Source organism: Sturnira hondurensis, unplaced genomic scaffold (genome assembly GCF_014824575.4).
Source record: "Sturnira hondurensis isolate 20B ecotype Veracruz unplaced genomic scaffold, ASM1482457v3 Scaffold0001509, whole genome shotgun sequence".
In the NCBI taxonomy this organism is placed as follows: Eukaryota; Metazoa; Chordata; class Mammalia; order Chiroptera; family Phyllostomidae; genus Sturnira; species Sturnira hondurensis.
In genome coordinates, this window is record NW_028074140.1 from 6,596,431 (window position 1) to 6,740,609 (window position 144,179).

General features: G+C 37.7%; 2 protein-coding genes across 6 annotated transcripts; one reads left to right on the plus strand and one right to left on the minus strand.

The window, feature by feature from the left end:
* The first annotated feature begins 3,089 nt into the window (after positions 1 to 3,089).
* LOX (lysyl oxidase) lies at positions 3,090 to 19,168 on the plus strand. 2 transcript variants are annotated; one of them, XM_037028907.1, is made up of 7 exons: positions 3,092 to 4,118; positions 4,452 to 4,560; positions 6,108 to 6,245; positions 7,683 to 7,839; positions 10,987 to 11,082; positions 11,437 to 11,552; positions 15,768 to 19,168. In XM_037028907.1, the coding sequence occupies exons 1-7, from the start codon at positions 3,488 to 3,490 to the stop codon at positions 15,772 to 15,774; spliced, it is 1,254 nt and encodes a 417-aa protein (XP_036884802.1). In that variant the 5' UTR covers positions 3,092 to 3,487; the 3' UTR covers positions 15,775 to 19,168. The 2 variants fall into 2 exon arrangements, with proteins under 2 accessions (XP_036884811.1, XP_036884802.1); XM_037028916.1 differs by lacking the exon at positions 15,768 to 19,168 and having other exon boundaries at positions 3,090 to 4,118; positions 11,437 to 11,556.
* Positions 19,169 to 50,449: 31,281 nt separating this feature from the next.
* SRFBP1 (serum response factor binding protein 1) lies at positions 50,450 to 111,760 on the minus strand. 4 transcript variants are annotated; one of them, XM_037028939.1, is made up of 9 exons: positions 111,577 to 111,760; positions 110,694 to 110,886; positions 100,288 to 100,390; positions 99,175 to 99,247; positions 65,563 to 65,634; positions 56,332 to 56,413; positions 54,128 to 54,842; positions 52,487 to 52,521; positions 50,450 to 51,145 (listed from the first exon to the last, which is right to left on the minus strand). In XM_037028939.1, the coding sequence occupies exons 1-9, from the start codon at positions 111,610 to 111,612 to the stop codon at positions 50,961 to 50,963; spliced, it is 1,494 nt and encodes a 497-aa protein (XP_036884834.1). In that variant the 5' UTR covers positions 111,613 to 111,760; the 3' UTR covers positions 50,450 to 50,960. The 4 variants fall into 4 exon arrangements, with proteins under 4 accessions (XP_036884834.1, XP_036884825.1, XP_036884845.1 ...); XM_037028930.1 differs by having other exon boundaries at positions 52,487 to 52,524; positions 111,577 to 111,759; XM_037028950.1 differs by lacking the exon at positions 110,694 to 110,886 and having other exon boundaries at positions 52,487 to 52,524; positions 100,302 to 100,390; positions 111,577 to 111,754.
* Positions 111,761 to 144,179: the final 32,419 nt, after the last annotated feature.

Below are 144,179 nucleotides of genomic sequence, written 5' to 3' on the forward strand. Positions count from 1 at the left end.
TATATAGAGAGAAAGTAACTATCAAAGCTAAAGATTTCTTGATGTAGCTGCAGTTATTCTTGTTACTGTTTCAGTGTTGAGTAGAAGCAATTGTGGTTTCTCCAATAGTGTGAATAATAGTTTTGTCATTGAATGGAGAGCACAATGTGTGTCTAGACTGTCTCCCATAGGGCTCACAAACACTTCCAATTGTCCCCAATGTGGTAGCCACATGTTTGTTTTCCACTGGCTGAGTCTTAAGCTAGAAATTAGAGACAGTGGAAGGGAGAAAATGAACCCAGTGTCTCTTTAGAATGTGTCACAAATGGCAATGTGTTTCCCCTACCCCAAAGTAGTGTGTTTAAAAGAAAATATTGCACAATATCACTGTTCTAATCAGTTATTTATACTCTGATAAGACATTTTTCAGTCTGTTGGAGCAAATTTAAAAAATTGGTGAAGCTCATTCAGCTCTAAATTGTGCAAATGAGTGAATCTGTAGACATTCATTGAGCGCTCACATGTACCAGTCACCACTATGGTTACTACACTCCAAAGCATAAATGGGTTTAAGAAGTATTTGAAATAAATAAATGTATATTAAATTTCACTGATGGGAAATAAGTAAAAGGGGAAAATGACTGTCTGTAAACTCTAGCTCACACATAAAACACATCCAATGTTTTAAAGTCCAACCAAAGTAGTTACTCAATTAAATATCAGCCATCTTAATGAAGCAGTATAGTAAATGAATTGAAAGGAGTTGGAATTACTTGGACATTCACAAAAATCAGAGATTTTAAAACTAGAAAAGATTTGGACTAATTCCTGATTCCTACAGATAACTAAGAAGCAGGGAAAGTAACTCAGATACCCAAAGATACACAGCTTTTTTTGTGCAAGCACCAGGATTGGAAACAAGGCTATTTTATCTGAGATCCAGCATCAACTTTCTTCCCCCCCATTAGGAGCTGCTGTGGTCAGCCACTGACAGCGTGACCTCCATAGCAGGTCTGCCCTCAGGAACATGTGGTCAAGCCCCAGCAGTTACAGGCTGCTCTCTTCTGGGGAATACACTGTGGCTGGGTGCGTGCAGAATCTTTTTCAGATGAGAGATAATTATACTCTACCCCTTCCTGCCTCTCCTATAATTTGGTCTATCCATTCAAATTATATACACCTGCTTCTTTTCACTCTATCTTCTCTTTGTGGGTTTGAAGAAATTGAATAGTTTAATTTTAACCACGGCCATCAAGTCTGTAAAATGACAGCCAGAGATGTCTCTGACCTTCACAGAAAGGAATGACATGGCTGACCTGCAATCAGTGGGATTTGCACTTGAATTTTTATCTTTATCTTATAAGCAATAGATTTGCCAGTCCCCTGGCAAGCTTCCACTGATACCTCTTTGCGACCAAAGACACTACGTGGTCACGGGTAGAGCAAACTTAATTTGACACAAAAAAGAGCCAAACCCATCAGCTTGGACTCAAAAATTGTGTGATCTGATTAGGTGAGAGGGGCAGCCATTGTGACTCGAGGTTCTTTAGTTGGCAATCACCAGAAACTGACTCTGACCATGTTCCGCCACAAAGGAACACATTGGGAAAATGGAAGGCAAAGCTTAGGAACCAGGTATTTGGAAGGTACTGTGGTAACTCAGCTCAGGGGGAATCTGTGTAGCAAGTGCCCCTAGACACTTTCTTCAGTAGTGTGAAGAGTGGAGCCCAATAGTTTTGTCTCTTGATTCAAATCCTAGGGCAACAGTTTGACAAGCCAGTCTTGGATCTCATGACCACTACCTGAAGTGGGGGAAGTCCCACAAATGCTGTCAGCCCCAGAGTTCAGCGGGGTAGGGGAAGTTTCCCAAAGGAAAACACAGTGTTCTGACAAGAAAAAGTGGAAAATGGGTGGTGAGTGGTCAGATCAGCAGATGGCTGCGACCCCACCAAATGTGGTCATTAAATGTGAAGAGTCAGAGACTGATGGAGACAGCTGACTATTGAAGTACACTTAGACAGAGGCTCAATGAGAACACTAAAAAAAGGTTAGTAAAATCCGGTTTTGAGTTGTCGTTTTAAATCAGGATTTTTAGAAGCAATTTTTCTTTTAAGTGTTTCCAGCACAGCAGAAACCCTGCGTGGTATGTGAATAACTGGACCATTAAGCATCTCTTTCCAGTCAGCATTACCTACCTCCCACCGTACCCTCCTACCAGCTCTCCTCTGGCCACTCCCACCCCCTTCTCTTTACCGAAAGCTGAACTTCAAGGCGGTTTCTTTAGCAACCTCTTTGTTTAATTTGGAATCAATCAAACATCATAGAACTTTTCAACATTTAACAAATGGTGACTTAGGTTTTTAAAATCCAAAGCCAAACCTAATTATTAGATGTAGAAAGAGAAAAACAAAGTCAGATAAAATGCATATGTGAAGCTAGCCGGCTGTCTTCCCAGTGTTCCCGGAGGCAGACTTGCTCCATCCCCAGCTCAATGAAACTTCCTGAAAGATGGTTCTTCACTTCCACACAAAGTACAAATCAGGCCAGCATTCGGAAAAAGAGACAGGTTTATCCATCGCTCTCAGTGTTAGCTGGAATTTGTTCCCTGCAAAATTTCACTTTTGGTTATTAAAATATTCACTGTAGGAAACAAATTTGTAACCCATTTCTCGTATTACCTGCACACACACAAAAAACAAAATTTGATATCCTGGGGTTTATTTGCTGAGAGCACTTCCCATAAAAATGAGGGAGTATGCATTGGGAAATTTGTCTGGTTAACTCCTTATGGATAAGTTAGTCACAATCTTTCGCCTCTGCCTCCAACTCTCATCCCCAGCACCCTCCCCACCTCCTGACTTCCCGCCTCTCTGGGGCCGGTGACCTAATAGCATTTTTCTTCATGCATATTTTGGCGTCGCCCCATGGCCTGGCTGCCTTCGCTTGTCTGAGTCTTTTGAAATTCCTGCATGTTCGCCCCAGATTAAGCCTAGTGTGTCTCAGGATGTGTGTTCCGTTTTTGTTCTTTCCCCTTAACGCTCCCTGTGCAACGTGTCTGGGGGGAGGAGGGCAGGACTGGGAGCGGAGGGAGGGGCAGAGGCGAGGAGCTGTCCCCCTTGCACGTTTCCAATCGTATTACGTGAACAAATAGCGGAGGGGTGGCCGGGCCGAACAGCTTGTGTAACTTTGCAAACGTGCCAGAAAGTTTAAAATCTCTCCTCCTTGCTTTCACTCCAGACACCGCCGGCTCGCAGGGCCGCCGCACCGCTCCCCATCGCCTTCCAGAGCACTGGGAACGAGGAGAGAGGCGGGTGCCACGTCCCAGCAGCTGCTTTGACTGGAGGAGGGTCTGCAGCCCACCCTTGGCACTGCTTGGTGGGGCTAAGATACTCGCGCTCCACCGCCTGACGGGTTGAAGATTTCTCTCTCTCTCACGTGACTTGAACCCCATTTTTCTTTTCTCTGAGCTACATCCTCCTGGAGTGGGGGCAATTCGGGAAAGGGAACGATGCACTTCGCCTGGACCACGCTCCTGCTGGGGCCCCTGCAGCTTTGCTCACTCGTGCGTTGTGCCCCGCCAGCCACGGGCCAGCAGCAGCTCCCTCGAGAGTCTCCTGCGGCTCCTGGTGCCTGGAGCCAGAGGATCCAATGGGAGAACAACGGGCAGGTGTTCAGTTTGCTGAGCCTGGGCTCGCAGTACCAGCCGCAGCGCCGACGGGACCCAGGCGCCACCGCCCAGGGCGCTGCCAACGCGGCTGCCTCGCAGCCGCGCACGCCGATCCTGCTGCTCCGCAACAACCGCACAGCGGCGACTCGGGCGCGGACCGCTGCCTCTTCGGGAGCCTCCGCTGGCCTCCCAGGGCCCGCAGCCCGCCACTGGTTCCAAGCCGGCTACTCGTCGTCTGGGGCCCGCGACGCTGGCGCCTTGCGCACGAGGAATCGGACTGCGCCGGCAGAGCGCCCTGCGCTCAGTAACTTGAGCCCCCCTAGTCGCGTGGACGGCATGGTGGGTGACGACCCATACAACCCTTACAAGTACTCCGACGACAACCCCTATTACAACTACTACGACACCTACGAAAGGCCCCGGCCTGGGAGCAGGTACCGGCCTGGGTACGGCACCGGCTACTTCCAGTACGGTAAGCACAAGTCACGGAAACCACCAAGCACCCCTTCCCCAAAGTGGCTGGTGGCTGCCGGGGCAAGGCAGGCCCTAGTTTCCGAAGGTCTGATCCCTCCCTCTGCGCCTGCACAAGCAACCCTGGAATCTGGTGCAAACCACGCGCCTGGCCCCTCCTGCTTCCTTTCCACATTGCTTTGCAGCCTGGGGCATTCCCTTTCTCCCGCTACCCGCAGCCACACACAGACAAGCAGTCTGGTTGGGCAAAGGATGAGGATACGGAGGTACCAGTTGCCAGGGTAGGGGGCGCAGCATTGTCTCACTGCTGTGTCCATCGTCTGTTCTCCTTTAGGTCTCCCGGACCTGGTGCCAGATCCCTACTACATCCAGGCTTCCACATACGTGCAAAAGATGTCCATGTACAACCTGAGATGCGCTGCGGAGGAAAACTGCTTGGCCAGGTACTAACTGGGACACCAGTGGCCTGGCTACCTGGTTGTCATTCTAGGGGCTGATCAGGTGCCCGGTTCTGACCACTCTTGTTCCTACGGACAAAAGTTAGGAAATGGTATGAGAGCTGGGAAGTAGCACCTAATCTCTTGGGCACGCAGCCCAAGAGACCTGGATGGAGGGTTAAAATTTTGAAGATTTCCGTGGGTTTTCTTTCAAACTGAAGCACAACATTCAAGATCCTTCAGCTTTGGAGCCAACTGTTTCCAATAACTTTCTATTAAACTGTACAAAAGGTGGAAAAATTTGTAATTGAAGAGCTTGTCAATATTCCCTTAAAAGATTGGGGGGCTAATTTGCCAGTGTGGAACCCCTCATTGGCAAAGGTTGCCTTCTTTTGTTTGAAGCCATAATTAGTTATGGGGGTATTACTTCAGCCAGAATAAGACCATGAGCAAAAGCTTTCTTGCTTTCTTTCTTTGGTTTTTTTTTTCATCAGTCCTAAAATAAAATCAGCAATTCTGGGAGTGGATTTCCCTGAGTATGCTGCTGAAAAGCCAGCAGAGGGAGCAAAAGAGCGTTTTGACAGGTCTCAACAATTTTTTACAGTGTAAAGTAAGGTCATCAATAGTATTTGAATGTATTTTCATACAAAATATATTACATGGAACATAGTAATATTTATTTGTATATTTTTCTCACTCTGGCTAAAGGAAGAGAAGAAATTGAAGCTCATCATTTTCATTCTTGGGTCTTGCATCTCTCACACCATTGTACTCCCAATATTATTATAGTAATGCTGTTGCTTTGAAGGTGGTGAAGTTAGAAAATTATCTACATAATCTGGGTGTATTGTTTTAGAATTATTTCCCCATTTTACATCTTAGTTAATTATTCAAGAAATGTATTGTTAAATTCAAAATTCTTAACAAGAAGTGTGATTTTTAAAAAATCTTGGATAATTACCACCTCAGTTTCACTCATTCATGTGTTTAAACTTGAAGTGATTATAAAGTTTATGTATCATATGTAAATTTTTTATAGTGTTTGAGTTGTTTTTTAAGATTTTAATTATTTTTAGAGAGGGGAAGGGAGGGAGAAAGAGAGGGAAAGAAACATCAACTTGTGGTTGCCTCTCGCATGCCCCCTACTAGGGACCTGGCCCACAACCCAGGTGTGTGCCCTGACTGGGAATTGAACCTGTGACCCTTTGGCTCCCAGGCTGGCACTCAGTCCACTGAGCCACACCAACCAGGGCTCACATGTAAATTTTAATGCTAATTTAATTATCTTTTTACATTTAAACTGAGGATTTCCATAGTTGTCCTTCATTTACCCATTCATTCAACACATATTCACAGAGCTCTACTTGCCAGGCATTGTTCTAGGATCTGGAGATTCAGCAACAGATAAAATAAGCAAAATGCCCTGGTCACTTGGAATTGATAGTCTAGTATGGGGAATAAGGGAGTCAGCCTTGTATATCAGAAAAGGTTTCGCTTGTCCCTTTGTCTTTAGTTAATAGTCTGTGAAAATGTTTCTTTTTTCAAAATGACAGCTCAGCATATAGGGGGGATGTCAGAGATTATGATCACAGGGTGCTGCTAAGATTTCCCCAACGAGTGAAAAATCAAGGGACATCAGATTTCCTTCCGAGCCGACCAAGATATTCCTGGGAATGGCACAGCTGTCACCAGTAAGTGAATGGGCCTCCGGGGTACTTTCGAGTGGCTTTATCATTTTCCCAACCATTCTTACACAAAGGGAGAAAACTGCTGTTATTTACATTTAGAGTTTTTCTCTGTGTGTTTTGACATAATCTGTGGAGTGTGTCTTTAACACAGTATGTCAATTACTAGATCCTGTTATCTTTCAAATCAGAAACTCTAAATCCAGCTTATTAAAACTGTTGGTAGTATACCGCAGATGGCTTTGCTGGAACTTACCTCAATATATTGCAAGTGAGATTCATTTTTAAAAAGCCTTCTGCAGCCAAGATATCTACCTGTGGTTGGTCTGCACCTGATAGCATATAATGAAGATCATAAATTGTTATCAAAAGGGTTCAAATACCTTTCTCAAAGTATTCCAGGGGTGTCCAACCCATGGACCACAGGCCTCATGCAGCCCAGGATGGCTATGAATGTGGCCCCGTATAAAATTGTAAACTTACTTAAAACCTTATTTTTGCTCATTAGTTTTCATTAGTGTTTGTGTAATTAATTTGTGGCCAAAGACAACTCTTCTTAAAGTGTGGCCCCGAGACACCAAAAGGTTGGACACCCCTGAACCTACTCCATGAGCGGAGAGGGACCTTTCCCCAACTTATAAAAGATCCGAATCAGTACAACTGCTTGTTCTGTCCTAACTTGAAAAGATTTTCACATTCGGTTATTCCTCTAATTCACTTTGATAAATTGCTCAGGTGTTTATAGCCAGGAAACCCTGATGTGTGCCCTTGAACCTCCTGCAGTTCGAGCCATTTCCTCTTCTTTCCTTAGTGTGTGAAGATGAAACTCAGCATCTTCTCTTTAATGAAATGATCGCAATAGATACGAGCTCTTAACCTGCTAATAAAACAGAATTGTTGTATTTCCAAATAAAAGTTTATACTAGTTTAATAGTAATGGTGGAAAAAACATGCCGTTTTTTCTCTTTCGCATTTTAGTGATGATTTTAAGTCTATGAAAACTCAATGTTGAAAAATCTCACAGAAGCCTTCCACTAGTCATGTGCTCTTCTTTTTTGGAATGAAACATGAGTAGTGTCGGCCAAGAGAAATATACTAGAGAACATATGGCAGGTTTCACATAAACACAGATAATTTATTGTCTATTTGTATTTAATATTTGAAGGTAAACCAGGGTATAGCATAAAAACAAGATACTCCAAATAAGTCTTCCCCCCCACCTCCGCCCAAAGTTGCGAAGTTAAAAGCTTAGCAGTTTGATAGAGTTCTGACCCTGGGTTAGGGTGGGAAGGAGTCTAGCATGAATCTGGCTTTAAGGTAAACTTTATCTCCATCTTGCTGTGCAAACAAATGTGTGAGGCAGCCAGAGTCATCATCTCAGATTCTCACCGCTCTTCCTCTGTGTGTCGCTGACCACTGTGTCTGTGTTGTGTGGCACGTCAGACATTACCACAGCATGGACGAGTTCAGCCACTACGACCTGCTTGATGCGAACACCCAGCGGAGAGTGGCCGAAGGCCACAAAGCAAGTTTCTGTCTTGAGGACACGTCCTGTGACTACGGCTACCACAGGCGATTTGCGTGCACTGCGCACACACAGGTAGGTCGGCGTTATCGGATCAGGAATCTGCAGGCTCCAGAGAGAAAACAAAGTGGCCTTCTATTTCCTCTCCTCCTGCCTGTCATTTACAAACTGTTTCATTTGGGGGTGTTATCTAGTCAAGATGGAAAATGACGGGGAAAGGAAAAGTGATGGCTTGATGATCCAAGTTATTTTGAAAGTATTTCATCATCACAGAAGGTCCCTGTGTGCTCATTGTGTTCCACAGTCAAAAGCAGCCCTTTACTCTCTGAAAAAATCTGACTGGTTTCCAACAGCTGCACTTACTCTGTATTCTTTAGCAGGCATGGTAAGTAACTATAGAAAAGATACCTGTTTTCTCACCTGCAAAACCATTTCTCCCTCCATCTATTAAGCTAAAAAATAGGATACCTGGTGCTGGTGGTTAGCAAAAGGGGAGAAAATGGGTTTCTAAAAAAGCACTTTTGAGAACTGTCTCTTTTAATCATGCAAATAAGAGCAGAAGGATACAGTTTCCTTCTTCGTGCACATATATTTAAACCTACAGTATAATTGATGTCAGATGTTCCTGGGATGGATTTTTAAAAATCATGCTGAACTAAGCAGTTTGTATGTCTTATAATGGGAAAATCTGTGTCAGTTAAAAACCATGCCAGTATTTCCATAAGAAACTCTAATTTGTAAAAGGACATTATAATTTTACTCCAGCCAAAATCCTGGCAAGGAGTAGCGAATGTATATAACTCAGGGCGCACAGGGATCGGCAGCTGGCACCTGGGGAAGCAGATTCCAGGGCTGGAGCAGGAAGCTTTGGGGTGACCTAAATGTTACTGTTGCTTCTTTCTCTGAGCTTAGGACATCAGAATAATTGGAAGGAGAGGGGAAGGCTCAGTAAGTGCCCCAAAGCAGCACTTATTCTTTAGGCAAAAGAAGAGGTAACCTACCCACGTATGACACATATGTGCATAGAGAAATTCCCTTTTTCACTCAGCGATCTCCAAGCCCCACAGCAACTGTCTGTGCGGGGACCTGGAGTTTATGCCCTTCATTCAGAACAAGGCATTCTGGACAGCTCACTGCTGAAGCTCTTGAATACAGGTCCACAAGTATCTACAGCACTTCCAGTCCCTGATTCTTGGAGTAACCCCACTTCATAGTATAGGTAGCTTTCCTGTTTATCATCCTCCACTTATGTCCTATTTAACTATTATTCACCAGGTCTTATATTACAAGTGATTGATGTTTTTGTGTCTTTCATTTTGACTGCTGCTTCATTCAAAGAAAACAGTAATTTGAACAAAGCGCCAATGCTGACTTAGATTGTTTTATGATGATGATTAACTGTATCTAAATATCAAAGTAGATACAACTTAGATAACAAATTTACATATTAAACATATATAAAACCAGAAACTGTCACATTAACCTCATTAATTTAATGTAATAAATGGTTGTGTTTTGCTAAAACCAAATAGCTAATTTAGACAGCCTCAGGTAAGGTTCTACATTTAATTCTGTTTTTAAAGTATGACTCTGAATATATGAAATACCTGTTTGTTTAATGGCCTATAAAATGCCCATATGTGTTTGCTAGTGCAGGTAATCAAAGCTCATAAGTAACTTCCGCCGCTGAATTGCCCTGGGGCACCAGGTTCGCACTCTTTAAAACCCTTTTGCTCACTTGAAAGTAAGAACCGTGCCGTGGTGTTATTTAAATCTGTATTAAAGAGGCGCCTACTCCAGTAAATCCTTATAATGCCATGAATTTAGTAGTAGCAATAGCAATAATCACAGGACCTAACAGTGATTATTTATTATGTGTCAGAATCAGAATTATGTGCTGGAATCAGAAACCAAAAATTATTCATTACGTATTTACTCCTCCTGCTACTGTGTTGGTACAAACCAAGGTGGGGATATGGTTCCCTAAGCTGGGGGACGGGTAGTTTGGGTGTGACCTGTCTGTGCCATGTCGTGTGCCGTACGAGAGCGCAATTCTCCCCCTTTCTTTTTGAATCAGGTTATAGCCAAACCACCATTGTTTACGATATGCTGAGATGATTTTGCCATCTTATGCACCAAAGCAGAGTTGGGTGCTGAAATTAAATGGCAGTATTGAGTTAAAATGATTCTAGCACATGCTTTTTCATTTACTTGAGATTACCATTAGAATGGAAACACAACCGTAGAACTTCTCTCGAAGAACTAATGGAATTGAGAATATACCTACAGACTTCAATTTGAACAAACCTCTCCAGACTCAAGCTTTCCTGAGGGCAATGACCGTATCTCATTGGTATTCTTCTCTCAGCCTGTAGGAGTCACTCATTTACTTAGTGAAGGGAACAGCAAATGCAGTGAGGGGGGCATTCAAACACTGAGCCATGCATTCATCCCTTTAATTCAACGAAATGGTTCAGGGACAACATGAGAGAGAGTACGGTGTGGTGGCTGAGATCAGAGACTCTGGATCTGATTGCCTAAAAGCAAAAGCGACTCAGCCACGGAGGAGCTGTATAATCTTCCGTGAGTCGTTTGACCTCCCTGCGCCTCAGACCCCTGATTTGTAAAACGAGGGTAATAATAGCCCCTACCTCACGTAGTTCTGGGAACTGAATTCAGGTATGTGGCATGTTTAACGTTATTCCTGGCACATAACGCATGGTTACTGTTAGCTACACAGTTAGATATGCAGTATGATGACACTTCAGAGAAGAAAAGGATAAATCCCTATAAAAGCTATACCCACAAAAAAGTATCACGGGCAGAGTACAGGAAGGTTATTCCCAAAGGGGAAGTCGGGGAAGGCTGAGAAGACTGAGAAAATGACACTTGGGCTCAGTTGATCATTACGTGGCCTTTATTCTTGAACTGGTGATAGTTTAGAATTTTGGTGGAGGCCTCCTTTGTCCCTTGAGATTGATTTGTGACACTTTTAAAAAGCTAGATGTACTACTCCTTATATTAGTCCTGTATTTTTTTTAGCTGGAGGTGCTGTAAGGCTGAGTAACATATACTTCCTAAGGGAGATGCAATATAAGTATAGTTTTTGGTCAGACTCTTGTAAGTACTAACTTAAAACTTAATTTGCAAGTAATAAGCATATTCTTTAGAATGCTCTAACCATATGCCATCTTTTGAAATTTTGTATTTGATTTGTTCTAGGGGTTGAGTCCTGGCTGCTATGATACGTATAATGCAGACATAGACTGCCAGTGGATTGACATTACAGATGTGGCCCCTGGGAACTACATTCTAAAGGTAGAAACCCTTGAAAATATGTACCTGTCATTTATTTTGATTACAATTAAATAGAACTCTTCCTCCGGGTTCAAATGTTAAATAATCATGGCCCTGAAAGCAAGTATATATATCCTCTGAAATGATTTCTAAATGATCCTAGATGTATGAAAAAAATTCTTATTTTAAAGAACTTGAGGAAAAAAATGTACAGCCTCTCTCCAACACTTACTTCTCCAAAGTTTAAGCACTTGCCTAAGTTAACCCTCCCCGCACAGTGGGCTGAAGCGTGCTAGCCCTGTGAAAACAGGAAGACACTAACCAGTAAACACTGCCGATGAGATCTGAAATGCGGGTGATGTTTGTGTTGCCTAGGTCAGCGTGAACCCCAGCTACCTGGTGCCTGAATCGGACTATTCCAACAACGTCGTGCGCTGCGACATTCGCTACACAGGACATCATGCATATGCCTCAGGCTGCACGATTTCACCGTGAGTCTTATTTGCCTAGCTAAGTGATCTTTCACTGAGTGTTCTAGTTCATCAACAAGTATTGCACAGGATGTGTCTGTTTCTATGACTGCTCTAGCCTCTTTACAGTAGGCTGCTACTCTTGCAGTCTACTGTAAACTAGACCAAAGGAAGAGGATGGTAGTCTGAGCTACTACACACTTAGAGCTTTTCTTTTTTTTTTTTTTTTTTTGGTAATGCTAAAGAAAGGAAATGTATTCAGGTTTTCAGCACCCTAAAGCTTAGGTTTGAAGACAAGACATACACACAGCACACATTGTTTACCCAAAAAGCCCGTGTGGAGGCCGACTATGTAAAATATGCAATCTGCAGTGTGGGTGACCCTGTGGGAGCCCAAACAGTGGGTTTCCTGCTCCTGCCAAACGGGCCGTGAAGGAGCGCTGAAGAAATTCCTAGAGTTCTTCAAAGTCCATTCTGAAAAATCACTGCCTTAAAGTATGCAACTTAACAGATCACACTGCCTGTTTTGTAGAAATCAGGAGTTCATATATTCTAGTTCCAGAACAAGTACTAGGGAAATATTCCTCCAAAGGAGAGAATGTGTGGAGGTGCCTTCATAATTTTCCTAGTCCTGAAACCTTTCATTGAGTGAAATCTTAGATAGAATCCCAGCACATTAATATTCACAGGGGTGGTATGTTGATGAAAATACTTAAAACAAAGCTGAGTAGGTTTCCTGCTTGCCTGTGTGTTCCACCCTGACCCCTCAGCACTGCCTGCTCTAGTGTTGCTGGGTTAGACATTCTAACTACATCTGCCCCCTGGGAGTCACACCGTCCGAACAGTGAGAACATCGGTACAGCGATGCTGACCACAGTCAGGTTTGTTTTGATGTTGGAGAGGCAGCAGTGCCTCTGAGTCATGCATAACAGGTACACTAGCAAGTCATACTTCATAGCAATTTCTCCCTGATATACAAACTAGGTATTGGTTTGGCCGCACATGAACCTGTAGTTTGTAGGTTGCCCCAAGACCACCTATACCACCTACTTGTTCAGGTTCTGCCTTTCTTTCCCCTGGGCTGCTGGCTGGGGAGACAGGGGGCTTAAAGCAGCCCGTGGTCCATTCACAGAGCCATGTACTGTGGCTTGGGCTGTATTCACCTCGCAGGGGTGCTTTTTCCTTATTCCCATAAATGCCTGTGCTCTACAAGCATCATCACAGCATTAAAGATAAATGAAGCTTTTAATTGCAAAGGAAGAGCATAGGGGAAAAAAGGTAATTCTTCTTCTGAACATGCCCACAATACAGAAAACCTGGATGGGTTTATGACCCATATTGTATAGCGTTGATCATAGTATAACCGTAAATTCCCAGAACATCAGTGTAATTCGGGCTACAATAAATAAAAAATAAATGGATTCATTTCTCTTCATTTTTATAGTTCCTTAATTTCTTCACTTATGATTTATTCACTGGTACGCTCACATTTGTACTATGTATTTATTAAGGTCCTACACTACATATTAGAGAGGAATGCAAAGATAAATGATTCCTGACCCCGGATTGCTCCCTTGTAGCCTCATAACAGTAATTCCCATTAAGTGCCTGTGAATCTCTGTGTGTAATGTCTGTCTCCTGCTGTACCCCGTCATGGCTGGGACCTAGACTGTCATCTCCTACATAGCCATTGCCAGGTGTAGGCCTGCCACCGTGTAATGTAGCCTCTTCTTCAATACTTGATTATAGATAAATCACCTTATCTTTAGGAGTTTAGGATTGAGAGGGGGAGAGGCGTGAGATAAAATGCAGTGGGCCCNCACATTTGTACTATGTATTTATTAAGGTCCTACACTACATATTAGAGAGGAATGCAAAGATAAATGATTCCTGACCCCGGATTGCTCCCTTGTAGCCTCATAACAGTAATTCCCATTAAGTGCCTGTGAATCTCTGTGTGTAATGTCTGTCTCCTGCTGTACCCCGTCATGGCTGGGACCTAGACTGTCATCTCCTACATAACCATTGCCAGGTGTAGGCCTGCCACCGTGTAATGTAGCCTCTTCTTCAATACTTGATTATAGATAAATCACCTTGTCTTTAGGAATTTAGGATTGAGAGGGGGAGAGGCGTGAGATAAAATGCAGTGGGCCCTGGGCCTCTGTTATAATCAGTTAGGTGACTCCCAGGTGCAACTGCTGACCCTGTTCTAGGACTAAGCCTAGAACAGTGGCTCTTGTCACACAGAGTCTGTCTCACTTTTCATCAGTAGCATCCATTGAATTGGATCTTGCCAGATATTTTGAATAAAAATTCTTATATTGCTCCAGCCTAGAGTTGCCTTTTTCTTTTTAACCAGTTGCCACTGAGTACAATTAAACTGCAAAGAGAGGTTGAGGTAGAATTTTAATAATAAATATTGATCAGATGAAAATATGAAAAAGTTTAATGACTCATAGTTAGTGGCTCGTCATAGACTAAGATCACTTATCTATGAGCAGGAAGTCATGGGAGAAGTGCAGAAACCTGGACTTGAGAAGCGACTCTCATGTTCAGGGTGACTGCCTTTTATATTTGCATTTTCACTTCCGGTCTCCCTGACTAGGGGTCAGAGTTCTCTGGCTGAGGATCAGGAATAGCTTTAGGACAGCCCTTGAACTGGGCCTTGAAGGCTGAGGAGGATTGCACTGGGGAGAGTTAAGCAAGAGCTGGGAGGAATCAACATCACCTCCGCCTCCGCGGCAGGAAGAAATTGCAGGACGTGTTTAGAAAAGCCAGTGTTCTAGTTTGGGTGAAACATGTTCCGTGGAGCTAAGAGTTAGGCAAAAGGAATAAAGAAGTAAGCTGGGACCAGATCAAAGAGAGCACTGAGGAGCAAGCTGAAAAGCTGGAACTTCATTTTAGAGGTGATGCAGAGTCTTTGCCGTTTCTTGGACGGGGAGTGGACCTTGCCTAAAGTTGTGTATAGTCAGTCCGGTGACTCTGTAAGCAACGGCACCTGTGATTCCCTCCATAACATTATTGCTGTTTTTTAAATTGTAAAGACATACCACCTCTCAGTTAACTGATATGTTTCATGTTAATGAAATATCTCAGAGAGCACTCCCTTGGTGCGAACAAACCATCCAGTGAGAAAGTGTGTGCCTTTATTTCTCTTCCCTCATTCTCCTTCCTGTAAGTAAGACATAAGGACCAGGTGCTTCTGTGGCCCAGTTCAGTTCTATGATGCTACAAATAAGTTCTTTTCTCACATACATTAATGTTTGGGAATTTATGGCTTATGATTTGGACTAAGTACATTCTTACTTCCTTTATACAAGGATATAAATACACTAATATTTGATTTCTTGGTTTTGGTCCTGTCCATAAAGTCTTGCCCATTAATGCCTCACTGTATGTCTAAAACCATGCTGGGAAAGTACTAATGAAGTGGCCATGACCCTGCTCCTTGGTGCACATGCCGTACTCACTCCATGGAGCGAACTTGTCCAGGCAGGGCTGTGCGTCTGATAAGTCCTACTGTACTCCTGATTATTTCAGTGGATGTTTCTCTTTTTTTTAAAGATTTTATTTATTTATTTATCTTTAGAGGGGAAGGAGAGAGGGAGAGAAACATCAATGTATGGTTGCCTTTCATGCATCCCCTGCTGGGAGTTGGCCTGCAGGGAACCGGCCTGCAACCTAGGCATGTGCCCTGACTGGGAATCGAACCGCAATCCTCTGGTTCACAGGCCCGAGCTCAATCCACTGAGCTACACCAGCCAGGGCCTGGATGTTTCTTTTAACGAAAAACATCAAGTCTGTAGGCATCAGGGATACACTTTCTGCTACTGACATAGTTACTTTCCTTAAATCAGTATTAAGATCATCCTGACTGGTGTGGCTTAGTAGGTTGGGCATTGCCCCACAAACCCAAAGGTTGCCAGTTCAATTCCTGGTCAGGGCACATGCCTGGGTTGTAGGTGCCAGGTCCCTGGCTGGGGGTGTGCAAGGGGCAACCGATCAATGTTTCTCTCTGTATTTCTCCCTTCATTCCCTTCTCCTTAAAAATAAATAAAATTTTGACATCAGTATTAAAGTCAAGTATTAATGGTAAATTTCAGAAGGCGACCATTGCTTAGGTGGAGAGAAAAAATGACATCTCAATTTTTTAAAAGGTTGACTTCAAACTTGTCTACTGTGTTCATTTATAACATATCAGGTTAATAATTTCTCTTATTTTGTTTTTTAATATAGGTATTAAAAAGCAAGCCAAGACTCCCAATGGATAAATCAGTGCCTGGTGTTCAGAAGTGGGAAAAAATAGATAAACTTCAGTAGGATTTATGTATTATGAAAAAAGAGAACAGAAAACAACAAAGGAACTTTTGTTTGCTTTATAATAGTACATAACTGGATTTTGAACATTTAAATTGGCATTATTTGGAAACATTTTAATATTTTTCACATTATCTTGTGAATTCACATAATGTTTCAATTACGTAGTTGCACACTTGGCTTTTTCAAAGAAATCCAAATTTCGTATGCTCTTCTTGAAATTATAATACTGAAAAGAAAATCAGATTTCAGTGAATGAGCCACAATTACTTGGAACTGGGAATTTTCTAAAGTACCGAAACTTCAGTGAACCACAGTGATAACTGGCTTATACATGACCTGGCATAGAACAATGAGACAGGGGGCTCCTGCTGTTCAAATAGATACGGACACATTTGGTGCTGAGGAAGGAACAAACGCATGACCATTGGTATCAAGAAGTATTACTCTATAGCGGAGAAATGGCAATATATGTATTCAGATAGTTACATCCCTATATGAAATTTATGTTTACAGTTTTAAATTAGTAGGTAAACTCCTTTCTTTCTGTCAAGTGTACAATTCCATTCTGACTTGAGTCAGCCTTTGTTTTGGAACAGATTAAGTATTTGAGCTGCCCAACTCCTCTCTGCCATTTACTGACGCTCCCTCTACGCTCTGATTTTCCCTACGGGCAGAGAACTTTTAAGTGGCATCCTTGAAATGACCATTCTGGGGGGACAGGTATCCGTAGGACAACTGTTTCAATGGGAAGTCATTCTGCTAACAAATGTAATACAGCCGAAGATGCACAATTAAGTATATTGAAGGATTAGCCAAAAAACTTGCCTTACTGACATACAATAAAAATCATACAAACAAGTCCCTCCAACCACAACTGTCTTGTCAAATACTTTTAAAACATCAATGAAAAACATCTTAGATTTTTCAAATTTCCCCCATTTTTTAACGTTTAGGTTTAAGAAGAAGAATGCTAGAAAACGTTAAGTTATCCAGAATAGAAGACATGATGTGTGTGGATTCAGGAAGTTTATCTTAGGGCCGCCAGCATTCAGTCATGCATGTGTGTGTGTCTGAAGTATGATCCAAATTAGGGAAGCGCACAGCCTTACATACTTGAGGAGCTGGTGAATAAGGAAAAAAATTCTGCAAAACCAAGGACTGTGCTGCATAATGAGACAGCTGTGATTTTATTTTAAACTGTGAAACCATGTGCCACAACAGAATTTGGAGAATTTCTCTTTTTCCTAAATTCAAAAAGTACAGAAAGAAAACAAATTACACATTTAAGTTAGTGGTGCGTAAGCAGTTTCCCTACATTAACCAGTATTAAAATCTTAAGCAAGGTACTTCAAATGCAAGGACAGATGACATAGAACTTTAAAAATGAGTTGGCATCCTTGTAGTATATATAGGTCCTGGAGCTGTAAAGTCAGCAAGGTTCTGCACTCACTTGTTGCCTAGCAGCCGGAGAGAGGCTAGAAATGGACAGTCACTGAGGGGTGGGTAACAGAGGACCACAGGACCCACATCCACCATGGCACACACTTCCCAACAGAGAATACAGACGGCTTAATAGAGACCCGGAACTTTCACTGAGCTGTTATCTGAGCTGTGGGATAGCTTCTTTGGTGTACCTCTTTGCCTTAAATTGCTTTTTAGTTTTAAGATTGTAGAATGATCCTTTCTTTTAAACTGTAATCTTTTCAAATATTTTAATATGCTTAAAAAAACAACAGAAAACTACTGTCAGTATTAATGCTGAGCCGCAGTGGCATCTACAGATTTAAGATCTATAGTTTCATCCAGATTCTTACCCCTTGTATTACAAGCTAGCCAATACCATGGCCTTTGGATACATATGAGATGACACATGTACTGTCATTCCCTGAGCCCTCCATCTGTCCATCCATCATTTGAGGGCCTAATATATGCCAGGCACTCATGCTAGGCATTGGGATATAAAAAAGATGATTCCTAACTTCAAGTATTAAAAATGTCATTATTACCCTTTAGGTTCACTTTATTTCATTTAAACAACTATAAGTACATGTCTAAAAATTTTATTTTAAGCACTATTGTTTTTCATGACCATATTTTATTTTAAAAATAAGTTAATAATTAATGGTTATATGCATGTATGTTACTAATAATTAAAAATATTTCCAATTCCTGAAATGTCTGCCTTTTAAATATAACATGTCCTATTTGGTTGATTTTGAAAAAAAGCTTCAATTGGGAAGCTAAACATTCTCACTTATTCCTTATGTAAACATTCTTCCCCTTCAATCACCCCTAAACACTCCCAAATTACTCACAGGTACTGATTTAACGCTTAGTATTTTTGAACCTCAAGGGATTGCTTCTCTAAATAACCACAAAAACTCACAGAAAATGACTAGGTGGTAAAAGTTATCCATTAATAAAATAAACAATCCAGGCTTACCAAACTCTAAAAAAAAAATTAAATAGCAGAAAAGATAGAAAGAATGTTGAGTACTAGCTTTGAAACTAATAAAGACTGTGAAAAAGATGGGCTAAATAGGAAAATAATTTAGTAAGTCTTCTAAGTGCCGTATTAGTGGCCTCACAATTAGTCAGACCAGAGTCTGAATTTAAATCTCTCTTGACCTTGGAGACCAGGACTCAGCCTCCCCACAGCACCACAGTGGATGAATCTACATCTTGACCATACCAGGAAATCTTTATATGTTTGTGTAATTTTATTCATAATTTCAATTGCTAGGCAATATCTATAATATGCACACAAATTTTTATCTTTGAAACCTCATAGAACAATCACACTCATAAACATTCCCAATATTGAGATTCTAGAGGAATTGCAGTTTTTTAAAATTACCATGGCACTGAGAATTTATCTTTAGCAAATTGTGTGAAAATATAGGATTTCTGGTAAGAAGATATTTTAAAAGTAACTTGTTCTGATACTAACAGCATAGTAACTGATAAGTAAAAATTACCCCTTTTCTCTATATTTTTTATATTTAGAATCCATATTCACAGTTAATATATTCAAACAATAGCCATATTTCATTTTTAGCTAACAAAAGTCCTGGGCCCCTTCTAAAACCTCCAGCACTTCATTCATCCTTGAAGCCAAAATGGTGCTGAATTATTTTGACTTGAATGTAAAAGCGCTGTCTTAGTTCACGGGATTTAAACATTTACTTAATATCTAACTGCTTGCTACTAACTACATTGCATGTCCTTTGGTATTGCAATACTTTTAATGAAGTTTTCGTGTCTTCCAATTTTTTTCAGGAATCTTACTTGTAAAACATCTGTAACCTTTTAAAGAGCTCTTATTTTAAAATGCCCAGACACTGGCTTGATATTCTTCTTTACCCTCTCACATTCCCTTCTGTATGCTTATACTGTGAGTGCAAAACTCTAAAAATGCCTTGAATAAATGATTTCAAGTATCCTAAGTGGTCATTTGTTGTTACATATCAGTCAATGACATGAATCTCACTTTAGGTTAACGCCTGAAAGCCGTGCATGTGGTGGGTGGTTTTGCTTAGTTGCCTTTTGTATCAACGAATTATTTAATAAGCTCATATGGCTTGAAACTTGTCTATGATGGCTTAAAAAAAATCTAGCTGATGTTTTAAAAAAGAAACTACCTAAATGGATCCCAAGTTTTGTTGCCATTATCAGCCACTTTGAGGACACAGAGCAGGGAGGCATGGTGAGAGCAGCCACACTCTGTTTTAATTAGGATTTATAAGAAATTTGCATGAGCTATATATACTCAGGGGGCACATCCAACTCAGGCTACAAACTATTTATACAAAGAGAAGTATTGCTGTCATCACAATCCTTATTTAAACGTGTACCAGATTAGTCTGAAGCTGGTAACCTGAGAGTAAAAACCAGTCCCAAACTGTGGACATGTGTTTTTTTTTTGTTTTGTTTTTTTTGCGGGCGGGGGTGGGGGGGAGAACAAGTCACAAAATTAACCCACAAAACAATGCACCTTTAAAGAGCTCTTGCAGGTAAAATAGATGTAAGGCTTGTGGCTGGCAGCTTGCAGATTTGAGTAGAATAGCAGCACAGTGATACTTGAAACCACCAATTCCTGCTTCCTTACCTGCTCAGGGCAAAGTATCTGACTCTGCTTTCCCTATTAATGCAAATGATGATTTCTTTAGTCCCACCAGTGTTCAGGCATTGTTCATCATTGGCTTATTAACCAAAGACAGGGAGGGCAGGTCATTCCTTCCTGTCAGAAAACGTAACTGCCTATGCCATTCATTTATTAATATTTCTAATCCTTGTCACAGATATTAGCAGAAGACTATTAACACGCAGGTTGAATAAGCCATTTTCATTCTAGTAATTTTCAGCCCAAACAAAGCTCCTGCACCATACCTCTTTTTGATTTGAATAAGTAAGATATTCACACAGCATTAGGAGAATATTTATTTCCTCTAGTATGTGTTGAGAAAGTCTAGTTTCAAAAAAGTTTATTGAAAAAGAATCCCGTATGAAGGCCCTGGCCAGTGTGGCTCAGTTGGTTAGAGCAACGTCCCAGGGGCCAAAATGTCGCAGTTTTGATTTCTGGTCGGGGCACGTATCCAGGTGGTGGAATCTACCCCTGTTTGGGGTGCATATGAAAAGGAACCAATAGATGTTTCTCACACTGATGTCTCTGTCCCCCCACCCACCTTCCTGCCACCTGCCCCGCTTCCTCTCTCTCTAAAGCAATGAAAAAAAAATGTCCTTGGCAGAAGATAAAAAAAGAAGAATTCCATATTAAAATAAGTATGGGAAATGTTACCTCTACGGCAGATACAATATATATTACCATGTTAAAACATTCTGAGACCTGTAGTAAAGAAACCACTTCAGCTTTGTTATTTAGTGTTTCTCAGATTTGTTTTGCCATAAATAACTTTTTAATAGCACTTACTCTGCTGTTAAACTACTATTTTTTCATAGAAAACTCTGGGATATGTCACATTAAGTAATTATCAACCTGTAAATGAGATTATTTGAAAATTACTTAAAACAAACATATGACAGTGGCAGCATTTGAGTGGAAGGAGACGGACACCTGAATCCAACTGACTCACCGTCTGCCTTGCTTCCTAAAAACTGCAAGATTAAATAGGCAAAACAGATGTAGAATGATCCCTTTGAGGGACCTTTCAATCTCTCAACCATGTTTTATTTTAGAAAGCAATACAGACTGTTCTTATTTGTTAGATAACTTGAATGCTTTTACGTACCTCTTATTATAATCTCTCCTGTTCAAACAATACTCATCAGTAACACTGAGGGTCAACCTATTATTTTCTTTCATGGTTATTTCATATATTTAAAATTATTTTATGTTATACCTAATAGGATAATTTAGGTAAGTGTGAAATAAATCTTAGTACTTCTCAGAGAGGGCAGGAAAAAAATTGGATTGGATACGAATGACTTGGAAGAATATATATGTGTATTTACAATTTGTTGCCAATAATTTGCTGCTTAATTGTGGGTTATAGGCACCGACTTGAGAGAGAGAGAGAGAGAGAGAGAGAGAGAGCGCGCGCGCGCACGAGAGCACGCCTGTGTACACCACAAAACCGAAGGTTGAAGCAGTGATACAATAACCAAGAATATGCCAAGTCACTGTTAGATATACAATATTGCTGCTTCCCAATTTCTTTACACACGAAGGCAAACAAGACTTCGTGACACAACTGTACATAATAGGGGTTAAGGACAAATGTAATGATACTTCCTGATAAGAGACAATTCCTTTTTTCTCAAGAAATCAAATGTTGGACCTTCATTGCCCATATCTTCCTGAACTAATGTATAAATTTGGAGCCTGAAAAATTTGGGACAAATATCAATCAGTCATTTGCATACTAGTGAATTATACCATTGTCATACAGCAAGCATCAGAGTCAACCATTTTTCATCATCTCAATACCATGATGTTAGGGGGGAGCTTTTATAACAATCTATAGCTGGGTTGCTGCTCACCTAAGACGCATGGAATAATCTGTTAGCTGTGATCACTTCACTTGTGTTTCAGGACTCTCTGGTTTCTGGTAATAGGAATACCCTTGAACTCATTTAGGCAGAAGAGGAATTTACAGGCTCACGCCACCTAACACAGGAAAGGTAAAGGTAGCATTGCCCCAGAAGCAGATGGAACCAGGAAATCAAACACCATCAACATTCCTGATGTCATTTCTCTGTGTCGACTTCACTCGTTCAGTTTAGTTTCTCCACGAGGATGGAAACTTTATTGCCTGCAGATCTCAGCACACATTCACGCAGCTTGTTGACCAGAGAGAAAATGGCATTATTCTGTGGCTCAAGTTTGAAAACTCTTAAGGGGAGGCATTTCGTAGGTTCGGGCTGAGTCGTATGTCACTGTGGATACCGTGAAAGGTCCAGAGTGAGTCAAGTGCTCCTCCTCATTCAATCAGAGCGGTCAAGGACACAGGCTCCAGTGGAGGAGACAGGGTCAAGTGAGAGAATGGCTGCTTTCAGCCAAATCACATGACTGCATCTCAGCTTTACGCGTGGGTGTCAGGGGAAGGTAGGGGAAGAAAAATGATTCTCCAGAGGAAGGGGGCTAGTTATTATGGATATTTTCAGTGAGAAGATTACTGGGAACCAACAATCTACCTAGTTATGTCCAGCAAAATGAATAACAAAGTCAACATCTATATAACCCAACTCAGAACCAAGTTGCTCATCCCCCTGACTTCTAAGAGAACCTCATATTCTCAGTGTCCAAGGGCTGACTTGTCCACAAGAAAGATGGAATGCCATCTCCTCTCACTTTTAACCCTCTTCCCCTCCTGCTGCTGGCAGGTCTGAGCAGCCTCCCCCCTCCAATCCCACCTTCAGTGTTTCATGAAATCTCAGCAGGGCATTTCCCAGGAGAGGCTCATCCTTACAGGTGAGAGAAGATCCCAGTTCCTTCTAATTCAACCAGTCACTTTGGAGTTACAAAAAGGAGGGTCGATCCACAAAGAAAAGAGGAAAGAACATGAGAAAGAGCCACCCTTTTAAGGTTTTGTTCCACCAATTGCTACCCATTCCCACTTACCCCCTCTACCATTCATCTACCCTGTTGTTTATCTTTGACCCTCAGTGAGGGACTCTTTTTAGAAGGGGAATGCTAGGAAGGGGGCATCACATTCTTTATTGCTATTAGTTACATTGTGCTTTTAGCACATGACAGTCGCCTTAAAGTGGGTGCAGTTCGATGGTGGAGTAAGGGGGCAGGGAAAACCTCAGACAAAAGGACAGCAAAATACTAGTGTTCTGGAAGAGCTGCAGTGACCAATGAGAGTCAAGGGTGAAAGTAACAAATAGTATATCCCCTCCCAATAAACCCTCTCGGTGTTCTTACTATTTCTTTTTTTCTAGGGTATAGAAAAATGTGCATTGTGGTATGTTAGGGTAAGATGAGAATGGTATACAGGTATCACAATCCTCGAGGTTTTTGAACCTGGGTCTGAGAGCACCAGTAACTGTTACATTTGCATTACAGAGAGAGATCTAAGGGCATGAGGTCAGAGGGATGAGAAGGAAAACATACACATGATGCAACTTCTTCACGAATCTAGGCAACCTGCTGTCTGAAAACTGACCAGTGAAGCCAAGATTTTCTCCAAGGCCGAGGCTGGCCAGAGATGCCTTTTAGTCCATAGGGAGTTGGTTACCCTGTTGTTATTTCAGAGTTTGAGAAGGCTTATCAGGAGCTGGACACACATAATCTTATTCCCTGATCCCTTCTCTTTCATTTTCTCGGGGGAATACTTCTTGATATTAGAGACATGGAAAAAAAACGACACATTCTCCTTTTCTCTCTCCTCGTGTAGGGATTTCACAATTTAGTTGCAGAGGGCCCTCTGGAATTTTTTTCTCTCTCAATGATCAACAAGAGGCCAAGAGTGCTTTAACCCCAAATACTGGGCTCATTTGAACCTGCCAAGAAAAAAAACTCTAAGAGGGAATGTGCCCCACCACAATGTTTTGGATCTTCACTCCAAACCAATACTTCCATTCTAGTGACACTAAAATCATTTACATTGGTTGCCATCCATATACAGTACTCATCTCACCGAGGTAACTACTAAGGTAGAACCGCTCTCTTCCTTAATATCACCAATACCTAGTTGGTATTCAAATTTCACCAATGGTCATATACTCTCGTTCCTTGTTTAAATTGCTTTGTTTGAATCAGGATCAAACAAGGATCGCATATTGAATTTGGTTATTATGTTGTAAGTATTTGAAAAATAGACACATGTATTTACTTTTCATCATTTTTCTTTGTCTTGCTATTAATGTATGTGAAAAAATAGGTATTTTTATAGAATACCTATTGTCCCACAGAATTTTTCATATTTTGAATTTGCAAGTATTATCCTGGTAGTATTCTTTAATACATTCTTCTGTTCTTTGCATTTCCTTTAAAAGATTACATCTAGTTGTGTGACCAGTTGTAAGTTAGGTTTGACTTAAAGAGCAAGGACACTTGGTGAGCGGTGGTATGTCTTTCATGACTGTATCACATGGAAGGTCCCTATTTCTAGCTGCGTTTTGGTGGCACTAAGAATGAGCAGTGGGCATCCCAGATGGCAGAGGAGTTAAGTGGAAGCTGCCCAAACGTCCTCCCAGGACCAAACTGGAATTGTAACTACATTGTAGAGAAATTATCCAGAATCACTAACTGAACACTAGCTGGAGAGAAGCCTTATAACCACGGACACACAGAAGAAACCACTTCACCACAATGTGACTGGTAGGGAGTGTGGATGAGGCATCAGAGGGCTGGCTGGGTTCCCATGGGTGGCAACTGAAGTTCTGGAGGAGTATTTCAGTGGCCGGTGGGTTCCCTCTGAGAAGTGTGGGGTCTAAACCCCAAGCTAGACTCCCCAGCCTACTGTACAAGAGCCAGGATAGGTACCCAGATGACATCCAGTTGTGAGAAGCAGCAGGGTTTCTGTCTGCCAAGAAGAGATGGTTGGAGACTCAGAGAGCCTCTTAAAGGCCAACACACAAAATCTGTGTGTAGCCATTTACCCTGGGCTCCGGCAGAGGAAAAGCAGTGTAGACTAGGAACATGTGAGGAGAGTCTGAGGCTGATGGCTCTAGACAGAGAACTGAAGGAACAGCTGCCAGGATTGCTGTGCTCGGTCATTCCCCACACTGCAGAAGCCATCTTTCTCAGACAGAGCACTCTTCTCCAAATTACATCAGCCTAAGGTAAAGCAATAGCTACGCCCACAGTAATTACTCTGCCCCACCCTGTGGAGCTTAATCTGTGGGCTGTTGAGTATAGCTGGAGGCTACTTAAGCAATTAAATTAAACAACTAAGGCCAATCTCTGGGACCTCAGACACGTGAGCTGACCCTCCCGCTGGGCCAGTGCTAGTGAAAGATGGCCCTGGTGCACAACCTGGTTCCTTATCCATGAAAACAGGCACAGCGGCAGGAGCAAAATGCTGTGTATCACTGATAGCACTAATCAGGTTGCCTAGGGCCAGTCACAGGCAGCATCGGACATGAGGCTGCACGAGAGTCTTGCAGCTCTTCCTAATACATTGACACAGACACAAAAAGAGGCAGCCAAAATGAAGACAAAGAAATAGGCCCCAAATGAAAGAACAAGAAAATCCTCCAGTAAAAGAACTAAATGAAAAAGAGGTAAGCAATTTATCAGATAGCATAATGATTATAAGGAGGCTCAACAACATGAAAGAATGGAAACCATTAAAAAGGACTAGTCAAAAATAAATAATGCAATATCTGAAATAAATAGTACATGGGAAGAAATAAACAGTAGGTTAGATGAAGAAGAGGACTGAATTAGCAATTTGGAAGACAGGAAGAAATAAACAGTAGGTTAGATGAAGAAGAGGACTGAATTAGCAATTTGGAAGACAAGGTTTAGAGAAGCACCCAAGCAGAGCAGCAAAAAGAAAAAGAATTTAAAGAATACAGTCATTGTAGGGGATTTTAATGCCTCACTGACTTCAATGGACAGAACTTCCAGACAAAAAATCAGAAAGGAGACAGTCTTAAATGACACACACAATCAAATGGATTTAATTGATATCTGGAAAGCGTTTCACTGCAAAACAGCAGAATATACATTTCAAATTTCAAGTGCACATGGAATATTTTCTAGGATAGACCACATATTAGAATATAAACAAGTCTCAATAAATTTAAAAAGATTAAAATCATAGCAAGCATTTTCTCAGACCACAATGCTATGAAACTAGAAATCAATCACAAAAACACTGAAAAATACACAAAGACATGGAAACTAAATAACATGTTTTTAAACAATGAATGGGTAAGCAATGAGATCAAGGAGAAAAATCAAAAGATACCTTGGAACAAATGAAAATGAGAAGAAAATCCAATATCTGTGAGATATAGGGAAGGCAATCATAAGAGGGAAATTTATAGCGTTATAGGTCTATCTCAGAACACAAGAAAAAGGTAAGAACAATTGAACTTTTACTTAAAGAAACTTGAAAAAAGCAACAAGCATAAAGTGAGTAGTAGAAGGAAGGAAATAATGAAGATCAGAACAAAAATAAATGAAATTGAGTCTAAAAAAGTGATATAAAAGATCAATGAATCCAAGTGCTGATTCTTTGAAAAGATAAACAAGTTTGACAAACCTTTCACCAGACTCATCAAAAAAAAAGAAAAAAAGAACAAGGACCCAAATAAATAAAATCAGAAGTGAAAGAGGAGAAATAACTGATACCAAAGAAATACAAAGGATTGTAAGAATATTTTATGTAGCATTTACAAGAACTAGAATAAAGAACACATGGACAAAAACTAAGGGGGGTAGAAATGGGAGGGAGGTGGGGAACACTGAGGAAGTGGGCTGGGATGGGAATCAAAGACAAAAAACTGTACTTGAACAACAATTAAATTAAAAAAGAATATTTTGTGTACAATTGTATGCTAACAAACAGGACAATCTGGATAACATGCATAAATTCCTGGAAACATATAATTTTCTAACATTGAATCAGGAAGAAGCAGATAACCTGAATATACCAGTAACACCTGGTGAAATTGAAACAGTAATTTAAAAACTCCCAATAAACAAAAGCCCTGGATGAGATGGCTTCACAGGTGAATTATACCAAATATTATGGGAAGAACTAACACCACCTCTTCTTAAACTACTTCAAAAAATTCAAGAGGAGGAAGAGCTTTCAAGCCTATTTTATAAGGCCAACATTATCCTAATTCCAAAACCAGATAAAGACACTGCATAAAAGAGAAAATTAAACTCCAATATCCCTGATGACTATGCATGCTAAAATCCTTAACAAAATTTTAGCAAACCGAATACATTAAAAAAATACATACATCATGATCAAGTGGGATTTATTTCTAAAATGCAAGGTTGGTACAACATTTGCCAATCAATAAATGTGATTCACCACAAACCAAATGAAGGATTAAAAACTACATGTTCATATCAATAGATGCAGAAAAACCATTTGATAAAATCCAGCACACATTTGGATACGAAGAATTAATGTCATTAAAATGTCCATACTACCCAAAGCAGTCTATAGATGTAACACAATTCCTATCAAGATTCCAATGTTCACAGAACTAGAACAATTATTTCAAATGTTTATACGGAAACACAAAAGTCCCTGAATAGCAAAAGTAATCCTGAGATAGAAGAACAAAATTGGAGAAATCATGCTACCTAACATGAAACTATATTATAAGGCTATAGTAATCAAAACGGCATGGTACCTGCATAAAAACAGATATATAGATCAATGGAACAGAATAGAGAGGACAGAAATAAACCCACTCCTTTATAGTCGATTAATATTTGACAAAGGAAGCAAGTACATACAATGGGTTAACAATAGTTTATTCAATAAATAGTGTTAGGAAAATTGGATACATGCAGAAAAATGAAACTAGACTACCTTCTTGCACCACATAAAAGAATAAATTCCAAGTGGATCAAAATCTTAAATATTAGACCTGAAACCAAAAAAGTCATTGAAGAAAACATAGTCAGCAAAATCTCGGGCATTGTTCATAGGAATATCTTGTCAGATGTACTCTCCAGACAAGAGAAACAAAAGAAAAAAAATAAACAAATGGGATTACATCGAACAAAAACCCTTTGCATAGCAAAGGAGATCAACAACAAAATAAAAAGGCAACCCACTGAATGGGAGAACATCTGATAAGGGGTTAATATCCATAAGTTATAAAGAACTTACAAAAGTCAACACCAGAAAAAAACAATTCAATTAAAATGTGGGCAAAGGACCTGATTAGACACTTTTCCAAAGAGGACATACAGATGGCCAATAGGCATACGAAAACATGCTCAATGTCACTAATCATCAGAGAAATACAAATTAAAACCACAACAAGATACCATCTCACACCTGTCAGAACAGGCACCATCAGTAAATCAACAAACAACAAGGCCTGGTGGGGAAGCGGAGAAAGGGGAACCCTTTTGCAGTGTTGGTGGGAGTACAGACTGGTGCAGCCACTATAGAAAGCAGTATGGAGTTACCTCAAAAAATTAAAAATGGGTCTTCCCTTTGACCCAGCAATCCTACTTCTGAGAATATATCTAAAGAAACCCAAAACATTGATAAAAAAGAACACAGCACCCCCATGTTCACTGCAGCATTATTTACAATCACTAAGATATGGAAACAGCCCGAGTGTCCATCAGTCAATGAGCAAACAAAGCAACCGTGGGACATTTACACAGTGGAATACTACTTGGATGTAAAAAAGAAAAGTTCACCCTTTGTGACAGTATGGATGACATGGAGTATACTATGGATGGCATGGAGAATAAGCCAGTCTGAGAAAGACAAATACCATATGATTTCACTCATATGTGAAATCTAATGAACAAACTGAACTAATGAGCAAGGTAGGGACAGACTCATGGACAGAGCAGAATGACAGCTGAGGTGGGTGGAGGATAGAGGGTGGAGGGATTGAGCAAAAAAGGAAAACACATACAACAATAGAGTGATTGTTGAGGAGAAGGTAGTGTAATGGGTTAAATGGTAATAAAAAAAATATACAAAAAAATTTTTAAGAGCCCTGGTTGGTGTGGCTCAGTGGACTGAGTGCTGACCTGTAAACCAAACGGTCATCTGTTTCTTTCCCAATCAGGGCACATGCCTGGTTTCCGGCCAGGTCCCCAGTAAGGGGCGTGCGAGAGGCAACCACATATTGTGCTTCTCTCCCTCTTCCTCCCTCCCTTGCCCTCTAAAAATAAACAAATAAAATCTTTAAAAGAATTTTTTAAAAAAGAACAGTGGTTTCAGTGTTGTCAGTCTGATTCACTCACTATACAATTCCCCATGAGATTTTCACCTACTCATTTTAGCAGGCAATAGTGACCCTGCTAGATCCATTATCAATTATCAAAATGAGTATTTTTTCAAGAAAAAGAGAGTATTTCACAATGCTTTTTAATTTGAACTGAACTATTTGTTTCTTTCATTAATGTACTTTATTAAATTAAATAACGTAATATGAAACTTGATAACTGACCTTTTTTTTCCTTTTAGTAATCTGAGATAGTTCTGGAACCTTATGAAAGACATTCAAGGTGCTGTGCTCTTGCATATGAAAAGCCAAAGTGTTGTTTTTGGAGCTGTTTTTGTCATGTGCATGTGTATTTTCCCCCCATTATTGTCAAATGTAGTTTCAACCTTACACAAATGATCTGTTGATTTGAAATGTCATGGGAACACTTTGACCTAGAACATTTTCAAAGAGGTTAGTTACTGGAAATACAAGCTAAGGACACTTGGCAAGGTGGTTGTATTACATACTTTGAATCTGTACACAAGTACATAACCTTCTTCCTCCTCAGATTTTTCAATTTTAAATTCTGTTTCTCAATTTCTTGCGAATTTCAAGAATCCTAAGTGACATTCAAAGCTTCCTTTATCAGGCCCAATTCCCAGTTCATGGTTTCATATCTTACTATTTTTGTATATTCTCACCTACGGCCCAACCAGACAACTTAACTACTTCCCTTAGACCTCTTACATCCCCAGGGGTAAAGTCCTTCCCCTTTAAGCACATAGGGACTTTAGCTCACTATCTTTTAAGGTGCTTGTTCCTTTTTTTATAGATTCACATGCAGTCTTATTAGACTTCTAGTATATAGCTACTATTTCTTGGCTAACACCTTGTTTTACCATTTCAAAGGAAATTAGCACATTAATTTGGCATTGTTAATCATGAGGTCCTAGGCCGGGTAGTGTTAGACAGCTCTATGTCCCAAGCTCGATGAATTAAATGATGTGTTTGCCTTAAATTTTTTAATTAAAAACAAACTGACTAAAAGACTGATAAGGGTCAGAAATTATTACTTGGCAGCCAGATGAATTCGTCAAGAATTAATAGCTAATAATTACTGCTTGTCTAAGAACCTTAACTATCTACCATGTATAGAATCTCACTGTCAAAAGTGGCAGGACTAGATTTTAGTTTTTACTTTGTTGTTTTTTGGTATTTTTGAACCCTCTTTTTTTTCTCACTTATACCCAATTGGTCATTTCTCTACTCTCAATCCACGTCCACTCAGGAACAAAGATTCAAAAACACAGGTGCCAGACAAGTCCTTGCACACATATTTGTAGGGCTCCTTTCTCTGCCTCCCTAAGAATAAGTAAAGCTGGAACTAGGGCTGGGAAGGGAGAGAGAGACAGAGAAATGGGAAGTTGAACTGGAAGGGAAATGGTCAGAAAAAGGAAGGACAGGAACTTTCAGAGGTGCAGGACGCAGAGTGAAAGGCTTTCTGGTGTTTTAGCAATGGATTACTTGTCATTCCATAGCCTGGGTGTTTGTCAGTCCTCCTGAAGAAAGAGGCTACAGAACTTGGATATCTTACATGAAGATAAAGAACCAACAACAACAAGAAACCTTACTGTGAGCACAGATTATAACTGAATAAAAGTCAATGGGAAATTCGCCTAAAATGAGACAGCAGTAGAACCAATGTTAGTGTTTTTTTCCTTTCCACTCAGTTATCTCTATCATATTTCTTTTCTTTCTAACTGCATTGGTTTTAACTTCCAGAACAATATTACATGAAAATGTAATAATAGTATAATAATAGACATTCCTGTTATGTTTCTAACTTCCAATATTTCCCCATTAAATTCAACACTGGCTTTTAGTGCCACATTCTGACTTTCATGTTGAGAAATTATCCTCCTAGTCCCAGATTTTTAAGTACTTTGTTTAGAAATGAATAGATTATACTATTCTTATCTTTTTATTGGAATGAAAAAAATTTTATTGGTCATATTGGAATGATATATTTAATCAAATTCAGTTCCTAACATTTAATTAACCACAGTAATGCTGGACAACTTTGAAAAATACAGAGAATGCAGTCTTATTTGACATTTTCACATTCACATTTATAAATGATTTGGCTCCATCAGAAATCAAGTTGAATGGAAATATCAAAACATGGAATTAAAGAAGCCACATCCATCCAAACTGGTGGAAGGGGTGCAGGCACGGACCAGGCTGGTCCTCAGCCCTGTGTGGATAAAACTTCAGGAGGGCTCTCTCAGGAGCCAGGAGTCCCAGCTCCACAACAGGGTCCTAGTGCCAAGAAGATAAGTTCCCACAACTTCTAGATGCAAACACCAGTGGGGATTGAATTGGTAGAAGAAACTACTGAAGCCCCAAGCAGTTCCTCTTACAGAACCCACATACAGACTTACCTTCTCAGACTCATTCCCTCTGAGCTCCAACACTGGGGTAGCAGCTTGGAAGGCACCAGTAGTATAGAGGGAGAAATTGAAGTGTTTGGCAACAAGGAGAGGGGAGGCCATTGTCCCTTTTCTAAACGCTCCCCCGACAGAGCCCACAAGCTGGTGCCACATCTAAGATTCCATCAACCTGGCTAACACTGTCTGACCCTCCGTTCAGGACTCAGCCCTAGCCACCTTTTAGGCCCACCCAAGCTGCTTTTCCATGTGAATGGCTGGTCTTACCTCATGCTTCCTAACTTCCTAAATCCTCTCAAACAAGCAACAGCTGGCTTCAGTGAGCCCCCAGGCCTGGCAGCAGCGGCCAGTTTAGATTCACAGCTCTACTTCTCCTGGGAATCCCCAAACCCAGCACAAGTAGCAGCCAGCTCAGATTGATTTACAGCTCAGGAAGGGTGGCCCTGAGCAAAACATAAGTTGGGACTGACTTTGGCCTATAGCACCCAGCACACCATAGGTCCAATGCACCACGTTGGAGCACCACCACCTGCACAGCTGAAGCTCCGTGGAAGGCGGAGGCTGATGGTTAGTGTTCACAGCCAATCCTTGCAGCTGACTGGCCTGGATAAATCCCTCCCAGTGATCTGCTAATAGCAACCAAGGCTTAACTACAAAAAGAGGATGTGCTTAGCCCATACAAAGGGTGCACCTTGAGTACCCACCTTGGGTCATAGAGGAGGCTGTGCCACTGGACCCTACAGGACACCTGCCACATTAGGCCACACTACCAAGACACTGAGTCAAAGCACCTCTACCTTATACATAGTAACAAACATAGGGAGGCTGCCAAAATGAGGAGACAAAGAAACATGGCCCAGATGAAAGAACAGATCAAAACTCCAGACAAATAGCTAAATGAAATGGAGTTAAGCAAGCTATCAGATTCAGAGTTCAAAACACCAGTCATAAGCTTGCTCAAGGAACTTGTCAAGGACCTCAACATCATAAAAAAGACCCGGCCAGAAAGGAACAATACACTAATTGAAATAAAGAACAATCTACAGGGAAACAACAGTAGAGTGCATGAAGCTGAGAATCAAATCAATGATATGGAACATAAGAAAGCAAAAAAAAAAAGCAATCAAAACAACAATAAGAAAAAAGAATAAAAAAATGAGGATGGTATAAGCAGCCTCTGAGACAACTTCAAGAGGTCTAGCATTCACATCAGAGGAGTGCTAGAAGGAGAAGAAAAAGAGCAAGAAATTGGAAATCTATTTGAAAAATTAACCAAAGAAAACTTCCCTAGTTTGGTGAAGGAAATAGACATGCAAGTCCAGGAAGCACAGAGGGTCCCAAATAAGATGGATGCAAAGAGGTCCACATCAAGACGCATCATAATTAAAGTGCCAAAGATTGAAGATAAAGAGAGAATCTTAAAGGCAACAAGAGAAAAGAAGTTAGTTATCTATAATGGAGTGCCCATAAGACTGACAGCTGATTTCTCCAAAGAAACTTCACAGGCTAGAAGGGACTGGCAAGAATATTCAAAGTTACGAAAAGCAGGGACCTATAGCCAAGATTGGACTACCCAGAAAAGCTATCATTTAGAATCTAAGGGCAGATAAAGAGCTTCCCAGATAAGAAGAATCTAAAGGAGTTCATCACCACCAAACCATTATTATATGAAATGTTAAAGGAACTTATTTAAGAAAAAGAAGATCAAAACTTTGAACAATAAAATGGCAATAAATACAAATCTATCAACAATTGAATCTAAAAAACAAACCAAGAAAAGAAGAAGAACAGAGACAGAATTATGGATACAGAGAGCAATTTGACAGTTGTCAGATGGGAGGGGGTTTGTGGAGGAGTGGGTGAAGAGGTGAGGGAATTAAGAAGTACAAGTTACAGAATAGCATTGGGGGTGTAAAGTACAGTATAGGAAAGGGAGCAGCCAAAGAACTTATACACATGACCCATGGACATGAACAATGGTGTGGGGACTGCCTGAGGGAGTGGGGGCATGCTGGGTGGACGGGCAGCAAAAGGAAAAAAATCAGGACCACTGTGATGGCATAATCAATAAAATACAATTTAATAATAAAACAGGTTATCTAAGTTCACTTCCTAGTGCCACCACTTACCAGCTATGCGACCTTCAGGAAGTCACCTAGCTGCCAAAGACTAGGGTGATAAAACAGAATGTAAGTGGTTAAACTTCATAAGGTAGGGATGGAATAACTAATATACATTGAATAGGGAAGAAAAAGAAAAGGTAAATTTGCTACTTCTTTGTAGTTTCATAGCTAGAGTCAAAATATGCATTTTAAGCAGTAAATATATACATCTGCCTATTCTTAGATTTATTAATATAAAGGTAAGCCCTAAGAAAGATAACACCACCAACTAATATTCAGCAGTGAAGGAAAACATTCTGAGAGAAAGAAGAATGTATTAATTTAGTCACCAATCAGAATAAGCAGGAAGTATTGTCCAAAGCAGGACTTGACAAATGTGGACTATTAGCTGCATTAGGGACACCACCTGTTTTTGTAGATAAGTGTATCTAAACACAGCCAAGCCAATTTGTTTACATAATTGTTTACCACTGCTTTTGTGCAACAATCCCTCAGTGAAGTAGCTGCCACACAGACCTTGTGGGTTGTAAAGCCTAGAATATTTACTGTCTTGCCTGCTACACAGTAACAGTAATTACTATTTAGACTTAACAGTAATAGTATTGCTATTGTTCTAAAGCAACAGAGTATTAAGTCTAGTATAATACTTATAATTTTAAAGACAGTCTCTATTAAAATATACAAATATTTCATATTATAAAATAATCACTGGTACAAAAGCTACCTAAAAAGGAAAACAATGCAACTGACAACTGACCTGCAACAGAAACAAAGTTAGAAAATATGAGATGTTTTCAAAGTAATGGGAGAAAATAATTACTAACCAAGAATAGTTACCCTATAAGATGGTCATATGAGAATGAGACTAATATAAAGACATTATTCTGAGAGACAAAATCTAAGAAGGCTTATCCATAATAGATCTTCGCTAGACAATGTTAAAAAATATGTTCTTAAGAAAGTAGGAAAACGATGCTAGAAAAAAGGTTGGAGACATACAAAGACTGATAATCAGAAAAACTGGTAAAAATGAGTGTAAATCTATTTAAACACTTACTATATAAAACAATAATAAGTCTAATTGGAAATAAAGACAAAAGGCAGAACTATAATAAATTACTTGATATAATGCATGTAAGTGATCAAACAGTTATGAAGCCTATGTTTTGCTGGTAGAATTACTGAGATTAATTAGATTTTAAGAAAATATTCACTCAAAATTTTAAAGTGTAGTTACAAAAAGAAATTCCAAAATAACCAGAGAGAAAAAATAGGAAAAAAATTAAGTTGCCATTGAATAAAGGTAGGAAAAGAAGAAACCAGTAGCCTAGAAATCACAGTGTATCCACATCTATGGGATGCGGCTAAAGAACACACTAACTGTACACCTCACTGAGGCAAACCTTACCTAACCAATCTAGACAAGAAGTACAAAATAAAAATATGTAAAACAAGGCAGAAGAGTAAACTCACCCCAACTTGCAGTGGTAATTTCAAATACCAACAGACTGCATTGTTTAACCGTGAATAAAACATTTTCATCATGGAGAAATGGTTACATTTTAAGAAAAAATGTAAACTAAGTTTAAGTGAAAATCTGAACAGATAAATTGATATAGAAAAAAAGAGAAAGCTGTCAAATGTGCCAGGCAGAATTTNGCTAAAGAACACACTAACTGTACACCTCACTGAGGCAAACCTTACCTAACCAATCTAGACAAGAAGTACAAAATAAAAATATGTAAAACAAGGCAGAAGAGTAAACTCACCCCAACTTGCAGTGGTAATTTCAAATACCAACAGACTGCATTGTTTAACTGTGAATAAAATATTTTCATCATGGAGAAATGGTTACATTTTAAGAAAAAATATAAACTAAGTTTAAGTGAAAATCTGAACAGAAAAATTGATATAGAAAAAAAGAGAAAGCTGTCAAATGTGCCAGGCAGAATTTTTTTCCCAGTTATTCTACTAAATCTTTAAACAATTCATAAGAAAAACCAGTCATTTTCATAAGTGCTTCAAAGGCATCTGATAAAACTAAGCATCTGTTCTTAATTAAAAAAATACACCTCAATATGAGGAATAGATCTTAACAACATAAAATATATCTAGTGAAATGTAAAAGTCAACCTCATGCTTACGGGGAAGCGCTAGAAGCATTCCCACGAATGCCAAGGAGATGCGAGGGCGTCCGCTTTCAGTGCTATTAATTATCTTAGGTCGTACTGGAGGTACTAGCCATTCCAACCAGATACACACTTCAATTAGGGGCATGTAAAAGCATCTTTATCTTAAAATGATATAATCCAGAATCTGCAAAAACACAAAAGAAACAATGGGATAACTATTAGAAACAGTAAGGATTTTGTAAGGTGGTTGAGAAAACTGATTTCTTCACATATTATCTACATATGCCAACACACAGAAATTCACAGACTTCCTACACAGTAACAATAAGCAGTTATAAGATCAGACATAATTTGTGACATGAATAAAATAAAATATTCTAGTTGGAACAAAGTCAAAAGACCAATGACAAAATGGATATTCTTTGTAAATCATAATAGACACGAGGCTTATTTCTCTACCATATGAAGAACTCCTACAAACCAGTAACAAAAATTTAAGAGCTTCAAATAAATACGATAAAAAAAGATATCGTAGGAATGAAAACACAATGACTATGCTGATGGCTCTCACTTTAAATGAACAACGATACACTTCAAATGGGCTCCTAATGTTACCCAGTAACACGCTGTTTTTTATTTCAATTATTCTCATACTTTTCCTAGAGGATTCTCACCTTCTCTCCCACCCTCATTCTACACTATTACTAACAAGCCCCACCATCCCGTCTCTCACCTGGACTATTCCAATTGTCTCCTAACTGGTAGCTGCAGCTATTTAAATACAGGAGTCATTAATAAACTGCGAGAAAAAAAAACTAGTATATATTCACGATTATTTATTCAAAATACATTTATTCAAGTATTTACTGAATATGTATACAAAAAGTAAATATTTAACTGAACACTTACTATGCACTAAGCACTGTTAAGTTTGGAGCTGGCAGAGAAAAAAAAAGCCTCTGCACTCACAAACTTATATTCCAGACGGGTGACTGACAGCCATGTAAATATTTGTATCAGGTGGTGAACGTCACAGAAACAAATCAAGCAAGGAGAGAGAGCAACTCTAACCAGCTGATGTTTTCGAAGGTCAGTCAGAGAAGCTCTCTCGAGATGACATTTGTATAGGGACCTATAAAAGTGAGGGACAGAGCCTTACAGATATCATAGTGGAGAACATAAATTCACCACCAATGAAAGTAAATTCTAGGCATTAATAAATGCAATTATAGTGCTTCAAAATCTTTAAAAATATGATGGGCCTGAAAAACCGCTCCCTTATCACAGGTGGTGCCTCCAATAAAAAATAAAAATTCAAAAGTAGCTCACACCTATTTCAGACACGAGCTAAATTGGTTTTTGTTAGTACATGAGAAGACTGTGAACTTATGTCCACACTAGAGAGGGCTAAGCTAGACACTACATATTCATACCATGTTTAGTTTTAAAAATAAACACAAATAATTTTCCTCCCTTCATTGACCCTCAAGGTTTTGGCTGTTTTTACTGAAAAACATCCTTTTAATTTTATTCTGAAAACAACATGGAGAATGACTTTCTTTCAAAACAAGCCTTCCCTTGAAGGGAAACACATGTTCAAGAAACAAACAACATTCCACTATCGTACTGAAGGCTACTTAATTTCTGCAGGATGATGTCATACTTAAGCTACTGAACATATTCCTGTACATACTATTTCTCCTACATTTGTATAATTTAGGCCTATTCATGAAGCAGACCCATCATTTTATGCAACTAGAGAACAATAATGAGAATAGGTTTGAAGTCCAAATATGTTTTAGGTAACACATAATTTCTAAGAGTAGTCAAAATTAATATCCCAACATGTTTTTTAAATAAAATTTGAAAGCCAGTTTTATAATTTCTTCATAAAAAATACACAAATAAAGCCCAAGAAAACTTTGAGAAAAAAGAGACAAGAGTGTAACAGGCTACCACCAGGCACCTAAAGAAAATACGAGGCTATAATAATTTAAAATGTAATACTGGGTCAGAGAAATAGGCAAGTGAAAAAGACAAAGAGCCTAGGAATCCTTCTGTGATTATATGCTAACATTTCAAATCAGTAGAGAGAGGATAACCCAGCCACTCAAAAATAGCACAAGAACAATATTCATTTTGTTGCCCTGGCTGGTTTGGCTCAGTGGATTGAGCATCAGCCTGTGAAATGAAAGGTCGCCACCAGTGCAGTTCCTAGTCAGGGCATATGCCTGGGTTGCCGGCTGGTTCCCCCCCTGGGGGTATTCAGGAGGTGACTGTGTGCCTCTCACATACCCACACATCAGTGTTTCTCTCTCTCTTTCTCCCTCACTTCCCTCCTCCCTAAAAATAAACAAATACATAAAATCTTTAAAAAAATAGGAACAGTATTTTGAAAAAATTAGTAATAGATCCCAGACACATATCACACATGTATGAGAATAACCCTAGCTACAGAAGCAGATAAACACCCTAAATCTCAGTCACTTGATCAAGTACTCACTGATGTCTTGCTTGTGTAAAGTTCAATAGGTGGTTGTACAGGGTTGGGGGACCTTCTCCACACAACCACGCCGGGACTCTGGCTGACAGAAACTGCAGCATCTTCAAAATCTATCTTGCCAGTTTGCCCAGGATGTCAACATGTAGCTGAAAACAAGAGAAGAAATAGGCAATATTTCTGGGAAAGTTTTGTGGGGCAGATGAAAATCATGTAATTATTTTTACCCATACTCCACTGGCCAGCATTCGCCTAACCTCAAGGAGGCTGGGAAATGTAATTTGGCCAGGAATCCTAGGAAAAGAAGGAATAGTTTCAGGGAACACTTACAGCTTTTAATACAGCGTGCCCTCCTAGTTGCTAAACATCCGAACGCACCTAGAGCACATTCCCTCTTTCCCCAAGTGAGACCACCTAAAATTCTGTCCAGTTCTTGCAACCAGCTCAAAGTCCAAGAGCTCTGAATGGCGCACAGTTCTCTCTTTCAGTTCTGCACATGGCTCCGTAAGGTTCAGTGACGCTGCACTAACACACAAGTTGCAGAAATCTATCCACTGCCACGTGGCCCTACACACTATGTTGATGCAAGGGCAGCAATCTGCAATAAAAATGGCCATCTGGGGTAAAGGGCACATGGAAACCGAGAAGGCACTGGTTCACGTGGCAGGCATTTTGGGGTCCCTCGGATCTGACAGGGAGAGGGAACATCTCCTTAATTTGAACTTTGCTCTGTGGAAGGAACTACTGATTTAATGTTCTCCAGAGCTCTGGACCTACCCTTGTGCAGGTTCTCTTTTGTTTACTCTCACATGACAGGGATTGTGCCCTCCTTGGGGTCCTTTACAGTTTTTGTAACTCACACTTTTCCTGAGCAAGTGTGGGAGACCCACAGCACTTTGAATGACAGAGCATCCGGAGGCGGCTGAACTGAGACTTCCTGGCCATCACACATAAGCAGAGTGCTGCTTTTGAGGGAAAGGTATCTCTATTCAGTTACACATGCTAGTAGCATTCCCCACATTTCCTAAACTTAATTCTCAAGGCTGACTGATTTCTTTCTCTCCCCTTTGCCCCATGCCTCACAGCTATCACATCGAGGGAAATGCCACCCCTTCACTGAGGTCCAGGCTGGAGCCAGAAGGTTAATGAACCTTGGAGCATAATCACCTATCTTTGAGGACTACGTGCTATTCCATCCTTTTACTTTTTGTTTTTTCTTGCTAGCAAATCAACAAATTATTGCCACATCTCATGTCTTTTTCTTCTATCACCTTGATAAATGTAGGTAGTAACAATCATCACTCACTACCAATATTCCATTTCCCAACCTCCTTTCCTAGAGCTATGGGGTTCCTGGACATGTGACCCACGTTCCAATTGCAAATGGCCATTTAAAAATCACTTTGCCACTGCACAGCATAAACCTCCAGTTTTCCATCCCCAGATATTAACTTCCATCTTGACTGTCTGCTGGACCAACGAATGCCCTGTTCCAGATTTCTGTTATAGTGGCCTCCTTTTCTAGCCCCAGTTTCTGCGTCAGAGTAGTGATACCTGTACTGTCAAACAAAACCCCCCAAAACACAACAACAAACTCTCAATTCTCTGTGGTTTAACATAGTATTTTTTTTATGATAACTGAAATCAAATTGGCGTATGTGGAGGAAACATTGATGACTGTGATTCTCTGTCACTTAGGTTCCCAGGCTGAGGTTGTTTCTTCGTTTTAACACTGGGGCCTTCAAATGTCTCCCTGGGAATTGACATCAGCTGAGGGATAAAAGAAGTGGAAGATAGAAGATTTGATTGGCGTGACCTGGATGGAAGTGCTTATTTAACTTTCACCTGTATTCCACCTCAGCAATCTTTAAAAATTATTGAATTTATTAGGGTGACATTGGTATGGAATGATGTATGTTTCAGGTATACCATTTTACAACACATCATCTGTATATTGTGTCCACTAGCCCAAGTCAAGGCTCCCCTCATCACCATTCACCTCCACATCACCTCCTTCTACCTCCACCATCTCCCTTCCCTCCCACTTGAGCAATTCTTCAGTCACATGACTCCAACCAAACTTTAAGAGAGGCTGATGGATGCACATCACTTTTGTATTAATTGATTTGATTAAGCAGTTTGCCAATGTCTGCCAGGACACAGAGGGGTAAATCCCAATAAAAGGTACTTTGTAAACATAAACCTCTAGAAAAGTGCTAGTTGAATATATAGAATTATTTAGGGATGTCAAAAGCTTTTCTGGGTATGGGAGTTCCACAGACCTACACTGGGCACTCGAGAGAAAGACAGCGGACAGCACAGAGAGAGACCTTTCCTCGGAGGGGCAGGCCTGAAAGAGGAGGGACTGCCGCGGCTGCAGGAAAGACAAATGCCCACCAGGAGCCTCCTTCCCTATGGAGAAAAAAGCCCTAAGCTACTGTAAGGTCATTAAACACTGCCAATCAGGGCACAGGTAAAAACTCACTGTGACCAAGGAAAGGAAAAACACTCCACCCCTGGAAAGGTTCAGGAAACCATTCTGCACCCGGACTGTTGGACAGATGTCCTAACTTGGGGAGGGGCAAGAAACACTCCCAAGTAAGAGTCACTAATGCACTTCCGGTCAAGATGGAGGTGTAGGCAGGTATACTTTACCTCCTCACACAACCAGAAGGACAACCACAAATTGAAAAGCAAAAAAACCCCCAGAACTGCCAGAAAATTGAATTGTATGGAAGTCCAACCACCAAAGAGTTAAAGAAGAAACATTCATCCAGACTGGTAGGAGAGGCAGAATCGGGTAGCTGGGTGGAGAGGACTCCTGGCAAGGAGATGCCTGGCAGATCAGGTGGCAACTGGCGACGCAGGCGGTCCCATGTTTGTGGGCAGATAAGCTGGAACAGCTGGGGAGTGAGACAGACCATGCAACCCAGGGTTCTACAGGACAACCTTAAACATTCCAACATCCAACATAGGGGTGCCAGAAGGAGAAGAGGAAGACCAAGAAATTGAAAACTTATTTGAACAAATAATGAAGAACTTCCCCAATCTGGCAAAGGAAATAAGTATCTAGAAAGTCCAGGAAGCTCAGAGAGTCCCAAAGAAGTTGGACCCAAGAGAGCATACACCAAGGCACATCATAATTACATTACCCAAGATTGAAGAGAGGAGAGAATCATAGAAGCTATCCAGCTTTGACTCTTTCTTTGACTCTATCCAGCAAAGCTTTCATTTAGAATGGAAGGGCAGATAAAGTGCTTCTCAGATAAGGTCAAGTTAAAGGAATTCATCATCGCCAAGACCTTATTATAAGAAACATTAAAGGGACTTATCGAAGAAAAAGATAAAAATACAACCAGTAAAATGACAACAAGCTCTCAACTATCAACCACTGAACTTAAAAAAAATAACTCAAAACAAAAACAAACTAAGCTAACAACCAGAACAGGAACAGAATAAGAGAAATGCAGATCACATGGAGGGTTATCAGTGGGGAGGGGGAAGGGGGAATTGGGAAAAGGTACAGGGAACAAGTAGCATAAATGGTAGGTACAAAATAGACAGGGAGAGGTTAAGGATAGTATAGAAAATGAAGAAGCCAAAGAGCTTATATGTACAACCCATGGGCATGAACTAAGGGTGGGAGGATGCGGGTGGAAGGGGGGTGCAGGGTGGAGGGGAATCAAGGAGGGAAATGGGACAACTGCAATAGCATAATCAATAAAATACATTTTAAAAGAGAGAATCACTAAAGACACAAAGAGTTCATCTGCCACAAGAAAAAGGGATAGGACCACTGAGAAAGCCATAATTCTAAGATCTAGCCACAACCTAAGTATGAAAACCAAGGAAAATATTTTAAATACCAAGGGCTCAAAGAATTCTTTCCAGGAGTCCTGTTTTGAGGAAACTAGAAGCTGAACTTCATACAAACAGCAGATGACTGGGAAAAGGTTAGCAATTTAGCTTTAATATATGTGAATTGTAAAAATAACGTTAAAATTAAGGTCAGAACAAGGATAGCAGAATAATGTTCTGTAATAATGCTATACATTGTGTGCTGTATGTTCCAATGAACTAAAAACAATGCAACCAAAAATGAAAGGAGGATGGAGATGGAATGAGAAAAGCAGAATAAACTCACTAACCATCATTTAGACAAGTAAAAGCTAGGAAGGGGTATTAAAAATGGACAGTACAAACTGTGAGTGAAATAAGTAAAGAACTAAGGACACTCAAAATATGTAAGCACAAAGATCACCACAAGAACAGAAACATTAGTGTCTGTAAATACCAAATGTAGGAATTAAAAAAAAATCCCCACTGCAAACACACTGTGAAGAGAAACAGTAAATGCAATAATTATAGCATAAACCTGACAACTAAAAGCAAATAAATTATCACCAACTGTGGAAGAGTTTAATTTGCTTCTTAAAAGGAAAGATTTTCAACTTGGTTTATGAAGACCTAACTACTCAAGAGACCCACCTACAAAAAGCTAAAAATGAAAGGATGGCCCAAGGTGTTCCAGGGAAATAGAAATACTGAGAAAGCAGGAGCTGCAAGAATGATATCAAATACAATTAAAAGCAAACAATAGCAGGGAAAGATTTTCTAACTATGATTCCAAATCCACATGCAAAAATGAAATAGAACGAGAAACTGATAGATCTGACACACACAGTAAGAGGCAGACAAACACGATGGAAAAGTAAACATAACATCAAAAGACAGCTGACATTTTGGGAAAATATTTGCAATGCATATAACAGATAAAGGGCTAGTATCTATAATATAAAATTAAATCTTAAAAATTAAGAGGAAAAAGGCAAGAACAAAAAAAATAACTCCTTATCAAAGGAAAAATGGGCAAGACAGAAAATCCATGAAAAGTGATTTAAAAATAGCTCTTAACAATTAAAAAGTATTCAATTGTACCTCTAGTAAGAAAAAGACACAGTAAAACTATACTGAGGTAAGGTGATTTCTCATGTATCCAGCTGGCAAAAATAAAAATGTAAAACACCAAAACCTGTTGGAGACATTGTAGGGAACCATGCCTGTCATTACACTGCTGTGGAAATACAAATTGGTATGTCAATTTCTATTTATTTATTTATTTATTTTAAATATTTTATTTATTTATCTTTAGAGAGGAAGGGAAGCAGAGAGGGAGAGAAATATCAATGTATGGTTGCCTCTCATGCATCCCCTGCTGGGAACTGGCCTGCAACCCAGGCATGTGCCCTGACTGGGAATCGAACCGCGATCATGTGGTTTGCAGGCCCACGCTCAATCCAATGAGCTACACCAGCCAGGGCGGTATGTCAATTTTTAAACAGAACTGTTTATGCATTTACCTTCTGATGTAACATTCCTACCTCCAGGAACAAACCCAGAATATGAAAATGCACCAGCTTTTCATATTTCATTTGCAACAATGTAACTGCAAAATATGAGAAATAACCTATATGGTTTACCCAAACGGGTGCTTATAAAGCCTTTGTGTTTGTTTTAAAGGAAGAATTCAATGGGCAGTGATTTCCAAGGTATTTTTCAAATGAAAAATGCAAAGTTCACAAAAGTATCTAGGCTATGCTACTGCTTTTATAAAAAAGGGGAAATAACAAAATATACATACATTCGCTTATCTGTGCAAATCAAAACACACAGCAAGGATTAGATGCCCCAGGGACTAATGAGATTGATCACCTACAGAGAATGGATGGGAAGGAGGCCGACAGCAAGGTGTCACCACTTCTCTGAGTACAGGGCTGTGTGTGGCTTTGAGTTACACAAGAGTGCTGATGTTTCACATCCTTAAAGAACAAATATAAATTGAATTAGCAAGAAAGAGGGATAAGTCCTTAAAAGAAAACACATCAGAAAAATATGACCTAAACTGCATTACAAATGACATACTCCATAGAAGAAAGAAGAAAGCACAAACTCAGGTAACTTTTTCACTAGTATTTTAAAAAGTGAGATACACCTGACATACCATAATATCCACATTTAAAAATGCACAATTCAGTGGGTTTTGTAGAGGAAACTGTCTGTCCAACTCCAGAGCACATCCATCAGTCTGAAAAGAAATGCCATACCCCTTCGCATTCACTTACCACGCCTCCCTCACCCAGCCCCTAGCAGTCACTACCTCCCGTGGTCTCTATGCTATCACTTATTCTGAACATTTCATGTAGGCAGAACCATAGTTTGTTTCTGGATTCTTTCTTAACATGATGTTTTCAAAGTTTACATGTCTTTGTATATACCAATACTACCTTTTTTATGAATGAATAATACTCCATTGTATGTACGATTGACCCTTGAACAACATGGGGGTTAGAGGTGCCAACCCCCGCACGAATACCTGTGTATAACTTTTGACTCCCCAAAATCTTAGTTGTCCCTCAGTACCCACAGATTTGTTCCAGGACCTCTGCTTCTCTGTGGGTACCCAAATTCACAGATGTTCAAGTTCCCTATATAAATGGCACAGATCAATGCATACAGCTGGCTCTCTGCATACAGACTCCTAACCAAAGATCACAAACAGCAGTTACTAAAAATAACTGCATATAAGTGGACTTACACAGTTCAAACCTGTGTTCAAGAGGCGACTATATTTACTATATATTTTTTATGCAGTCATCAGTTGGGTATACAGGTTGTTTCTTCTTCTTTTTAGCTATTAGGAGTGATATTATAAACATTCACATCCAAGTTTTTGTTTGAACATTATTTCCAATTCTCTTAAGGCATACAGCTGAGTGGAAATGTGGGGTCACATGAGACTCCCATTATGCTTATGTTGGTACACTTGATAGTATCCCACAAGTGTTTGTGCATGTGTTTAAACTTTTTTTGTTCCTCAGACTGGATAATCTCAGCTGACCTGTATTTTGGTTCACCAGATCTTCCTTTGGCCTGCTATTGAGCTCTTCTGTTGAATGTTTTGTTTCAGTTATTGTATTTTTCAACTCCCAGGTTTGTTACTTCTTTATCATTTCTCATTATTGATATTCTTTACTTGGTGAGACATTGTTCTCAGACTTTTAGTTCTTTAAACATGATCCCCTTTGGTTCTTTGAACACATTAAAAATAGCTTAATTTTTATTAATTAATTTCAACAGTGGTTGAATAAATCCAAAGTCTGGGCTTCCTCAACAATTTCCACTGATTGATTTTTCCTTCTGTATATGGGCCATACTTCGTTTCTGCTTGTCTTACAATGTTTTCTTGAAAACTGGACACTTTAAATACAATATAGTGACTCCAGAAGTTGGATATTCCCCTCTCCCCAAGTCTTGTTGTTACTGGCTTTTGTTTAGTGAGTTTTTTGAACTATTTTCGTGAAGTTGGTATCCTTTGTCGTGCATGGCCACTAAAGCCTTTGCTTCATTAGCGTAGTAGTACACTAATAACTGGAAAAAGTGTTCCTTAAATGTCTAGAATCGGCACTTCCCTGATTTTCTTCACAGGGCCATGTGTATATGTTGGGGTACACCTTTAACAATTCCACCTTAACTTTCATGTCTTGCTTGTATAAACTATCTCCTGTGTCCCTTTGACGTGTTAGTCTGTTCTCTATCCCTGAGAATTATATTAACGTTGTGCAGGCCAACCAGAGGTGAGAGTTTAGGGTATCCTTTTTTCCTGAACATGCATGTAGACGTTCATGCACGTGACTTCCTTAATTCCAAGAGATGTGTCAGAACTTACCAGATTTCCTAAGGACACTGAATTCTCTGAATTTCCTTTTTAAGCTTTTTGATGGACTTCTTGTTTGCTCCAACTGTTATTGACTGCCTCAAGCAGCTGTGATGTTAGCAACAAAGCACTGTTTTCAAATAAGTGATCTCAGAAGGGCTCTATGCACTGGGAAAGCTCTTCTTAGTCAAGAGAGACTTTCAGAAAAGGTCTTTCAGTGGACTCCCAAAGTGGGGAATATATCCTTGAAGGTCCAGACCTGTTCTGCTACTCCCCGTGGCTGTCAAGGTGACCATGGATATGAGAACTGGAGGATGAGAATAGGGCAAGTTAAAATGTCACAAAGACCACTGTTCTTATCAAGATTCAGCCAATTTTTCTTAAAAATATTCCTTTTGGTTAATTCCTTAGCTCTGAAAAAGTTGATTCTGACAATATGGGCAGTTTTCTCATCGCTTTTCATGGCAAGAAGAATTTCTGGGTGTCCTTACTCCACCATTTTCACTGAAATCATCCCAGATAACTTTCAAACTTAAGACCATGGTTTTAAGACCATATGCCCTCAGGCTAAAGAAAAAAGAACTTTAAATATATATTAAACTTTGGTTAGTAGACTTCTGTTTTGCAGAAGCATCATTAGCAATTCTAAAACCAACTTCTTTGTATTCTAGGGTTGAGAAAACAAGTAAAGATACTGTGGATAATACATGTCAAAAAGACACAGGAGACAGCCTGAGAAGGCTCCCACTGGTCAAGCGAAGGACAAGTTGGGTGTTAAACAATGGACTTCTATTTCTGAGCTTTATGTAGTTCCAGAAACTTTGCCCTTCTACATTAAACTAGAAAACTGAAGAAAATATATAAAACAAAGAATTTCAGACAATGAACAAAAAGTTGTACAGGATATTAATAACCAAAACAAATGAGTTGAGAGTTTACGCTCGGTACCCGAGTTCCCAAACCATAGTACCAGGGGAAGGAATCCCAAAATAACTCAGTGGCCTCACTGAAAAGATGGAGTTCAGAGTCTAGATAGGCTAATGTGACTAGATTCTGAAAGGAAAAATACAGGCGAGGAAGAAGACGCATAGAAGATGTGCTCCCTAGAGATACAGAAGGGTCCCCTCAAGTTGATGGTGTAAGACTGCTCTGTGCAATGTGTACAGAGAATCTACCAAGGCCAGGGGAAAACATCACTAAGAAGGAGTTAGTGGAACAGTCCCCAAACTTACACAGTCCCCGGAATAGCTTGCATCTCACCAGACACAACAGAAAGAGTTCCTAATAAACAAAGCATTGGGTAGTTCAATAGTGGGGCTAAATGAACCCTGGATCAAGGTTTCTCAACCTTAGCATTGTTAACATGCTGAGCTTAATAATTCTTTGTTGTATATAGTGTAGAATGTTTAGCAGTATCCTTGGCCTATATCTCACCAGTTGTTACACCCCAAATATCTCCAGATGTTGCCAGATGTCCTTTTGGGATAAAAATTGATCCAAGTTGGGTATTTCAGACAAGATCAGTGAAACAACTATTAATGCTCAGATGTTCAAGGAAATAGAGAAAAACATAAACATGTAAGAAGAGAAATAGACTAACAGAGCAAAAACAATAACAATGTATTATAGGTTCCATGTAGAAATAAAGTATGCATGAAAAACAGTACAAAGATTGGGAGGAAGGAAATTAAAGCGTACATACTAAGGTACTTAGACCATATGTACAGTGGTGTACTACTACTTCAGGTCAGACTGTGATAAAGATGTATACTGTAAACTTATAAAACAATAATAGACACAATAAAATAATAAAAACACACAATAAGAATATAAAATAGAAAGATGAGGTATCCAAGAGATCATGCTGAAATAACTTAAAAATTGAATAGGGGGAGAAAAGGACAGCTTTTCCTTAACATAAAAAACCTGTTAATCATAGAACCAAGAATATTTTTTAAAAAATCACCACTTACATAACGACAGCAGTAATTGTTTCTAGTAAGAACTGTGAATGAATATTAGAACTAGTCCATTTAAGTTTTATTTTTTAAAGATTTTATTTATTTCTCTTTAGAGGGGAAGGGAAGGAGAGAGGGAGAGAAGCATCAATGTATGGTTGCCTCTCGTGAGTTCCCTGCTGGGAACTGGCCTGCAACCCAGGCATGTGCCCTGACTGGGAATCGAACCGCAATCGTGTGCTTCGCAAGCCTGCGCTCAATCCACCGAGCTACGCCAGCCAGAGCTAGTCTATTTAAGTTTTAGAATAGTATATAGTCTCAAAATATCTCCCCATAAGATAATTGTTAATTACAAAGAGAAAAAAAGTACCTTTCCAGTAGAGAAACCTCGCAGACAATCCTTGAAACAAGGAAAATTAACATCACCAGTGCTAGGCCACATCAATATCACCTGCCTCCTAATGGGCACTGGGATAAACGCAACAGTCCTTCTGTGATATTCCTGCCTCAAGTGCCTAACCTGAACTTAACAAAGGGAAAATGCAACACAAACTGTGCTTTTGAAAAATGTCAGTGGCATGAGATTCTAAGAAAGAAACTATTCCCAACTAACTAGACATAACAACTGAATATATGGTACGGTGCTGGCTTTTCTGTTGTTGTAAAAAGACATTGGACAATAGAAAAATCTGAGTATTTGATAGCTGGATTATGGTAATACATGAGAATAGAGAGTGACTCTGTTTTTAAAGAGAGAAGATAAAGGAAAAGGAAAAAATGAAATGAAGGGAGAAAAGAGAGCAAGAAAGCAGATGGGGGGAGAAAGAAAAGGAGGGAGACGAAAAGAAGATACACAGAAAAGAATGAGGAAGAGGAAAGAAAGAAGGGAGCAGAGAGAGGATGAAAGCCAAGGAAAAAGAAAATGCAGTAAAATGTTAATGCAGTAAACGTGAATTTCCGGTGCAGGATATAGTGAAGAACTTGGCCTTGCCCAAAGAAAACTGTCTTTGCCTTAAGCTTCCTGAAAGCAAAATATGTCATACCTGATAGGACTGTCTTTGGGGTAGGAGCTGGCTACACTAAAAAAAGACAAAACATGTGATTTAGTACTGGGCTTTGGGTCATGTGGTTAGCAGTCCGTCTAGAACAATCATGTGGGCAATTTATCAATCAGGCTTAGATTTTGAAGGTATAGTAAAAATTCTGGAGACTAAAGCTTGAGTGAGCTCCTCAGATTGGCGATCTGCATATTGATGCCAGGATGACACTGGGTTCCGAGGACAAGAGCAGGTTTGCATTTAGAACCCTCAGAGATGCTGCTCTATTCATCTCTTCCTTTGACTGTTCACAAGTTGTTCACTTCCCCTGCGAGAAACTTTGTGAATGAATATACTAGGTTTCAGTGAGCACTGGGAGTTTTTCTAGCAAATTTTTGAACTTGAGAGTGTACCGGGCACATTTAACCCTATTCCCCCACCCTGCACCCCACCTCCGAACCTGTAGTTGGTGCCAGAAGTGAGAGTGATCTTGTGTGGGTTCTTCTAACTTAGTAGCTGGCCCCTAACTCCTTGCAACTGGGGTACAAGGTCTCGAGCAGACTTGGCAGTTTGGCTAAATCTGGGTAGGCACAGAGAGACATTTTTCTTTCGCTTTTTCCTATAACAAACTTTCATAACTACAATTTCAATTGAAATTAATATTAATCTGACATAATTGATATTGTCAAAATAAAAGTAGAAAAAACAAATTTTCCATTCAACATAGTGTTAATTTTCTTTCTGCATAGTCTCTTTAAATTCCATTGCTCATGTTATCTAAATTTTTAACCTTTTGGAAATATGGAAATGAGTCTCCAGAGCTTATTAATTCCTGCGAACCAGAAGGCTTTCCCAGCCATTAACAGCGCCAATGCATAGAAAACAAAGAATTTCGTTATTTTCATTCACTTAACCAAGAATCTTTAATATCTCCCAGAGCAGCAAAAGTAAAATTTTTGAAAGGATTTTTAAAATCCCATTTTCCTTTTAATGACAGTACTATGATGCATAGAGTAGTCGCTTCTTCAGTGAGTTATCCCCATCGCCTTTCTGTTCGTCCATCAGTGGAAATGCTTTCAATCATACTTCCTTCAGAATCTGTTCATACCAATTCCAATCTATGATTCCTCAAAAAATATTTCTACAAGAGCACATGCCACATAATTAGAGATTGTACATTCTGGATTTAACAGAAATATTTATATGCAGTGAAATATAAAACCAACTTTTGGTTATGTTGAAGTATTTAAACAATGTTATGTTGCCTAAATAACTGAAATATAATTCAGAATTCCAAGACTGTCCTGGAAAACTGAAACAGTAGAAAAGTACAAGGTCACAAATAATTAAAACAATAATAAAAATTTGTATTTATTCATGTAATTTATTATCTGTATACCCATAATAAACATTATTTTAACCTTAATTTTGCTAACAAAAATAACTTATAGCAAAGGTGATCTATATTCTAAATAGCTACAATTCCTTGGGTTTTTCCATCATTTTAAATACATCCCAACATTTATTTTCAAGCAAAGAAACAGAGACCTAATGCAGTGAAGTACACTTCATGATAACTACAAATGGGGAAATCTGAGATTTATAAACTCAAAACTCTTTTATAAAGGGAACAGTCAGGGCATATTTAAAAAAAACTAATTAATGTAGTTGATTTGTGGAAGGTTTATATAAGCATAACTTGAAAATACTTAAAAAGGAGAACTAAAGACAACAATAAACTTATTTCTATACCTCCTCCAAAGAGACCTATTCGAATACGAGTTTAAATAATGGGCTGGAAAAAAACAAAAAGAAAAAAAATTTTTAGATGGAAAAGTTCACAGAAAGAGGTACTGATCAATCATCAAATGTAATTTTCTTCCCCTGAAACACAGCGATTTTAGACTGCTGTTCCTTTCGCCTCCTGCTGGCTTCCCACGAAGGATGAAGAGGCAGCTGCGTCTGCTGTGCCGTGTTCTGGGACCCTCTTTGTGCACGCTTAACCAACTGATTCTTCAGCTGAGGTTCATTTTGCTGAAAACCTGGGCGGAGAAAGCAAAACTAATGAAAATTAACTATATACCCAAACAACATATAAGAGAAATGTATATCAACTTCTCAAGTCTATAAAAGAAATTTAATTTTACTGAAATAGAATACCTCACAATTTACAATCTAAATACAACAGGAACAGTTTGACAGTGAAATATACACAAGCAGTCAATGTGGGGACACATGCTTCCTAGTCCTTGTAAGTAGGTGCATATTGTATACCTCCTCACATATGCTATATACCTCCTCACATATGTGGGGGACGGGTCCAAGAGGGAAAAATGGCGCTTGCACCACTCTCTGCCAGCTTTTAGTCACTTCCCCCACTTTCCACAAGCAAACTGCGCCCTTCTGGTGCTGATTCCTGTATGAGTGGTTTGTATATGCTCTACGACCTTGTGGGTCTGTCCACTGAATTCTCCTGTGAGGCTGGGAGTTTCTCCCGCTGCCTCAACCCCACAGGTGTTTTCAATCAGTGGTTTGAGGCTTTATTTCCCTGTGCAGGAGCCTTGGGTTGTGAGGTCTGTTTAGCTCCCCAGTTGTTTCTCCTGGTTTATCTGCACATGAATGTGGGACTGCCTAGGCCACAGTCCGCAATCCACCACCTGGCTGGGTCCAGCCTGCTGCTGCCTTGCCTGCCCCAGCCCTCCAGACACCGCCTTGCTTTAATCCTCTCTGCCCAGCTGCCCGTCTCCACCCCTCCTGCTGGTCTGGATGGATGTGTCTTCTTTAATTGGTTGGTTGTCGGACTTCCATACAGTTCAGTTTTCTGTCAGTTCTGGTTGTTTTTGCTTTTAAACTGTTGTTGTCCTTTTCACTGTGTGTGTGAGGAGGCACAGTGTGTCTACCTATGCCTTCACCTTGGCCGGAAGTTGATACATTTTTAAGTTTTAAATCAGAATAGTTTGAAATATGCACAGAAGTCAGCCTACCCAAATATATTAAACTTGATTTATTATAAATTAATTTGAAAATACTTTGATTTAACTCTCAACCCAGAAAGTGACATACTTGTTACTGAATGTTTAATAGGATAGCATTGACTAAGGTATAACTTATAAAACTTACTTAAAGAATGAATTAGTTCAAGATAAATTAAACAGACCCAGTATTTCCCAATAATTTTTGTCTATATGTTTTCCACTGACAGTATATAAGGGAAAAAAACACCTAAATTAAAAATTATACTGATAATTATAAGATGCTCTGTTTCCATTTCTGTATGTATATAATTCACTTAGGCTATCAAGCAATCACAATATTTCATCCTTCCATTTTGGCAAAACATCGCTTAATTGCATATGGAGGTGAGGCAGCCATTAATAACATACCTGGCATGTTGCTTTTCGGAGCCTGTTCTCTATAATTTCTAAAAGAAAAAAAAAACACCATTAGGACTTTAAAAAGATAAGTAAATCTTTTGACCTAACAGTCAGAGAAAGACAAGTGTCATATGATTTCACTTTTACATGGAATCTAAAGAACGAAATGAACAAACAAAATATAAATAGACTCAAAGATAGAGAACAGACTGATGACTGCCAGAGAGGAGGGGATTTGAGGGACTGGGTGAAAAAAATGAAGGAATTAAAAAGTACATGTTGGTAGCTACTAAACACTCATGGGGATATTAAGTATAGCACAGGAAATGCGGTCAATAACATTGTAATAACTACGTATGGGGCCAGGTGGGTACTGGAATATCAGGGGCAACTCGTGGTAAAGTACATGACTGTCCAACCACCATGCTGTACACCTGACATTAACAATGTTGAACATAAATTGTAATTAAAAAATAAAATTAAAAAAAAAAGAACTTCTGACTTAAGATAATGTAATAAAAATGATGATAAAACTCATTCAATAGACTCCCTCATCCCACAAGCAATCTATAAAAAAATGATAAAAGTCCAGGTTTTAGCTTCATCAAAGGTTTGTTAGGCCCAGTATTACAGAAACTTGGGAACTTTCCTCTATCTTCATAGGAGCTTTTGGTTATAAAATATCCTCTGGTTACCTTGTGTCTATTCTTGAGGAGAGTCTAGACAAAAAATTTCAAAAATCTCATACGGGGAATGAGTCACATATAATAAAAAATTAAGATTTACACTTTGTGGGAGAGGAAAGAGTGATGTGTTATTTTCAAATGAGAAAATAGGTTGCCTTTTGAGACATGTTTGGGAGATATAATATTTTAATTATTTTCAAGGCTCCAAAGATGGTTGTGTGTCTTTTCCATACTCTCTTACTTCTTTCAACAAATTTTCAACATCACATTTTCTATCCTTTAAAAATGATCCCTTTAAAAACAGTTTACTGAAGAAAACAGCTGTTACTGAAGAAAATGAGCTTACAATTGTGCAGATATCCCCTACCCAATTAAAAATACATATAAAAGTAAATATACTGATTTATAACAGAAGAGCTGTGAAAAGTGGTTAACAGAAAGAGAGAGAGACAGCAGACTACTAAATATAAAGCAGTCTGGAGAAGCAAGTTAGGGCAAGCAGCTATATGTACTGAAACAGCAATACATAATAAAATGATTGATGTTTACAATAATGGCTAGGTTAACAACAGTAACAAAAAAAATCCCCAAACTAACCATATTTCCGTTCATAAAGTTTTGTTTTAAAGAGTGTACATGTGAGACATTTTCAGGAGTTTTCATCAAAACCCAACTCAAAGTTTCAAAAGTTTGATAACTGAAGGGATAAACTTAAGTTAGCTAGAAAAATTATTTGGCTACTACATCTTATTTTCTTATGAAGTTGAATAAATGTGTCACTGCCATATGTGTATTTGTATCTATCATCCCTATATAAAATTGGAGAGGTCAAAGTCACAGGATGTCTTTTTGTACAAATGAGAATTATGTATGACAGGTAACCTTCTCTCATTATTATTAGGATGTGTAAATATTTAACATTTTTAAAAGCTAATAATAATTTAGAACACGAAAATGTAATTACCTTCTAGGGCTTTCAGATCCAGATAAAGAGTGGAAAAACACTGACTCAAACTTCCTTCCTTCTGTACTTGGCTTGTTTTTGTCATTCCTTACACCCTGATGGGTTTCGAGTATATTCTTTTCAGGGGACACCTTCTGGGCGGATTTTCGTTCTACAACTGAAGAATGGCAATCACTTTCCTTCTTTCGTGTCCTCCTGACTTTCCCAATGAAGAAGTCATCACCACTGTCATCCTCCTCAGACACAGAAGACTGGTTGTAAAACCTCTCTTCCGTGCTGTCGTCAAAATACTCCTTCTCTTCTCCGGGTAGTTCTTCCCCTTCACTGTTTTCTCCAAGTGAGCTCTTGGGCGCTTCCTTTCTTTTGTTTTGATATGACGGTTTCGTTTTTCGGTTAGCAGGTACTTTCTGGGGGTCACAGGGATCCTTCACAGAATCCTTTTCAGAAGGCTTTGATGGAGAATTTGGAATGTCCACTGCTTTGGGTCTGTGTTCCATCTTAGCTATTTTTTCTTTTGAACTATTTACTGATTTCTTTGCCGTCATTTTGGCTTCTTTGTCTTTTTGCTCACTAACAAGAGCTCCTTCATGCTGTAACTTAATGGCATCATCACTTGAACCTGAAGTGTCCTTGGAGTAATTTTCTTCTGAAGCATTCTTTGATGACTGAATTTCAGTATCATTTTGTCTTGCATCTTTAAAGGCTTTGACAGCAGCTGCAAGAGAAACAGTATACAACTTGTATCAGCAGTGAACAAATAATATAAAATGTCACTGTTCAGTATAGTGTTTTTTATAATTATTTAGAAACACTTAGGATTATTTGTACATTATAGTAAATACAACCATGTACTACACAACGACATTTCCATCAACAATACACAGCATATATGATGGTGGTCCAGTAAGACTACAATGGAGCCTAGGGGTATAGCAGGCTATATCATCTATTTGTGTTAAATGCCCTCCCTCTGTGATGTTTGCATAATTATGAAATGCTCTAATAATGAATTTCTCAGAATGTATTCCTGTCATTTTGTGTTGTATGACTGTGTGTGTGTGTGTGTGTGTATATATATATATATATATATATATATATATAGTGAATGGGTCTGAATTCATAAAAAAAACTACTGGCTTTTTAGAAACCAAACTTAAAAGAAGGCTCAGGAGTATCCATTTAAAATCTTAAAAAAAAAAAAAAAAAAAAAAACCCTGGCTGGTGTGGTTCACTAGATTGAGTGCCGGCCTACCAAAGGATAGCTGGTTCGGTTCCTGGCCAGGTAACACGCCTGGGTTGCAGGCCAGGTCCCTGGCCTACCAAAGGATAGCTGGTTCGGTTCCTGGCCAGGTAACACGCCTGGGTTGCAGGCCAGGTCCCTGGTTGGGGGACACAACAGAGACAACTACACAGTGATCTTTCTTCCTCCCTTCCCCTCTCTTTAAAATTAAATAAATGAAATCTTAAAAATACCTCCCATCATTTCATGCCTTGGAGCTTTGAAAAATAGTAAAAATGTCACTGAATGCAAATAAATTTTAAAAAATGGCAACTTTAATTTCTGTAGGAATAATATGTTGATACAATTGTAGAGTATTATAAATTGGCTTTCAGACATAAAAATAAGTATCTTCAGTGACAAAAGCATTTAATTCTTTCAATATACACACATAAATGAAAATAATGTAGCTAAGTAATGGCAACATCACAGTAATAATATGAATTACATCAATAATTAGAAAATCAATTGTATTCAACATTACCATGAACATATAGTATATATTCATATTTTAGAACTGAGGAAAAAACATAGATTTAGTTTTTCTTTGGATATCAGATGCCTTCCATATTTTCAATCCCATTCCCACATATGGAAATATTTGAAAGAGATATTTATAATACAAAAGATCCTTGAGCCCTGGCTGGTGTAGCTCAGTGGACTGAGTGTTGGCTGCAAACCAGAGGGTCGCTGGTTCGATTCCTAGTCAGGGAACATGCTTGGGTTGCGGGCCAGGTCCCTAGTGGGGGGTGCGTGAGAGGCAACCACACACTGATGTTTCTCTCCCTCCCTTTCCCTCTCTCTTAAAAAAAAAATCCTTGAAAGGATAAAGAGCTAAAAATACAAATAAATCAACAGCCACTTAGTCAAAATAATGGGCACGGATACATTTAAGTACATGGTCCAAAAGTCCTTTAATTCATACCTTTTAGCACATCTATTTTTTTCTTCAGAAGGGGGTGCGCTGCTAACCTGGCAGTTGCTCTTTCGGTCGCAGTAGAATCAGGCTGTAAGTTGAACAATAAAATTCACACTGACAAAAATTCTAGTGTCCTTGAACAATTATAACTACTGTGTCAATATTCTTTGGGTACTTAATATCTTTCCAAAATTGTGATAAGCATCACATGTGATATTAAAAAGATATAATATAGCTCATCCTATCAAAGAACCTACAAGACCAAATTAAGACTAAATTTTTATGAAAGAATCAAATAACATGCAGCATTAAGCTCAATGATATAACTTATGACTCTTGTAATGTATGCACCTTCATTTAATAGATACCTAGAAATTATCTAATCCTATATGTTTACATTTTGTCCAGTATTACTGTTGCATTCTCACTTCCCACCAATGCCTAGGTTATAGCCAACACTATAAAATAGGATGACTGAATATGAACAGATTACACCTAATATTTAATGTACTTATAAATTTAGAAATTTTATAATTTGGGTCAACTGCTTTAAAAATCATATGTAGGCTGATACTTCCAAATTTCTACCTCGCCCTCTAACTCAAACTATTGACTCATATAGCCAACTACCTACTTGATAGTTGAAAAGAGAATTCTTTGTTTTTCTTCTCAAACCTACTTTTACTGTTACCTTTCCCATCTTACTGCACATAATTTCAATTTTTTCTGGTTGTGCAGGCCTAAAACTCAAGGGATTCCTCCATTATATTTCTCCTTCCTTCACATTTCAAAATGAATTCTTCAGCAAATTCTCTGGTCCCAACTGCAAAATACACGCAGAACCAGTCATTTCTCACCATTTCTACTCTTACTGTCTTTGACTAACTCACCAACAGTCTTCTCACTCAGCCCAATGCAGTAAGTTCACACCTGGTCACCCTCCTTAACATCCTGCTCCGCCATAGCCCATTTTCCCTCTAACAGTCCCAGTGAATTTTTATATATAACCAGGTCCTGCTATCTGTTCTTGACGCTTAGGCTATTCCACTGCAAGATCTTCTCTACCTGGAATACTCTACTTTCAAAGACTGATCCTCTCACTGTAGTCAGGTCTCTGCTAAAATGTTATCTAAACTAACACAACAGATTCCATCACTCCTCATTTATTCCACACACCCAACACTTCATGCCAGTGCAGATGTCTGCTTATTGGTAAAGCAGACTTCGTCTTCTTCACTGCTATAGACCCACTGCCTACAAGAGTAATAGGTAAGAGTAGGTTGGCACTCAGTAAACATTCCATAAAATGAATAAATTTCATTGGTGTCTTAAAATAGAACTATCAGCTTCAAATGTCTGCTTTGTGAATTTATCCTGCATGGTAAATAGCCCAGTATAAGGATTTTTCTTCCTTCCAGTAATACAAACTTATGAGTATATCTTAGCAAATTGATGGCAGTTTGAAAGACTGATCTAGGTAATGTCACCCAGAATTACGTCTTTAAGTTACACTTGGTGCAAATCGTGTGCAAACTACCTGAGTCACTCAGTAACAAGCTGGGCTCCTGCAGTTTATGGGTCAAACATGCTTGCTTGAGTTTTATAAAAAGAATAATAAAAGCTGTAGTACAGAACCTCCAATAAAGTAGGTGATTTTTCAGGCTGAAAAGACTCAACACAACATATTAAAATAAGAGTAACATCAGAATATCGGGATTTACAAACTTTTGAAGGAAAAAAAAAACCAAATCACCAAAAAAAAATTTCAGGAATCAGAATCAAAGGTCAAAAGACAATGGAGGAATGCTTTTGTATTTCTGTAGAAAAATAATTGTCGAACTAGGTAAAAATAAAAATACTTTGAGACACATAAGGTTTTAAAAAGTTTACATCCCTTGAACCTTTCTCCCAAGAAGCTACTGCTCCACTAAAATAAAGGATACAAAAAATGAGGAAGGCATGGGATATAAGGAAGAGGAGATCCAGGCCACAGGAATCATCAGGATGGTGAGAAAAGATTTCGATTTATACGTGGTGTATGAAATGACTTTGGAGGGGACTTCAGTAACTGTCGAGGAGTTTGGTGTTACATTAGAAGATAGAAAGAAGATTGAAAACTAACAAAATAAACATAACAATGATAAAGCTATAGGAAATAGAAATATTATGTGGAAAAGGAAAAGTAACTACTCACTACGTGAATTCTAGTCAAAATAATCATGAAATGTTCAACTGATCTAAATTTGACTCACATATATTAGGAGGATGAAAAGGTACATAAATGACATGGAGGAGGAATGAGATCTAAATCCTTACAGACCACAGCAGGATGTCAACAGCTATGGCTTAAACTGTATTAACGAAAACAGAATGATGTGGGGATAAATTCTGTAAGAATCAACTGAATTGGAAAGTGGGGAAAAACTAATAAAGACCTGTCAGTTTCAGAAAAACACCTCGTAGAAGTTAATTTGACTCCTGTAACGGGTGGTGGGCTAACTGGCCCACGCGCCAGTTTGTACCTGCTGCCTGTTTTATAAAATAAAGTTTTATGGGAACTCAGCCAAGTTCGTTCATTCATATACTAGAGATGGTTGCACTATGTCACAGTGGCAGAGTTGAGCAGCTGTGACAGACACTGTATGGCCTGCAAAGCCTAAAATATTTATGATAGGGTCCCTTTATGGAAAAAGGTGTGTGTGACACCTGTTCTAAATTACATGTAAGTAGAATCCTTCATGGGGATAAACTAAAAAGTTTTTAAAAATCAGCAGGTTCATGATGTTTAAAAGATAAGTTCCAAACAAAAACATCACCAACAGACACTTTTGTTGCCAAATCAAGGCAACTGGTTATAGCACTAACTGTACCTCTTTGAACGGTGACATAAGTGAAGATGCTGGCTTAGTGGAAACAATCTGATACTCAACGCAGTGCCAATACCCTTCAGTCCCCGGGCCAATTTCCAGAACATTCACATGTAATGTAAATACAGCAACAATGACAACAAAAACAACCAGCCTTGACAACCAACCATTACACACACCACAGGAGCCCGCCCTTCTTCAGGTTACAAGGAAAAAGACAACCCTCTAGCAACAGCTGTTTAACTGCTTATTTCAGAATATTTCCTGAAGCAACTACAAATCTGCTTCAAAGAGAATCCCCAATATATGAACACATGTATTTATAAAACAAATAAATTAGAAAGTACTCTCATCATAGGGGTTAATTTCACATTTTTAGGTAAAATGTTCTAGGAATCCTAACAGGTTTTGACAATATATTCATGTATAATTGTCCAAAACATACTTACTACTGTTCCCAAATCCCTGCTTTGACAACTTGCTAAAAGCTGTGATGAATCGGGTGCTTTCCTTTCCAGGGTTAGCTACAACTTTCCATCTTAGTTATAAAAAGTGTCAGAAGACCAGTGGTAATACCTGCATGTCTAGTGTTGACTCAGGGTAAATACTGTTTTGTTAACAATCATTTTATGATGGAGTTTATTTACCAATGTTATTTCTCTGCCCTGAAAAATATCAGAGTGACTTAATGATCCAATTTCAGTAAGTTATGTATTTTTTTTAAAAAGGCTCTACAACAAATTTGGAATTTCACAACTGTGCATTTGTCTAATAAATAGAGGTGTTATCTGTTATGTCTTTCTCTATAACTGTGTATTTATGTTGCAAACTTTGTGGAGATTTGGGGGAAAATACCAGGCTAATAAGAAGTGAGATTAATTTTTAAAAAGTCATTGCATTGCATAATCCCAGGACTGCCACTCACACGGAGCTGCCACAACTGGAGTTGTGCAGTATACAGTCAATGCAGCTGTATGTGAGAGGAGCGTGTTCAGCAAATACAGGCTTGTGTTAGGAAACTGGCTAGGTGATCTTGAAATGAAGTTAAAACTGCTGATATAATTGTTAAATAAAACATTTGATCTGTGTTGCCTTTATCTCTTGTTAAAATTTAAATTTAAAAAATTAAATGAATGACTTTTAGTTGCTTTATGAAGAATAAAGTTAAAGTCAATTTAAATTGTTAAATTTGACATTTTTTACTGAGAAGAAAGAAAAGTTTAAATGATTGCTTCAATGTATAAAATTTGATTTTTAACTAACTTTCTTTAAATCAAACAGTTTAAGAACCACATGTATCAAAGTCAGGTTTCTGATTTCAGTCTAGTATGAGAATAGTTGTTGAAATACAAGTTTTGTTTCAAACTGAGATAACTTTCTTTCATTTCGTGATCCAACTCCAAGCCCCTCTCAAACCTTTGTGGAAAGAAATCAAATATACACAAAACAAAACAAAGGCTTGTGCAGCAAGCAGGCTCTGCTCACACCTTCCGCAGTGCTTTGCCTCCCTGCTGCAATCTGCTGAAGGCACTGGGTCAGTGTAGGGACGCATCAGAACAGGCAGGCAGCCTCCGCTTTGACACACTTGGTTTCTCTCTCCTTAATTCCTCTCCTGTCTATCTTCCCTCCTCACTCACTTTCTCCCTCTTTATATTTAGTCATATTTATATTTGTATTTACATTAAACATGACTTGTTATGTGAAGGCATGGTGTTATAAAGACAAACACTCTCTTTTGAGGCTCATGATCTTGCTCTAATTTAAAAGGTTAAGACTAATGTACAAATAACTATTCTAAAGTAGAATGTGATAAACTTCACAGGAGAGACAGAAAATCTCTGGAGGTTTATAGAAAAATTTCGAATACTGGTCAGACACCTTAAATTTAAGTAAATTTATTTAGAAGCTTATAAGGCTAAGTAGTCCATGTGAATAAATGGTTTTTACACCTGCATGAAAGTCTTCACAATACTGAGGGCATGAAAGAACCGGCGGCTTTCCTTACTTGAAGTTGACACAATGTCTGCCATGGAAAATGCTCAGGAAACTGTGGTTTAACACACCTCCAGTTTCTTCCATTTCAAATAAATTAAATAAAAAAGGGAAAACACCTAATTTTTAATGGAAAATTTTTATTTTGGCATGTGGGATTTACTGTGAGCACAAAGCATTTGGTGTTCAATTCTGAAGAGAATTTTGAGAATGTGCATGTAAATATAAACAACGGTCTAAAAATGAAAAAGCTCTTACATGCAATGACACTCATTCCTTTGAAATGATGCCTAAAACAAACTGGCTCTACATGAATTGGTAGAAGCAGAATGCTAACAGCAGTAATTTCAATATTAATTGGGCTTAATTTCAATTCAAGGTTTTACCTAAAGATATAAATCAACACATGAATATTTGTACTTACTAAAACACATTTAAGGAGAAATAGTCCATTCAACTGAATTCGAAGAAGTGTGGCAACTAAGCAAACTAAGGTTTAGAGTTCACACTGAAGGGACCAGGAGACTCAGTAACAAAATCACTGAAATCAAATAGCTTAGGAGGAAACTGAAAGGATTCTTAGGCAGGGCAGTTTCCCTGGGCTGCAAATCCCTCAAGGATCTCTCAAGAACTCGGATGAAACAGAACTGTCTTCCCTTCCTTCCTTTCAACCCCCCTTCCTTCCTCTTTTTTTGGAGGAAGGTACAAAAGAGCAGAAACAAATCAGGTTTCACTTCACAACATTTCAGTCACAAAGGCCCTGAACTTTTTACCTAATTATTATTATACATCACATGCCTACAAATCCAGTTACATACAAATGACTTAACTATTACAAAATACTGATAAGCTAACATAGATGTTTGTTTCCCCACTTTCAATTTAAATGGTATTTCAAACACTAGAAGGTTGAACGAAGGGCTGTAAATGGAAGACAGACCATACCCTGAAATACTCATTTTACATATATTACACATACATTAACTGCTACTAAACTTCCCAAAGAGAACATAATCTGGCTGAGAAGTTAAAAAATAAAGACATAGGATATTTTACTTTGGATATTTCCAAGTCCAAGTTAAGTGATAAGTATTGCCAAGTGTTACTGTTAAAAGAGTTTAGATGAAAACATAATATTATTAAGGAGCTAAAAATAAATTACTTTTTACTCTCACCACAAGTTAAGCATTAATAAAATACTTTTAGAACTAGTAACCAAAGAGTTCAAAATAATTCACTTGGTAAAAAGCTTAAACTTTTTTTTAAAACTCTCAAGAGGAAACAAAAATATAGTCTTCCATATTTTATACCATTACCACTATTCTATTTAAGGTGTCATTATATTGTATGAGATACAGACCAAACCACAAATGTAAAAAACTATCAAACCAAAATTTTCCCATTTTAATGAATGAATCCTATGAAATAATATGTACTGTAAAACCGTAATAGTGCAACAGGGTGTAGCCAAAGGGGGGGGGCACCAAATATGGATTTGGAATGCAGCTCAGAACTCAGGGTGTCTAGGAAATATTAGAAAGGCATATAAGATGTCCTCACCCCTCCCCCTCAGGTGTGAGTTGGTGGAAGAAACACATGGAACAGGAACATGCAGAGCTCTTTTGTACAGCCTCAGCTTTGCAGCTAACCTCTGGCAAGGTCATTTAACATATCTATAACCTTTAACTGGTTGCACAGATATGTTAAATAGCTGTGGCCATGCTCTGAGCCAGGGGGATAGAAAGGGACTTCCCACCCAAGATGTAACTGGGAGGCAACTCCCCGTTTACAGTGCCAGCATGAGAGCATGGAAATGATTACCTCCACCACATGGGGCCACACCTGCCCAGAATCCTGATGGCAGCCCAGTAAAAGCTGGAAGGATACAGGAGTGCTGGCAAGTGTAGCCGATTGTGGGAGGAGTCGGAAATGGGGCTGCAGAGGAGGACTGGCTCAGGGATTTAAACCCAGACATGGCAGCCACTGGAGAGGGCCACAAGGTTTTGCCAGACTGGGGACCCCCAAGCCATGTGAGAGAAAGCCACGCACTTCTGGCAGAGACCCCTGCAGCCATGTGAAGGAGAGAGCCACGAGGCTTCCCCAGAGTGGGGACTCCCACAGCTTTAGTAGAGAGAATCACCATGCGGCTTTAGCAGAGAACCGCCACTCAGCTTTGCTCAAGTGGGACCCTACCCTCTCCGCAGCTCTGGAGAGAAGAACCATGCAGTTTTGGCCAGAGTGACAACCCCTGCAGCTTTGGTAGAAGAGGACCAGGTGGCTTCGGGGTGCTCCCTTTGGCCATGTGGCCTGGGATGCAGGAGAGACTTTACCTGGAAAATAGGTACAAATAACTCTTGCCAGTAGGCCATGAGAAGGTGCCATAAGGCTTTGGATTAATTAGAGATCCTCCCTGGATGGCGACAAAGCTGATGATGCCAGGATCCTGGATCCTGGACAATTGCTTCTTTTCCTGAGTTATGGTACCCTAAATTAGGGCATGGGGAGAAGGAAGCACTGTGGGCGACTGTGAATATCCTAAAGGACTTTGATATTTTAATGAAGACGTTAGGTCACTCCTCTAAGTCTGTATAGCATTAAATAAACATTTCCTTTTCTTTTCACAAATCTCTGGCATTGAGAGATGTTTTTCCTATTGGCGATGGACAATCGAGCCCAGTAGGGGCTCCTTTGGTATCAGTATACCGTCCTGGGGAGGAGGGGTCTGTGTTCTGTTAACAGTAGTGTAAAGTAAAGAGGCTGTTTTAACATCATGCTCATGACTTGGGTGTTGCTTCTGACAAGGACAATGATGGCAACAACAAATCCTCATGCTCTTCAGCACACCGAATGCTTACATTCTGGCCTTCCTACAATAAAACTTTAACATTTAACTTGTCTAACAACAATTAATTGCAGAGAAGTCTGTGCTAGTCTACATAAATACAAAATAAGAGTATTTTTTTTTTTTTTTGCTTAAGGCTGGAATAGGTAACCTGACATTTACAGTTGGGAGCTGTGACATACCTCTCTCAGTAATTAATATAACAAGAAGGGAGTAAATCAGTAAAGCTATAAACCACCTGAACAATACTATCAACCAATCTGACCTAATGACATTTAAAGGACACTGATCCCAATGGAATACATATTGTTTCTAAGGGCACATAAAATAGTCACCAAGATAAGCCATAACATAAATAATAAAGTTAAAAAAAAAGTATATTCATGTATCATAAATACAATTGTAAAAATCCCCTACTTGTTCACAAATTAAAGAATATACTTCTTCTTTTTTTAAAAGATTTTATTTATTTATTTTTAGAGAGGAAAGGAAGGAGAGAGAGAGAAATATCAATGTATGGTTGCCTCTCGTGAGTCCCCTGCTGGGAACTGGCTTGCAACCCAGGCATGTGCCCTGACTGGGAATCAAACTGTGATCATATGGTTTGCAAGCCCGTGCTCAATCCACTGAGCTACACCAGCCAGGGCTAAAGAATATACTTCTAATTAAACCATAGATAAAGTTAAAGATAAAGATAAAAGTTTCAAAGATAAAGTTTCAAGGGAAATTCAAAATACTTTGAACTCAAATAAAATGAAAATGTAACATCAAATATATGGGATGTAGTTAAAGTAATTCTTAGAGGGAAATCTAGAGCATTAAATGCTTACATTAGAAAAGAAGGTCCAAAATGAGCAATTTGTTTCCACATTCAGAAACTAGAAGTGCAAAGTAAACACAAATGCAAGAAACAAATAATACAGAGGAGAGCAAATGTCAATGAAAGTGAAAACAGAAAAGCAATATAGAAAAATCAATCAACCCAACAGCTGTCCTGAGGTGGAACTCTCCTACGGAGGCACCAGCAAAGCGGGAGGAAATATAAAAAGGCAAAGCAGCAGCGGCAGGACTGGTAAATCCAAGAACCAGACGGTCTGCGTAAATGTCCTAATTGCCACATACTTGGGAAGAGCCCCAATCACCTCACTACAGTCTTTCAGTTTTTCTCACTTGTAAAATGGGAGAAAGGGTAAATGCAGGGTTTAAGAGAAATGTTCAAGGAAATGATTTGGAAAGAATAAAAGTAATGATTCTTTGTTTGAACAGGGTAAGACTGACAAACTGCTAAGTCATAAAAATTGTATTTAGTTCACCATACCTTTAAAGATCTTGAAAGTGTGATAACATATCAAAGTAAAATTCATAAATTACCATACAATATTTTTTTTGGTGGCAATTCTAGAGTTCAAGTGGGTAAAATTCATTATATACTTATACAACCTGGCTTCTTGATGAGTTTTCTCATCAACGAAAAAGTCAAAAATATAAATACAAAACTTTTCCTGAAAAAATAAGTAAAGTCCATTGCAGATATACCTTTTTGCAGATTTTTTCAAAATTGATATCATCACTAAGAGCAGATTTCGTTACTATATCAGGTTTCAATTCCTGTAAAAAAACACACAAAAAATATTTTTAGTGATAAATATAATTTTAAACTGTCATTATTGAGTTAAATTCCTTCCTATTTTTGTTTTTTAAGAAATATGATATTAGCCCTGGCTGGTGTAGCTCAGTGGATTGAGTGCGGGCCTGCGAACCACATGATCGTGGTTCGATCCCCAATCAGGGCACATGCCTGGGTTGCAGGCCAGTTTCTAGCTGGGGACTCATGAGAGGGAACCATACATTGATATTTCTCTCCTTCCCTTATCCTCTAAAGATAAATAAATAAATAAACAAATCTTTAAATAAAAAAAGAAATATGATAGTAAATAAATTCTTAATTTTAGAACAGAAAGGAAATTTTAAAATTTTAGAACAATTCCTATCACACACAGTAGGAAATGACCATGCTATGAAAAACAGCCATAGCAAAATGAATTTAAGAGCTAATCGCCCTAAAACAACTACATTCAGATTCCATAAATGCCAGAAAATTCAATGTGTCATAAAATCTCTAGGATAAAAACATTTCCTTGATAAAAATAAAATTAAAATAATTCAAAATGTTAAGAACCCATAAGCTTAAATTTTTATTTATTTTAATGACAGGACATTGGCAATCTCATCAATTTATAGAGAAATGTAGAGATTTATTAAGAAATATCTAATTTAATTCTTAATTGAAAAACTCAAAGTCATAAAATATTTTTCTATTATTCCAGGAATTAATCTAGATTCACTTTACAAAATTAAAACAAATACACACACACACGCACACACACACAAAGTAAAATTACTAACCATTTTAGATGGTTATAATTTCATCGCATACTCTTCTTCACTTTAAGAGAATTTTACTTTGATATGCATTCCATTAAGGGAATGATGGATCACTTTAAGATCATATATGAATGAAAACTTTCCAGACTTCATGATGGAGGCATAGGTAGACACTCTTTGCCTCCTTATTCAACCATAGAAAGAATCACAACTAACCTTAAAACAAAAAACAACCAGAACTGCCAGAAAATCAAACTGTATGGAAGTCCAAGAACCAAGCAGTTTACGAACACACATTCATCCAGACCAGTAGGAGGGGTGGAGATGGGCAGCTGGGCAGAGAGGAGAGGACTCGTGGCCAGGTGGGGACTGGAGGACTGGGGCAGGCATGGCAGTGACTGGTGGAGTGGGTGATCCCACATTTGCATGCAGATGAACTGGGAGGAACAAGTGGGGAACAAGACAGACCTCGCAACCCAGGGTCCCACTGTGGGGAAATAAAGCCTCAAACCACTGATTGAAAATACCCGTGGGGGTTGAGGTAGAAGGAGAAACTCCCAGCCCCATAGAATTCGTTGGAGAGATCCACAGGGTCCTAGAGCATACACAAACCCACCCACCTGGGAAAAAGCACCAGAGGGGCCTAATTTGCTTGTGGGTAGCGGCAGAAGTGACTGAAAGTCCCCTGGGAGCTGAGCAAGAGGAACTGTTCCCTCTCTGACCCCTCCCCCACATACAGCACCACAAGGCAGCAAAGTGGGTCATCCTGCCCTGGTGAAGACCTAAGCCTCTGTCCCTTACAACATAACAGGTGCAATGAGGCAAAGAAATATGGCCTAATTAAAAGAACAGATTAAAACTCCAGAGAAACAACTAAGCAACCAAGAGATAACCAACCTATCAGCTGCAGGGTTCAAAACACAGGTAATCAGGATGTTCACAAAAAGGATTTAGTATGGCTGCAAAATAAAGGAAGAAGTGAAGACGGTACAAAGTGCAATAAAGAAAAATATACAGGGAACCAACAGTGACAGGAAGGAAACCGGGATTCAAATAAATGATTTGGAACAGAAGGAACAAAGAACACATTCAACCAGAACAGACTGAAGAAACAAGAATTCAAAAAAAGGAGGAGAGGTTTAGGAACCTCCGGGCCATCTTAAAGGTTCCAACATCTGAACCATAGGGGTGCCAGGAGGAGGAGAGGAAGAGCAAGAAATTTAAAACTTATTTGACAACACAATGAAGGAGAATTTCCCTAATCTGGCAAAAGATAGACTTCTACGAAGTATAGGAAGCTCAGAGATTCCCAAAGAAACTGGACCCAAGGAAGTACACACAAAGGTACATCATAATTACATTACCAAGATTAAGGAGGAGAGATTCTTAAAAGCGGCAAGAGAAAAGGAAACAGTTACTTATAAGAGTTTCTGTAAGACTATCAGCTGACTTCTCAAAAGAAAGCTTGCAGGCAGGAAAGGGCTGCAAAGAAGTATTCAAAGTTATGAAAAGCAAGGACCTACATCCACAATTATTCTACCCAGCAAAGCCATCATTTAGAATGGAAGGACAGATAAAATACTTTCCAGACAAGGTCAAGTTAAAGGAGTTCATCATCACCAACCCCTTATTATATGAAATGTTAAAGGGACATATCTAAGAAAAAGAAGATGATCAAAACTATGAATAGTAAAATGACAACAAACTCACAACTATCAACAACAACTTAAAAAAAATGAACTAAGCAAACAACTAGAACAGGAGCAAAATCAGAGAAATGGAAATCACATGGAGGGTTACCAGTGGCTAAGGGGAGGGAGAAGAATGGAGGAAAAGGTACATGGATAAGAAGCATAATTTGTAGGTACAAAATAGACAGGAGGAGGTTAAGAATAGTATAGGAAATGAAGAAGCTAAAGAATTTACATGTGCAACCCATGGACTTGAACTAAAAGGGTAGGGGGAATGCTCTTGGGACTGGATGTGCAGGGCGGAGGAGGATAAAGAGGAGAACAAAAATAACAATTTCCTACATTAATAATTATCAGGTCATTTAATTTATATGCATATAGAAATAGACAGATAATGAAAATGTATGCTGCTGGTTTTGAAGATAGTGCAAAGGTCCATGAATCAAGCAATGCAGGTGGTTCTAAAAGCTGAGAAAAAGGCAAGAAACTGATATCCCCCTAAGTCTCCAGAATGAATACAGCCTTGCAAACATCCTGATTTTAAGATTTCTAATCTCTAGAACTGTTAAGATAATAAATCTATTGTTTTAAAACACTAAATTTATGGCAATCTGTTATAGCAGCATTGGGATACTACTGTATTTTCTATTTCCTACCAATCTTCATTTTATAACTCATTACACCATTTTATTTGAACAAGTACCATATGCTATAAATAATGCATAGAATTAAATATTTACCTTAAAACTATTAAAGTGAAATTTAGATGCACATAGTTGGCTTAAACTTTCCTTATTGCAACACTCATACTTCAGTATTTTGGGGCCGGTTTGTTTAATGCCTTAGTGTAATTAAGAGAAAATATTAGTTCCTAAAATATAGTTCTTAATAAAAGTTTAAAATGGCATTTACGAAGGAAAACTATGTTGATAGAAATGTTGTGCCATAACTGAAATTTCTGTTCAGTGCTATTATAGTAGATATCGAGGAACTCATAAATTGAATGAGTTTTTAGACAATGCAGAATCTGCAATAATAATATACTATTAAGGTATTCTTTCCACATGTATTGCCTTAAAGAATAAGATGCTTTTGGATATGTAATAACAAATGCATAGATGCCACAAATATCGGTGTTCCCCTTAGAAGATAAGAGAAAATTTAACCCACAGCCTTTCTGAGTCCTGAGTCGCTGTGGGGTCTTTTGGGGAGGTCCATGCTAAACTGCCAGGATTTACAAATCATCTCTTAAATGCTCTGAATTCTAGATTTGTAATTCAGGATGTCTAATATATTTTATGAGAAGAAGTTATAAATAGCTGTTTCATTTTTCTTGGACTGAATTTAATAGTTTTAACAATAGGTTTTAATTTAAATGCAAAATTTAAATTACTCATATTTAAAGAATACATTAATTACCCTTCAAACTGATCACATTTACCAGAGCAAAATTCATCAGGATTTACTAGATGGGCAATTTAAACTGTAGAAGAAACTGGGAAATGATTTTTTAAAGATCTTAAATAATTCGTAATTTTCAAAGAATGCCTGGGATAGTGGGTAATTTCCTGGATTTGTAGTGGTGGTATCTTACCTGACAATACGTATACTCACTTCATTATGAATGAAGGTTTCCCACAAGAGATTTGGAAAGCAAGTAAGACTTCAGGCTTTGTGGATAAAACTCAAAAAGCCCTAATTTAGCTAAAGTAGAGAACTCTGAAAGACAAATGTATTTAGAGTCTTGAACATTAAAGAGTTTCAACAATTTCAGCTTTCTGGTTATTTAGAAGTGGCAGTACACCCTAACCAGCTTGATGGAAACAGTTCGCCTTCAAGTGCATGAAAAGGAAGTGCATTTGAGCAAGGTCAGGCAATAAACCACTCAGTCAAAAACAAACAAACAAACAACAAACAAAACCCCATGGCCCAAGCAACTACCAAAACCCCCCCAAAAAACCAGAGAGTAATTTATGCTTTTATTAATCTTAACTTCCATTTTCTTGATAGAAAAATGGAATGAAGAACCTAAAATATAAGCTAGTTCTTCAATGGTAAGAATGGTGTCTTACTTAGCTTTGACTATTAGTTTCTAGTACAATGTCACATCTGTTGAACAAAATTGGAGCAGAGTGAAAAAATTTTAAATGCTTATTTCTGAATAAAAAAAGAGAAAATCTAAAGAGGTCAGTAAAGTCTCTTTCTAGCAGCGAAGTCAAATTCAAACTTGCCAAAGAATTATGAATTGCCAATGTGGCTTTGCTTTAGAGAATCAAATTGAACAGAACAAATACTAGAAAACACAGCCATGAGGACCTCTAGATGGTACAAAGTACAGCAGCACTTAATGCTCTAAAGTATTCTATATTACTATAACTTTTATTTGTAACAGGAAAAGGTAAAACACTACCTAAGAACTCACCGAAACACAGGTATTATATTTTGAATGGCTGGGAAACCATATTAGCTAATAAACCAGGCAGTGCGAGCTAAAAATTAATACTTTGCTCTTTCTGAAAAAAAGGATTTCATGACAAATGGAAAAACTAAGATCCATTTCTAGACCCAGCAATAAATATTTTAAGATAAAAGCTATGTAACTATCCCAAGGATATTTTATATGTATTCAGTGTTGAAAGTCATTTGGTTCCCTCCTGCACCATACTTAAACACAGTTAAGAAGATATTAATTACAGACATGAAATAAGAGTTCAGTACTTCTATGGTAATTTTACACTGTACCATTTCTAGTGTATGGGGTTAATTCTAAGTAAAATGACTAACCAGGTAGGAACATGAAGGTTTCTTTTATACAAAAGTAATTCCAATACTTTTTTCAGATAAAGTATGTCAAATTTTAGAAAGGTTTTCCTCTACTTTAAATTGAATATAACCATTTCAAATATTCTGTAATTTCAAACGCAGAACAAAATGCACTATTCTATATGGTAACTTGCAAATTTTATACCAAATTATAAATTATGGACTTGGGAGGAAAACAAAACACTCAGATATACTTCTATTTATTTTTTAAAAATTGAACATTTTTAAATCAAAGAAATTTTAAATATGAAAAGTGGCCACACACGCCCCCCAAAAAGATAGTAGAAACACAAATAAAACCATTCTCAATTGGAAAACCATGAATCATGGATACATAATGGGAAGATGAGGTACCAGAGTTATTTAACAGGCACTAAATATAGAATACTTGCACTAAACAACTTTCGAATGTGTTTAAGAGACACTTATACTGAAATAGAAAAGTAAAATGAGTATTTTCCTCAATTTTACAAAAATGGTGCAAAGGTTTTTAATTTAAAACTTTAAATTTACCACCGATGCAAAGAAAATTAAAAATATCAGTAATTGCTAATCAAATGTTAACAGAACTTAGCTTCTGAAATTGGGCTTAATTAGGTAGCTTCCTTAGATTTCCTCAAAATGACTCAAGTCTGGAAATTCTTAATCTTTCCACTTGGGAGCTTATTCAGTAGTGAGCAGGGCTCTGTGTTGTCTTGTTTAAGACACATTTTATTTTTATACATTCAATTCCTGTTCTTATTTTCTAGCATCAGTATTAATTTGTTTTTTTAATTTAACCTTTCAAATAGAAACATCCAAACTATCTTAAAAACAAACAAAAACTTTCAATTCTTTACAATATATATGAAGTTACAAATCCATTCGCAAAACATTAGAAGAAATTTCAGTATCACGTAATTCTACACGTGTGAAGAGTTAAGTCAGCAGGCCTGTGTTGCTCAAACTGCACATACGGGAAAAGGCCTATCTTCAGGACTGGTCCTTGGCCAGCTTCTGGGAAATGAGCTCTGAGCACTTGAACCGGAGGGTTCTAATTTAATCAGATAGTTTATGCTTACAGTGTGATTTCTGGTGACCACTACTTTTTCCTGGGAGGCTGGAGAATGAGTAGTTGAGGTCAGTCATGTGGGTGATTCACACCTATATGACTGGCTTCAAATAAAAACCCTAGAAACCAAGGTTCAAATGTGCTTCCCTGGTTGGCCACACCCTGCAAATGGACACCTACAGGCTTCTTCAGGACTTCCCCGTGTGCCCTTTTCCTTTGGCTGATTTTAGTGTCTCTCCTTGAACGGTAACAAGCCCTTACTGTAAGTAGAAACTTTTTTCTTCATTTTTTTTTAAGTGCTGCGAATCCTTCTGGTGTGCTTCAGAGTTACCTTAGGAACCCCTGACTCATTCAGTTTTGAAAGGGGAAATGATAATCCAAGAAACTGTTAAGAGACTCACCCAACATACTACATGAGGGCCAGGACTTGAATCCCCACATTTTGTTTTTTTGCCATATCCTGTTGTCAGTATTGGTGATAAATTACAAATTGTTTTAATTTCTTCCCAATCACATTAAAGTAACATTGTTCAAATTTCCTACATTAAGAGTAGTCATTCACAAATAACCAAATCCATTAGAACACTCCAGTTCCCTTACTCTCCACTGCCAGATTCTAATGCTTTGCCTGTTTTCAAATGAGCATACATTTGGCTGGAATTGCATAATCCCAATTTCGGTTATTCGGCCATCTCCTTGTCTTGTCTCCAAAGGCTTTCGTTTGAACAATGAAATACAGTAGTGCCTCTTACCCAATAAAGACGTATTTCAAATGAATAATCTATGAATACCTAAAACCATGGGTAGTACTGAACTGTACATATACACTAAGTTTTTTCTTATACATACATATGTACATATCCATGATAAAGGTTAATTTATATATAAGGCACAGTAAGAGATTAACAACTGGAGAACAACAATGATAAAATTGAACAGTTATAACAACATACTGTAATAAAAGTTATGTAAATGTGGTCTGTCTCAAAATATCTTACTGTACTTTACATATCTTTTCACTTAAAGGAGGCACTTTATGACTTCTCTTTGGCCTGTCTGAATTGCCAGCATCACTATTCTTGCACTTCGGGGTCATTATTAAGTAAAATACGGGTGACGTCAACACAAGCACTATGATACCATGACAACAGATCTGATCATCCAAATGGCTATTAGGTGACTGACAGGCAGGTAGCATATACATTGTGGATACAATGGACAAGAAGATGATGGACATCATGGGAGGGGCACAACAGGACAATGTAGAATTTCACACTACTCATAAGAGTGCGTAACTTAAAACCCCTTGTTTATTTCTGGAATTTTCCACTTAACATTTTTGGACTGCAACTGACAGCATATAACAGAAGCTGCAGAGAGAGACACTGTGGATGAGGGAAGACTACTGTACACTGACTCACTACTCCACCACAGCAGTGCTGTCTGTGCTTCAGTGGGGAAAAGTATGTCTGCAACCAAACTACTTACGCCGGGCTATGGGGAAGGACACTGTATCATGACAAAAAGTAACTTGGAGGCAGTAACCATGCAGACATTTTAAATTCCAAGAGAGTCTCATTAAGGTTGAGCTTTTTTTTTTAAAAAAAAGATTGTATTTATTTATTACTTTTAGAGAGAGGGGAAGGGAGGGAGAAAGAAAAGGAGTGAAACATCGATGAATGGTTGCCTCTAGCACACCCCATACAGGGGACATGGCCTGAAACACAAGCATGTGCCGATTGGGAATCAAAGCAGTGATGCTTTGGTTCACAGGCCCACACTCAATCCACTGAGCCACACCAGCCAGGCCTCAAGGTTGGGCTTTTAATTGAATAAAATATAAAATGTGTTAGTATTTTCCAAAAGGTGATTAAAACTGAAATATGATGTTTGTATTATGAGGGGTCAATTCCCAGTACAAAGAATTATAAAGTGCCATGAAAAGTCTGGGTTCTTGAAGGGGTTTTTTTTTTTTGGGGGGGTCTAATTAAAAGTGAGACAAGAAATGCACTTCTCTGAAATAAAGAATCTGAAATAACTTATGAGAGGGCTATTGACATCCAAATCTTCATGCTTTTCCACAGATGGGAATCTCATTGTGGTTTCCTTCAGTGACAATAAAAACCTTATTTCCTAAATGTTGTTCTACTGTTTCTTAAATACACCTCTACCGGATGGAATTCAATAGGTTATATACTCTCTCATCACATTACCGAGGAGTTTTTCCAAAAACAGTATCTTGGTCTTCCTCCTCCACTTATTCCTGTGTTCTCCGTTGAAATTAACGGCATCTGCAGCCTTTGCTGCTCAGGCTCCACAGGTCAGACCCCTGACACCGCAGACCTCTTTGTCATGCTTCTGTCACGCTCCCACCCCCTTTTTGCTCTCTCTGCTGCAGTATCTGTTGAATTTGGTTCCCTCCTTTGGATTACCATTATCCTACCCACGGGCTCAGGACTTCATTATGGATTGTGTGGGTTATAACAGCTTCACTAGTTTTCCTGGACCAGTAACATCAAGGCCTAATATATGTCACTGTCCTAAATAAAGAATGAAATCAAACACTTTCTGTCTGATGTTCAAATCCTTTCATTACCTGGCTTGAATATATCTTTTTGTTCTAATATTATAATACACTTCTTTTAGGGGTTCTCACATGCCATCTATTCAGTTTTACACAGAGTTCCCTGAGTACATTTTCTATTTTCCAACCTCAGTATCTTTGGTCAACTGTCTGCTTTAAAAAATTTTACCTGTGAAATGCCTTTCTTTAACTGGCCACCTACCTTTCTCACTCCCCTCACCCCTCAATCAAAATCTATCCAAATTTCAACTCTTGCTTGCTAAACACCACAAAAATGAGAGAGAACATCTTAAAAAATGGCTGATTACAGATTTGAGTAGGAAAAGTACTAGCTGTGCAATATTCTGTTATGACAGAAAAGGAAGGACTAACAAGGATCTCTGATACAAACTACCTTTGAAGGGACAGAACTGGTCAAATTTGTGTGTGATAAAAGAATAATGACGATGACCATATAGCCTGTTACTCAAACAAGACCCCATCTGAAAATGAAATGAGGCACCACAAAAATTATACTGGGACCAAGTTGTAAATACCACCAGGAGAGTCGCAGGAAAACGTGGTCATAGGGACACTCTAATTATAAGGTCTGTCAATTCCTCCAATTTCCAAATGCTCCTTATTTTTCCTTAAACCCACTTTAAGCAGGCTCCTGCTGCAATTACTCCAACCAATGTCATTCCTGTAAAAGTCACTAACAATTTCCATGTTGCTAAATCTCAGTGCTCCTCTTACTCAACACAGTGGCAGCATCTGAAGCCTGTACTACAAGGGGCCCGCCTTCCAGGAGATAATTCCTTGGCCAATCACCACCTTTCAACAAGTTAATTCCTTCTTTCTCTTAGATATACTTTCTTTGCATGACTTTCAGGATCCATACTCTTGGCTTTTCCACCTTAGCCTCCTTTGCTAGCTCTTCCTCTTCTTCCTAGCTAAAGAGCAGGGTGAGGATTCTGTCCTTGATACTCATCACTATCTTCACCTTATACTGCCTTCGTAATTTTATCTTGTCTCATGACTTCAAATATCACATACAAGTTAACAACTACCCAAAGTCTCTGATGTGTAGCCCAATACTGTCTTCTGCACTCTTATTAAACTACTTCATATCATCACTCCTAATCCTTCCTTACTCTGCTCTAATTTTCCATAGCATATCACCTACTAACATACTACATAGTTATTTACTATGTTGTCTTTTCCCAATCCCCTAAAAATTATTACAAAAGGTCAGAACACTTTGTCAATTTTGTTTCACAAGTATATTTCAAGTGCCTAGAAAAGTTCATGGCATTCTGAAATGCTCAAAAATACTTGTTGAAAGAATGGACATTGAAGTTGTTTTTACCTGTTAGGTATTACAAATTGCTAAACCGAGTATCTCAGTTATCTCAATATTGGGTATAGCATAAGCTAGACCTGCCAGTAACACAACCCCTGTTTAAGAACTATTATTGAAAGTACATTAAATAACTATGTCTTTCATTCAGGTTTTTTTAATATATGAGTTTTAAAAAAACTTTAATCCTGACCATGTTGAGATATGAATCTAAATCACTATCATGTCACACCTAATATAGAACTTCATATAGTGAAAACCAGTAATATAATCTAAATTCTTTTTCTAGTTTTTTTTTTTTTTAGATTTTTATTTATTTATCTTTAGAAGGGAAGGGAAGGAGAGAGGGAGAGAAACCTCAATGTATGGTTGCCTCTCATGTGTCCCCTGGTGGGGACTGGCCTGCAACCCAGGCATGTGCTGGGAATCGAACTGCAATTGTGTGGTTCACAGGCCCGTGCTCAATCCACTGAGCTGCACCAGCCAGGGCTGCTTTTGTAGTTTTTAATTCTACAAGTATTTTCTTTACAACTTTTCTAAAACAAAAACAATAAAAACATGAATTTAAGTCTCCCCTCCTAAAACTTGTTAAGTTATATTCACCTTTTAAGAGTCAGCTTCACTCCACAGGAAGCCTTCCATGAATCCTCAAAGAAGTACTATGTGGCCCTCCTCCAGTAACATATCTATCAGCATTTTATACACCGTACTGAAATTCCCTGTTCATAATAAGTCCATTTCATTTGCTAGACTCTAAGAGTCCCAATAAAAACATATTTTAAACAAATTTTATTGTTGCTCAAGTTCAGTTTTCTGCCTCTCTCCCTCAGCCAACCCCCACCTCCCTCTCCTGATTCCACCTTCCCTTGGTTTTGTCCATGTGTCCTTTGTAGTTGTTCCTGAAAACCCTTCCCCCTTTCCCCCGGAAATTATCCCCTCCCACCTCCCTTCTGGTTACTGTCAGTTTGTTCTTAATTTCAGTGTCTCTGGTTCTATTTTGCTTGCTTGTTTTGTTGATTAGGTTTCATTTAAAGGTGAGATCATATGGTATTTGTCTTTCACTGCCTGGCTTATTTCACTTAGCATAATGCTCTCCAATTTCTATAAACTAGCAGAATATTTGGTAAACAAAGTACAAACCTAGTATATTTTTGTTAAGCTGAAATAAAGTGCTTTTGTTGCAAGTTGGCTCTGAGACAAAATGATAAAAGTATGTAAACTTTTATGGCAAAGTACAGGACCAAACAACATGGGGTAAAAGTTTTGTTTTTTGAGTCACAGAATGCCTAACTAAAATACAATGCAACACGGACAATGATGATGGACCAGGGGGCACAGCAGACCTCCAAAAGGTCTGTATTCAGGATTTTTCTCTACCAAACAGTTGGGGCATAACTTTTCAAAATGGTTTTGAAGGCAATGGCTATCATCATACTTCATATATGCCCTTTACATGGAGTAGAATACTACAGAGATTCAAAATCTTTCTAAAAATTATTGAAAGAGTACTATGCTAATGATATTGCACATTCAGTGGTACAAAAACAGTATCAACCCAACTTCTTAAGATTTTTAGGAAATGATGGTAGCTTTTTTCTATTTGCTTTTATAATTAATTATACCCTTCTAACATCTTAAAAGCCATCAACACATTGCTAATTTTCCTTCAAAACATTCATTACAGTTGACTCTTGAACAACAGGTCTGAACTGCATGGGTCCACCTATAAGCATTTTTTTCCAATAAATATATGAGGGGGCCCCCAAACCCCAGAATTTATTTATAAAAACTTGTGTATTTATTGTTACATATTTAAACTTCACCTGAAAAGTACTCCCAATCTGATGCAATACACCCACTGATGTTCTTCCACTGCTCACAACAGTTTTGGGACTCATCAATTTTGATGCTTTTTAGTTCTTGTCCTGTTTTTCTTTCACCTCTTCCATGTTGGCAAAACATTTTTATTTCAGAACTTTTTTTATTCAGGGAAGCAAACAAAAAAGAAGTCACTTGGGGTGGGATCAAGTGAATAAGGAGGGTGGGGCATGGAGGCCATGCCATTTTTGGTCAAAAGCTGCTGAACATGCAGCACAGTGTGCACAGGTGTGCTCATAAATCACCCATCATGAAATGGGCAAATGCACTGGGTCATCAAAAAAAAATTCACTGAGGCCAAATGCAGTCTCTCACAACAGTGCCGGCTAGTACACTGACACAGGTGGGCTGCTAGAACACTCACACAGTGGGGGAAGCCTGTACTATAAGAGACCCGCCCTCCAGGAGATAATTTGTTTTTTTTTGGGGGGGGGGTCTCCCTTCATATAGACAGCCTTCCATATCCCAGAGTTCTGCATCCACAGATTCAACCAACCATGTATCAAAACAGATTCAGAACCTGGAATCTACAAATACAGAGGAACAATTGTATGTGTTGCTCTGTACCATTTTATACACCAAACTTAAGCCTCTACAGATTTTGGTATCCAAGGAGGGTCTTAGAACCAATCAGAGGGACAGCTGGAGTTAAATTTTGGGGACAGTTTTAAGTTACACCTGGACTTTTCAACTGAATCAAGAGTTGGAGCCCCTAACCCCACGTTGTTAAAGAGTCAACTGTATTTAAAATTCAAGTTCTTAAACCTGAAATGAAAACTAAGTAACAAAGTCTCAAGCATTATTATTAAATGGTGGATAAGGAAAAACAACTGCCCTCAGTGGGTGACTCAGTGGGTTGGACCACAGTCCTATGCACCAAAAGCTTACACGTTCCATCCCAGGTTGGGAGGCAACTGACTGATGTTTCTCCCCCCGCCCCCATCACACTCCTCTTTTCTTCTCTAAAATCAATAAACATATCCTCAGGAATTGGTCCCTAACCTTTTTAGCACCAGGGACTGGTTCTGTGGAAGATAATTTTTCCTCCGATGGGGCAGGGGAGACAGAGGTGGAGCTCAGGGGGTAATGTGAGCTGTGTCTGTGGACAGGGAAAAGGGAGGTTGGGGACTGCATCCTTGGGTGAAGGTTGAAAAAAAAAGAAACTAAAAAACTCATAAATGATATAAATTTATCTTCATTTTGATTAACATTTAATAGTACTGTTCTATAATCTCTTTAAAATCTACTTATAATAGATTTTAATATGTGAAACATCTCACTAAAAAGCCTTCTACAGTGTAGAACAGCAGCCACTATATAAAAAGACAACCAAAAAGAGTAGAGTTTATAACATGCAAATGACTTCACATCAAAACACAAAGAAGGGTACAATACAGTAGACTGTTAACACATGAAGACGAAAGAAGCAGGGTTCTCAACAGTGGGAATAATAAATAGATACCCCAAATACTGGGGTTCTTTCTCAATTTGCACAAACCTCCCACCCATATAATGTTTGGCACCAGCCACGAGTTCTCAAGCATCTATCCCTGCCCTCACCCCACAAAAACTTGTTTTAGAGGCTGATAAAGGCTTTAACAATGATTCATCCTGGCTTTGTAAGAGCACATGTGAGGTGATGATGAATGCCATGTTGTTACCAGAGAAAGCTAGAGAAATTTAAAAACAGGAATGCATGAAGTATGTGTGGGGAATATCAAGCTGAATGTAGTATGTAGATAGACATGGGGATAAGAGAAAAAGCTGGTCAGGATGAGAGGAACCAAAAGATGAAACAGCTTTCAATACCCCCGAGGAGACCCCATCTGGTACATAATAGGAAGTTAATTTTGGTTCTTAAACAAAAGAGTAATATATAAAACAAAGTAGGTTTACTACTAGGAAATTTTACTAATGTCAGGTTTTGCTGGCAGCCAGTTAAGGAATTACTAAATGTCTACAAATAGTACTGTCTCACTTTAGTTCCAAGTTGACTTTCATGTTTAAAATTGAATCTTCATATTCTAAAAACTAAACTGAAATGCATCTTTCAACTATAAATTAATTTTCACCAAGATATGAAAATAATTACTGACATGAAAATTACAATCTCAGTGACCAAAAGCTAAAAAGATTTGCATTACATTTAAAAGTTGACATTAACAAAGCATAAACATTATCAAGTAATTTAGTCAAATGAAGCACAAAACCTTCTTGGCATTATATAGTCCTCTCTCTCTCAGCAGAAATACCTTTTAGAAAAATAAAACAAAAATAGTTTAACTCAAGTGATTAAACACGATCCCATTTTAAAAGGCCAAATAAAAACATCTAAATTGTTCTTGGAACATGAAAATACCCCCTTCTGAAGGTTCAAGGGGCAGGCAGAGGCCACGAGGGGCGGCAATCCCGTCAGCCTGAGGATTCTACTTAAAGCATGGCTGCCATGCTAAGGAATAAATCAAATCAGACAGATTTTTTTTTCATTTTAGAGATTCTCTTCTAACAAAACGCCTGGACTTAGAAAAGTTTACTATTTTTGAAACAGAATGTAAACATTTGTTTAAAAGTGCATAATTTTGTGAGTATATGGAGAGTAAATAAAATTCTTAAAACCATTTTTGTCTTCTCAATATGTTAAGAATAAAACATTTAGATGAAGGGACATCCATAGAGTTATTTCTTATCATTCAGTACATCACATAAAAAGGACAAAATTACAGCTTCATATGAATATGTTGTATTTGCTTTTTTACTCCTAAATTTAAAAAAATTTTATCTACATATTTCAAGTTTAGTTTTCCTTGCCCAACTAAAAAGAGCTGAAGAACACAAACAAACAAAACCTTAAAACCTCAAACTTAATAAACAATTACATAAGCCCAGAAAACATTTTCCCCCTTCAGTGTTACCTAGGAAATTCGTCAAAGGCCTTAGGAAAATTATATTAGGTGACTGAGGCAGTCTTTCCCTATAATACTGGAATTACGACTAAGATTTAGGGACCTGCTATGAGGGACTTAGGAATGTGTTAGAAGAGAGTGGTCTTTATAAAAATAAAGGACAATCTTTCAAAATCTCAAGGAAGTCAAACTATTTGTTGTTACAAGGTCTAATTCCTTTAAAGTACAGTATTTTCTCTAGAACTTGAAGTTTCCAGTAACCTTCTCAAGGACACATATAATAATAGTAAAACACTGTACTTGTTTCCTATATTTCCATGTGTTAATAGCTTAAAGAGCCTATATCAATTAATACTAAAATTGTGTTATATTCAAATTTGTTTAATATATTATGGCAAATTTAGCAAGGAATAAATATTTAGAAATGTAATTATTGCTACTAATTCATGGTGCCTAGGGAATTATTTTTTAGCTATATGATTTCTAAATGTTAAATGCATACAAAAATTCTTTATGAATAGACCAGGTACTCCACATATTTATGAAGGCCCAACTCTATTAATTATGGCAATAAATCCAATTTTGCCCCCAAGAGGCAGTGATGATAGATCATTTCATGAATTATTTTCACTTTTCAATTAACAGTGGTCATTAAAATTATAATACAAAAGCACATTTCTTTATAATACCTAATTATCTTTGATAATACTGTGCACTAAATATACTTAAAGTAAGAGAGGTCAGGTTAGCAGTGTTAAGAACACGGGCTACTGATTCAGATAGATTTGTACTGAGTCCTGGATTTGCCAAACTCTAGTAGAAAGAATATCTTTGGGCAAAGCAATTAATCCATACATCCCCAGTTTCCACATCAGTAAAATGAGCCTCTCTAGGAACCTTGAAGAGCTACTGTGAAGAAAGATTACAAATAATACAGGGTGAGCAAAAGTAGGTTTACAGCTATGAGTACACAAAACAGTTTATTCTTATATTATTATTTATTATTGTTATTTTCCATGTGAACTGTAAACCTCCTTTTGCTAATCCCTGTATATGTATGCTATAGCAAAGAGCCTGACACAGAGCAAGAACTCAATAATAACTAAAATTATTAAATTGTTTATTAGCAGTGCTCTTACATGTGAAGTTGAGCTTCCTAGGGCTATAAATAACATACAGACTGAGATGTGAGCTATTGCATAAAACAGCATCCTTGCTATCTTATTAAGATTCAGTTAAAGACTGTAAAGGAAATCATATTGATTTGGTAAATCAGTAATATTAATATTTTCATTAAATTGCCACCTTTTCCAGGAAACCTTCTCTGATTATTAACTAGAAGTAACCTTTCTCTTAAAATTTACAAAGCGCCTATTGTAACAGCCTGTTTTCAAAACTGTGCATACCAGCTCCTTTCTAGGATAGTATAATATTTTTGCAGAGTAGGAACAATGAATTACATGGCATATTACCTTCCATAAGACAGGCTTAATAATGAAAATTTAGTGCATGAAAAAATTCTGTCAGTCATTGCTTCCTAATGAGTTATCTCCCCTCCAATCTCTTTTCCCTCTAATCAGTCCTCCACTCTCCTTCAAATGTATCTTTCTAGAAAATATACATGATTACACTTTGATCATCCACGTTTCCTAAGTCTTCAAATTGTAATCTTATTTACCATTTATTCACTATCTTCAACTTTTCGGTCCTCCATTTATTCCATATTCCACCCATGACATTAATTTACTGAAGAAACACCTGCTAAATGGCTGCTTTATGCCAATTAGTACACAAAGCACTGGAGATAAGACACCACCCTATCCTCACAAAAGAAGACATATAAATAATATTTCAATGTACTAAATATGATAAAAGAAAGAGAATATTAAGCAGCCCTTCTAAGTCATAACAAGTACTTTCAGACCTTGTGGTGTGCTCTATGCTCTATTTATCTAGACTCCTTTCCAAAGCAAAACCGTATTTATTCTTTAAGTTCCAACTCAGTGTTCCCTATTTTGTAAGGTCTTCCCTAAATCTTACACATAATTAAATTAATCAATCCCTTTTCTAGGTTCCTGAAACTGATTATAATACTGGTATAGTATATACCACAGACTTGGACTATACACTTATTTCTCAAAGAACAGTAAGTTCCCTGACAGCAGAAATCCATTCATCTACAGTAGGTTCTAAGTTAAAATTTATTTAACTAACCTGAAAATATAATGTGGAATTTATAATAGCTGTTCCTGAAATGTCTTATTTTTATTTGTATTTTTTTCTGGGTGCAAATTTTGTGGGTCTTAAGAAAATACATGATAGGAGCTTCTGGTCAGGTAGTGATGAAGACAGACATAGCTCATCTCTTTGCACAACCACATGAAAATAACAACTAAAATATAGAACAACCATCACTCAGGAACATCAGAAATGGAGCTGAATGGAAGTCCGACAACTACGAAACTGAAGAAACAATATCCATCCATACTGGTCAGAGGGGTGCGAGTGAGGAATGAGCTGGCCCCACACCTACGTGGCTAAAAATTCGAGAGGGATATATTGGGAGGGAGGAGTCCCAGACCCACACCAGGCCCCCCAGTCAAGGATTCCAGTGCCGGGAAGTTAAGTCTCCAAAATTTCTAGCTACAAAAACCAGTGGGGACTGAGTTAGTGGAGGAAGCTACTGGGGCCCTAAGCAGTTCCTCTTGGGGAACCCACATAGGGACTCGCCTACTCAGACTCACTCCCTCTGAGCTCTAGCACTGAGTTGGCAGCTTGAAGGGCACCAGTGGCATACAGGGAGGGACAGAAGTGTCTGGCATCAGGGAGAGCAGAGGCCACTGTCCCTCTGCTGAGCCCTCCCTGGACAAGGGGGTAGGCTGGTGCCATATCTGAAACTTCATCAACCTAACTAACACTGTGTGACCGACCTTGGAGATCCAGAGGCTCTACCCCACCCAACTCCCTGCACAACCCCAGCTGCTTTTCCATAGGAATGGCTGGTCTTGTCTTCTAAATCCTATCAAATAAGCAATAGCTGGCTTCTGTGAGCCTCAGCAGCTACCAGATTAGAATCACAGCTTGGCTTCACCTGGGGATCTTCAAGCCCAGCATAAGTAGCAGCCATCTCAGATTGCTTTACAGCTCAGCAAGGTGTACCAAGCAAAACACAGGTCAGGGCTGACCTTGATCTTCACAACCCAGGAAACCCCAGGGCCAACGCACCCAGTGGACAGCTAAGGACCATGTCGGAGTACCACCACCCTGCCCCTGCAGAGCTAATCCTTCACAGATGGTCGAGGTTGGTGGTCAAAGCCAATCCTTGCAGCTGAATGGCCTGGTTAAATCCCACCCCCCCCCCCGCCCCCATTGATCTGCCAAGAGTAACACAGGCTCCAATACAACAGGAGGGTGTACTCAGCCCACACGAAGGGTGCATCTTGAATACTCAGCCTGGGTGATAGGGGAGGCTATGCCACTGGAACCTACAGGACACCTATTACATTAGGCGACACTACCAAGACAAGGAGTCAAAGTAGCTCTACCTAACACATAGAAACAAACACAGGGAGGCTGCCAAAATGAAGAGACAAAGTCCAAATTAAAGAACAGATCAAAACTCCAGGAAAAGGGCTAAACAAAATGGGGATAAGCAATCTATCAGATGTACAGTTCAAAATATTCTTTATAAGGATACTCAAGGAACTTAGAGAAGACCTCAACAGCATAAAAAAGACCCAGTCAGAAACAAAAGATATACTAATTGAAGTAAAGAGCAATTTACAGGGAAACAGTAGAGTGCATGAAGCTGAGAATCAAATCAATGATTTAGAACATAAGGAAGCAAACAACAATCAATCTGAACAAGAAGAAAAAGAATCCAAAAAAACAAGGACAGTATAAATGGCCTCTGGGAAAACTTCAAGAACTCCAACATTCACCTTACAGAGGTGCCAGAAGGAGAAGAGAAAGAGCAAGAAATTGGAAATCTATCTGAAAAAATAGTGAAAGAAAACTTCCCTAATTTGGTGAAGGAAAGAGACATGCAAATCCAAGAAGCACAGAAAGTCCCAATCATGATGGATACAAAGAAGCCCACTCCATGACACATCATTATTAAAGTGCCAAAGGTTAAAGATAACGACAGATTCTTAAAAGCAAGAGACAATGTTAGTTACCAGAAGGTTGCCAGATGGGAGGAGAGAAGGGGAGAATGCATGCAGAAGTGAGGGGATTAAGAAGTACAAACCGGCAGTTACAGAATATCCGTGGGGATGTAAAGTGCAGTATAGGAAATGGAGTGGCCAAAGAACTTATACACATGACTCATGGACATGAACAATGATTTGGGGATTGCCTGAGGGAGTGGTGCGTGCTCGGTGGAGGGGAGCAAAGGGGAAAATATCAGGACTCTGTAATAGCACAATCTATAAAATATAATTTTAAAAAAGAAGAAGATACACAATCATTAAGAAAGTGGGATGCTATCTTAGATTATAAAGAACAGAATTATTAACTACAACCAAAACCCACAAGTTTTACTTTAATATACTGAGTTTCAACAGAAATTAATAATTAAAAAAGTGAAGACTTCTCTCCTTACCTTCTTACCTTAATATAGCTTTTAAAGGGTTTGGTTAGTTTTTATACAGAAGAAAGAGGAGCATGTAAGTGAAATATGCATTTTGATTATAGGATTTTTATAACTTAGTGGCATGCACAGGAAAAGGAACAGAATTTAAGAAAAACTATTGAGTTTCTCTTGTCACAAAGTATTAACATGTTGAGTAACAAAATACTAACATTAGTTATTCTAACATATAGGAAAAAAGAATACATTGTTTCCATTACAACAGGAATCAATGTAAACTAGGTGGGCATGTTAATGAGTATAAATATTTAAAAATAATGTATCACTGTTTAACCCAAAATTCAGGGGAACTTCCAGGTGAACAAAAAAGAAAACCCCATTTTCTAGACCAGTTATTGTTCTTATTGCTTTTTATCTCTAGGACTCTATGTCTCCCATTGTGTGTTTCAAACAAACTATGTTGTAATACTTGCCTCTTTTCTCAATCACTACATTATTTCACACTGACATTATGATAGTAGTATTGGTTGTCCAAACTTTTTGAATTAACAGTTGAAAAGGTCTTTGGATACTTGCACAATTAGTAGGGACATTCTGCCAAGGTTCTAAGTTCAATCTGCAGAATTACAAAACTTAAAAAAAATCAAATCAAAATAAAACAAAAGGAAATAAAGAATACTTCTGACCCAAAGTTCACTTGATAATACTTTCTTATTTCCTACCCCTAAATCCTGTTTACACACTCAGTAGCCTCTGAAGTAGGCTTATCTGAACTGAAGCAATTCCAAAATCAGTTTTTTGTTTTAAAATTAGGCGTGTATAATGACTGAGTAAATGGTAATGGCATTTTCATCACCTTTGTCAACAAGGACCAGTAAATTTTCCTCTGTTTTCAAGTAGAACCAAGCAGGTTCAAAAACAGGGAATGCATATCACTTTTATTTGCCACAACTAGTCTTATTTAAAAGATGAAAACATTTTAAGGTCACCATAGATTTGATAGATCTTTATACAAACACAGCCACAGTAAAAAACATGACCCCTACATATTAAAAATGCAGTAATGCTAAAGGTTACAGGACTTATTCAAAATACTGGCTTAAAGCTATACAATCCACATGCCAGGAAGCAAACTAGAATTCCAACATGACAATCTGTTTCTAAATACTGTTGTGCGTGTGTGAGAGAAGCTGTATATACTATAATGGTCTTTTAAAAACACTACTATTGACTTACTGTTTATCATTTCAAATGTCACAAGCTGAGTACAAAAGAGTATTAAATCAGGGCATCTTGCTCTGCCTTAAAAGGCAATAGAAGTTGTCCCTTTGTAAAAACTGAATGAGAAGTTAAGTTACCTTAGAGAACTGGCAAAGTTCACCCATTCTTCTATTTCTGACAGTTAACATTAAAAACAACAAAAAGCAAAAACGACTCTGGGTATAGGCTCTTATTAGTAATAGTTTAGTAACAGTCTACTTAACTACTGAGACTCAGAGCAACCTCAATATTCTACATAAGCCAATAAAAGAAAGTTTGCATTAAATGACAGCTACCCAGGCAGCATCATTCCCTATATACCTGTTACTAGGTGTTGAAGACAGAGTTGAGTAAAACAACCTATTTTCTTAAGAAAGTCTCTGTAAGGAACAGGAATGCCCTGAAAGCCGATTCATACAATATCAGAGTAGAAATATACGAAGGTAAGGGGGTTGTTCAAAAGACATGGTGAATAATTCTTGTGGGGTCAAACTGGTGGTGTCAGAGAAAGGTTTCCTAGAGCGAGTAACTAAGAATTAAACCAAAGGTTTGAAGTAATGTGTTCAGATGGGAGAGATGTGTGATACATAAAAAGCCTGATCAAAGGCAAGTAGGCATGAAATACAGATATGTTTGAACTTCAGTCGAGCTGGTACAAAAGCATGGGGTAGGCAGATGTCACAGCTGAAGAAGAAAGGCAGCTAGAGTACAGACCACAAAAGTCCCTGTGTCCCTCACAGGACCAAATCCTCATCAAATCTGCATTTCAGAAAGGTTACCGGTTACAGCGCAGAAAGCGATTTGAAGGGTGGTGAGACCAGAGTGAGAAATAATAAGAACCTGAACTAAGAAGTGGTTACATATTTAGAAGATAAAAATAACAGATCTTGGTGAAGGACAAGATATGGGAATAGAAAGTAGCTGAAGTAGTTAAGGGAGAAGGGAATTCAAAATGATTCCTACTTCTGGCTTTAGGAAACTAGATGAATCATAGTGTTAAAACCAACATTGGGAACAGAAAAGAACATCTGATTAGAGTGTGGATGCTAAGGTACAAAACGCTAGAATCTACATTCAGATACTGACATCTTTTGTAACATCTGCTTACCTACCCTCTTTTCTTAACCTTACAACACGTCAGCCTGTCCCCTCTTACCCTAATGCCATAGCTGACTAGGCTTAGATCGGTAGTGGACATCTGACCTGAGATGGCTCAGAACTTGAGTCAGTTTGGGTTCTTACCATGAGTAGAAGTCACAAAGGTTCTGGAGCTGATGTTGCCACTGTATGGTCCCTGGACATATGTAAGGAATAAAAGCTACTTGCAGAACCAGGGAGAAGGTGAGTGAGAGAAAGCAGATTGGTCAGGGTAGGGAGATGATGAGGAAGAGGATGAAGCACCAAATGGAGGGAAAAGGGGCAGGAAAGAAACACACAGAGGGAACTAGCTGAGTTTCTGAGAGATTTCCCCATTCTGATTCCCACCCCAGCTGAGGTTTAAATTCAATGCTTACCCTAGGCTTCATAAGAAACCCCACAATCTTAACCCACACTTTTTAATTTAGCTCAGTGAACCATGTAAAACATTAAGTTTTGTGTGCACCTAGAAACCCTACATGGAGCTGAATATAAGAGTGCAGATTTTACAGCAAAGATTTTTTTATCAGAGAGATTATAAAGTGTCCAGAATATAAGTAGCCATGTTAGAGAGTATAAAGGGAGAAGATAAAGAATTTAGGGGAAACACCAGTATATAAGAGTCTGTGTCAATCTAATTCAAGGAAACTGATAAACAGGAAGATAGCTAACTTGGGTGGGTTGCAGAGGGAATGGCAAGTGAGGAAGTGGAGATAACAGTGGCCGTGCAGCAAAGGTGAAGATGCTATACAATAATAAGGGGAAAGGACGAAACGGGAGGCAGTTAAAGGATGATGATGGGTGTTAAGGTGTAAACTAAATAAGCTGATTAGCTGACAAACATCCACATGGGGCAGAGTCTGAAGCTGTAAGTAAAATAAGGCATAAGTAATGAAGGAGGAGACAGAAAGGGACACAGCACATTACCAGGGACTGGCCCTGACTAGGAAAAGAAGAAAGTAACTTTTCCTCTGGGACCAATGAGAACAAACTGTAAGTCTGGGGTGACTCTGTCAAGAAACATAGACCTATAAAATTTTTAAAAAGTTTCACTACATGTCACTTTTTAAATACCAAAATGTACCTGTCTCTTTATTAAGGCGAAGAAGAGAAACAGTATCTAAAGAAAATCATCATCATAAAAGGTTAGATGTTTAAAGGGTATACATCTAGAAAGTTCCTTACCCTATCAAGGGCATAAATAAATAAAAATTGCTGATTTAGTAAATCAGTACTTCAGTGGTATATGTATTATTATAATGACATATAAAAACATGTCAATTACTGCTTTATAAAAACAAACTCCAAAACCAAAGTACTATTTTATATTTCTGATCAAGACTGAAGGAGCAAGACAGCAAAGGTAGTAAACTCCAAAAAAGTGAGACTAAAGAATAGGACTTGAGAGCAAATGACTTTTTAAAAGATAATCTACTGAATCATCTTGATTTTATGAAGAAACTAAAACCTACAGAGGTCAAAGTTCATAACCTTAATTATACCTGAATGCTAAGACTCAGAACTCAGATTTCAATTCATATTCATTCCACTTTTTTCACTGTATATTTTTCCATTACAATTTACCCCCATGTACCCTCTTCCACCTCCACTTGCTCTAAAGACTGTTACAAACGATTAACCCAGTTCACCTTTATAGTCACACAGCTGAAAACTTTAAACTGTCAAGTACAAAAAGAGCTTTATTCAATTTTTAAACTATTAGCAGCTATTTTCTTGCTAACTTTGTACCATTCACTCCTCTCACAATATTCAGAAATCACAAGTTTAGGACTAATTGTTATACAGAGTTTTCTCTGATTTTCACATTCAGCTACATTCTAATCCTCTAGAAATATACATTAAAAAGATTAATGTTATTAAAAATTAGTGTGTAGACCTGGCTGATGTTGCTTGGTCGGCTGGAGCATTGTTACATGAACTGAAGGGTCACAGGTTCAATTCCAAGTGTGGCGGGTACATGCCTGGGTCGTGGGTTGGCTCCCTAGTAGTAGTGTACGTGAGAGGTAACCTAAGTTAACATCTCCCTCTCTCACATCACTGTTTCTCTTGCTCTCTTTCTCCCTCCCTCCCCCGTGTCTAAAAATCAATATACATGTCCTCAGGTGAGGATAAAAGAAAATTACTGTAAAATATTAAAGAGCAACATAAAGATTTTCAATACTCTTACAATATAAAAATGCACTTCTCACAATCACACACGTGTACATGCACACCAAACCCCTTATCATATAGAATTTCTTCCTTCTANATCACTGTTTCTCTTGCTCTCTTTCTCCCTCCCTCCCCCGTGTCTAAAAATCAATATACATGTCCTCAGGTGAGGATAAAAGAAAATTACTGTAAAATATTAAAGAGCAACATAAAGATTTTCAATACTCTTACAATATAAAAATGCACTTCTCACAATCACACCGTGTACATGCACACCAAACCCCTTATCATATAGAATTTCTTCCTTCTATAACATTTTTGCTATACAATGAATATTATGTTAAGAAGGAAATTTTCTAATCCATGTTGCTTTAAAATTCCTTAAATTCCGTACATGAATACACACGTATCTGTATGAAAAACATTAAATAAATATGTAAAATAAAAATAACTCTAGCCCTGGCTGGTGTGGCTCAGTGGATTGAGCACTAACTAGCCTGAGAAGCCAAGGGCGGCTGGTTCGATTCCCAACCAGGGCAAACACCTGGTTGTGGGCCAGGTCTCCAGTAGGGGGTGCATGAAAGGCAACCACACATTGATGTTTCTCTCCCTCTCTTTCTCTCTCCTTTCTCCGCTCTCTAAAAATAAATGAAAATCTTTTAAAAAATAACTCTAAAGTGGACACATAGTCCCCTGTCTTATTTCATTTTCTCTACATTTAATTTTATGATCTGTAATTTAGTGATTTCTAAAAAAAATTTTAAAGGACAACATTAAGCACAATATATAATTTTCAGTATAGTTTCTATAAATATTCTCATCTATCCTTATGCTTTAAGTGTTTTTTCACAATATATTCTTTTTTTAAAGATTTTATTTATTTATCTTAGAGGGGAAGGGAAGGAGAGAGAGAGAGAGAGAGAGAGAGAGAGAGAGAGAGAAATATCAATGTATGGTTGCCTCTTGTGCATCCCCCGCCAAGAACTGGGAACTGCACAGCAACCCAGGCATGTGCCCTGACTGGGAATCAAACCGCGATCATGTGGTTCGCAGGCCCGCGCTCAATCCACTGAGCTACACCAGCCAGGGCCACAGTATATTCTTAAAAGTAGAAACAGTCAATTGTAACATGTTGCACAATGTCTGTGTGAAAAGGGTATACCAATTTTCATACCCACCAACAGTGAATAAGACTACCTGAACATGTAGCAACATCCTGTCCAACAGATATTTTTCAGATCTCATTTAGTGCAGTAGCCATTAGATTTTACATTGTTTGGCCCTGACTAGGTAGCTTAGTTGGTCAGAACATTGTCCTGGTGAACCAAGGTTGCAGGTTTGATCTCCCTGGTCAGGGCACATACAAGAATCAACTAATGAAAGTGTAAATAACTGCAACGACAAATCAATATTTCTTTCCTGTTTTCCCTTCCTCCTTCTCCTCTCTATGAAATAAAAAAATTTTATATTGTTCAGTCTATAAAATTACTTATGATTTAAGTTATCTATTTAATAATGTGTCCACCAGGAGAGGTATTACCAGTAACTATAGTAAGAGCAAAGCAAACAAATAGAGAAAAAATGTGATGGGTCAAGTAGAAAAGAAGAGCTAAACGGTCCTGCAGACAGAACCAAAGAGCTAAATGGTCCTGCAGACAGTACCTGCACTGCCTAAACTCTTCTACAGGAGTCTGTTATTTAGTTACCTCTTAGTAAAAATACTATCCTAAGTTGAAAGTTTGTTATTGGGAATCTTTAAGGCTACCTAAAGGTTCCAAACAATTATTTATTACTTGGTTTTTGTAATACGTTAGAGCAAAATAATCTAAATAAACTACAGATTTATAAAAGAGAATTCATATGTTACAGTATTTATTGCAGCTCCTATAGCCATAGAAGACCACAATGTCCAAGGCGTATAGAGCATAAATAAGAAAGATAAACAGCCTGCCTCTTCCACACTTGGACCGCTGCTTGTAGGTTCTAGGTTTCAGACCTAAGGAGGAAAATATGACTATGAAAACAATTTCGGACTTTAGAGATTTAAACATCTTTTTACAGATAAGAAACAGGATGGGGAAGGGGGAAAAGGAGAGAAGGCATACTTAGGATCACATGGAAACAGAAAACAGTTCTGGTTTTAGTAGCACAGTTCTGTCATGTAGGCTGAACCACAGAGGAACCATGACTTGAAACTTACCAATAATTATAACCTAATGAGTTTACAGTTCAAAAATAATTTTGCTAATTTTAAAACAAGAGTGACAACATCAACAAAAACACCTAGTTCATCACTCCTTTCTTGAAAGTCTTTTCACTTGGTTTCCTAGGTACTACACACTCTTGGTTCCTTTCCACCTTCACTAGCAGTATTTCCTCATTTACCGACCCCAAGTCTCTAAGTCCTAAGTTTACAGTGCCTTGGCATGCTCAGTGTCTTTCTTAGATACTTAGTTTCTTGCAACACTGGCTACCTCCATCCCTGGATATGACAGACTAAAACACTAATAGATATGAGGTTCCTCCCCACTCTGCTCCCCTCAAACAATCACACCATAAAACCTGGACATACTATAAAAAAAGCTCACTTGAAGATGAAGGAGAGAAAATGGAAGAACGCAGACTCTGACTGGGAGTCTAAGCTTATGAAGATGCAAAGCTATGAAGTAAGTCACCAACTCTTCAGAGTGTATGTAGCCCAAGGCTAACTGCAGTCTGCGGAGTTCAGGAGCAGTGGCAGCAGAGCCTGTTGAAGAGGGAAGTCAATGATCTTATCCACTGAGAGCAGGAGAAAGAACCATACCAGGAACCCTAAACCTGAATCACTCGTGTAAGAAACAGATTCAGAGCAGCTCACTAAAAAGACAAAAGATATGAATTGAGGGCTCGAGCCCCAAAATATGTTTTTTAAAATTTAATTTTTGGGGGTGATAGTGGTTAATAAAATAATACAGGTTTCAGGTGTACCATTCTATAATACATCATCTGTATATTGTACTGTGTGTTCACCACCCCAAGTCAAGTCTCCTTCCACCACCATTTATGCACCCTTTACCCTTCACCCTCTTGTACCTCGACCCACCCCCTTTCCTTCTGATAACCACCACACTGTTGATGGTGTCAATGAGTTTTTCCTTTTTTTTTTTTTACTTAATCCGCTTACCTTTTTCACACAGCCCTGCAACCCTCTCCCCTGACAGCTGTCAGTCTGTTCTCAATCTAGTTCGAAATTAAAGCCAGACACAAAAATTAATTGCTGAAATAACTGTTCACTGGAGAAAAATAACCAAACCTAGAATAATGTCCGAAGTACAGTACAAAATTACCTAGCATAGGAGAACCAAGAAATAGAGAAATTTTTCCTCTCCACAAGAAAAAATGGCTATTAGCACTATCTTCAAAAATGGAAAACAAACCAACCAACCTCTCAATGAATTAAAATATTGTCAGAGAAATTTAAAAATCCCAGCAGAGAAGCAGAGACAATTAACTGATTAAGACATACAGCATCAGTCACTGGGTGAAAAAACTACAGGATATTCAGTTTCGGTCTCAAAATTATCATCTCACACATTACTTCATTACTGCAAATAGCAAAGTGCATTAAAAATGGAGAAATCTGGCATACAACATCTAAACCAAGTGACTGGAACTCAGCATAACCACCAGTTAAGGGACAAACTAGATGTATTACAACGCATTATCGCTATATTGTAGCAGTATAATTTCTCTCTAAGTTGAAAGTTTTTTCCAAGTCATTGGAGAGACACACAAAAGAGGGCAAAAAAAGCCAAAGGAAGGCAACTACACATTAGAGAAGGAAACATTAAAACAGCTGTCCTGGGATGCAACCACTTCCTTTACCAGGAGAAAAAACTCAGGGACAAGTGGGTGATGGAGTTTAGTCTACCTGTTAATATGCTGATAACTGGTCCTCCTGGTAAACAGACTAATGACTTTTGTTATAAAGAAAGTCCTTATCTGAAGAATGCTGTGGACAGGATATCACCTTGTCAAGAAAGTTTACAGTAAACAAACTCAGAATCCAAGGATTTCTAAGGCACGGCACACTGGAGAATATTATGTAAGTAAGCTACAGGACCTTGGGGTACAGAATGGAAAAGTTTCAAATTCTAAATGCTCTCTGCTATGAGGTAATAACTTCACTTCCTATACAGAGATCTCATATACTCTGGGCCAGAAAGTGCAAGTCTGATGTAGAAAGGAAGGACCTTGTGGAATCACATGTTCCTAGATCTGTCATTGCTTTACCTGTGCCTTATGATTTGCACGTATCTCTGAAAATATCAAAAAGTAGATTCTAGGTAATATCTACATAATATGTGGGCCTGACTTGATAATATAATTCTTTTTCTTTAAAGATTTATTTACTTATTTTTAGAGAGGGAAAGGGAGGGAGAAAGAGAGGGAGAGAAACATTAATGTGTGGTTGCATCTCACATGCCCTTATTGGAGACCCGGGCCTGCAACTCAGGCATTTGCCCTGACTGGGAATTGAACCAGCAACCCTCTGGTGTGCAGGCCGGCACTCAATTCACTGAGCCACATCAGCCAGGGCCGATAATATAATTCTTTGTGTTAGCTTACAAATGAAAGGTAAAACTCAAAAGTAATTACAATCTTGATTAATACTACTACTAACACTATGACTTTCATAGAACAAGTGAATCAAATGTTAATTTGAAGCAACTAATACAGTACACTCACAGGATAAATGAGGCACGTTTTACCAATATGGCAACCTTCTTTTTAAGTACTCATATGAAAAAGAAACTAACGAAATTAAAATATGTGAAATTATAGACAAGATTCCAATAATTTTTTAAAAGTATATGAAACCAGAAATATCACAAAACTATAATATATCATATATAAGGGGGGACCCTAAAACACCCGGAATTTATTTATAAAAAACTGTGTATTTATTCTTACATGTTTAAACTTCTTTTACCTACAAAGTACTTTCCATCTGATGCAATACACCTACTGAGATGTTTTTTCCACCATTCAAAACAGTTTTTTAACTCAATTTTCGTGTTTTTCAGTGCTTCTGCCATTTTTTGTTTTACCTCTTTCACAAGGGCAAACCATTTTTTTTAGGACTTTTTCATCCAAGGAAACAAACAAACAAAAATCACTTGGAGCAAGATCAAGTGATTAGGGAGGGTGAGGCACAGGTTTTGGTCAAAAACTGCTGAACACTTAGCAGGTGTGGGCAGGTGTGCTTGTAAATCGCCCATCATGAAATGGCCAAACGCACTGAAAGCAACTTCAAAAAAAAAAATCACTTAAGCAGAATGCAGCCTCTTACAACAATGCCAGCTGGTACTCTGATACAGATGGATTCCTAGAACACTCACCTAGTAGGGGGAGCCTGAACAAGGAGCCAGCCCTCCAGAAGATAATTTGGGGTTTTTTGGGTCCCCTCCTTGTATATGACAAGCCTACAATCCAAGGGGTGCACAACCTAGAACCCTTCTAAACAAGTCAGTGGGCTGAGCACTGGCCTGCAAATCAAAGGGTCATCAGTTTGATTTCCAGTCAGGGTACATGCTTGGGTTGTGAGCCAGGTCCTCAGCAGGGGGTGCATGAGAGGAAACCACACACTGATGTGTCCCTGCCTTCCCTTCTCTCTATGAATAAATAAATAAATAAATAAATGTCCACTGAAATATGATTGTGCATATTTTACAGAGTTGTGGTGATAAAACTCAAAAGATATGATATAGTTACTATGTTATTTTGATGATGTAACAGTTTACTTGGTTTTAGGCAATACCTCCACAGATCATAATCTACATCACTTTTCCTATTTGTGACCCATCAATAACCACTTGGAAAGAGGCCATGAAGGAACACGAGACAAGGTGATCCTAACAGCTGACAGAAACTTAAAGGATGCTTGTAATAATAAAGACTTGAGAATGTAAAATTAGAAAAGAATAAAACAAAAGGAGAGGTTTAAAATAAAGAGTAGAGGACAGACCAAAGTCTCACAGACTAATACTCAAGTCCTCACTGTATAGGAATACTCAGCATAGAGAAAAATACCGGCCTCTGAGAGAAGGAAGTTAACAAAAAGGAGGCAGTTAAGTGGATATATGTATTTAGATGTGAGGAATTAAATAATCAGAAAACATGCTGCACATCTCCTTTGGGCCTTTTCTTTTCATGGAGGACACATAACATGTTTACTGTGTTACCTCATCCAATCTCTAGCAGAGTAGAATATAGATATGTTTCAGAAGTTCTGATTTCACTGAAGTAGTACAGTAAAATGGCCAAGGCCATTAGCTTTATAACCAGTTATGAAGCCTAACAACTATTTGACCATGGGCAGGTTGCTTAACTTCTTTAAGCCATGGTTTCCTATTCTGTAAGACAGAAATAATGATATCTACTTCAACAGGTAATGAATAGAAAACACTGGATAAATGAGGCATCTTTACCTTACGGCAAATTTCTGTTTAAGCCCTCATACAAAAATACTAACAAATATAGTATCTGGCTCATAGTAAATACTCAGTAAAAGCTAGATGTATTTGTTACCTTTATTACTGAGGGAGGAATTTCTTGTGTATTTATATAAATTTTACTGTCTGCCTTAATTTTACTATCTCCTTATCTAGGTAAATAATTTGGTGACCTGTAAAAGTTGATCAGCTATTTTAATTTCAATAAAAAGGAACTGTTTTGGAAATCAAAGTTTATACTAGTATCAGAGTTAAAAACAGGAATACTATTAGAAAAGGCAGCACAGTCGGCATTCATACGGGTATTCAGTCTATAAAATTGGAACCCATGATTTTATAGTATCATAAAGATCAGCCCCTCCACCCCGCCATTTTTCTTGGCCAGAAAAAACAAACTCCCATTTCTAAAAATATCTCAGGTTTTCCCCTTGAGGAAGTCATCTTGCAACAAAATACCCTGTTATCATAGAAAGCAAGTATAGGACAGTATGTCATGAACAAGACTATAAAAATGTAGTGGTATATGAGCCAAGGAAAAAATTCATCTGGAAAAACGAATAAGTAGAGGTTTTTCTTCAAATTTAATTGAGACTGTGAGTGTTCTGTTCTGTGACTATTTCTTTGATACTCCCATGTACATGATAAACAGTTCTTGAAGAAATTACAAATGACCTTTCACTTTAAAAAAAGATCTATGTATTTGCTTATTTTACAAAAGTAGACCAATTTCATAAAAGAATCATAAATGAGGAATAAAATTTGACTTGGGAAATTTGACATAGGAAAGCACCTTACTTAGTCTTAACGCCTTTTCTCTTGTTTTTATATTTAAATTTAATTCAGCTTTTTTAAAAAATTTATCTTTAGAAGGGAAGGAGATAGAGAGAGAAACATCAATGTATGGCTGCCTTTTGTGCATCCCCTGCTGGGAGTTGGCCTGCAGGGAACTGGACTGCAACCCAGGCATGTGCCCTGACTGGGAATCGAACCGCAATCCTCTGGTTCGCAGGCCCACGCTCAATCCACTGAGCTACACCAGCCAGGGCTTAATTCAGCTTTTAAACAGCATTATAAAAAAAGCTGAATTCACAGCATCCAGTTCAGACTATCTTATCCACTGCCAAGAATTTAAGGAATGAATATGTAATACACACATATATCAATTTTATGAATTCCAGGATTATATAGGCTATGCATTTTAGCTTCCTACAAGGTGACTATTCCACTGTGGTCTTACATAATCACACACACAAAAAAACCATGGATGTGACACAGCAATGTTGTGAACCTATGAATTTTGTCACTGGATCTGATCTGTTATTGCTGGTGAGGTTTAAGAATAGAAGGAAACAAGTTTCGCACATAGATCGAACAGGACAACTTTTCTCTGATTAAATGAAATCCATTATTGACAGTTACAAAAGGGAAGTATTCTAAAGATTAATGAATATCTTTTGTTTTCATAGTCTTCATACAGTGCACATAGGCCTATCGTATATAATGTATCTTTTCCATGTCAAAATAAAATTAGCAATTATATAGCTGCTCAAAGCCTCTGAATAATTTAGGACTACAAAAATGACTATTCAGAAGAAATTACAGGAAAAAGTTTAGGTAAGGAATGTAATAATTTAGCAAGGACGGTGGTTAAGAGAGAGTGAAAGGCACAAGAGATATATAATAACTTCCTATCTTAGAGTCATCCTCAAAACAAAAATCTCTGAAGACTGTATTTCTCACAGGATTTCATGAGGACAAAAAAGGTACAGGAAAACTTCTAAATAATGTGTAATACAAGTAACACAATGGCAATGAGGAGGCAAACAGAATATTTTGACTGAATGGGGAAAAAAAAGAGGATTAAAACTTTAGAAAAGATACATCAAATGGATTTCACAAATTTTGCAGTCCTGTGAATAAAAATAACCTCACAAAAAAGTAAATACATAAAAACACCTCATACCAAAGAAAAAACATGTCCTACATCTGTTTCCACTTAGATTAACTGTGATAAGTAACTTTGACCTATAAAATCTTTTACCATCTCTTCGAAAGGAAACAATGGTGAGAGGCTTTGATAATCTAACTCAATTAAAATATTTTTACAGAACTCAATCACTCTTTTATCTATCTGAAAACTTGGAAGCTATACCAAAATATAATAGTCAAACATACATGCAAAGTGACCCTGCAATTAAGATAATTGCTAGTACCAAATGTTGTTTTTAAGTTCTGCCATAAAACAGTCTCCCAGACATTTAATAGTATGTCATTTGGTAAATGAAAGTTTCCACAAAGTAAGAGCAGTGAGAAGACCTAAAAATTATACTAGTGAAGAGTCTGGCTGAAAGAAACAAAAATATGGATCATTTTGGCCCAACACTAATTTCATTTCGAGTCACTGCAGAGCTGAGTAAAATGCTGACACCACCACACAAAAATTTATTGAGCTGGCAATAGGCAAAGCATGACGTCGGCCACCAGTATCCCCATCCGTATTACCAAACACCACGAACACTAACTCTTGAACTCAGTCTGCATGCCTAAAGTTACAGTAAAAATAAAAACCCTAGGCATGAGGCATTATTAAACATAGATGAGTTTAGTCTGGCACAGTTTTAACCCAAATTAGTCTAGCACTTTAACAAATTCAGTAAAAAAAAAAAAGCAAGCTTAAACACATTACAATTTTCTAAATGTGCTACATTCTTCACCAGACTCATAAAATAAGTCTGAGTTAACTTGCAATGATACTCAAAAAGGAACAAACACACACAGAAAAGGCAGGCTGAGATGAGGAGTAGAAACACAGGCACACACCCACCCACACACATCCTTACCTTCATGGCATGAATTTCTTCAAGTAATCGCTGGGCCCTTCTTTGGTTTTTTAACAGTGCATCTTCAGCACCCCTACAAAAAACACATTACAGTATGTAGCCAGATAGAGCATTTATTATAAATTCATTAACATAATGAAAAGCCTTTTTATTTCCTTTTAAAAGGCATAATCTCTAAATAGCAAGCAATGCCATTCTGCATTGCCCTTCCCCCTTTTCAACACATATCCTATTTCTATCAGTAAACCCAAGTTTTTAGCAAAGTTAAGTGTTGTCTTGGAATAATATTAATGATTATTACTACTGATAAAACAGTTTGCCTTCTAATTCCTTAATGGGAAGGCTAAATAAATAATACTTTTTAATTAATCATTTAATAGCACATTGTATTTAACTTAAGTTCCATAAGCTATAGTTAAAAGTTGGATACAATTTTATTAAATGAAAAAATGTGTTCTCTGAAATCAGAAGACATAGAGATGTTAGCTATCTAATTATAGAGAGGAAGGTCATTTTCTGAAACATTTATTAAAGAAAGCACAAGAAATTAATCAGGAACAAAACACACTGGAAAACTTCGCATACTTAAAGTGTAAGAACTATAAACAACACACTTTTTCTTCTAATACCAGTGTCACTGAAAATACAAAATATTTCTTCAAAATATCAGATGGAACACAGTGCTTTGGTAAATACTTCCCAAGGTACTGAAGATTTCAAAGTAATTAGCAATTCAAGAAATAAAATTATATAAAGTCTTTATAACTGATTCAAAGTATTACTAGATTTGCTAAACTATAACATCATCTTAAAATAAGTTCTAATAACATAAAATACATGCATAACCCCCAAGGTCTTCCATTCTGAAAAAGCCAAAAAGAGACTTCTGAAAAAACAGCAGCAGAATTCATCATGTATTTGAAACGAATTTGGTCCACACCATGTAAGGACATGCTGACACAGCACATTCCATCTCATTCAGATCCTCTCTAAATATTTTTAAAAAGTGCTGTATGAGTAAGATATTTAATTATTCCTCTATGTCCCACCCTCAAATTTAGAAATACTGAATAAAAACAACTTTTGACATTTTATTAGTCATAGGACCATTACTTTAAATGACTAACTTTTTTGACTTCAGTCTGCCAACACTCCTGACAAGTTTTCGGATAACCAGAACTCGGATTCTCTTCACTTCTTTTCTCATCTTCACAACCTTTAAAGAATAAAGCCAGAATTATAAAAGCGATTAATTCAAGAAGGAACACAGTTTAATTTCAGTGTTAATAATGTAGACTAAGATTGCCACTTTAACCACATTTTTGTTTAACTATATTCATTGTTTGAGGAAATCACACTTCTTCCATAAACGGTGAATAAAGGAATAAAAAAATACATCAACATTTTTAAAATGTGTCTGAAGACTTAACAGAAAAAGTTATCTTTAAAAAAGTCACAGCATTCCCAGTGATCAGTGTTTTAATATTATACTTACTATATATCTTGTTAGGTTTGAAACATTATAAACTAAGATCAGAGACCATATTAATCTTTGTATTCTTGTGGTTTAAAATAGAGCTTCACCCGTAATGGTACAAATTTAATTTGATTGAATGTGTTAACAAAAGAAAACGCGTGAAAGTGATCATATTTATAGAGTACCCCTTCCATTGTATTTTTAGCAATAAATTATTTGAGGCATACCTTAAAAAAAAATAGCCAAACCACAAGGGCACATTGTATGTGCTCAAATACACAGTGATACATGCTTTAAATCATTCCATTGGAAAATATACTGAATTCCAAGAACAAAAATATAGACAGGTAGGTAGGTAGATAGTCAGACAGACAGACGGATAGATAGGGCAAGAGATGACAATATTCTAATGATAAAGAACTACATGTTATAATAGTACTGAGTACAATGGAATGCTATCATTTTTAGTCCATGTTTTGTCTATCAATATGAAGAGCCACACTTCTTAAAATTCCTCCTGTAATGTCTTTTTTCCCCTCCTCTACTTTAGAAACTACATAAAATTCAGTTTAGATATAATCTTTCTTGTAAAACCTTCAATGCCTTCTTCAGTTAGAGAAAACTACTCCATCCTTGGGGTTCCCTCAAGGGAACTTTGCACTTATAATCTATTTCACTCACTGTCATTAATCATTGTGGCTGATTTTTTCTGTGGTTTATGAGCTCCTAGAGGAGAGGGGACTTGCAATATTTCCGTAGTGCTTTCTGTGCCTTGCAAGAGTGCCTGGCAACACAATCCTACAAATTCTTCTTGCCAAAAGAACAATAATGAGATCATCCTATTTCTGCATGGCTCTTGCATTTGGCTGTAATACCTTCTCTTACCTTTCATGAGTACCATCCACCCCTCTATTCCATTGAAGATACTGACAATCAAGTTATAATTTCCCTCTGCCCTAGGTTTTGCTATCATTCTGGGTGATGTAGATGCCCACGTGATAATGCACCCCAATGTATCTTCACTTCTTGACTTCCTCTTTTCTAATGACCTAATCTCTTCCATCTCAGTCACCACTTAAATGGTCACACTGTAGTAGTCCTTATCATCACATAACCATTCCATTTCTAAAATGATCGGTTCAAATATTCCATTAGATTACAACTATCAGCTCCACCCGCCACAAGAGTTTCCGACTTTACTGGGATCAGCAATTCACTGACTCCTATACTTTTCCTGAAAGTTACCCCTTTGCTTTTAATTTTCCCCCTCTTACCCAGTTTAGGTACCTGATCAACATTTGCCAATACCTTTAACTGTCCAATGGTTAGCAATCCCTTTAGCTAATCCTGAATGAAAGTAACATGTTTAGTTCTTTATCACAGCACCCCAATAGCCAGAAAATACTCGATACATGCTATCTACCATAAATTCGTAACTAACCTCAAATGAGCCCATATAATACTTCCTAGCAATCCTACATATTTTTTTGTCAACTCACTCTATAGTAACTATTTTAAACCTTTACCTGGCTTCTTAAAAATATCTAATATTCTTTTTGATCTTTTAATTTCACTGAGAAAATAAACATCAGACGGGAACCGTCACCTTTCTAGTACCATTAATTTACTTGCATGACCCACCCTCTTCCATTAATAAAGCTGCAATACAAAAAACAATCCTACATTCATGTATCTGAGGTTAATCTTTTAACTGTTCTGGATCCCATCCTTTCCGCCATCCTAGAACCCCTACTATACACTATCCATTTACTCCAGCACTGCCAATCTCTTGAATGAATGTTTCCCACTGATATTACTACACTTGAGTCATTTTCATTAAAGACAAGACAAATAAAACAGCTTCACTACAAAGTCCACCAGGGGCATCCCGTCTTCACCTGCCAGAGAGCCAAGCTTTTAGAGATGTTCAAACTCACTATATCCATTTGTATGTGCCACATGATTCTACTTTGTGGAATTAAGTTTGTGGTGTCCAAAACACCAATGATTTCTAAACACCCCGGAATCCAAAGAAATTTTTCAGACTTCATTGTATTTGAAATCTCAGTGGCATTTGACATTGTTGACCATTTCCTCCTTCAGACACTTATTCTTTGGTGTCCGTGACACAAGGTAGCCCACTCTCCTGGTTTTCCTTCTGCCTCTCTAACCACTCTATTTTGGTCCTCTTTGAAAGGCTCATCCACCTCTAATCTTAGCCACCAAGTGTGTGATTAAAGGACTGTTCATAGGACAGTCCTAGGCCACCTCTACTTTCCATCACACACCTTTCAGCCTGAAGTGATTGCGTGCTTGTATACTGTTTCAATTTGACACCTAAACAAAGATGAGTCAAAAACTGCTACCTTCAGCTGAGATCTTTCAGCTCCAGAGTCAAACATGCAACTGCCTACCTGACAGTTCCTTTGGAGTACAGTTAAAAGTCACTTCCACTTCACACTTGAATCCATGTTCCTTACCCTCAACTGGACCCCTTGTTTGGTATTTCATGTTTCAAGGAATGGAATGACCTTTTCAGTTATAAACTTAAGGCTCATTACAGATAGCTCTCATTTCTAAATCTCACAATGAATCTATTACCAGGTCCTGTTAATTTTATCTAATTATCTTTTAAACTATACCACATTTTTTTTTCCTAGCTTGACCTCCCAGCTGTCGTGGCTGGTAACTTGTTTCTCTAACATCCACTCTTGCCCTTCTCCAACTGCCCATAACTAAGTCAGAATACATCTGTAACACACAGAAGTCATGTTGCACATTTGTTTAACTCTCTTCAATGGTTCTGCTCTTAGGATGGCTACACAGCTCCTTTTATGCCTTCACCCTTACCACGCTCACATCTACCACCAAGACTTCACATGTGCTGTTTCCTTTGGTAGGTATGCTCCTTCTCCCCACGTTAGCTTGTCGACATTTTATCTTTCTGATTTTGGCCCAACTGTCATTTCTCAGTAAAGTCTTTTTTAAAATTTTTGGCCTCCCTGAGTCAAAATTCCCAATTAAAAGTACTTATGAGCGCTTACAGAACTTATCATGAATATTATTTTAAGGTTAGTACTTTACTTTTAATCTGATTATATTTAATGCCTTTTTCTTAGTAAATTATAAATTCAGTGAAAGTCAAGTATCTTGCTTTACTCAACATTGTTTCTTAACACTTATCACAGTGAATAACATACAGTTAAGTGGGTCAAGTAAATATTTGTTAAATAAATGACCAGAAGAGTGGCAGTTCATTCACTGTTTTTTAAAGGTTTATTTTATTTTTTCCTTAGAGAGGGGAAGGGAGAGGGAGAGAAAAATATCCATCAGCTGCCTCCAGCTGCGACTGGGGATCAAACCCACAACCTCGGCATGTGACCTAACCTGGAATCAAACCAGCAACCTTTGGGTTATGGGACGATGCTCCAACCACATGAGCCAACCAGCCAGGGCATCTAGTCATGGTTTCAAATGAAGAATACAGTAACAGAATAATCAGGTTTCTCTTCCACTAAATATGTTAATCTCTTTGGAATCTGTTTCAAAGATAGATCTATTTAGAAGAAAATCATACTTGCATAAATAAAGAGCCATTTAATATAGGTTTAAGTGGGGAAAAAAGGATTGCTACATTTCATTATCAGCTTAAGAGAGGTTTATGATACCTTTTATGAAAGTTAAGTAATTCATAAAATAAATTAATATAATGTTTGCCTTAAAATATATTAACAAATTTTTCTAACTGCTGTAGCATGCAGGTGCATAAGATTATATACCATTTGCTAACCACTGTTAACCAAACTTAACTAATAAGCAGTGGGCAGAGTTGGTCCTCGGTTACATTCCAATCATGGGAAAGCTAGACTCCAATTTTAAAATTCCAATTTAAGAAGTACTATGTTTGTCATTACTGCATAAGGGAATCTAAAAGCAAAGGGAATGTTTCACGTACTTACTTTCATGCCAATGTCAAAAAATGCTTTTCTAGGTTAACTTTCTCAGCACTTTCGTACAAGCAGGAGAAAAACTGGTAAGTTCAGTATATGTAAAAAATAAGTATACTATGTAAAGATTGAATTATACTTTTATTTCTCTCACAACTGCTCACCCCAAGTCCTAAGCTTTCTCCAAGTGTTTAAATTTACTTTTGCAAAACTGAAACAGCTACCAACAGCCTTTTAACTAGGACTTAAAAGGGGTGCCAAATTGTAATGCTGGTTGACAGATACCAGGAGTCAATAAACAGGACTACAACAACAATACCATCAGAAAGTCATAAAATACACTTTGATGAATTCTCCAACCAAAAGCAAAAAGAACTATCATTGTTAGAAATACAATAAGAGTATGACATCTAGCAGGGAAAGAAGGATAGAAATGTGAGCAAGGAGGCATAATAATGGATACAAAATGTGCTGACAGAGAAGAAACAAAGTGAGAGAAAAGTGGAAGGAAGGAGTTTGGAGACAGAAATTAAAGGACAAGTTGGATGATCATTATCTCCAAGACTGAGAAGCCTAAGGTAAGAGCTTCCTAACAGGAAAAGAATGCATTTAATATAATCTCCAAGAGCAGAAGAGTTAATACAACATACACACACACACACACACACACACACACACACTTAAGTGAACCTAGACATACAGAGGTCCTCAGTTAATCTGGTAAAATCTAAACATAATAATGTAACATGAATCTCTCCTTAGATAGATGGTACAGAAATTTCACCTCAAATAGGTGGAAAGCTAACATACCTACTTGGAAAAAGACCATGTAAGCATATGGGGAAGAGAACATAAGCACAAAAAAGAGAACCACAAGACCAAAAGCTGGCTGGCTGTGTTCAACTCAAGGAGATTCCAAATTGTACTAGAATAACTCAATTATAGGGACAGATGCATCACAGCCCAACACTGAATCATGCAATTAAAACCTTCCCTGTGGTTCTATATTCCAAGCAGCCAATGTAGATCAGGAGACAGAAAAAAAAATGTTTTGCAATGTGAGCATCACTGTCTACATTAGATATATTTCTTAATAAACAGGCTTTCTCCTTAATATAGTCTCTTATAAGCTTATGGTTAATGTGAATTTGCTTTTGACAGAATGAGCTACACTTTGGGGATGATAATGAGAACAAGTTTCCAATCCACAAAGCTGACAGCAAACTTTGGTCCACAAAGTAAATACTACTTTGAAGTGATTTCTTTGTATTTAAATATTTTTATTAAAAGTTTAAAATAGGTGTGTTTAAACACCTATTTCGGTTATTTCCATTTTTAAAAATTATTTTTCAATTATAGTTGACATACAACTTGTACAACATAATTAGAGATTAATACACTTTATAAAGTATCACCCTGGTAAATCTAGTACTCATCTAACAGCATACATAAATAGTTGTTACAATGTTATTGACTATATTCCCTATGCTGTACTTTACATCCCTGTGATTATTCTCATAACTGGCAATTTGGATGGGATTTGGGGAATGGGTAAGTCGACTCTTAGTTGACTCTGCTAGCTAGTCAATTAGCCAGCTTCTCTTGGTAAAGCACTGACTTTGCCATTCATTTGAATTAACCTGTAACAAAAATTCATGACTAGAAGAAAACAATTACTTCAAGAGCTAATACTGTTATAGGGGAGCTTACAGTGCTAAGAAAAATCTGAGTATATCTGTTTCTTTTTTTAAAAATATTTTTATTTATTTATCTTAGAGGGGAAGGGAAGGAGAGGGGGAGAGAGAGAGAGAGAGAGAGAGAGAGAGAAAGAAATATCAATGTATGGTTGCCTCTCGTGTGTACCCCGCCAGGAACTGGGAACTGGCCTGCAACCTAGGAATGTGCCCTGACTGGGAATCAAACCTCGATCGTGTGGTTCGCAGGCCCGCGCTCAATCCACTGAGCTACACCAGCCAGGGCTGTGTTTCTTATAATACATTAAAACTTCTGGTTATTCATTACTCACCTATCAGACTGGCAAAAACAAAAACCTATGACAACACATTCTGCTGGTGAGGCTGTGAGGAAATAGGCACTCTCATGCATTACTGGTAGAAATGCAAACTGGTATACTCCTTCCAGAGAAAACTTCATCAATACCTAATAAAATCCTACTTCTAGGAATCTAGGTAGAAGACACTCCCTCAACAATTGCAAAAGGTTAGACACAAGACTATTCATTGTAGTGTTCTTACAAAATGCTGCATAGGAGATAAAATATTATACAAAGTATACACAAAGTAGTATTTTACTTTATCTTTTTAAAGATTTTATTTATTTATTTTTAGACAGAGGGGAAGGGAGGGAGAAAGACGGGGAGAGAAACATCAATGTGTGGTTGCCTCTTGCGCTTCCCACACTGGGGAGCCTGGCCTGGAACCCAGGCATGTGCCCTGACTGGGAATCGAACCAGCAATCCTCTGCTTTGCAGTCTAGGGCTCAATTCACTGAGCCACACCAGCCAGGGCACAAATTAGTATTTTAAACCAGTGTGACAGATCTGCATGTATTATCATGGATAAACCTTAAAAATGGTGGAAAAAGTGACTTTTAGAGTAATTATGCATAGGATATGACATGCAAAGTTTAAAAAAATACAACAGTGGGTATATGTATGGGTATATATGTTACTAAAATTATGAAAACTATGGATGAAAAAATAACACACTAAAAGAGTAATAATTACTTCTGAAGTTGAAAATATCGTGGGTGGAATTAAGCACTCTAATATGGCAAAGTATTGACATTTGCTAAATACAGGAAATAGATTACAAGGACATTTGTCAGATCATTTTCCATGTATTTGAACAATTTCATAGTTAACAAAATTAATTATGGTTTTATACCGAGGACTTAATTGGCCATTATAGTTTAATTATACTTCCTTTTTACTTCCAATGAGCAAAAATTTAAAAATTCTACATTGCTTGGTAATTAGCTACAACTTAATCATTACTGAGAATATGCTGCCACCTAGCAACACTTCCCAGAATAGTTTAACAAAAAACAAATCAAAAGTTTCTCTTCTTATGGATGGACCCTGATTTACTATTTCAGTAAAAACGATTAAAAATAATTACCCACTCAGTTATGAAATAGGAGCTTTGCAACTTCGAAAACACAAATATTGTTTTTGATGTTCTTAATTTTTATAATATGTGGAGACAAATCATTTTCCTTGTACATTTACTACCTTATAGAAAATTAAAAGCAACTTTCTTTAAAAAATATTTTACTGATTATGCTATTACAGTTGTCCAAATTTTCCCCCCTTTCTAATGGGCTTGTTGGTAATCTGCTATCAAGAAAAAATATGTCATTTTTATAGAAAGCGCTTGGGCCTTGTATGGAACTAAAGTACCTTATCAGATTGTTTCATCTCCTAATACTGATTTTATATATCATTGCTACCCAAAGAAATAGATGACTGGAACAAAATCAACTCTGGTTTTGCAAATTCATTACGCACTAAAAAAACAACATAACTTGTTTTCAATTTTGCATCCTTTCTGTAGTTCTAATGAAAAGGCAGGGAAAAAAATCTGCACGTAGGAGAGCCCCCCCACCTCACTTGAATATTAGACTCAAGTTGAGCTATCCGTACAGTCATCTGTCCAACTAGTATTTGCTTTTTACTACCTGTGGACAAGGCGCTATGCTAGAGGTTAGGGAAGTTGCTATAAGAAGTCAGTTAAATATTCTCCCTTCAAAGTACAACTAAAGTACTAGTGAAGATAAAGCACGGATTAAATAACCATAAGATGAAAAGTGACAACTTATTTTTTAAAAAGGTAAAATTTTACATTACTTCAGAATTAATACATTTTAAGGACCCAGAGTCAGGAAGTATTCCAACACTGTAAGCCTAATTGTATACTTGGACATTTTTTAAAAGAACGGAATTATTAAGGATAGAAGACATTGAAAGTGAGCAGAACACGTGCCTCTGGAGGCAGGCTTTTATTTTCACAAAAGACATTTTGGATAATTAAATATACTGGAATTTTTAAAAGAAAAACTATAACAAAAATTTATAAGTAATCCAATCAAATAAGTCACAGATATGAGTACCAACATCCCAAAGATAATACCAGAGATTTACAGATGTCTGGGAATCTGATAAACACCTAAGGATTCTTTTTCCCCACAAAGAAACATACCTGTCGTGTGTCTAATTAACAATTACAGGCAGTTTTAAGATCCCTAAAATACATCCCTGGGTCTCAGTTAGAGAGAGCTAATTTATTGTTAAAATGACTCCTCAAACTACTCATTCAACAGACAGGTACTGAGGATACCACACAGAACAAAAACTTACAGTCAGGTAGAGAAAATAAGAAATCTCTCACACCTTTTCATACACACACCTTAAGCAACTATTACAAGCACTAAAAAGAAGTAAATGGTCCTACAAGAGCTCACAGGAGGTAAATGAAAGTCAAGAATGCTTTCCCTGAGAAAGTGACAAGTAGGAATATGAAATATACGAATGAAACAGTTGAAAGGAAGAGCATATGCGAAGGATCTGTGGAGTGCTGTGCTATGATAATGGAAGAAGACCAGAGCAGTTGTAGTGCAGACACAGGGGCCGGGTGTAGGGCTGGGGAGTGGTATAACAGAAGAGGGGGAGACTGGCCTTATTTAGATAGGTCTTTACCAAAAAGCAATAGAAAAACCACCAAATCGATTTTAAGCAAGGCAGGCAGTCACGTGGTTAGATGTGAGTTCTGAAGACCGCACTCCCACTGCAGTGTGGAGATGAGACTGGAGGGTGAGAAGAACCATGTTTAAGTAGCTGGGAGACGAGTACAGCAGGGCTGGAGGGAAATACAACTTGGGACTAGGACAGGGATGGTGACGAAAAATAATAAGAAAGATCTGAAAGATAACAGTGAAGTTGAACTCTTTTTCAGACACATTTCTTCCTTGCAGTTGTCAGTTCATTTCTTTTTACCAATTTTCTATAAGATGATTTCTCTTAGATTTTCATGAGCTATTTTACAGTAATGACATTAGGCATTTATCTGCCATATTTGCCTTAGTTCTTTTCCTAATTGATTTTGTCTTTCTTTTTTTCCTTTTGGAATGCTTTTCAAATTTTATGTACACTTATCTGTATTTGTTTTTCCCTTTGCAGTTTTTCTCTCATTAATTTAAAATTATAATCCCTTCCATCATTTTTTTCCCACCTTCATACTAGAACACGGGAAGATTTACTTTAGCATGAGACATGTAAACTTCCTAATCTGATAAGTTCATTTAGTCATCCAGTAAACACGCACACATGTTTTAGTTGAAAGACATACACACAAAAAGAGAGAAACAGATAAACAAGTACTTTCAGAGTAGAAAGCACTCTGGCTGCATAAAGAATAGACAGACACGTAAGCCCAAACTGAGGTGAATTAGTGAAGACTTTCTAAAGGTCAAATTTTAATTACTTTGAACAGGCCTGGAAATGAGCTAAGTGGTAAAAGAAAGTGGTTAAATTAGGAGTGGTATAAGCTATTACTACTTTCAGAGTAATTACAAAATTGAACAGGAACTCACTAGTATTTCCAGTGAACTCTCAGGGACATCACTCCAATTAAGGTCTTTTACACTCCATTGGTAACCTAATACAAAAAGGCCAAAAAACTTTTCCTGGAACTAGCACAAGCTTGACAGATGTTTATGAATATATGCTACACATGTTTGGAACTTCCCTCTCCAATAAATCCTGTATTCCTCTGCCAAGCTGGAATCCCAGCTTGTATCTCAGCAGGAAGTAGTAGATTTCATTTTCATTTCCTTCTTCATCCCACAAGTCCTCATCAATGGAGAGCTATCTAATGGTTTCCTACTTCCCTTCCATGCTCATAATGGTCCACCTGCCGGGAGTGCCTTCTTTCCCTCCGATGAATAACTGCCTGAAATTCCTGCACAATACCTTTAAACACCAAGAACTTCATTTTGCTTTCCTTGTAAACTTTTCTGTATTACTAGTTTTCTGGGCATTATCTGCATCATAGGTGAGTGTTGCTTGCCTTGCTTACCTAAGTACAGGTTGCTTGAAAATAGAAAGTATGTCTTACATGACTGTATAATATAAAAAGTGAGTTGCTTATAGTAGACACATATATTCACTGAATAAAGAAGATAAAGAACGTCCTTCACTGTGGCTGTGAAATCCTCATTTGATCCTTGCTTTTCCAGCTTAATTTCAGACTTCAGATGACTTAGGACTCCCCTCAATAGAACCAGAAAGTGGAAATAGAATGGTGGCAGAAATGGTAGCCTGGTGACATCAGCATTTTATAGTGGAGGTGATGAGGGCAAATGTTTAGTAAGACTGGATTTAAAAGAACGAGAGGAGAACTGAGGACAGCCAGTACAAACAACTAAAAGTTGAGCTGTAAACAGAAGCAAAGAAATAGAACAGTAGGTGGAAAAATATGAGATACTGGAGGCGCGTATCCTCATAAAACACACAAGCTTTTTCCAGATTAGAAATTTCGTAGCAGAAGCTACCTGAAGCAAGTATTATAGAGAGTTTATTAACTGCTGGACACTGTGCGAACATTTCACATATGACAGTTAATTTAAATCTCACATCCTTGTGTGACAGGCACTACTATAACATCACTAGTTTCCTTTAACAGAGGAGGACACAGAATATACCCATGAAATAAACTCCCCAGAGTCCTAAATCTGACATCCAGAGGTAAGTTTCTTGCTTTAGTCACCTAGAAACCGTGAAGGAGTGTTCCCGCTGCCAGGCTCCGCGTTCTGGAACACCAGCCTGGGCCCATCAAGCTCCGTCAGCCACGGTCCCTACCCTCACCCCTGCCAGACCACCCGCCCTTCAGACTGACGCAAAAGACCGCTTCCGAGGGCCTTAAACGTCAGTCCCACAGGTTCCCAGCTCTCTGTGCTCACCTCGTTATTGAGGTTCAGAGTCTCAGATTGAGCCATGGCAGAGATAGGAAGAAGATCCGCTGCTGCTGGCACGTGAACTGCATTTCCCGTACGGCGTCTGCGTCACCACGCCCTCCCAACGGCGGCCTCATCAGCCCAAAACTCATCAACCATTCGCGCTGACCTATGCACGAATAAAAGAGATACTGACTCTGAAGGAAAGAACGAAACCGCGGGACAACAACTTCCGGAGCAGAGTGCTACGCGCCGGAATTACGCGTTCCTAAGGAGACGAGGCGAGGGCGGGTGATGTGCTGTGGGCTCTGAGGTTTGTCTGTTGCCACGTGTAGGAGATTTTCAGGATGCTGACTGTGTTCTATTGAATATATTCATTGTAGACTGAGCCTGCATTGTAATGACCTTGGTTTTTATGTCCCAGTGGAGGTAGTTTTTGTAAAAACAACTTGAATCACCGGGTTTTGCTCCAGGTATTTATGTAGGAACATTTCTACGGTTCCAACATTTTTTTTGTTTGAGCCTAACATTATAACCTGGACATGAACATATTTTCCTGTGCACTGTAATAAAGTTTAATTAGGTAATAAATGTTTAAAGCAAAAACCAGAATGCACATTTGCTGCCTTCTGTGGGAATGGGTATTTTGAAGTGTTAGCTTTCAGGCAGAGGAAACGATAGATAACGTATCCAAATTAGCTAACATTAATTAATATGTAACACCTGTACTACTGAGTGTTAACATTAATCAAGTGCTGGGACACATGAATTATTTGCCCAAATGAATTATTTGCATGAATTATTGCCCCAAATAGTCACAGAAATCGAATGAGATAGGAACTATCACTCAGATGTGACCTTACAAGAAGCCAGGTGTCTTGCCCAGAGTGGCCCAGGTGGAGCCAACCACTGCTTCAGGACTCCAGGGCTGGTTGTAATCTGCCGATCCCAGAGCAAAATGAGAATGCAGACAGAACCCCTCATTCAAAAAGTAGGAAAAAGTTTCTTCCATGGTGTTTATTGACCTCTCATGTTTTTAATTTGGTACTTAATCTGCTACTCCCTCATCTCAGGAATACAGGTGGAGCTAATACAGGCCCTCACCGGTGTCTAGGACCCTTGCCCCAGGGCTGAAATCCCACTATTTTTCTACTCAGGCTGTCATAACAAAATATCACAGACTGGGTGTTAAGGAACAGGAATTAATTTTCTAACAGCTCAGAAGGCTGGAGACCAATATCAAGGTGCTACCCGGGATATTTTTGGTGAGTGTTCCCTTCCTGACTTGCAGAGGCAGCCTTCTTGCTGTATCTTCATGTAGCCTTGCCATTGTGCACCGGGGAGAGACACTTCTCTGGTGTAGTCTTCCTCTTCCTACTAGATTAGGACTCCACCCTTAGGATCTCATTTCATCTCAGTTACCTCCTTGAATGTTTTATTTCCAAATACCATGACATTAGGGGTCAGAGCCTCCATGTACGGATTTTGGCAGGATACAATTCAATCCATAACACTCACTTTCTTTGAGAAAAGAAAATTATCTCAAAAGTAATCTTTTCCTTATCTACCATGCCTAATGACTGCCATTTCTATCATTTTGCATGTTCAAAAATTGTGTTATACATTTCTAGATTACTGCTAAACTTATGATGTTTAGCAAACAATAGAAGTGAGAAATAGACTTACACATATGTGGAAAACTGAGTTTCAACAGTTGCAAAGACAGTTCAGGGGAAACAGTCTCTTCAAACACCGTGCTGAAACAATTGGACATCCATGGGAAAGAGTAACGTTGACCTGTATTACACACTAAACACTAGAACAACTTAAAATGCTTCATACATCTAAACTTATAAAACTTATAAAATAAAACTTGTAAAACTTGGAACTTATAAAACTTATAAAATAAAACATAGGACAAAAATTTGGCGACCTAGGGTTAGGGAAACATTGGATATCAGAACAAAAACAGAATCTCTGTAAAATACATTGATACATTAGATTGAATAAAGGTTAATACTTCTACTTGTCAACGTACATCATTAGGAGAGTAAAAAGAGAAGTTGCAGATGAAGGGGAAAATTTTGCAAATAACACATTTTATAAAGGACTTTTGTCTAGGATACATAAAGGACTCTCCAAATTCAATAAGTAAACAAACAGCCCAATACACACATGGGCAAAAGATCTGAACAGATACTTCACTAAAAGATAGGTGGATAGCAAATAAACACATGAAAATATGTTCTTCATCATGAGGAAAATGTAAATTAAAACCACAAATTCATATTAGAAATCAATTAGAATAATTTAAATTTAAAAGTCTGATTATATCAAGTGCTGGTGACGATGTGGAGCAACTGGACCTCTCATGCGTCATTTGTGGGAATGTAAAATTCTTCTAATTACTTTAGAAGAAGTTTGGTAGTTTCTCAAATTGTGTGTCCATCAGCCATATGATCTAGACATTCCCTTCCTAGATCAATAAAGAAATACCCATATCCATATGAAGACTTGTGCACGAATGTTCAGAGATGCTTCATTTGTAATAGCCAAATAATAAAAACAACTCAAATGTCCATTCAACCGACAAAGGAATAAACTGTGACATATACCCAGAGAGAGAGAAACTTTTCTGAGTTATGACATGATCATTTTCTCGATTTTGGCCATGATATCACATTGTACACATGTGTCAAACATGTACCCTTTAATTATGTGTGGTTTATTTTGTGTTAATACCACCTTAGTACAGCTGTTAAATACCCTTACCATTGAACTAGAAATTCTACTTCCAGAAAAATATACTACAGTTGTATTGGTACAAATTCCTGATGCATGTACAAGAACACTCATTACACAAGTGTTTGTAATAAGAAAAGTTGGGTGAAAACTTGTCCATCAACACAACTAACAAGGTGATTTTAGTACTACACCTTTCTCTTACTTGAATGAGTCAGGAAAAGTTACTGGAAATCCTGTATTTTTTAAAGCATACTTTCAATTTTTAGTATTTTAACTATTATTAATAACTCACCTCCCAACAGATTGTAACACAACTAAGTGCTTCAATCCCACCTGAGAACTTCTGCATTTTTGTTGTTATTCCGTCTCTGCACTTTCAAGCCTCTATCCCCTGGATGGCAGTGTTGTTCTCCGAATTTCACAGTGCAGTGGAAACTTGGAATATTAAAGAAAATAGGCTAAATGAATGGATCGTGGTACCATTTTCTGAATTAGGAGAAAAATGGTTTATCTGGTTTTATTTCTTTAATATCTAAGATTAACTCCTCAGGTTTCTGTTTTTGATTTGAAGTGAACCGTTAAATAATAATGAATCTATTTGAACTAGTTGAACTATTAATGGATTTAAGATTCAATATTCTATGTTTAGGTGTAAATAAACCATACTGAAGGGTATGACTAGTTACTGTATAGGAGACTGGTAATTGGCAAGTCACCTGGCTAATAGGTTTTCTAACTCAATTCTCTAACATATTTTTGTCGAAGTTTCATTTGAATTTTTATGGAGTGTTTTGATTAGATTTGTTCATAAATGTGTCTAGGAAATCTAAGGAAAAGTTTATGTTCTTGGAATTTTAGGTGTTAATATTTTGAAATAGCTAGTTACTGTCATACAGCCAAGTTTTACAGAATCTTTAGGGATGGAGACCACCCTTAGCAACTTAGTATTTTGGCTAAGAACTTTGGCTCTGGGATTAGACCAGCTGATAACAAATTCTAATTCTATCTCGTAATATCTGTGTGCCCTTGAGCAAATTATGTAAGCTCTGTGCAACAAGGTTTCTTTTTTTGTGGAAATGGGAGTGATAATCAGCCTCATAGGATACTTTTGATGATTAAATGAAAACACAGTGTGGAGAGAGTTCTTGATGAATATTTACCTCTCAATACTTTAAACTGTTACTGTTTTCCATGATCTCATTTGATCTCGACTGTAACTTTGTGAGATAGGCATGGTACCTATGAGGTACTCATATCTTATGAATAGCAAATGTGCTGGAGGCCATAAAGGTATAAAGGGAAATCCAGGTCTCTTGACACAAAATCACTGGTGGCAGCTTTACAACAATTCTGTGATGAGAATGTCATAAATTATATTGATAATTTATGATGCCCATGTTAATTTTGTGTCATTCATGTATTTATGAATGATCAATAATTAATAAGCTAATACATTTTATAAAATGTGATTAATAAGTTAATGTATTTTATAAAGTATAAATTTCTTCATGTATAATTTATTTATTTTGTTTACCAATTAACCCAGGATAGGCTCAAGATTATGCAACAAAGCCCATAATAATTGAAAGCTATATTCAGAAAACATTATTAAAGCACAATTCAGAATGATTTTCAATATAATGATAGGCTTTGGTTCACTTTAATCAACATTTAAAGGCAACTCCGTCTTTGATGGCTGAGGACAGTTGTAAGCCATAACAACTAGAAAGCAAGGGAGTTGAACACTGAGACTTGACTTTTAATGTGAAAGGAAACCTTGCATCTATTCAAGTAAGACCAATGAAAACAGTTTGAAATTACACATAGTGCAGAACTGTTTTGAACTTTACAAAGATAGAAACACTGTGTTGTTTTGTCACTGGATGGGACCAACCAGGAGTGGATCTGCCTCAGGCTGGCCTGTGTTGTGTGGGTTCTTGACTTTATGTAGGAAAAATTTAACAACACCAGTCCAGGTGATTTGGGGAGATTGTTTATTTTAAAGCTGGGGCAGTGAAACAAAGGACTGACTTAGGGAAGCAGAAGCATCAGGAGAGACCCTAAGTGGTCCTCCACTTTGGCTCTCCAGAAACATAGGAAAAAAGTGAGCCAAGGAAGGGCTGCTGTTAGCTGACCAGAGAGTCAGAGAAAAGGAGGGACTTGGAGACAAGATTGGGGGTAAACCTGGGGTTAGCGGCTGCTGTCTGCTGCTCCCCTGGTTGCAAGTCTTGTGGGGGCCCCTTAGAATTTATGAGGAAGCAAAAAGTTCATGGCGAAGAAGGGGCATGGGCACGCTCTCCAGTGTGCCTGCACTGGTACCCTTTGTCTTGAGGCTTTAATCTCCCTTCTGCAAGTAGAATCTAGTGTGTGGGGGGTGTCGTTCAGCAGGCTCTTCATTACTTTCCAGGTGCATTTTTAATATGCTGATGCATCAAAATGAGTGTATCAGGGAGTTTGGTCTGTTTTACAGTTTTACTTTTATCTTGGGTCTGCCTGGTTCTAATTGAGTCTTTATTATTTGTTCCCCGGATTTCATTCATCCTTGGGTTTGGCTAACACAAATGGCATTAGTTGTGTCTCTATTGTCTATCTTCCCAACCAGGGCAATTTAAACTATGTATTGTCTAGTTAGGGAGGAGAGATGTAAATCATTTGCTCTTAAATGTCCTTCATTGGGGAAGATAAGTTCTTGCAATTGAATTGGAAAAACTTGCTTGGCCTCATTTAGTTATCTTGTCTGTTTTGTTATCTGTTTCCCTATTCCACTTGCCCAGGAATTTTCCTAACTTCTTACTGTTCTGCCTTAGGAGGATAATTTTAGAAAAATGAAACAAAGGGAAATAAAGGCAGGAAAATGAGATAGAACCAAAACAAGGTTAATATATAAATGGATGTCACAATGTCCTGTACCTTATTTTAGGGAGGAGCTAAAGATTAAACTGTAAGATTCTAGTGCTAATATAGAGGTATAAATGCAGTGATTTTGATGCTTAAAGTGTCTGTAATGCAGAAAGTGTCATGTTTTTAGCAGAGCAATTAATGCAGATATGAAGAACAGAAATATGTCAAGTAGGTCTTCCTCTCTGAAACCCTCATGTCGTAGAAGACACTCTCAACATCTTTATAGTCAACAATCATCATGTTTACTGTGTATCTGTCATTAAAAGATACTTACATTTTTGTGTTCCATGGCTAGAGGGCATCCTAGGTTTTGATTCGTCAAAGTGTTGTTTCAAAATGTTAAAGATCAAGTTTTTAAAAAGGGAGAGAGTGGTTCATCTCCCAGCCTTGAGACTAACAGGGTCTGGGATTACTCTCTGCTGTAAACAACTAGAAAAATGGATTAAATGTGTGAACTTTCACATATAATTCATACATAATTTTTGTACATTGAACAACAGGGAGCACAGGGCTGTGATCCCTGAAGGAAAACAAACAATATAAACCTGTTTAAGGTGATTTTCTATGCTTTCAGTATCAATTAAACTTCTATACAACAAGATATATTTTATGTTATGAATATTTTATTTTAAAATTATTCTACTATTGTATTATTTTAAGTACTAAAATCACCCCTAAATACCATGATGTCATTTAATTTGTTCCTTAATGCCTACATTTCCTTTGACTTGTTACTTATAAAATATTTCATTAATAATATTGTGTACCTCCATGAGAAGGCATGAATATTTGAATCCTAGGACATCAGTACCTATTATGATGATTGTCTAGCTCCATTAATTTATTAATTGCTCCCAAATGGTGATACTTTAATTATATCATGTTCTTTTTAAAAAATATATTTTATTGATTATGCCATTACAGTTGTTTTATTCTCCCTTCATTCCCCTCCACCCTGCACACCCCCTCCCCCACCATTCCCCCCTTTAGTTTATGACCACTTGTCTCTAGTTCTTTAGATTCTATATTTCCCCTACTATTCTTGCCCTCCCTTCTATCTATTTTCTACCTACCATCTATGCTACTTATTTTCTGTACCTTCTCCCTCCTTCTCCTCCTCCCACTCCCCTGTTGCTAACCCTCCATGTGATTTTCATTTCTATGGTTCTGCTCCTGATCTAGCTGTCCTCTTAGTTTGCTTTTGTTTTAGGTGTGGTTCTTAATAACTGTGAGTTTGCTGTCCTTTCACTGTTCATATGTTTTATCTTCTTTTTCTTAGATAAGTCCCTTTAACATTTCATATAATAAGGGCTTGGTGATGATGAACTCCTTGAACTTGACCTTATCTGAGAAGCACTTTATCTATCCTTCCATTCTAAATGAAAGCTTTGCTGGGTAGAGCAATCTTGGTTGTAGGTCTTTGGATTTCATGACTTGGAATACTTCTTTCCAGCCCCTTCTTGCCTGTAAGGTCTCTTTTGAGAAATCAGCTGACAGTCTGATGGGAACTCCTTTGTAGGTGACTGTCCCCCTTATCTCTTGCTGCTTCTAGGATTCTCTCCTTCATTTTAATCTTGGCTAATGTAATTATGATGTGCGTTGGTGTGTTCCTCTTTGGGTCCAACTTCTTTGGGACTCTCTGAGCTTCCTGGACTTCCTGGAAGTCTATTTCCTTTGCCAGATTGGGGAAGTTCTCCTTTACTATTTGTTCAAATAAGTTTTCTACTCATGGCTGTTCCTCTTCCCCTTCTGGTACCCCTATAATTCAGATGTTGGAACGTTTAAAGATGTCCTGAAGGTTCCTAAGTTTCTCCTCATTTTTTTTTGAATTCTTGTTTCTTCATATTTTCCTGTTTGGTCATTTTTTTCTTCCTTCTGGTCCACTCCCTTGATTTGAGTCCCAGTTTCCTTTCCATCACTATTGGTTTCTTGTGCATTTCCCTTCATTTTGATTAGTTTAGCCTTTATTTGTTCCTCTAATTTGTGACTGAAATCAACCGGTTCTGTGAACATCCTGATCACCAGTGTTTTGAACTGAGCATCTGAGAGATTCACTATTTCTTGGTTGCTTAGAGTTATTGGCTCTGGGGCTTTGAGTTCTTGAGCCATATTTTGGACTGTTCATGCCTGTTACGTATGAGGAGCGGAGCCCTAGGTGTTCACCAGGTCAGGGTAACCCAGTCACTGGATTGTGAGGCTGTATGTGGGGGCGGGGTCAAAAAGGAGCAATGGTGGTCCCCACTGCTGCTTTCCGCTGATGGGGCCTGCATGGTCTGTCTCACTGCTCGCTCCTTTGCTGGTTTATCTGTGCGCGAATGTGTGACCGAGGTCAGCCTGCCGCCATACACCCTCACTGGGTCTGCCCGTCGCCACCTCACACCTGGGATCCATCCAGGGGTGCCTGGGCCCCTGGGTCGGGGGATCTTTCCTGCCCGACCCCACTCTGCTACTTGCTCTGTCCCTCTTACGGGTCCTGTTGAACGGCTCGTTGTTGTTGGACTTCCGTATAGTTCAATTATCTGTGCTTTGGCTGTGTTTTTGTTTACTAAAACTTTGTTGTCTTTAAACTTGGTTGTGGGAGAAGGCACAGTGTTTCCACCTATGCCTCCATCTTGGCGGAAGTCCTATATCATCTGTTCTTAATTTAAGAGTTGTTCTAAAGAGAAACTTTGCCTTTTCAGTTACTTGGTTATGTTAAGGTATAGTAATATAGGAGAGACAGAATAAAAACTTGATAGCCTTTATTGGTTTTAAAACTTGATGAATTGGTTTCCTAGCATTGGTTTCTGAGTTTTTAAAAATGTATGTTTTTTACATTATTATTTTTTAACATTTTTAACACTTTTTTCAAAGATTTTTTAAATTTATTTATCTTTAGAGAGGAAGGGAAGGAGAGAGGGAGAGAAATATCAATGTATGGTTGCCGCATGTGCCCTGACTGGGAATCGAACTGCGATCGTGTGTTTCGCAGGCCCACATTCAATCCACTGAGCTACACCAGCCAGGGCTAACAATGCATGTTTTAGAAAATAAATGCCAACTTTGGGGGGAAAAATTTACGTCATTGGCATTTCAATCCTACTCAGTTTGATCAGTTGGTCAGGGAATAAGTAAAGGCGGATCATAGTATATATCCTGTAGCTATGAGAAGTTACATAGTAGCTACTCAACTACTTCCTTTCTTCCCCTAGATTTGTTTCAGACAAACTGAAATGTTACTACTCCTTAATGTTTTTCCCCCACCTAGGAGAAAACAAAGTACAAGAGCAAGAATTCTTAGGAAAAAATAGGGTAGGTAGGCAGAAGGTTCCAAATTATTTTAAGGTAGAAATTCACAAGCCCATTAGGTTGTTTGTGAAGGCCACAGTTAAGCTGCCCTTTGAATCAGGTGTGTTGATTTCCAGAGTGATCTAGAATAGAAATACCTAGAGGGAGAACCAACTGTGTTTTAGGACACATCCAAGGTAACAAACAAGGAAATCAGGTTCTGTTACTAAGTTGAAGAAGTGATTACTAATCTAGATGAAAACTGGACATAAAAAAGAATATGTTGGACTTTTCATAGGCCCTAGAATGAAGATAAAATCAAGATCAGTGATGGTAAAATCAAAGGGTCCAAGATAATTGTTTAAAAAAATTTGGGAGCACTAAAGGTGATTTTCATTGAGCCATTTACCCATGGCTTGAAGAGAAAGATGAGGAAAAAAGAAGTTTTTAAATACTGAAGTGCACAGTTCTTCATTTATTCTTGGGTGACCTAATTTGTTTTAGATTTGGGGGAAGTAGTTGATTATGTATGTTTGATTATATGCTGATTTAAATGGTGTATATATCTATCAGAAGAGAAGTTTACATGGAGTGGCTCTAACTTTTGCTACTGGGTTGATAAAAGCACTATTAAGTCAAACAGTGCTTAAATTAAGCCACCATGAATAGCAACCTCTTCTCAGAAATCCCAGATGGAAGGATAACAATTGTTGGACAATGTCAGCCTTCCATTCCAAGGTACAAATGACATTCTTTATCTTCAGCAGTGAGATTCAGCAGTGCTAATGCAATGCTACAAACAGACAGTAAACTTTAAAAAGCTGTTAGAATTCTTACAGTTGCCTCAGTTTTATTATATTAGTTATAACTAAAAGATTGTATGTTATTTAGCATATGTCTAGTCATTAACACAAGAAACATTAATAGCTGAATAAATTAAAAACACCCCAAATTGCAAATTCAGTAGAACCCAAGGAAAAATAGTGTAATAATGTTCTATTAGTGAGGAGAGATCCACAAGATTGAACAGATAGAACAAAACTAGGTAATTAGAAATTATAAAAAGGTGTTAAAAGAAATTGTATTTCACGTAAGGATGCTGAATGTGTCTTTACCTCTGATAGTGTGTCAAGTCCAATACTGACAGATGTAGTTTAACAAATGTCAACTTTAGTTAGAATTTTGACAGTGTTCTAGCATTAAATGTTTGTGTCCATCCAGTCCAGAATACTGTATCTAAACAGAACTGGGGAAAATGGACACATGAACTTGGCAGAATGATTCATCACCCACGTGTAATTATTTTGTGTCAAAACCCCCAAATCTATAGTTTTGGATTTCTTCTTTTAAAATATACTTTATTGATTATGCTGTTACAGTTGTGCCAATTTTTTTCTTTGCCCCACTCTGCCTGGTACATGCTGTCTCTCCAGCAATCCCCACAACCTAGTTGATGTCCCTGGGTCGTACATATAAGTTCCTTGGCTTCTCCATTGCCCATACTGTTCTTAACATCTCCCTGTCTACTTTGTCCCTACCCAGTTATGCTTCTAAATCTCTGTACCTTTTCTCCCATTTTCCCCCTTCTCCTTCCCAGATGTTAATCCTCCAAATGATTGTAATCCTCCAAATATCTATGGCTATATTCCTGTTCTAGTTGTTTGTTTAGTTTGTTTTTGTGTTTTAGATTCAGTTGTTGATAGTTATGAGTTTGTTGTCATTTTAATGTTCATAGTTTTTATCTTATTTTTTTAAAATAAGACCCTTTAACATTTCATATAATAAGGACTTGGTGAGGATGAACTCCTTTAGCTTTACCTTGTCTGGGAAGCACTTTATCTGCTCTCCCATTCTAAATGATAGTTTTGTTGGTTAGAATAATCTGGATTGTAGGTCCTTGCTTTTCATCACTTTGTATACTTCTTGCCAGTCCTTTCTTGCCTGCAAGGTTTCTTTTGAGAAATCATCTGAGATTCTTATGGGAACTCCTTTGTAGGTAACTGCTTTTCTCTTGCTGCTTTTAATATTCTCTCCTTATCTTTTAATTATGATGTGTCTTGGTGTGGACCTCTTTGGGTCCAAGTTGTTTGGGACTCTCTGAGCTTCCTGGACTTGTATGTCTGCCAGGGTCCAGCCTCGGCAGGGTTCAGGGTCCCCGAAGGATGGACAGTGCATGCGATGAATGACAAGTCAGACACCCAATTGGATGCTGGAGAACAGCCAGCCTCTGTGGGTCTGACCAAACTCACAGAGTGTGATTGAGGCTTTAATTTTTTACAGAGATTGTTGTATAACATTAAAGGAACAGGTGCATGGCATGATCAGTTAAGCAGAAAAAAACAATACAGAGGTAACTAGGAAAAGTACAAGAATTTCCATAGTTTCAGTTATGCTAAACAGAAGTTGTTTTGACCAGGAGAGCCATTAATCAGCCAATTTGAAATAGCTCTATATACAGAGTTTGAATGTCTTATTGTTTAAGTTCTTAGAATTTGGCATGGGGCAAAAGGGTATGCTAGACCAAGCAGAGGTTATAGGAAATTCATTATAAGGCCTTTGTGATGTCTTACTTAGCTATCAATCTTTCTATCTGAAATGTTTCTTATGTAATATGGACTCTGACTCCTTGGTAATTGTTTCTACATGCTTAGTTTGTAATAGCTAACCAGCTTCTCCTATTTCTTAGCCTGTCTAATTCTAATTAGTATATATTCCTGTCCAAGGTTAAGGAGGGGCTGTTACCCCATCAACTTTTAGATATTCATTAGGGGAAACTTTGTTCTCTAGCCAAGAAATTATTTTGTATAACTTCATTGGAATTATGCGGATTATTGGACCTGAAATGCAGGTGTTTCAAAATCCCACCACCTATTAATCCCAAAGACAAACATGCAAGGGAGAGATAGACAGGAAATCCAGCCACAGTTGCCTCTGCTGTGCAGATGCATCTCATCCGTCCTGACTGTGTCAAAGGACGGCTGTTGGTCAGCTCCTGACATATGTCTATTTCCTTCTCCAAATTAGGGAAGTTTTCTTTCATTATTTTTTCAAATAAGTTTTCCATTTCTTGCTCGTCCTCTTCTCCTTCTGGCATCCCTATGATTTGGATATTGTCCTTTTTGGAGATGTCCCAGAGTCTTCTTAAACTCTCCTCATTTTTTTGAATTCTTATTTCTTCATTTTGTTCTGGTTGAGTGTTTATTTCTTCTTTATGTTCCAAATGGATGATTTGAATCCCAGCTTCCTTCCTTTCACTATTGGTTCCCTGTGGATTTTTCTTTATTTCCCTTAGTATATAGCTTTCATTTCTTCTCTTATGCTTTTGCCATATTCAGTGAGATCTTTGAACATTCTGAGCACCAGTGTTTTGAATGCTGCATCTGACATAGGTTGGCTATCCCTGCATTGCTTAGTTCTTTTTCTGGGGTTCTGTTTTTCATTTGGGCCGTATTTCTTTCTCTCCTCATTTTTAGCAGCCTCCCTGTGTTTGTGTACTAGGTGGAGCTGCTTTGATTCCCTGTCTTAGTGCATGTATGAGTGGCATGGGGAAGAGCGCTGGATAGTTACCAGGGCAGGGCAACCTATTTTGCTGTTTTGTGGTTCCATGTGTTGGGGAGGGGTTGAAGAGGGGACAGTGCCACTGCCAGCTGACTTCTGGGAGCTTACTTGGCAAACACCTCTTTTCCAGTCACTTCACCTACTTCCTGTGTGCTACTGGCACCCCCTCGGCTGCTGTCCTGGTTGTGGTTCCCTGAGTGGGTTTATGCAATTCTGGGCTCTCCTGAGAAACCAGCAGTTTCTTCCTCTGCCCCTGCTCCCACTGGTTTTACAGCCAGAAGTTATGAGACTTTATTTTTCCCAGCACTGGAACCCTGGGCTGTGCTGACTGGCCTGGGACTGGGATGGCTCAGTCCCAAGCTGTCCCCCTGATTGTTATTCACCACATGTGAATGTGGGACCACCCATTCCACCAGCTGCAGCAGCCTTGCAGCCCCTGGCTCACCACCACCATACCTAGTCCTCTCTGTGTCTACCCCTCCCTTTCTGGATAAATATGGCTTCTTTAAATCCTTGGTTGTCGGATTTGGTACAGTTCTGCGTGTTTTTTCTGGGCAATTATGTGGCAGTTCTGGGTGTTTTCATTTTTAAGTAAATTGCGTTCCTTTGTATAGTTGTGAAATGAGATGAAGCATGTCTACCTAGGCCTCCATCTTTACCAGAAGGCTAGATTTCTATTTTACTTTATAATTAAGGTTTTTGCAAGAGCTTCCATACAAAGTGAAGGCATGGTTTTTCCCTTTGGGATAAGTGATTATTTTTTTCAGTTTTCAGGAAGTGAAGTTTTCATTTTCACATTGTTATATTTAACATAAGAAAACTTCATATATTAATATTTTAACTGTAGAAATCAATTGAAATGTATGTTCATATATTCCTAATGAAAATTGATCTCTCCATGAACACACTGATTGGAAAAAAATTATGATCTCAGTGTATTGAAACATAATACCAAAAATAAAAATGCATTTATAAAATCATCCCTAATTTTTTCTTTAGCAAGGAGTCTTTTATGCTCAAACATATTTAATATATTTATTAGAGTTTAAGTTTATTCTTCATTAGCTTTATAGTATGGTTTTCAAAATAGTGCCACTGTGGTGCTATTGTCAAAAAAATTTAGGTCATCCTTGCTTGTGGAATAAAGGAACCGTGTGAGTTCCCAGCATGTGATTTGGAATACTAAGTTTTGTTTGATCCAACTCTGTAACTCTTTTAAGAAAGTGAAGACTATGTATGCTTCCAGTTTTGTTGACTCCATACAGTTTTGAGGTACATAATATGTGGTATTATAGGCTCATAATTATACTGTTATAGCTCTTGAATGTATTACTGAATCAAGAATAGATAATATATCAGAACTACACTTTTTTAGTTATTTGCATGTATTAACTTACTATTGGACATGCATTTTTTTCAAGTCAGAATGTCTTGTAATATGTTAATCTTGTAAATCTCTCTTGATTTCCATGCTTCCCTCCTAATTTACACTCTTGTGTTGTAATGTTTGGGCTAGCAGTAAATAATCAGAGAGTGATCAGATTTTAGTTCAGTGTTCAAGATTGCTAAAAGCTAGTTGGCAATCCACGTTCATTCTGATTATATAAGCCATATTGTTACCATACATTTGCATTCAACTACGTTGCAAGAGCAATTCATTATATTCCCCCTAATTCAAGTCCTCTCAACTTTTAAATCCCCTCAGCTCCTATTATTTCCTGTGTAGTTACTGGCTCCATAATCACCCCAGAAACCTGAAGTTGTCATGAATTTTCCCCTTTGTCTTGCTTTTTGCATCCATTTCTGCAGCTTGTATCTCTCCATACTTCTTCACCCCTACTGCCCTATTTCTAGGTCAGGCATTAGCTATCTGTCCCCTGCCCTCAGACCAATCCTCTTAACTGGCCTTTCTGCTTCTGGAATGATCCCATCCAGTCCAAGCTTTATACTGCATCCAGAGTATTCTTTGTAACCTCTACACAATTCTTCAATGGTTCCCCTCTGCTTACAGGATGATTTTAAACCCTTTCCACTTGTCATGTAACACTCGGAAGCTTCAACAATTACAGCTCCCATCCTTGCACTTCACATACCGCAAATACTCAACTTCTGTACTCATGCTCCCTGGAGCATTCTGTTGTCACAAATCTCTGAGCCTCTGCTCAGGCCATTTCCACTGCCAGGAGATCCCTTCCCCTCCTGTCTGCCTGATAAATATCTGTTCTTTCTGCATACTTTGGGAAGATACCCGCATAGCCTTCTCCCCTTCCACCATTCAGAACTTCATCACTCTGTTGGTCTCTGAGACCACCAGGATTATTCTCTTCATACCTGTGATTTCTATGTATTTTGTTCCCTACCAGAAGCCCCAGACTCTCATCCCCATTTGGCTTGTGTTTAATCTTATCTGACTCCATTTCCTACCCCTGTTCCTAATTTCAGTCCCTAAACTCTGCTGGTGCACTCTGTGCATCTTTTAATTTTTCCTTATGAAAATTTCTCATATCTTTAACCTCTTTGTTAAACATTTCATTTACCTTCATGTTGTAGCCAAGATTTGATTGCACCCTTAACAAGCAATTTTTGTAAATTGATTTGAGAGAGAGAGAGAGATTTGTTGTTCCACTTATTTATGCATTCACTGGTTTACACCTGCACACGCCCTGACTGGAGATCAAACCCACAATCATAGTGTATCAGGACAATGCACTAACCAGCTGAGCTGGTCAGTTGTGCTATTCTTCATGTAGGGCTGTTGTGCTATTTTTCATGTAGCTTTTTCAGGTACTGGCTATTTTTTGTCCTATGGCTCTATATCTAGGACCCTGAAACTGGAATAGATGCCCTTTTCGATTCTCTCCATTGTATGCAAAACATTGTTCATTCCTCTTTTTAAAAAGCCTCCATCATTGAAGCTTCTGACATCAGACTATGTCACTTGCTATTATTGTTTCTATTGCTATACACAGATCAGACTTTCTTATTCCTTGTATTGGTTCAGTATCACTTCCTCTAGAACAACAAATAGAGAATTTTGATGATTGCAATATCCATAGAGACTCAAGTAGACAAACCTCCAGTTCCCTGCCCTGGCGTCCCAATTTCTTGACTTTTCTTTGTCAACCCCATTTTCACTCAAAACAGCCAACTGCTCTAATGTTCTTACCCTAAACTAGCCATAACCAACAACTGCCCTCCTTCCTCCATAATTTCAATTGTAAACATCCACTTTTCTTTTTCTTTCCAGCATTTTATTATTAAAAAATGATCAAACATATGAAAAATTGAAATAATTTTACAGTAAAAACTTGCATACACAGCACCTAGACTCTATTATTAAATACAATAGCCAAGTGCTGGAAGCAACCTAAGTGCCCAATAGTAAATGCATGGAACAAAAACTATGGTACATTTTACACAATGGTATACCATTCAGCAGAAAGAACTCCTATCCTTCGTGACAGCATGGATGGAACCAGAGAGCAAAAATGAAATAAGCCAGGTGGTAAAAAACAAATACCATATGATCTCACCTATAAGTGGAACTTAACAAAACAAACAAGCAAGCAAAATATAACTAGAGACACTGAAATAAAGAACAAACTGGCAGTAACCAGAGGGGAGGGGATTAATGGGGAAGGAAGGAGCAGTGTTGTCAAGGACCATGTATAAAGGACACATGGACAAAGCCAAATGGGGATAGGATTGAGGGTGGGAGGTAGGGGTGGATGGTAGGGGGAGGGTGGTAGGGAGAAATTGGAGACAACCATGCCTGAACAATAAAAATCATAAATTATAAATAAATAAATAAATAAAACTTTATTTTCTACCTACCTACCTACCTACCCATCCATCCATCCATCCCACCTTCTCTTTGTCATTAATCCATTTTATTTTAGGTGCATGACAAAGTAAATGGCAGACACTAGTAAACTTCCCCTTTAATGCTTTCGAATGAATATAGTTAAGTACAGTTTAAATATTTATTTAAATCATAATTCTCTCTCTGTCACACACACACACACACACACACACACACAACACACACACATTCATTTTCATCCTGCTTTACCACTGGATGGCGATCTTCCTGGGGGCATGCACAGTGATCCACTCATATCTGTATCCCTACTGGCTAGCATAAGAACATTTAGTCATTTAGTAACTGGGAAAAATGCTATTTGAGTAAATGAAGATCTCTCCTCACAATCTAGTCTGTTACCTAATCTAGTCAGTTTAGACAGTAGGATAAATCCCATAGGACCACTGAAATTCAGATTTAGGTCACCTTGACAAATCAGGTGGGGAGCATGGCCTCCTGGCCTCAGTCAGGACACAGACTGAGTTTATAGACAAGTCAGGCTTTTTCTTGAAACCCTTTTCTTACATTTCATTACACTCTAAAGAAGCGATAAAATTAAAATGTATTATATGAGCAAAAGTTATAGTGCTTTATTGCTTTCTCTAGAAAGGCATGTTTATTGCTGTAGTCACTTTTGTTTTCTATTATGGCTAAGTGTAGGCTAATAGTTTTTTATTAGCTTACTATGTCTAGAATAATTATAGTTACACTCTCTTAATAAAGAATTACTTCCAGAGTGCATTTTACCTTTAAGCTTAGTTAAACAAAATTACATCATATACAGTATAAAGGCACCATTAAGGAATGTTTCTATCAAATATAGAAACGTTAGGTTACACGGGTAAGATATTTAATAAACTGAATGCAACCTGGCATGGCTTTCAGATATATGTGTTGATTTGTCATGGTTGCCTATAGTATAAGTTATACTGATGTCATCATGTTAATAAGAAAATTAAGACTATGTAATATATCATACTCCCAACAATGTAATTGGATAATTTATCCTTCCTGCTAACAGAATCAATCATCATACTTACTGAACAGATGCAAAGAAAAAATGAAGATATGATGTACTCTGACAGGATGACACCACTAATAATACTAAACAAGAAGCATGTGGCATAAGTGCGAACCTTAAATGATAGAACAACACCTTTTATTTAATAATTTTTTTAAACACAAGTGTCATTATAAATCCATCTGTTTCATAATCAGCTTGCAAAGTACATCTGGTATTGCTATATTTGCTCACGAAATATTTCTGAATGCACTTAAAACACAAAGTGAATACAGCTAGTCTATGGCTTGAGAGACTAAATGTCCATATGGCTTCCTTCAGTACCTTTACTAATTTCATCGCTGTGTTTCTTAATTATGCTTTCTCGGTAAGCTTGTAACTGTTGCCATTAAAAACACAAACTGATTAAATGAGTGTTTGAAGGACAATCAGGTACCTGGTGGCTGCAAGTTAGTTGTTTAAGTTGAGTATAACTTAATTTCTACTTCATTATTTCTTTCTATTAAAATGATGGAAAATGTAACATCACTTGAGTTTTTCAATTGTACTATCATATGTAATATGACTATATTGTTAGAAGAAATGGCAAAGCTTAAAGTGGTAAATTAATGGAGAGCACACAATGGGCTCTGAATTTACACAGATTTTAAAAAACAGTTAAAATCTTTGCCTAAACAAAGAAGATGCCCTTGCCTTTTATTATCAATGACATCATAAAATATGTAATTATATCTTTAGAAGAGTAACATTTGATTTAAAAATAATTATNCATCGCTGTGTTTCTTAATTATGCTTTCTCGGTAAGCTTGTAACTGTTGCCATTAAAAACACAAACTGATTAAATGAGTGTTTGAAGGACAATCAGGTACCTGGTGGCTGCAAGTTAGTTGTTTAAGTTGAGTATAACTTAATTTCTACTTCATTATTTCTTTCTATTAAAATGATGGAAAATATAACATCACTTGGGTTTTTCAATTGTACTATCATATGTAATATGACTATATTGTTAGAAGAAATGGCAAAGCTTAAAGTGGTAAATTAATGGAGAGCACACAATGGGTTCTGAATTTACACAGATTTTAAAAAACAGTTAAAATCTTTGCCTAAACAAAGAAGATGCCCTTACCTTTTATTATCAGTGACATCATAAAATATGTAATTATATCTTTAGAAGAGTAACATTTGATTTAAAAATAATTATTACCAGGTTGACCAATATTTCACAGGAAAGTTTTCTTTATAGTACTTGAAAAAAACTGCAAAGAATTTATGGATATTAGATTATTTTAATTATCATGTGAACTACTCATTTTTGTAGTTTTTTCCTTGAATTTATTGGGGTGACATTTGTTAATAAGATCACATAGGCTTCAGGTATATAATTCTATGATACATCATCAATATATTGCATTGTGTGCCCACCACCCAAAGTCAAATCATTTTCCATCATCATAGATTGGACCCCCTTTATCCTTTCCTACCCTCCCCAGCCCCTTTCCCTCTAGTAAACGCCATACTGTTGTCTGTGTCTATGAGATTTTATTTGTTTTTCTTGTTTATTTATTTGTTGCTTCCAGTTTTATATTCCACATATGAGTGAATAATGTTTTCAACTTTTTCTGACTTATTTTGCTTAGCATGATATTCTCAAGATCCCTTCGCTTTGTTTCAAATGGCAGTATTTTTGTCTTTTCTTATGGCTGAGTTTCCATTGTATGTATGTACCACATCTTCCTTACCCAGTCATTGATCGAAGGATACTTCGGTTATTTCCATGTCGTGGCCACTATGAATAATGTGGCAATGAACATAGTGCATATATGTTTGCAAATATATGTTTTCAAAATTTTCAGGTAGATAGCCAGAGAGGGATTGCTGAGTCATATGGTAACTTAATGGTGTTCTTAATTTCTTTACATAGCCTTCCTACTGTTTTCCATATTAGCTGTACCAGTCTCACCAGCAGTAAATTAGGAGTCCTTTTAATCCACAATCTCTCCAACATGTGTTATCACTTGTCTCCAACATGTGTTGCATAATAGTTGCATAATAGCCATTCTAATAGATGTATGGTGATACTTTCTTGTAGCTTTTTTTTTTAGGAAGCAGGCTATTTTCCCATTTATTTATTTATTTATTTATCTATAAGATTTTATTTATTTCTCTTTAGAGGGGAAGGGAAGGAGAGGGGAAGGGAAGGAGAGAGGGAGAGAAATATCAATGTATGGTTGCCTCTCATGCGCCCCCTGCTGGGAACTGACCTGCAACCCAGGCATGTGCCTTGACTGGGAATCAAACAGCGATCCTTTGGTTCACAGGCCCTCGCTCAATCCACTGAGCTACACCAGCCAGGGCTGCTTCCTTGTAGTTTTGATTTGCATTTCCCTAATAGCTAGTGCAGTTGAGCATCTTTTCCTGTATCTGCTGTCCATTAGTATGTCTTCTTGGGAGAGGTGTCTGTCTGGGTCCTCTTTGATTGTTTATGTGTTTGGTGTTAAGTTGTATGAGTTCTTTATATATTTTGGATATTAACCTCTTGTTGGAGTTGTTGTTTGCAAGTATATTCTTCTATTCAGTTGTTTGCCGTTTTGTTTTGTTGGTAGTTTTTTTTTTGCTCTGCAGAAGATTTTTAACCATCAGGCAGGAGAAAGAAATAAAAGATGTTTAAATTGGGAATGAAGAAGTAAAATTGTTGCTTTCTGCACATGGCATGATTCTTTAGGTAGAAAACTCTACAGACTCTACCAAAAAAAACTATTACAAACAATTTAAAAAACAGTAAAATTGCAGGGTGCAAAATCAATGTATGAAAATTTACTGCATTCCTATATACTAACAATGAAATTTCAGAAAAAGAAATAAAAATTCCTTTTGCAATTGTGACAAAAGGAATAAAATACCCAGGTATAATCTTAACCAAAGGATGTGAAAGACCTACATACTGAAAACCACAAAGCATTATTAAAAGAGATTGAAAAGGACATAATGACATGGAAAACTATTCCATGTTCATAGATTAGAAGAATCAACATAGTTAAAATGTCTATATTACCTAAAGCAATGTACAAATTTAATGTAATCCTCATCAAAATCCCAATGACATTTTTTAAAGAAATAGAACAAAAAAATCACCAAATTTGTATGGAACCACAAAAGAGCTAAAATAACCCCAAGAATCCTGAGAAAAAAGAATAAAGCTAGGAATATCACACTCCCTGATTTCAAATTATACTACAAAGCAACAATAATCAAAATGGCATGGTATTGGCAGAAAAAGATACACTACTAATGAAGCAGAACTGAAAACCCAGAAATAAACCCATATATATTATATACAATATAATATATAGTATATATAATATATTATTTCCCCATATATATGGGAAAATGATTTTTGACAAAGGAGTCAAAGAATATACAATGGAGAAAAGAAAGCCTTTTCAGTAAATGGTTCTGGGAAAATTGAAAACCACACGTTAAAGAATGGTACTAGATTACTATTTGTCTCCATATACAAAAATTAACTCAAAATGGATTAAACACCTAAATATAGCATCTGAAACAATAAATTACATAGAAGAAAACATAGATACTAGACTTATGAACCTTGGCCTTAGAGAGGATTTTATGAATTTGACCCCAAAGTCAAAGAAAGTAAAGGCAAAATTAAATGAATGGGACTACCTCAATCTAAACTACTCTTTTTATCATAACCTTTCTCCTTTGAAAGTTTGATCTCTTTTCTTAGGGTTTTAGGATTTACATTTGCATATGTTTTTCATTCCTGTCACTATTCTTATTTTCTGTATAGTCCTATTTGTTTTTCTATCCTGGGGAAGAGGAACAAATGTTTCCATGAGAATGTTTTAACACCTCTTAAATGCAATATTTAAAAATATTTAATTTCTTAACAGGTGTTGATGACAACATGGGCAAACGATGAGTGCTTTTGGTAGGTGTGTAATACTCTAATAATTTTTAGAGAAACTTGGTAATATGTATTAAAATATAAAATGATTACACTATGTCAGCAATCTATTTTGAGAAACAGTTACACTTTGCAAATGTACACAAATATATTTACAATATACTCATATTCATGGAGAGTATTAATTGAACTCTCATTTACAAATTGTGAAATATTGAAACCAAGAAAATTGTTGCCTAATAAGGGAAAAATTAAATACATTATTTCCTATCTAAGCTCGTCTTTTTGTTAAAAGGAACCCATAAGCTATAAATGCTATAAATAACTAAAAACAAACATAAAACACAGTTAAAGTGTGTCTAATGCTTTTTTAAATTTAACTAGTTTTCTTACTTTGGCTTTGGATCCTGGAAGACTTCTTTTTTTTTGTCACATAGTTCAGACATTTTACAACCAGCATGCATTACCTTAATAAACTGACAAATAATAAAGATAATGAACCATTTCAATGGTTGCAGTGGATACTTGCAGTAATTTTTAATTCCTTTATCCCTTCTCCTTACACACAAAAACTGTTAGCCCTAGCATTTCATAGTCCTTTTGAAATCTTTACCACCTGTTGTTATTTAAAAATCGCATCCTTACCATTGCATTCTGTTACCTTTTTGATGTTTAATGTGATATTCTACATAATTGCACTTTTTCAAAGGTTATTATTTTTACTCTGATTTCCATTGTACATCTTTTTGGAAAATTTATTTTGGGTCCAGTACAATTTATTTCCTGTATAAAATCAACAGGCATGGTGTTGGTGGGCTTATTCTGCCATTTCTGCCGTGTAGTTAATCCAGCACATCCCAGGCTTTCCAACCACCCTTCTCTTGTCCTAGAAGTTTTTGCTGTGGAAAAATGTGGACTTTGTTATTAAATGTCATCAGCTTAATAATACAGGCTATGTTGGAGAACCCAGTCTTTTTAAAAAAGCTAATAGACCCTGAACTGCTTTGAAGAAATAAAATACTGGAGGCTTTAAGCCGTATGTGTACTTCATATCTCTAAGTAAATTCTGATGGAAGTCGCCATCACTTTCACGTTTACTCCACAGACAGGAGAGGCCTTGACAGCTTTAACTTCACAAACAAGCGTTCTGTAGTTCCCTAAGGAAAAATATGGGTAAATGCAGTTAGAATTAGAGCTTTTAAAAGTCAGGATAGGTTTTGGTGATAAAAAAAATACTGACTGCCACTTTTAATTTTGAGTAATGTCTAAATTCATAGATAAAGTAGTAAATGATTATTTCAAAACCTTTAAAGATAAACACTTGAAAAAATAAGAATAATTATATAACCAACCGATAGTGGGTGATAGAGAAGAAAATGAGGAAAGGAGACATTGAAAGTAGTAAAATTTCCTATTTGTTCTTAGTTGAGTTGCAGTGCCAGTAAATGACTACTTTCTAAAGTATGGGATTAAATGTATTTTATAAAGTTGTGTTTATAATCATAAGTATATAACTAAAATAGATGAGAAACTTCTGAATTATTAAGATAGAAATATATTTACTTTTTATATATTCTAAATTCTGATTCACACATAAAATCACTTGCTGTCATAAATAAAGCATTCTCAGAGAGTATTATGAAAGAGTTACTCTAGCAAAATAAAAATGAATGAGGTAATAGTTAAATTAAAATATCATCAGAGAGAAAATTAATTAAGAAGATTATTGCTAACTCTAAGTTAGAATAGAATTTTTAAAATGCTTAAAACTCTGAACTGAAAATTTCAAATGATATGAATGTGGAATGTTGAGGGACAGGAGCAAGTAGAAAGAAGTAGATAGAAATAGCATATTAATGTTGTCCTGTTGGAAAGGAGTTCATATTTATTGATAGTGATGAACTCTAGATGTTATTTTTAAAAAGTGTGTTAAAAATTTACTGATTAGAAGAAAAAATAGAATGTTTAATTTAAAGTGAGTAAGGATATAAGAACAAAAAGACAAGTGAGAAATAGATACAAAACAAGAAGAAAAAAAACATGTGGTGAAAAACACAAAGTGAAATAGAGGTAAGAAATACAAACATTTTAATAACCACAGTAAATGTGAGTGTTAAATGTAGCTATTAAAAAATAGGGCTCAGCCTGGCTGGTGTAGCTCAGTGAATTGAGCGCAGGCCTGCGAACCACACGATCGCGGTTCGATTCCCAGTCAGGGCACATGCCTGGGTTGCAGGCCATTCCCCGGCAGGGGACTCACGAGAGGCAACCATACATTGGTATTTCTCTCCTTCTCTCCTTCCCTTCCTCTCTAAAGATAAATAAATAAAAAATCTAAAAAAAATAGGGCTCAAATTAATTAAAGAGCCCCTTAAATCCAGGTAAATGCTTATTATGAGATACATTGCATGTATGTTCATGACAGCACTGAATTCACAGAGGAAAATGGAGGAGTGTTTCTTGGTAAGAACAATTCATCATGAACAACAAGAAAATGTAGCAGTTGGAACATTTATACACCAAACAAACTTGCTTAAAATTTATTATTTGATCTGAGAAATATAAAATCTACAATCATAGTGGGGCACTTTAATATTCATTACTCAGAAATGACAAATTAAAGATTAAAATAGGTAAGATTCCTGAATATTACAACCTTAAACACTAGGGTTCATTCAATACAATTGTATGAATTTTCTATTCCTGAAATATAGAATACTCATTTCTTTCAAACAACATCGATGTTTTAAAAAATTTTTATGTTTAGGTCTTAGATGAATCTTAAAAAACAGCAAAACTTGTTTTACTGTAGGTCATATTTCCTGATCTCACTACAATATAATTAAATGTCAACAGTCAAAAAAGTGAACAACTAGAAAATTAAAATAGAGCTCTAAATAACAGTTGTGTTCAAGAGGAAATATAAATGGTCATTATGAGCTGTTCATAGTCTAACAACGACATGTGCATCACATGTCAAAACTCTCGGTTATGGCTACAGCAGTAGACTCAAATATGTATGACTTAATACAGTGTAAAAACTAATGAAATACTGAAAACTAATAAAATAAACTTTAAGAGATTAAACATAAAAACCAAATATACCTAGATCAATTTAACCTATAATTTTAGGAGATTTTTTACCAGTGAATCTAATATTATTTCTTCAAAAATAACAATAAAAAGAACATTTGGTAAATACCATCAAGATGAAAGCAGAAATAACTTTAGGTAGTTATTATCTTTATTGCTAACAGGTAGCAGTACAAAGGTGATGGAAAACTTTATAAAAGTAAAACAGAACAATTAAAAGAAATGTCAAATTTCTAAGGTCATATATATGAACCAAATTACCCAAGAAAAAATTAAAATGAGTAAATAAATGAATGTTAGTGTGTATTAGAGGGTTCATCAAATTGGAAAAATATGAGGGTAACACACAAAAGTTAATCACTCATCTTTATCTCACCAATAACAAATGTTTAGTGGAAAACTGAAGGTGGAATATTAGTTCAACAGTATCATGCTAGCTATGTAAACATTCTCTTCAACTAAGAGATAATGCTCTTTTTATACTGCTATGTGTATATGTAGATAAATATAATTTTAAAAATCGTCTGATGGTTTCATGCCAAACTGAAAGTAGTGGTTATTCTATTGTGGTTAGCACTCAAAGTTTGAACACTACAGACAAGGCTATAGGTAGTTTAAACAGTAAGATAAAAGTACAGGTCTTATTTATAATCTAAAAAATTACAGTACCTTATCTTTCTCTTTTTGCATTCACAATTAAATGTTAAGTTAAAGATAAACACTAAAAGTAAAATATAGTAAAAATTAATAATACTCCATTGTGAGTATATTTTCTTCAGAGAATATGATGAAATTTTTAGTCCTGCATTGCAGTTTGTCTGTAGCAAAGTGTGGTAAATAAAGTCGTATGCAAAATGAGATGGAAGGCCACCACAATTATGTGAATATAGAGTTTCAAATGCTAGTGGGTCATTCAGGCTGGAGGTCAGGAGATGTCAGTGATGTTTCTCAGTCTCAATAAATAGCTTCATGCTGTAGAACAACAAAAAGGCTTTGGCAAAAGAGCGGAATCCCAATATAGGGACCATGTGCTCTTCATTTTTTAGACTAATTCCCTGTACTTGTTTTGCTTTCAAAGTTTAAAAGGCCAAATTGAGAATTCCCAGCAAGCAGTCAGAGAATTTTGTGTTTATTATTCACTTGCCCTCTCTGACACCAGAACCTTAGTTTGCTTTTATATAGTCTATTTGAATCATATCCAACATAAATTGGGTCTCTATCAATGAATTGGGGATCTCTATTTTTGATCTCATGTCCAAACTCCACATTTCAGTTGTAACTTGTTCATTAAAAATATTTGAATTTCCATTGTATTTACGTCATTCATATTTTTAGAAATTTTGACAGGAGGTGTTATCACTACTCTCAAAGAATCAAAGAACTAAAATTCTTTAAGAATAGTGATTTGATACGTGGAACATACTGACAGCTGTCAGAGGAAAAGGGAGTTGAGGGGTTGGATGAAAGAAAGTGAAGGGATTAAGCCATACATCTGTTTTTAGGTGGAGGTGGGCAGACAGGAAATAAGGGGGGGGCAGGCACAGACTTTGCTTTAAGCAATGGGTACATAGTACAGTTCACAGGTGACATTTTGTTGAGTTCTACACTTGATACCTGTATGGCTTTGTGAACCAATGTCACCCCAATAAATTCAATTGAAAAAACCTGTTATACCCACAAGGACAGATTTTATTAATTATTAGTAAACTTAGCAGTGAAGGGACCATTTTGAAGCTCAAAAGAAAAAAAAAAACCTGAATAGTGATTCCAGGAGGCTTCATTAAGAAGCTAAAGTGTTCGTTGGCTAATATTTTTGACACTTTAAATTTTTGAGGATATCCACAATGTAGAGCACATAAAAAGACACAAAAGTGGTATTTCAAGAAGGATGAAACATGAAAAAAAAATGAATACAGAGCACGTTTTTAAAAAATTTTATCCTCACTTGAGGACATTTTCTTTTATTGCCTTTAGAGAGAGAGAGAGGGAGGGAGAGAGAGAGAAACATTGATTGGTTGTGGGGGCAAATTTGCCAGCAAGTCCCCCCATCCACCACAGATGAAAGTGAAACTACCAAGACATGATCTGCTTGGGGAGGAGAGGTGGTCAGTCTCTCAGAGCAAAAGGATGAAGAACCTCTTCTTCAATGGCTTTTATTGGGTTGTAATACACAGGAATACAGGTAAAGCTCATCAGCCAATGTCAGGCAGCAGGGATCAAACAATAGATAACATTTCAAAGAAATCTGAGGGCTTAATCTGACTCAGTGTCTGTCGAGTAAGGGGGTTGCAAAAACTTTGGGAGACATACTTGGACCCATTTCCTACTTGGACCCTTATCATATGAATGAAAACACTCTTAGCAAAGCAGGCTTCACAGGTCTTTAGGAATTCTTTCATATGCCCACCCTGGATCCTGCTGTAGCCAGCAGGGAGCTGCACCGCCTTCCTCATCATAGGTTTTTAGGCTTAAGTGGATTAGAGCCAGGAAGTGCTTCTCCCGAATGGAAACAGGGACTCAGGCCATGTCAGCATAGCCAGGGGGCGAGGGTCCATCACCCCCTGTTTGCTGCAGCCCCCCAAGTCCTTCCTTGAGGGCCTCCCAAGTGATACGGTCTGGCTTAGGTTGCCCCTCCTCTGAGAGGTCTTGCCTGTCTCTGACTAACAGACCAAGTGTTGAGGACCAAAGATGGATGAAGCAGAAGCAGCTCTGCTGCCAGAGATAAGCTTTGTCTCTTTAGTGGCTCACAGTCCAGAGGTTGCTCACTCAGCCTTATTCATGGGGGGCAGTTACAACTCCCGAAACCAGGTAGAATGGTTCCCAATAATTGGTTGCCTTCTGGGACATGCTCCAACTGGCTATTGAACTTGTAACCTGGGTATGTGCCCTGATTGGGAATCAAACCAGTTGGTTTACGGGATGATGCTCCAACCAACTGAGCCACACCAGCCAGAAAATAGTGAGAACTTTTTACCAAACACTGCACTAGTCACTATCCATACATATTGTGTTTAACCCTCACACAGCTATACAAGGTAAGTCAGTTCAGTTCATATGTTTTCTGAGTACATACTCTTTTCTTTATCTTGTAAATTCTAGTTCCTGGCTGAGGCCTGGTGGTAGTATGATTGAACTGTAATAGAGAGTCCGTTGAGCAAAGAAATGGGAGAAAGGACTAAAGATCTTTGTTAAATCAGTTTTTGGTACTTTGATCATCAAGCTAAAGAACTTGACTTTTAGTCTAGAAATTTGATAGTCACATCAATAATATCTTCTATGGTTGACAAAGTAATGAGTCTTTGGGGTCCATGAGGGAAAGGTAAAAGAGCAAGAAAAAGGAAAGTAAAAGTATCTTGTTAAGGTACTAAAATGTCCAGTGCGATATCTGTTTGGCATTTCAGATATATCCTTAAGAACTCATCAAATGTGTCCTGTGAAGCTGTCTGGATCAAAGATATCTCCCCACTCTCTGAGAGGATAAAAGACAGTGTAAAAGTGCATGGGAAAAAGATAATTGGACAGTCCTTTTTTCCAGGAAAGTTTAGTTGTGAAAAATTAACTACATGTTTTATTCATTATGTATATCTTTCTCACTTTCAAAAACAGAAGTACTTTAATTTGATATGGGCTTAAGGGTTAGACGAGTTAGAAAGAATAAATTATTTCAGAATCAGCAGGGTGTACAGTTATACCACAGCAACAACCTCATATTGTTAATATTTTTATCTCCTAAAAGACTGGTTGCTACTAGGGGTATTGGATACCACAAATAAGCCATACACATACTTTAGAGTTTTATAAAGAGGACAGAAGGAATGATCGTAGACTGTATAGCCACGTAGTAATCAAGATAATACAATAATTTGAATAGACAGAATAAGAAATAGAAGATTTATTGAATCATCATCATTTTGCATTANTAATTTGATATGGGCTTAAGGGTTAGACGAGTTAGAAAGAATAAATTATTTCAGAATCAGCAGGGTGTACAGTTATACCACAGCAACAACCTCATATTGTTAATATTTTTATCTCCTAAAAGACTGGTTGCTACTAGGGGTATTGGATACCACAAATAAGCCATACACATACTTTAGATTTTTATAAAGAGGACAGAAGGAATGATCATAGACTGTATAGCCACGTAGTAATCAAGATAATACAATAATTTGAATAGAGTAAGAAATAGAAGATTTATTGAATCATCATCATTTTACATTATAAGTTATGGTTACATGTAACATTATTACATTTCATGGAAAAATCTGTATGCAGCTGAAATCTGGATTTTTGATTGAGGGAAATAAATGAAAGGGGCTTGGAATAACTGAGGGAGCAGGTATGATATTGAAACCAGAAAAGACACCAGTGTTCATGCTGCCTATCATTTGCCAAAACCAGTAAGCAGAGACAGAGATTGAATCTTTTTGTTAAAGATTTTATTCATTTCTCTTTAGAGGAGAAGGGAAGGAGAGAGGGAGAGAAATATCAATGTATGCTTGCTTCTCATGTGTCCCCCACTGGGACCTGGCCTACAACCCAGGCATGTGGCCTGACTGGGAATTGAACTGCAATCCCTTAGTTCACAGGCCTGTGCTCAATCCACTGAGCTACACCAGCCAGGGTGAGATTGAATCTCAATGGGTGCTTTTTTCAGATGGCCAGTGATCTGAGAAGATGCAGGTTCATACCCTAAAAAAAAATCTTACATTTTCTTTCCAGGCCAGCATTTTTATAACAGGGAATAAAGGTGTGGGGAGAGGTTTTGAAATTCAGGGAGAATTAGGTGAAAGAAACTGCAGTATTCTCACCCTGGGCAGTTAGCTGTTCACAAGGTGGAGGGTGGGTGGTTATCTGTCTCTCCCTGGAGCACAATGGCCTAGATGCCTCCACTTGTCCCCAAGTGGTGGTCTCTAGCAAAAGGTTGGCTGTTTCTCCCAGAAGCCAGGATGGGCCTTATCTGTAGCTTCTGAAACAAAAGCTTTAACATATACATTACTTACTAGGCTCATAACTATTTATGTTGTACTAAAATTTTTCAACTCTTGAGTCCCCTATCAATATAACAAAAAATACAATACCAAGGAGGCCTTATAAGGATTGATGATTATGACAGTTATGAGCAGTAGCCTATAAACATTTGAATTTAGTCAGAAAGAAACCGAGAAAAAGAAGAAAAAAAGAAAGGAAGAAGGAAGGAAGGGTAAAAGAAAAGAAAAGAAAAAAAGAGGAGGATAGGATAGATAAAAAGGAAGAAGGGAAAAGGGAGAGAAAGGAGGAAGGGAGGGTGGAGGGAAGGAAAACAGGAAAGAAGGAAGGAAGGGATAGAAAAGTCCAACTGAAACATGGGAGAAAGAGGCATAAATATCTATCTGTAAAATATCAGTGTTAATAATGAGTGAATCCAAACCCTTTGGATTCAATACCTTTATACATTGAAGGCTGACAGAATTTTTGTCTTCAGTCCCTCCTACTTGTCCCTCCTCTGCTGGATAGTGGGGAGGGAGATCAAGATGACATTTCTGATGGTGACTATTGTTGTGTGTACATGCTGTGCATCTTTGACAGTTAGCCTCAGTGACTTTGCCATCCCTGTGCTGTAGTGGAGCTGTATACTTTAGTTTCACCAGACACACATCTGGTTAATCTTGCAAACTGACAAAAGTGCCTGAGGCTCTGCTCTGATTGCCTCCCAGTTACTGTCTGTCACAATTTTTGTGACAAAGCCTTTTGAAGTATAGTTTATTATTTTTGGATTACTTCCATGAGATAATTTGCAGTCAGCAATCACCATTACCAGGAGTTGGCTACTTTTGTCATTCTCCCATCGGTTTCATTGCATCATCTTGTAAGTTTTCTGAGTTGTGTTTATCGAAGTGTCATTTAATATAATAAGCTATACAAATTTTATGTATACAGTCATGTATGTGTTATTTGCATCTGACTTATTATATTATTGACCTTTGGTATTGGAGCACTTATATCTATAAAATACTGTACTGTAGTCTTTATTTAATTTATACTTATAGTATTTATAATTTGACTTTTTTTCCTAAAAATAATAGCTTAAACTGAAAGCTTATGTCCAAAATAAAATTAAAATAAATAATTCACATTTCACTTTGAAGAATTAATTTTATTAAATGTCTTCCTAGTAAATAAAAAAGCCACAAATTCACACAACTTGAGGAAGCTCAGAAATGGACAAAATCCAGAACTTTATCCACTCTGACTACAGACACCCCATCATGTTTTGTTTTGCATCTGTTAAATGGAGCCTCCTTTCTCCCACATTGTTACTATGCAACATCAGGGATGAGATCTACTTTACTTTCAGTTTTGCTTCATTTTGCATGGTTTCTCATATTTCTGGCTCAAATAAATTTCCAGAAAACCTTTTAAGAAGCACTTACAAATGTTTCTTAAGTTCCTTGATATTTATTATCCTTACAAAGTAGAGTATATTTGAGTGGGAAAATAATCTATACATATTATTTAAATGTAGCAGATTTTAAACATCTGCATTATTTAAAATGTCAAAGATTTTATTTATTGGCTTTGTTGGTAAAAGTTAATGCTTCTAATGTCACATTGAATGAAACATTAGCACTGAGATGATGACTGAAGATATTATCCTCTAATATAGAGGATAATATAGAACATAATTATTCTTCTCTTAGTTCAATAACAACTATGAATTAGTTATAGCAATTTAGTTTGGTCTAATTTAGATGCTTATTTTGAGACTATAGTCAAATTTAAATTATTTAAAAATTATATTACTATAATTTGTGACACCATAACAGTACTAGAGGAAAACATAGGGAGGAAAATTTCATATATCCCATGCAGAAATATATTCACCGATACATCCCCTAGGGCAAGGGGTAGAAAGGAGAGAATAAACAAATGGGAGAGAGAGAATAATCAAACCAAAAGAATAAAGGAGAGAATAATCAAACCGAAAAGCTTTTGCATAGCTAAAGAAAACAACAAAGTGGAAGGGGAATCAACTATATGGGAAATACATATGCCAATGATACCTTGGACAAGGGTTTGATTTCCAAAATCTATAAAGAACTCATACAACTCCACTCTGGGAAGACAAGCAATCCAATTAAAAAATGGGCAAAGGTTCTGAACAGACACTTCTCCAAGGAGGCCATACAGAGGGCCCAGAGACACATGAAAAAATGTTCAACACCACTAGCTACGAGACAGTTGCAAACCACAATGAGGTACCACTTCATTTTGATTAGAATGGCCATCATTAATAAAACAACGAACAATGATGTGGAGGAAAGGGAACCCTAGTGCACTGTGGAGGGGAATGAATACTGGTGCAGCCACTGTGGAAAAGAGTATGGAGTTTCCTCAGAAAATTGAAAATGGAACTGCTTTTTGATCCAGCGATCCCACTGCTGGGATTATACCCTAAGAATCCTGAATTACCAATTCTTAAGAACCTATGCACCCCAATGTTCATAGCAGCACTATTTATAATAGTCAAGGGGCACTTAGGCTGTTTAGTGAATGAGTGAATGAGTGGATCAAAAAACTGTGGTACGTTTACACAGTGGAATACTATGCAGCAGGAAGAAAGAGGGAATCTCCTACCTTTCCTGACATCACGAATAGAACTAGAGATCATTATGCTAAGTGAAATAAGTCAGGCAGTGAAAGACAAATACGATATGATCTCACAAGTGGGACCTAATCAGCAAAACAAACAAATCAGCAAAATAGAACCAGAAACTTGGAAATAAAAAATAAACTGACAGTGACCATAGGGGAGGGGGAGGGAGAGTAACGGGGGAAAGAAGGGAAAGGGGCAAGCAAAAGAACATGAATAGAGGACTTGTGGGCATGAACAATGCGGGAGGATTGACCATGGCATTGGGGCAGGGGGGACGTGGTAGGATTGAGCATTGGGGAAAAAGGTGGGGCAACTGTAACCAAACAACAATAAATAAATTAATTAATAAAGAAATTAATTAATTAACTTAAAAAAATCAACGTTAAACCTACTTTAAGCCAAAAAAATATATTGCTGTTTTTCAAATTTAATCAATTCTTTTATTAGAATTTTAATGTTTTTCTTTGTATACTACCCCTTCTATTTACTAGATATTTTCTGTTGAGATGATTCTTAAAAAGAAAACAAAATAAATACTATTTTAGCCTTATCTTTATAAAGTATCACAGCTTTGATATATTAGCAATATGTTTATGTA

What these genes read in the sequence shown, in the direction of transcription:
- LOX (XM_037028907.1), top strand. Translation starts at nt 3,488, where the DNA reads ATGCACTTCGCCTGGACCACGCTCCTGCTGGGGCCCCTGCAGCTTTGC. An exon ending in GAGGAAAACTGCTTGGCCAG is followed by an intron (nt 4,561 to 6,107) that starts GTACTAACTGGG and finishes TCAAAATGACAG; the next exon opens with CTCAGCATATAGGGGGGATG. An exon ending in GAATGGCACAGCTGTCACCA is followed by an intron (nt 6,246 to 7,682) that starts GTAAGTGAATGG and finishes GTGGCACGTCAG; the next exon opens with ACATTACCACAGCATGGACG.
- SRFBP1 (XM_037028930.1), bottom strand. Translation starts at nt 111,612, where the DNA reads ATGGCTCAATCTGAGACTCTGAACCTCAATAACGAG. An exon ending in TTCAAGCAACCTGTACTTAG is followed by an intron (nt 100,391 to 110,693) that starts GTAAGCAAGGCA and finishes TATTCTTTAAAG; the next exon opens with GTTGTGAAGATGAGAAAAGA. An exon ending in GGATCTGAAAGCCCTAGAAG is followed by an intron (nt 52,525 to 54,127) that starts GTAATTACATTT and finishes TTTTTCTTTTAG; the next exon opens with AAATTATAGAGAACAGGCTC.